We start from the raw sequence: 144,179 nt of genomic DNA, 5'->3' as shown, positions 1-144,179 counted from the left end.
TGCACACCTAATGTCAGGAAGTAAAATAACAAGATGGCAGGGATGCAAAGAAGAAGAAGGACACCCAGAGCTTGGCATGTGTCTAGGAAGATAAAAAAAAAAAAAAAAAGATAAGACAAGTAGAAAAGGTAGCTAACAGTAAGCAAAGGCAAGCATGAGAAGCCCCGGTACCAGTCCCGCCCTGGGGGCTGTGGGAGTCAGGGCTTGGTTAACCATCTGGTGTTTTTTTGGCTGAGGTGATTCTGTGATGGGAGGACACCGGAACTCACAGGACTGAGAGGCTGAAGAAGAGAAGGCTGGGGAGAAAGGACAGTATATTGCAGATACGAGAGAGAAAAGCTTGGGAAAACAGAGAGGTTTAAATAGAACGTTGGGGAAATTTTGCCCCCTAGGCATCATGTAAAGCTCTCCTCAACTTTCCCAAAACAGGAGATGAAACCTACGTAACTGTCAGTTTCTTTGGTGTTTAGTTCACGTTGTTGTTGTTAAGCTCCAGGCTGCAAACAGAAAGGTCAGCAGTTTGAACCAATCAGCTGCTCCTCGGGAGAAAGATGTGGCTTCTGTAAAGATTTACAGCCTTGGAAACTCTATGGGACAGCTCTATTCTGTCCTAGAGGGTTGCTAGCAGTAGGAATTGACTCAACGGCAGTAGATTTTTGGTTGGGTTGTTGTGGGTTGCCATCAAGTTGCTGCCCATCATGATAACCCCAAGTATGCAGAGGAGAACTGCTCTTTAGAGTTTTTAGTGCTGTGATCTTTTGGGCACAGATCACCAAGGCTGTCTTCTGAGGCACCTCTGGGTGGATTCAAACCCTCAATCTTTCAGCTAGTAGTCAAGCACTTAACTGTTTGCACCACCCAGGTACTTTTGGACCCCAGTTTTTAATGGACTGAGCCAGGCTCAGAGGGCCAGAGCCTGGTAGGCCAAGGAGGTTCAGACACTCCTGGGTTACAGCAGGAAGTGAGGGCTGAGTTCCTGGAGGGGAGACAGCTGGGGGCTCAGTCATCTGGGAAGGCAGTATTCGCTGGCCCTGGAATGATGGCTAGGAGAGAAAGGAGAAGGATTTGAGGATAGGGGGACTCTTATGAAAAAAAAAAATTGTAAGATGACGTGAAACTATGATGGAAAGCTTCAAGCTCTCCACAAGGGAAAGGATTTATGGGGAAAGGGGTAGGACATAGGTCATGGGTTCTAATTTCTTCCGGTCGGTGACAATGAATTTGACCCACCTCACAAAAAAGTTGGATAAATTCTTCATCATCTTGGGCTTATGTACAACCAAAAACCTCATGGTATTTGGGTCCTTGATTTGGAGGTTTAGGGTCATGGTTTTATGGGACATCCCAGTTAATTGGCCTAATAACATATTTGGTACTTCTATTTTACCTCCTACTTCATTGCATAGTCCCTGGCATCTTAAAAGCCTGCAAGCGGCCATCCAAGGCACAGCAATTGGTCTCTATTCGCCTCAAACAACAAAGGAAGAAGGATAGTCAGGAATAGGAGGATATGGAATGTGTGGCTAATTGCTTCTGTGAACAATGCTTCCTTTGCCACAACACCAGAAGAACTAGGTGGTGCCCAGCTACCATTACTGAACACATCTATCAAAGGTTCCATAGAAGAATCTGGATCAAAAGGGGGGAAATGTAGAACAGAATTTCAAGTTCTCATAGACTCCTGACTTCCTGGAACCATACAGGTTGGATAAGCCTCGGAAACTATTGCCCCGAGAAAATCTTTAAACCTTAAACCAAAAATATTCCTGAGGTCATCTTAAAATCAAGTAATAGTTTAGCTTAACTAGTAAAAAAGATCTGCCTTGAGCATTATGCTCTTTAAAGAACTATTTATATGGAATCAAGTGGATAACAGCAACTTGAAAGATGAGATAGAACATTCAGGGGGCGTGAATTTATATTCATGGAGAAGGAGCAACTCAGAAAAAGAGGATGAGAGTGGCTACGTAACTCAAAGAAAGTAATCAATGTCACTAAATGGTACATGTAGAAAGTGTGGAATTGGCGTTATGTTTTGCTGTGTATAGTTTCAACAACAAAATAAAAAATTTTTTTTTTAATTCTTTATCATCTTGAGGTGATAAATAGCTTCCCAACAGTTCCCCTGCCTCTAGTCTTCCCTCTAGTCTTCCCTCTCCAATATATCTTCCACATACAATGAAACTAGAATAATCTTTTAAAGTCCAGCTTTGTTCATGCTTATTTAAAATCCCTCAATGAGCCCTCCCACCCACCTATCAGATTAAGTCTAAATTTTTTTTTTTACTGACAGGGTACACAGCATGGTGTAATCAGGCTCCACCCATCTTTGTAGCCTCATCCACAGGCACTTCCCCTCCTACCTCATACACCATCACACATCCTCTAACAGACCTTGGTTTTTCACACCCTTGGGCCTTTGCACATACTTTCCCCTTTGCCTGGAGCGCTTTTCCCAACTCATTTGCCACCAACCCCGGAAGCCTTCTGTGACCCTCTCTCCCTCTCACTATGTTCCCACAGTATCTTGTATACAGAGCTATGACAGCACTTACCTTGTTGGATTAGAATGGCTGGTTTATATGTTATTAAAGGATAGGACCAGATCGTATTCTTTGCAGCCCAGCAACTAGCAGGGTGCCTAGCTCTTGGCATCCAGAAAGTGCTTGTTGGATGACTGAATTCACAACTCAAAAGGGCCCACACAGAAGATGCTCCTTGGGGAGTCTGCCCAGCTGACAAAGACTTCTCTTTCTCTGGGAACTGCACCCAGACACCAACTGGACAATGGGGGACATCTGACCCAAGTGGGCCAAATGGGTTCCCTCTTAGGAAAGTGGAACTGACTCCGAGAGTTTGATTCTAGAATTACAGCATATAAACTTTGGAATTGTGGAACATGAATCCAATTGAACTGAACAGTAGAGAAAGTCACTCCTTAAAGGAAATGAAGAAGGCACATAGAGGATTCCAGATGGCTTTCCGAGTCCCAATTCCAGCCCTTACCTGAGGTTGGGATAGATTCTTGCTCCCAGGCTCTGGGGACAGCCCTGATTACTAACAGCCTGTCCCTACTTAGTATTTTAGCTCCTCTTCTGATCCTAATAACCACACAGGCTAACCTTTTGCCCTTGGTAGAGTGAGTTGCTTGTGGATTTTTCACAAAACATTTATTTTGAGAAATAAACCACACTTGGGCATGGATTAGACTTCAAGTCTCACACACATGCAGAACCAGCTACAAAATGAAAATATGGTGACTTTGTTAAAAAAAAAAAAAAAAAAGGAGGCCTGGTGGCGCAGTGATTGAGTATTCTGCTAACCAAAAAGTCGGTTGTTGGAATCCACCAGCCATTCCTCGGAAACCCGATGAGGCAGTTTAACTCTGTCCTGTAGGGTCACTATGAGTCTGAATCGAATCAATGGCAACAGGTTTTGCTCAAAAAGCAGGGGGAAAAAAATGCAGCTAAAACTTTTCCCTTCTTCCGTAGTCACTCTCTGGACTTGTCGCAATATTTGAAAAAAAAAAAAAAAAATGTCTGAGTAAAGAAAACATTTGAGTTATTAGCATGAATTCTCCTGTTCATCTTTACATTGTGCAATGCCCATACGCAGAGTCACTGAAATTACACAAGTTGCATTTAATTACCTTTCTAAGAGAGTGCCTCGTGCTGGCACTGAGTGGTCGGAGCAAGCACTCCCTCAGCCGTGGGGATACTTTGCATGGGAAACGCAGACTGTCAGAGGCACCTGAGGGCTCTATCTCAATATTTGGGTGGAGCCTGTTTGGACCTGACAGTGGCTGGGCTCCCCTTCTCACCAGCCCCCAAACCCTGTGCTCAGGGAAGTTGAGCCAGGCATCGCCCCTTCTGTTGAGCTTGCTGCTCCAACACACAGCAGTCAGGAGCCCATTCTCCCCTCAGGGTTCTTAAATCACACAGGGATGTGCTCAGCACCTGGTGGGGGAGACTCACCCCTCCTCAGTCACCCACTGAACGTGCTGTGGCACTGCCAGCCTAGGGCAGAGATAGTGCCATCATGCCTGGCCCTAAAACAGAAGAGCACAAGGACCAGACCCTGATCCTCCAAGTATCACCAGGGGCAGAGGGCAAGGTATGGAGTGGCTGGCCCTGGGACACCAAGGGACGGGGAAGTGGGCAGCTGAGAACTCATTCAGGGGAGGTGGAGAGTCAGGGCCAGGTCTGAGCTGAGACTCCAAGCTTCTGGACTTGCTCCATTATCCCACTGGGCTTCACCTACAGAACGCACATTCAGAGATAAAATGGAGAATTTCAAGATGGTGACCACAGAGCATTAAACCCCAAGTGCCGGGCTCTTCTGTGGATGGAGCCTTGGGAAATTACACTGGTCCTGTGCCCGTAAAGCCAGCCCTGTACACAGAAGGAAGATCTCTAAACCTCATTAAGTAACCTAAGTGCAGGTACTAATGCTGAAACAAAGGAAGGAAGACACCTCACATGCGTACTGAAGAAACTAAAACGCCCAGACCCACCCCCAAGGACACCATTTGTGTCTCCCGCCCCAGGCTGAGCTAAAAGCAATCGTCTTTGTTCCCTTTATCCTAGACTGCAGAGCCGACCAGAAGTTGGAAGTAGGTTTCTGAGTATTAATCTGGGCTTTATTCCAAAATTAACACTTTATAATCTGTTAGCTACACAAAGGGCGTTTTGTGAAGGAAGAGAGAACAACATTAGGACATAAAAGAAGTGGTGGAGACTACTAGTTTCCTTTGCCCAAATAACTTATACTTTCATGGTTTGGCACTTCACTGTGAGCTGCACTTCTCAGGGGCTTATGTAAAAAACTTCCTGTTAGCATTAGCTCCAAACAAGGCCTTTCGTATTTCTGGCATCCTTTGCTGGGCTAAGAGATCCAGCCGACTCTCCAGGGTGTTGGAGACCTTGATTTTCTGATTGCCGCTGTAGACCTCCAGGCCTCCAGCTGAGTTTGCAGGCAGGGACACCTCTTGGTCTACGTGGACTTCCACACCTTTTTGGGAGACCGCCATGTAATCTGGGATGGCTCTTTGCATGCCGGACTCTAGCAGAAGGACGTCCTGTGGCCTGCAGCGCACCAGCACCCGGGGCTCCAGCAGTCGCAACAGGCTTTGAAGCAGCAATTTATCCAGCAGCTCCTGGTAGATGGCCGGATCCGCCACAATCCTGCTGAGTCTCTGCCTGGCGTCGTTCAGCAAGTCCGAGATGAGGTCATCGCGGGCTCTCAGGACCTTCAGCCTCGCCTGATTCCTCACGGTGGACATCTGGATTTTCTTCTGCTGTTCTATCTGCTTCTCCTTCTTCTCGTAATACTCCATAATCTTCAGTCGCTGGGTCTGCACGAGCCGTCCTTTCTCGATGTTGAACTCTTCCTCAGCCTTGGCATCTATTTCTTCCGCCTTCTCATTGGCTTCCTGTTCAATGAAAGCCATCATATGCTTAATCTGCTTCTGTACATCGACATCGCTCAGGGCCATGGCTGCCCTCAGGAAGGGAGAACGAGGAGGGCGAGCTGGAGGACCCTCCGGTCCAGGGATTGAGGACAAAGTTTCAGGAGTGTCCCTGGAGTTCTACTTCCTCAGCTGTGGAGCGCAGAAGGGGAAGAAAGAGTGTCAGAGCCTGAAGGGAAGGGTCCAAGACATGACCTATCCACCCCTCTTTCACAAATGAGGAAACTGAGGCACGAAGAGGGAAGGCAAGCTGACCAGGTCACACCCTGGCAGAACAGAGGCTTGAGCCCAGGTCACGGGTGTTTCATCCCTGCAATACTCACTGTCTTTTTGCCCTCAAATAATCATAAGGCAATTAGGCCAGACCTAGTACAGAAACTGTTTAGTCAGCAAGGGCCCAAGACTCAGATATCAGGGTGACAGAATGGAAATGCCAAGTTAATGCATGAATGGAATGCATAGGCACATTTCAAGGGTGGGAAGGGCTGAGGAGAGTCGTAAGTAACTCATGATCAGACAGGATTCAATCCAGGAAGGCTGCCTGGAGGTGGAGGGTTTTAAGAGCTCACAAATGACACAGAGGCAGAGAGTACTGGTAGGCAGAGAGTTGGGAGATGGGAGGGACTGCAGGTAGTCTTTTCACTGGGCAGCAGTTTCCAAACCTGGGTGTACATCTGAATCACCTGGGAGACCTTTAAGAAATAGAGATTTCCAGGCCTCATCCTAGACTTCCTGGATCAGAATCTGCCAGTGGAGTCTGGGAATTCGTACATTAAAAAGGCTCCCAGGTAACCCTGCTGGTCCACAGCTTTGGGAGCCGCTGTCAGTGGAAGCAGAGAGAGTGTGAAATCCAGGGAGACCCAGGTTAGGTGTGTGCAGGGGAAAAATATACCAGACAAACCCTCACCAGTCCACTCCAAGGGCCTGTCTCCGCTCTGGTGCCGGGAGTCTGCTAGCGGAATGTGGAATTTGGAACACACACTGGAACCTGGTCCTGTCTCATCCTTCTGTACTGATGACCCTCACAGTCTGACTAGGCAGCTTGAATCCAAAGAGTCAGGCTGTCACCAGGGAAGGCTGGCCAAGTCTGCCAAGAGGAGGCCAGGAGGGATTTCCTTGGCACACCCACCCTGGCCAGGGGCTGACCGTTGCGTGCTCAAAATCTCAATTATTTTGGCACTTGGTGAGCTTCAGCGCTGGGGTGGGCTTCCCTTAACTAAATCATCAGAAACGGATCCGTGTGTGAACTCAGGCCGCCAATTTATTTTAATTTGCTAATGAAAACTACAGCTGTCATGTTGGCGGATCCTGGCCTTCTTTCCCTGTGTGTGAGTCACAGGGGAAGCCAAAACTAAAGGTTGTTTAATGAGAAATCAGAGCAAGCAAAATTCATCAGACGGGCTTTAAGAGGGGCTGCCATGCTCCGCCCGTGGAACAGGGCCTCCTCTGCACACCCAGCAGGGCTTAAGTGGGCCTCACTGCTCCCATGGTGCAGCCTCTGGAGTCAGATTGCTGGCATTCACATCCTCGTTCCACCACTTACCATTCCTACGACTTTGACAAAGCAACTCAGCCCTGGAAGCCTCAGTTTTCTCATCTGTCAAATGAGAATAAGAACAGCATTCACATCATAGGACGATTGTGAGAATTAAAGGAAAGAAGTAGAGACTTAGCACAATGGTACCCAAACCAACCAAAGCCGCTGCCGTTGAGTCGATTCCGACTCATAGCAACCCTAGAGGACAGAGTGGAAGTGCCCCCATAGGGTTTCCAAGGAGCGCCTGGTGGATTCAAACTGCTGACCATTTGGTTAGCAGCTGTAGCACTTAACCACTATGCCACCAGGTTTCCAGCACGATGTTAGGCAGAGTTAATCTTTTTTTTTTTTTTAATAATTTTTATTGTGCTTTAAGTGAAAGTTTACAAATCAAGCCAGTCTCTCACACAAAAACCCATATACACCTTGCTACACACTCCCAATTACTCTCCCCCTAATGAGACAGCCCGCTCTCTCCCTCCACTCTCTCTTTTTGTGTCCCTTTCGCCAGCTTCTAACCCTCTCTCCCCTCTGGGGAGGAGATGCCAACACAGTCCTAAGTGTCCACCTGACCCAAGAAGCTCACTCCTTGCCAGCATCCCTTTCCAACCCACTGTCCAGTCCAACCCCTGTCTGAAGAGTTAGCTTCAGGAATGATTCCTGTCCTGGGCAAACAGAAGGTCTGGGGGCCGTGACCACTGGGGTCCTTCTAGTCTCAGTCAGACCATTAAGTCTGGTCTTTTTAAAAGAATCTGGGGTCTGTATCTTTTTTTTTTTTTTTATCCTACTGCTCTCCTGCTCCCTCAGGGGTTCTCTGCTGTGTTCCCTGTCGGGGCAGCCATCAGTTGTAGGTGGGCACCATCTAGTTCTTCTGGCCTCAGGATGATGTAGTCTCTGAAGCACAGTTAATCTTGGTGCTTTGTATTTATTATTATTCCTAGTACAGTTATTATTATCATTGTTACTGTCTCTTTTCCTCCAATTTTGGCCTCGTTCCTCATCACAGTCACCCTTTTTGTGGGGCCAAACAGAGCGCCTACAATCGATTTGATTTCCACTTACTTTACTAAATGGAAATACTGCAGCCTTGAGTTCTCATCCCTCTCTGTGCACACACCACCTCACCACCCCCACCCCCTACCCCCATGTCTAATCAGCTTCTTAGCGCCGGGGCTTTAAAGCAGCTGCTGGGTGGGGCAGAGTGAAACACTGGGATTGAGCAAGTGTCTGCAGGAATGTGGGTGCCCGTGAAATCTGTCTGGCACATGTAACCTCCAGTCTGTCTGGGTCGGGGATTAGGAGCACACATGGGCCTGTGACATGAGCAAAAAACAAAGTAAAGCAAAACAAGATATGTGAAACACATGTCTGCTGTTGTGAGAAGGCCCGGCCCTCCATTCCGATGATGCAGGCTTGAGCTATGCGTGGCATCCACGTGGCCTGCGTTTGAGGCTGGGGGCAGCATCGAGGGCTCTTGCAGCCAGCTTTGCCTCCCGTGAACTCCCCAATCCCAGGGTCACTCCATTGCCCCACCAAGCACCTGAGGCTTAGCCCCACCAAACAGCTTCTGTTCACACTTTTCTTTCAAAGGCCTTCCTCTGCTGTCCACTCACCTGAACCCCGCCCAGACCCCCAGGCCCAGTTTAAGCTCCACGACCTCCTTGACCTCTGGAGTGCTTCTCAAGGTAATGTCAGCATGGCCTGTTTCCCAGACACGATTCAGAGCTGGATTCACGGTCTTTCGTTATTTCTGCTTCCTCTAGGAAGCTCCATGTGAGGGCAAGAATCTCCTTCTTTAGCAGGGGGCTGGGTGAATGAAGGTTTACTAGTTTCCATCAAGTTGATTCCAATTCATGGGGACCCCATGTGTGTCAGAGTAGAACTGTGCTCCATAGGATTTTCAGTGGCTGATTTTTCAGAAGTAGATTGCCAGGCCTTTCTTCCAAGGCACCTCTGGGTGAATTCAAACTTCCAATCTTCCAGTTAACCATTTGCACCACCCAGGGACTCCAGATTAGGTGCTTGTTAAACATGGATTGGTTATATGAAGAGCTAGGGGGCGAGGGCAAAACTTTCTTCCTTTGCTTTTTTATTATTATTATTATTCTTTTCCTTAAGGTGAAATATCCAGAAAAGTACATAGAACATAAATGCAAGACTTAATGAATTATTGTGAGACAAACACTCTTGTAACTATCCCCCCAGATCAAGAAACAGAACGTTGCCAGCAGCCCAGAAGCGCCTCCGTAACAAGCTTCTCCATATGACCCTGGGAAAGGAGACATTTCAAAACTGATGATTTTGTATTCGTGGGCATAGGGATGCTTAGAGGAAGTGTGAGGTGGGAGCTCCCTCCCCCAGGCCTCGCCTGCCTTTGTGAGCCTGTGCACATGTACCAGCCTCCTAGGCTCAAATCCCTGCAGAATCCACAGCACCACGAGGAGGAGCCGGGAGTGCTTGGTGGGCACGATGTGTCTGTCAGCTTGGAGCCCTGCCCAGACCCTGAAGCAACTGTTCTTCATCCAGCTGGGATTTGCAGGCAAGTCTGCGGTCAGACATGTCTGGGTGTGGGCTCCCTGTTGTTGTCAGCTGCTGTCTTGTTGGCCCCCGACTCATGGTGACTCCACACACAACGGGACCTGACTTCTGTGGTCCATAGGGTTGTCACTGGTTGGTTTTAGGAAGTAGATCACCAGGCCCTTCGTCCTAGTCCATCTTAGTCTGGAAGCTCCGCTGAACCTTGTTCAGCGTCGTAGCAACATGCAAGCCTCCACTGATACACGGGTGGTGGCTGCACATGAAGTACATCGGCCGGGAATCAAACATGTCCCCTGAATCGAAGGCGAGAATTCTACCACTGAATTGCCGCTGCCTCATGGGCTCTCTATCCCAAAAGGGAAGCAGCATCAACCTTGGGCATCAGGATTCACAGGGACCCCAGAGTGAGGAAGGGAAGGGCCTTCCCAGCAATTGGAGGACAGGGCATTTCATTGGATTTGAGGACCCCCTGACCATGAGGGGAGCTCTGGTGGCACAGTGGTTAAAAGCTTGGCTGCTAACCAAAAGGTTGGCAGTTTGAATCTACCAGCTGCTCCTTGGAAACCATATGGGGCAGTTCTCCTCTGTCCTATAGGGTTGCTATTATTTGGAAATGACTCAACAGCAAAGGGTTTGGTTTGGTTTTGACCATGAGGGATGGCAGCCAGAACACTGGGAGCCTTTTGTCACCAATGACGCTGTGTTCGTCTGAGGCAGACGCTAGATAAATGTGCAGTGTGCCTGGCTGGGTTTGGTTTTGGTGACCAGAAGAGTGTGGGGAGATCGATGGGACTTCATTAAACACTGCTGCAACTTGATTTATATGATCCAGACACATCCATTGAGCAAGCTCAGCTTTTGCCCATAGTCCATTCAGCCCTCTCCCTCGCAACCATATTCCTGTTTGCCCTCCCACAAACCCCACCAAGCATTACTGCATGAAGGAGGTTGACTTAGCTGCCATGGGGAGACAGGAATAGAGTTGATACGGCTTACCACAGAGGAAAACCTACCCCAAAGCTCTCTCTACCTCTCTCTTTCCCCAAAGTTCCTCTTGGACCAGCGGCCCATCCACTTCTCTCCCCTCTCTTCCTCCCAGTCTCCCAAACCCGCTCTGTGGTCCTGGGAACTCAGGTCCAGCTGCAAGCCAGTGTCCCCACTCTGCAAAGCAGAGCCGCACAGCAGGTATGTTCATAGCCTTTGGGACCCATCAGAACCCACAAGACCCGCTAGTGGGCTGTGCAATCATTTAGTGGGTCATCACTGAATAAAAATACACAAAATGAAACAGCACACCCAGAAGTCACTGCAGGTAATAAGGTTAAGTTTTGTTTTGTCTAACTTTTATTTCGGGTATATGTACATGTATGAATATGTATTTTGGTTCACAATGAAAAAAATGTATCTGTTACTATGGCTGGCAGTACAAAAAATTTGGAAAATGCTGCTCTCCAAGTTAACTGAATCCAGCCTTCTTAGAAAGTGATCAAGCAGCCATCGATTGTGACACAAGCAGACCCGTTGGGAGGTCTCACTTACCCCCTCAACCCACTTATCCAAGTACCTACTCAATGAAAACAGGTCTCTTTTAAGGCGGGGATTGGGGCCGGTCGCAGAGGTCTGAGATGCTGGCTACTTGAAGTTCCAGCAGCCTGGTTTCAGGAGGACCACCCTGGACTTGGCATCAAAGGTTCAGATTCCAGTCCTGATGTCACTCGTAGGCTGGGCTGTCTAGATAAAGGCTGGAAACCTGCCTGAATCCTTCTTGGATAAAGACACAAAGCCTCATTTATAAAATAAGGATGTTAATGAGGGATCCTGCCACCCTCACAGTGGAGGTGTGAAGGCCAAAAGACAGAAGGCTTGAACAAGCTTTGTAAAGTGCTAGGTGAATGTCAGATGTTCTCATTAACAAAACACTCCCCTGGCTGCAGGCTCCCAGCTGAGAACCACACGCTTGGGTTTCCTGTAGGGAGGTGGGCCCAGGTCAGAGCCCGGAAGCCACCAAATGGGCTGAGGTGGGTGTATGGTCAGCTCGGAGACCTGAGGCCCTTCAGAGGGTGCTGAGTTCCCAAGCCTCCAGTTTCTAAGCCAAGGGCAGGGACAGCCCTGAGAGAGAGCGCAAATGTTCTGCCAGCTCAGGAGAACACAGGAGCCTGTCGGCTACAGCCTCAGCCTCAGGCGACCAACTCAGAGGCTGAGGTACTGACTTCTCTCCCTGTAGTGGTTCCTGCCTGGCCTCGTCTCTGCTGTGAGGCATAGTTCAACCCCTGACATAGGGAAGGTTCTGGTTTGCAAGGAAGAGAATGTATCCATCCAATTGTGTTCCTTACCGTGCTTAGAGGCTTCTACAATGAAAGCTTTGGGGAGAGGTAGTATTTCGGATTTCCTCTCTGCTCATCTTAGCACTTATCATAGTCTAGTACATAAACCAAAACAAAGAAACAATTGCCTTGAAGGTGATTCTGACTCATGATGACCCCTTGCGTGTCAGAGTAAAGCTGTGCTCCATAGGGTTCTCAAGGCTGTGACCTTTCAGAAGCAGGTCACCAGGTCTTTCTTCTGAAAGACACCTCTGGCACCTCTGGGTGGACTTAAACCTCCAACCTCTCAGCAAATAGCCAGGCGCTTAACTGTTTGCACCACCCAGAAACTCTGTCTGGTACACAAACCGAAACCAAACCAAACCCAATGCCAACTCATAGCTACCCTATAGGACAGAGTAGAACTGCCCCATAGGGTTTCCAAGGAGCAGCTGGTGAATTCGAACTGCCGACCATTTGGTTATCAGCCAAACTCTTAATCACTGTGCCACCAGGGCACTATCTAGTACGCAGTAGTAGCTTAATCATATTACTTGTTGGGCCCATAGGTGAATGAATGGGTAGTAAGAAAATCTCTGTAGACTATCAACAACCTTTAGGGATTTGCAACCCTCTTTCAGAATATGGGGAAACCCTGGTGGCATAGTGGTTAAGAGCTACATTTGCTAACCAAAAGGTAGGCCGTTTGAATCCACCAGGTGCTCCTTGGAAACCCTATAGGGCAGTTCTACTCTCTTCTATAGGGTTGCTATGAGATAGAATCGACTCCATGGCAATGGGTTTTTCAGAATAAGGAGAGAAGAATATGAAGATGGGAAAGGTGGTGCAGTGAGCTGCTCCATAGGGACACCTCCTCCTGTCCTGCTTACCTTACAGGAGAACTTACTGAATATAAATCTGAAAGCAAGACTCAGAAACTTGTATACCAATGCTCATTACAGCACTACTCACACTATCCAAAAGGTGGAAACAACCTAAATGCCCATCGACAGATGAAAGGACAAACAAAAGGTGGTACATACATACAACGGAATACTACAAAATCATAAAGAGAAGTGAAGTCCTGATACATGCTACAGTATAAACGGAGCTTGAAGACATTATGTTGAGTGAAATAAATCAATGGCAAAAGGACAAATATTGTATGACCTCACTTATATAAAAAGACAAGAAAAGACAAAGGTATAGAGAACAATGTTTGTTATTGGTTATCAGAGCAGGCGGAGGGGGAAGGGGGGGTAAATGGTGATGAAAAATTGCACTGATTAAGGGTAGTGTTCCACAGTCATTTATTGCAATTGCTGTCAATAAGTTGTACACCTGTAAAAAGTTGAACTGGCAAAAGTTGTGTGATATATATATTTACAACAATGACAAAAAGAGGAGCTGCTGAGAGTGCTTATGTATAACCAAAAACCTCATGAGATTTGGCTCCTTGGTTTGGAGGTTTAAGGTCATGGTTTCATGGGCTATCCCATTTAATTGACCTAATAACACATTTAGTGCCTCTGTTCTACCTCCTAACTTGTTGTTCAGTGCCTGGGGTCTTAGAAGCTTGCAAGTGGCCATCCAAAGCAAAACAATTGGTCTCTATTCACCTGGAGCAACAGGAAGAAGGAGAATCAGAACTAGGAGGAGGAAATGGAATGTGTGGTTAATTGCCTCCATGAACAACTGCCTCCTTTGCCATGAGACCAGAAGAACTAGATGGTGCCCAGCTACTATTACCGAACACTTTAATCGAAGATTCTATAGTAGAATCCTGATCAAAAGGGAGAAATGCAGAACAGACTTCAAATTCTTATGGACTACAGACTTTCTGGAGCCAGGGAGGCTGGAAGAATCTCTGAAACTATTGCCCTGAGAAAATCTTTAAACCTTAAACCAAAAATATTCCCTGGAATCTTTTTAAAACCATAGTTTCACTTAACTAGTAAACGATGTCTGCCTTGAACATTACGCTCTTTCAAAATCTATCTACATGGGATAAAATTGTCAACAGCAACCCAAAAGATTAGATGGGAGCCTTAGGGGGGAGTGAGTTTATGTTAATAAGGGAGGAACAATTTAGAAAAAGAGAGTGAAAATGGTTGCACAACTAGAATGTAATCAATGTCCTGAATTGTACATGTGGAAACTGTTGAATTGGTGTATGTTTTGTTGTGTGTATTCTCAACAACAGCAAAATACTAAAGAAAAATTTAAAAAGAAAAAAGAACTTAATGAATGCAAGTAATCAAAATGAATTTGCCTAGGGTCCTCTGGCTAAGTCTCCCTTATTTTACTCAGAAGGTGACTTGAAGAGCCAGGGAGGAGCTAATCAGAGATGATGCTCAATGTAATTAATGACTGGTAGTCCATCAAAGAGATCACTTCAGTGGAAGCAGGGTCCCGAAGTTCCTCTGCTCTGCTGGGCATTACCACTCAGAATGCCTGAAATCAGGAAGCCTGAGGGAGCTAGGGAAAGGCCTGGGGTAACTGGGGCACCAGGAGCTCAGTGAAGGGAGTGTTTATCAACTAACATGAAATTATCTGAATATTTGTAAAATCTGTTTGGCCACATCGTTGCAAGGGGGCTGAAGGTTAGTCTGGCCGCTAGAGCACCTGATGAAACTCATGACTTTAACTGAAGGTCTCATGAACCCAGACATAGCTACTCAGACTGACATGTCTCCAGAGGACAAATAGTCTCCTACCACTATATCTGAAGATGGAATACACAGAGTCATTATACCAAAAAGAATTAGTCAATATTCAACCATTTCAAGAGGTGGCATATGATCAGGAACCGAAGGTACTGAAGGAAGAAGTCCAAGCTTCTCTGAAGGTATTGGTGAAAAACAAGGCTCCAGGAATTGATGGACTGTCAACTGAGATGTTTCAACAAACAGATGCAGTGCTGGAGGTGCTCACTTGTCTATGCCAAGAAACATGGAAGACAGCTTCCTGGCCAACTGACTGGTAGAGATTCATATTTACACCTATTCCCAAGAAAGGTGATCCAACTGAAAGTGGAAATTATAGAACAATATCATTAATATCGCACACAAGCAAAATTTTGCTGAAGATCATTTAAAAACGGCTGCAGCAGTATATTGACAGGGAACTGCCAGAAATTCAGGCCGGTTTCAGAAGAGGACGTGGAACCAGGGATATCATTGCTGATGTCAGATGGATTTTGGCTGAAAGCAGAGAATACCAGGAGAATGTTTACCTGTGTTTTATTGATTATGCAAAGGCATTCGACTGTGAGGATCATAACAAAGTATGGATAACACTGGGAAGAATGGGAGTTCCAGAACACTCAGTTGTGCTCTTGAGGAACCTTTACATAGATCAAGAGGCAGTTGTTCAGACAGAACAAGGGGATACCGATTGGTTTAAAGTCAGGAAAGGTGTGCATCAGAGTTGTATTCTTTCATCATACCTATTTAATCTGTATGCTGAACAAATAATAGGAGAAGCTGGACTATATGAAGAAGAATGGGGCATCAGGATTGGAGGAAGACTCATTAACAACCTGCTTTATGCAGATGACACAACCTTGATTGCTGAAAGTGAAGAGGACTTGAAGCACTTACTAATGAAGATCAAAGACCACAGCCTTTAGTATGGATTACACCTCAACATAAAGAAAACAAAAATCCTCACAACTGGACCAATGAGCAACATCATGATAAACAGAGAAAAGATTGAAGTTGTGAAGGATTTCATTTTACTTGGATCCACAATCAACAGCTATGGAAGCAGCAGTCAAGTAATCAAAAGATGCATTGCATTGGGTAAACCTGCTGCAAAGGGCCTCTTCAAAGTGCTGAAGAGCAAAGATGTCACCCTGAAGACTAAGGTGCGCCGGACCCAGGCCATGGTATTTTCAATCACATCATATGCATGTGAAAGCTGGACAATGAATAAAGAAGACTGAAGAAGAGTTGACGCCTTTGAATTGTGGTGTTGGCGAAGAATATTGAATACACCATGGACTGACAAAAGAACAAACAAATCTGTCTTGGAAGAAGTGCAGCCAGAATGCTCCTTAGAGGCAAGGATGGCGAGACTGCGTCTTACATACTTTGGACATGTTGTCAGGAGGGATCAGTCCCTGGAGAAGGACATCATGCTTGGCAGAGTACAGGGTCAGTGGAAAAGAGGAAGACCCTCAACAAGGTGGATTGACACAGTGGCTGCAACAATGAGCTCAAGCATAACAACGATTGTAAGGATGGCACAGGACGCAGTGTTTTGTTCTGTTGTGCATAGGGTCGCTATAAGTCGGAACCGACTCGACAGCACCTAACAACAACAACCACTATATCTAGAACCTTCTCTCCCTCCATGTCCAGGGATTCCCCTGGGTCCCTGGAGCTTGTGGGAGGCCAGGAAGGGTGCGTGTCAGTGTTGGCCCTGTGGGATAGGAGCACAGGGCTGAACAGAAAAGAGAGGAGGCTCAGACCTGAGCACCATGATGGGGTGGTTGGGGGGTGGGATGGTTAGGCACCCTTTCTCTGCCACAGCCCAGCTATATGCCAGCCTGAGAGCTGGCTCAGGCTAGGTCAGGCACCTATCTCTCAGGAACCAAAAACTACCATCCTCCTCCCTTCCCCAGCTCTGGTTCAGAGGTCAAACAGCTTCTTTTTTAAGACTTTGAGCACATAGGTTTTCACTTTACCCCCTTTTCTTGGCTAGTAGGGCCGCCTGCCCTGCACCCCTCCAAGTGTTATTATAGATAATGCAATTGTCAATATGGTTGGGTCTATGTCTAGCATCTTGCTATTTGTTTTCTATTTGTCCCATCTACCTCTTTGTTCCTCTTTTCCTGCCTTCCTTTTGATTATTTGTTAATATTTCATTTTATCTCCAGTACTGAATTATTAGCCCTACATATTTTTAAAAAGTGGCTGGTAATATGCATCTTCAATTTATAAGTCTATCTTTAAATAACATCATACCACTTGATGTATAATGTAAGAATTTTTCAAGAATATCCTTCTATTTCCGCCTTCCCAACATTTGTGTTACTGTTGTCATAGACTTTGTTTCTACATATGTTAAAAACCATGCAATACATTGTTATTAGCATTTATGTATTTAAACAGTCAATTATATTTTCAAAAAAACTTTAGAAATGAGAAAAATATCTTTTATGTTTACCTATACGCTTACAATTTCTGGTGCTCTTCATTTCTTTGTATAGATCCAAGTTTCTATCTGCTATCATATTCTTTCTGTCTAAAGAACTCCCTTTAACATTTCTCGTCATGCAGGTATCTAGTTTAAAAAAAAAAACTTTAAGCTTTTTTTTGTCTGAAAAATATTTATTTCACCTTTACACTTCCGAAGGATATTTTTTTGTTGGTTATAGAATTGTAGATTGATAATGTTTATTTGCTTTTCTTCCCTCTCAGCACTTAAAAAAAAAATACTATTCCATTGTACTCTGGTGAGCATTGTTTCTGGTGAGAGGTCTGCAGTACTTTCTGTCTTTGTTTTCTTGTATGTAATGTGTCTTTTTTTCTCTGCTTTAACATTTTTCTATTACTGTTTTTCAGCAATTTAACTGTAAAGTGACTTGGTGTGGTTTGCAGTTTTTTGAGCTTCTTGGGTTTGTAGGTTTATACTTTTCATTAAGTTTGAAAAAAGCGTGGTAATTATTTCTTTAAACCACACACTCCACTCGTTTTCTGGGGCTCCAACTATGTGTTTATGTCTTAGTTACCTAGTGCTGCTGTAACGCAAATACCACAAGTGGGGTGGCTTTAAAGAACAGAAGTTTATTTTCTCACAGTTCTAGAGGCTAAAAGTCCAAATCAGAGTCTAGGAAGTATTGATCACTTCCTTATTGGTAGCCCTGGGTATTCCTTGGTTCTATGCTTTATAGAGGATCCTCACATGGCATCTGTCTTCCTCCTGTGGAGTGCATGTATGTCTCTGTTTATGCTGTTCTTCATATAACTCACAAGTGATCAGGATTTAGACCCACCCTGTCCTGGCATGTTGATTAAAAAAAAAAAAAAAAATTTTTTTTTTTTTTTATCCTGGCATGTTGATTACATTATATCAGGTTGTATTGTGGAGAGCGATTACATTACATTAGATTATATTAGGGAAATTGATTACATTGCATTATAAGCAAGGTGATCACATCCACAGAAATAGGGGTTAGGATTTCAACATGTATCTTGGAGGGACACAATTCAATCCATAACAGTATTTTAAACTGTTTTATATTGCTTACACTCACTAGGCTCTGTGTTTTGTTGTTTTAATCTTTTTTTTTTTTTTTTAAATCTCTGTGTTTTAGTTTGGATAGATTCTACTGCTATGTCTTCATGTTCACAGATCTTTTCTTCTAAACCTGCTGTTAAGTCTAAAGATTGAGTTTTCATTTTACTTACTGTATTTTTCAGCTCTAGAAGTCCTATTTGGTTCTTTTTTATCTTCCATTTCCTTCTTCACTATGTTCATATTTGCCTTTAAACTATAGTGCATATTCATAATTCCTTTTAAAGTCCTTGTCTGCTAATTCTATTATCTCCATAATTTCTGGGTTTGTTTCTATGAACTGATTTTTCTCCTGATTTGAGGTTACATTTCACTGCTTCTTTGAATATTTACTAATTTCTTATTGGATGCTTGACATTATGGTTTTATGTTTGTTGTTGTCCTTTAAAATTGTTGAAATCTATTTTGTCTGGCATTTAGTTTAATTGTGGATGAGTTTTTTGTTTTGTTTTTTAGTTGAGATAAAATTCACATCAGTGTTTTCTTTCCGAAGCTTGTTTTTAAACTTTATTGTGGGGATGTCTAGAGTAACTTTTCCTCTAGGGCTAGTGTAGCCATTCTGCTAATACATAATCCTTCTGGGCTCTTTACTGAATTCTGTGGACATTCAACAAAGCTTCACACTGACTGGTTGAAATTCATATATTTCTGTACTCTGTGTGATCTCTGGGAATCAGTTATCTGACAGTTCCCTGGTAGTTCTTTGCCTGGCATTACGCAGTTTCACCTTACGCATGTGCAACTTAGCATTCAGCAACAACACTGGGGGACCTTTGGAAGCTTTTTTTCCTGCTAAACGCCTTTCTCTCTGGTAGTCTGTCTTGAAAAGCCTTCTCTGCTGTCTCCTTAGCTGTCTCCTCAATTCAGTAAGGCCACTCTGCTCTGTTACACTGCAATTCAGAAAATACTTCCAGAAGAAATTGAGGATATCAGTAGGGTTCACTTCACTCGTTTCACTTTTTTCAGGAAGCACGGCTCTGTGCTACCTATTGTCTAGTGTCTGAAAACAGTGGTTTCATGTGCTTTATAAAATTCTCAAGTTGTTTAAAGTGTAAATGAAAGTCTAGTAGCAGTTACGTAGGCATGATGGAAGTCTCTACTCCCTCTTTGTGAAGCATCTTCAACGTAGAAGCACCTTCAATATGATGATCTGCTCCTCCAACACCCTCTCAGGAGGCTGGGCTTCAAGCAACAGAAGCTCTCTGTGGCTGATTAAATAGAAAAAGAGTCTTAAAAACATTCTGAGTAGCACACAGCTTTGCGGGAGGACTAGAGAAGCTCCACAAGTCTGTTTTTACAGGAACAGTGCCCAACTCGTGCCTCAGGAACCAATCTGATGAGAAAGCCACTTCTGGTGCCATTGCTACCACCAAGCTCTAGACAACCAGTGTGCAGAGCTGTTACTTCTGCACCAAGAAATAAATTATACTGATACTGTCACTACTGCCCGCCCTGGTGTGCCACTTCCTGTGTCGGGAATTGCGCTGTGCACCCACTGCTAAAGCTTCAGACTTCGAGAGGGTGTTCCCTGTATTTAACTCTAGTTACATTAACTCTTGCATCTGGTCAGGAAAGCAAATGTCTGTAATTTTCAGCTTCTATACAGGGTGACCTTTTCTTGCCACGAAGACTCAAAAAGTGAGAGATTCCTCAAACTCGTAATGTGGTTCTGACTTTTAGTGGCCAAAATGTCCACTATAGAGGAACCATAAGTGAGTGTTGGGTGATTTTCTGGAACTCTTAATACTGAAGCATGGAATAAAATCACTAATTGCATTTCTGCAAAAGAGACCAGTGATCCAACATCCTCTGGAGCTTACTAGAGGGGGCCACTCCCAGACCGTATGAGTATTCTGAATGGGGTGATTGCATTGAAGTAACCTCTAGGGAAGTATGGCCTCCTAGTCCTTTCTCATAGTTCAGAAATGAGTGGTGATGCAATTAGTTATAACGACTGTTCTCCTGATCTCAGGTCGCAGTAGAAGATGGTTAGAGATGAAGATGGCAAAACATTATTTAGTATGCTTGAGCCAAATTCTCAGAGGCTGGGGCATAGCTTCTGAGTTTCTGGTATGTAATAAACTGGAAAAAGGGATATTGATGCGTTCTAACTAGAAGCAAAAGCCAAGTGAATCAATCTTGTAGGATTTATTAATCATTCTGATCATTAGGGACCACTGACCTAAAGGTCTTAAAACAGTTGCTTCAGTGTTTAAGCCATTAATACCTCAGCCAAAAAAAAAAAAAATTATGCAATGTATATTACATCCGGGTCCTAAGAGAAAATGACGTAGACAGGAGGTTTTAACGGTGGGAAGGAAAAGAGGGATAGGTGTGGCATAAGGTGTGATGTTATGAAGGTGGGCCAGGTGGAGGCTGGGAAGCAGAGAGCCCTGGGGAGGAAAGAGGCTGCAACAGGAAAATATGGGGTGTATGCAGAGGACAAAAGCATAACAGAAGTGTAGGGCAGCATCAGGGTAAAAGGACGATGATAATCATTTTACCTCTTTACCAATAATTCCTAAGATGGAGGTTCAGAGAGGGAGAAGAATATCTCCTAACACCCAAGGATTATGGATTCAGAGTGAACATGGACTCATGTATTGACAAACCAACTCACTGAAATTTAGAACAACTTATGGATTTGATTTGTATCCTTCTCACCTCCCTTTCCTCTTGACGTTTGCTTCTCTCCTGCAATTCTATATTTTTAGTTTAGCTTAAGGAGGCCTAGGAACTTTGGTGAACAATAATCCAGATGTAATGGATGTGGCTGGTTGACTCCCCAGCATACTGTCCCCCCCACTTCTACACTCGCTGTGTAGGAATCATACAGTCTGGGTGGGAGTGAACCAAGGCTTTGAACAGGTTTGTTCTGGTTCGAACCTCTGCTGAGAATGTGTATTTCTAACAAGTTCCCAGGAAGTTATACCTGGGGATCTTGTTAAACTGTAGATTCAGATCCAGTATATCTGGGGTAGAAATACAAATTCTCAGCTGTGGTTTGAGTGGGAAAGAAAACTGGTTGAAGCCCTGGAATGAACCCCTGGCTCCTGAGGTGGACCCTGATAGGTCCAATCAGGATAGTTCCAACCCGTTGTCACAGTGATAGTTTCAGGGATGGGCTATAATCCAGGCCCAGGGCAACAACCAAGCAGACATTCTGCTGGCCACCATGATTATTTCAATGGTGAAGTAAGTTGACCTAGTCAGGGAAAGACCAAGACTTTTGTTCACTGAGTGGGGAACGAGAATCTTTCTTTCTCTCTGGGCAGTGTTGTATGTGGATGGTGATGTCTGGAGCTGTGACAGCCTGAGTAGGAATCTGGCCCAAGGAGAAGAGAAGAACTGAGAGAAGTGAAAGAATACAGCCTCACCCGTTTCTGGATTTTTCAATTACAGAAGTTCATATACCTCCTATACCTTGCTGAAGCTGGTTTGGGTTGACTTTTCTATTACTTGCAACCCAACGAATCCTGGACACAACACCAAATGATCCTTTAAAGGCTATTTTTTTCCATTTCCGGGGTAGATACAAGGGAAGATCCACAGAATGACAAAAAGAAATGTATTTTAGAAACTTGCTGTCCTGGAATTCTATGCTCAGCTTGATTTAGGCTGTTGGTTGCATAGGAAGGAACCAAAAGGAGATGGAGAGATTTAAGAAATGGAGAAGGACGTCCAGAGAAGTAGAGAGGACACAAAAGTAGAGATTAAAAACGAAAAATAGAGGAAGAGGGTTGATGAAATCATAGATGTAGAGACCTCAGCATCATCCTTGAATCCTTTTTCTCCTTTGCCTCCTCAACCCTCCCCACCTCTCTCTCTGCCTTCACTCTTATCCTCTCCAAACCCATTTTCTAGATCGCTCCCAGAGTGATCTTCTCAAACGACAGATCTAAACTTGTCCTTTTCCTACTCAAAAACCTGAGATGCCTTCTCAATGGAGAACATGGGAAATAACATGAGCTTTGGAGACGGATTTATTTGGGAACCTAGCCCTGCCACTTGCCAGGAAGTTTCTCAATCGCTCCGTATGTCCTCTTCCTCATCTATAGTGATAATGCTGTAACAGTCAGGATTCCTTTGGTTACCAGTGACAGAAAACTAGTCCAGATTTATTAGGCAAAAAAGAAAGGGTGGGGAGGAGCGTTTATTAAATCAAGTGACTAACTGAAGGAAGAACTAGAACCAGGAACTCACAAATGGCCTGTTTTCTCTCTGCCTTTAAGAAACAATCTTTCCATTTTTGCTTCTCTCTGCACTTTAGCTTCATTCCCATGGATTGGCTAGTCCCACGTCACTGAAACATGAGTGGCCAACAACTTCCAGGCTCACATCTTCCAGTTCAGTTAGTAAAAGAGGGGAAACTTCTGTTTTGTGCCCCAAGGGTCAGAATTTTCAGCGAAAGCCTTTGATTGCTCCACATTGGATCAGGTACCCCCCCCCCCTCCACACAAGGGCTAATCAACAGGGGTCAGGGGCAGAGTAAGAAATGGCAGCTTGCATTTGAACCACCTGATTATAAGTTAAGTTAGAAAGAACATTTAGCAGAAGCCATGGTGCTGTTCTGGACAGACAAAACAACAAATATTTTCTAACAATCTTAACTGGAATGGTTGCTTTGGGAATTAAATAAGACAACCGCCAGAGGTGAGCACCAGGTACTCAGCACAGAGCCTGGGGACAGTACACAGCGGAGGTTACACAAATTCTCCTTCCTTTCCTTCATTACACCCTCACTCCCAGGGCCACTGCTTGCCTAAAACCAAAAAACCCAAACCCACTGCCATTGAGTCTGTTCCAACTGATAGTGGCTCCATAGTGTTTCCAAGGCTGCAATCTCTACGAAGCAGACGGCCACGTTTTTCTCCCACGGAGCCACTGATGATTTTCAACTGCCTACCTTTTGGTTTGGCACTAGAAAAAAAAAAAAACCTTTTGGTTAACAGCCGATTGCTTAAACCACTGCACCACTAGGGCTGCTTGCCTAGACAGTGCCTTTGTCTTTTGCAAAGTACAAGAAAGCTGCTTCCTTCTGAGTGGATGCAGCCCTATGGTTAGAGGATTTAACGAACAGAAGTCACCTCTGTGATGACAAAAAAGGACCTTTACCTCCAACGAACACAGCCTTGAGTCAGGGTCAAGGCTTTGTGGGTAGCCTGTGGGCCAGATCTCTCCCCGCTGGCTCTCTCAGTCCCTTGCCTTTGTGCAGTGCACAGACTGCCCAGCCAGGCAGCGCTGCACACTCCTTAACATGACTTTCAGCGGTCCAAGAACTAGCTCTATGCATGGCTCCTAATTAAATACAAACCACTTCCTCTGTACCCCTCAAGCCCTGTACTCTGTCCACCCAAGATGGCTCACAATCCCCAGGATGTTGTGTACTGTTCATTTCACCTTGGCACATTTTGCACGTATGGGACGCTCTGCCTTTCTTACCACGTAACCTTTCAGCCTTTTAAGCCCCAGGCCAATGACAGCTCTTCTGCAAATCCTTCCTCGGCACACCCAGAGCTAAGTACTAACCACCTCTTCTGCCCTTCCAGAAGCCTGTTCTTTATTGCTTGCCACAGCACTGATCACATTATACAGTGATTCTCTGTTCGCTCATTAGTTCTTTCTGCCTCCCCATCCAGTGCTTGTGGCTTTCCAGCTCCCCGACCTCTGCTCAGGAATAAAGCCTGGCATCTAGTAGACCTCCATAAATGCTTGTTAAATGAAATACCGAATCAATCGATGGAGAAGAGGAAACAAGTAGAGGAAAGAAGGAAGAAGGCTGAGAGGAAATTCCACTGTTCTCACGCTGACCGGTGTCTGTTTCAACACACTCAGTTAAAACTAAAGAGGAAAACTCAGATTATATGAGATAACTTGAGACAAAGTAGCTCCCTGTCTCAAATCCCTCAAATTTGAGAACTGTTTTTTTCACAAGGGTACATTATCTCCTTTGCCATGGGAAAGTAGGCCTTGTTTGGTCCTTCCAGCCAAAGTTCCTGGGCTGACCTGGGGGCATTCAAGACAGTTTTTCTCTTCTCATCCCACATACGTGCCAGGTGTTATGAACTGAATTGCCCCCAAACATGTGTTGTAAATCCTAAACTCTACGCCTGTAGTTACAATCCCATTTGAGAACGAGTTGTTTTTGGTATGTTAATGAGGCAGAATTAGTGTAGGGTGTGCCTTGAGTTAATCTCTTTTGAGATATAAACCAAAAAAAAACCCAAGCCCATTGCGGTCGAGTCAATACTGACTCATATTGACCCTATAGGACAGAGTAGAACTGCCCCATAGAGTTTCCAAGAAGCACCTGGTGGATTCAAACTGCTGACCTTTTGGTTAGCAGCTGTAGCACTTAACCACTACGCCACTAGGGTTTCCTTTTGAGATATAAAGGAAATTAAATAAGCAAGCAAGTGAAACCAAGATGAGGAAGAGAGATGCCAAGCCACATAAAGATCGCCCAGGAGCAGGAGCTTAAAAGAGAGAAGGACCTTCCTCCAGAACCAACAGAGAGAGAAAGCCTTTCCCTAGAGCCGAAGTCTGGAATTTGGACTTCTAGCCTCCTAAACTGTGAGAAAATAAACTTCTGTTTAATAAAGCCACCCACTTGTGGTATTTCTGTTATAGCAGCACTAGATAACTAAAACACTGGGTTTGATTGGCCCCAGGGCTCTACATATTCCTGGCAGTCAGTTTTGGCATTTCTTGGGTTTATGGGCCAAAAGGATGAGGTCACCACCACCAAAGACATCACTACTGCGTGATTCATCTGACATCAGTCCCACTTGGAGTGCTCCGACTTTCCCAGAGCTTCTCCTAAAGCAGCCAGAACCTCGTGTCTGTGGCCATTTTCAAGGTTCTGGAACTGATTCTCCAGCTCCCAGGGACCCTACTAAATGTGTGCCCCACAGAGAAGCAGTTTGGGAGCTGGGAACCCTAAGTCCTGAAGGGGAGACGACTTGGAGAAACCTTCACCTTCCAGTCTTGGGGCAGACCCAGGGCAGCCTTTGCCACTGCCACCCCTCACAAAGGCCTTCTCATTGTCTCCAGTGACTTCTTCTTCCCCTGCCCCAAAGCACTTACCAGGATACCTCAGGACACATTTCGAAAGGCCTAAAAGTTCTTAAGGGCCTAGGTCTCAAGGATGAGACCTGATGTCATCCTTACAAATGAGCTGGCCTTTACAGATGAGGGAACTGAGGCCCAGAGAAAGGAGGTGACGTGCTCAAGGTCACACTGCAACTAGTGGTAGACCTGGGACCAAATTCAAGTCTCATGGTAGAGTGCACTTACAATATGTCCTTAACCTTGTCTGATAAATCCCTTCTTCAGAATACAGTCCCAGCAAATGCTGCTGGAACAAATGGTCCCATAGGCAGAGAAGAAGGCAAACCCTCTTCTTTTCTAATAGAAAATGGAAGAGACTGGCCTTGAGCCAAGATCTGTCTGACTTCAAGGCACTACAAACCAAAGCCAAACCCATTGCTGAGGAGTCCATTCTGACTGATAGAGACCCTGTAGGACAGAGTAGAACTGCCCCCTAGGGTTTCCAAGGCTGTGATCCTTACGGAAGCAGACTGCCACATCTTTCTGCTGTGGAGCAGCTGGTGGGTTCGAAAAGCCAAGCTTTGGGTTGGCAGCCTGGCGCTTTAACCACTGCACCACCAGGGTTTCTTCAAGGCACTATAAACAAACCAGATCCACGGCTGTCAAGTCAGATTTCGGCTCCTAGCGAGCCTAGGGTAGAGTAGAACTGCCCTATAGAGTTTCCAAGGAGCGCCTGGTGGATTCAAACTGCTGACCTTTTGATTAGCAACCGTAGCTCTTAACCACTAGGTCACCAGGGTTTTCTCAAGGCACTATATTGCCTTCCTAAACCTGTAATTAGACTCGACGGCACTGGGTTTTTTAAACCTGTAATTCAGTACATGCCAAGAACCTTCCAAGCTTGTTGCACAGTCCAAAGCAGCAGACAATGCAAACACCCACACTCCAGTGTGGAGGGAGAGGTCTGGTGAGATGCTCAGGGTGAACTATGGAATTTCCAGCAATCTGTGTAGTCTTCCTGGGAGCGTGGAAATCAGATTAGGGGCCTGAGAGTTGGAGTCTAGGAAGAGACGGATGGGGATATAACAGTGTGCCTTTCCCAAGGTGTGCTTCAAGTCCGTGGACGCTGTTCCTAGCCTTAGGAATAACCACTTCACCTTTCCAGGTCTCAGTTTGCTCATCTACAGCCTAAGGGAGATGGTCCAGTAGACTTCTGCGCATTTTCTAATCTTGTGAATCAATGAAAGGAAGAGATTTCTCTCCAGGTAGCAGGGGGTGGGGGGGTGTGGTGCCGGCGTGGAGTCCAAGTCTTTCCCCCACACTGTGCCCAAAATCCAAAGAAGCACTGTTAGTCAGTGACGGTCTTGGCGAAAAGGGTGTTTTCTAGCTTTGCTCAGGCAGGGGTCGCCCCCTCAGTCACAAGCCTTCAGGGTATACAGGTTTGTCACGTCCCAGGAATCCAAACCTGACGCCTTCGAAGGACTGAAAGGGGGCCTCGAAAAATGTCGCCTCCAGGGGAAGCCCGGGTACATTTGCCATGTCTTAGAGCCAGCAGGGTCTGGGGGAAGGACCAGCAATGAGCCAGGAGTCCCCGCTTGCCCAGCTCAGGATCCGCCCCCTCCCGGAGGGTTTTTTTTTTTTAACCCTTTTGGCCTCTCTTCTTCCGTAATTTCTAGATCCATTGTGCACTGAATAGGCCGATAGGATAGATCCTGCCTTCCGGGTGGAGTTTAAATATATATGTATCATTTTGCATGACTCTTGCGTCATCGTTGGAGTCGTCGTGGTCCCTCCAGAGGCCTCCTCGTCTTCCCCAGCAGCCGGGCCTTTGGACGCTTCCGGGCGCTGCGGGCACTTTCGCGAGGAGCCCTGGGCTCCTCCCCAGCGAGTCTCTCTCGGCCCCCTCCCCCAGCCTCTTCCTCCTCCCCTCCCTCCTCCTCGGCTCCTCCTCCCCGCCCCCTCCCCGCTTCCCGGCGGGGTGTCAGGCTGGGGTGAGCCGGCAGGGCCCGGAGGCGGGCGGGGCGCGCTGGGAGGGGGCGCGCTGGGCGGGGGCGCCTCGGGCCGCCCTCCTCGGGGGCCGAGCGGGGAGGGGCCCCGGCCGGCCGGGGGCGGGGAGAGCCGCCTGGCCCCTCCCCTCCGCTGCCCTCCCCAAAGTTGCCGTCTCCCCCGGGGTCGGACGGTCTTATGATCCAGCGGATCCTCCGGGGGAGGCCGGGCCGGCGAGAGGGTGCGGGCGCCGAGCGGCGCGGGCAGCGGGCGGGCGCGGCGAGCGGGGCCGGGGCGGGGACCCAGGCAGCGACCGAGGCGGCGGCAGCGCCCCGGGCCCGCCGCCCCCTCCCCTCCGGCGGGGGGAACCGCTGCATGGGGCCGGGGGGGCGGCCCTGCTGTGCGGAGCGGCGGCGGCGGACCCCCCAGGCGGGCTGGGGCTGAGCCCGGGGCCGGGGCGGGGGCTCCGGGGGGACCATGCCCGGAGGCCGGCCGGCCGCAGCATGGCTCACGGGCCCGGCGCGCTTATGCTCAAGTGCGTGGTGGTCGGCGATGGGGCGGTGGGCAAGACGTGCCTGCTCATGAGCTATGCCAACGACGCCTTCCCGGAGGAGTACGTGCCCACCGTCTTCGACCACTACGCAGGTAAGCCCCAGAACTGCTGACTAAGGGGCTGCTCCCCGGCCGGGAACTTTGGAGCAACTTTGGCGGAGCCCCCTCGCTGTCTCCCCTGAAGCGCGCTCCCTGCCCCCTCCCCCGCCGCGCCCTCTGCCTCGCACCCGGCCCCACCCCCGCGGCTTTGCTTCCAGCCACCCCGCTGGCCTGCAGACCTGACTCCCCCTTCCTAGTCCTTCCCTCCATCCCCAGCCGTCCCCTGCTCCTCGCACTGCCCAAAGCCCTCGGCGCCCTGGGCCGGCCGCCTTGACCTTCCCACAGCCGCCTCCCCTGCTGCAGCAAGCCCCCGGGGAGACGCTTGGTGGGACCCAGAGAGACGTGGCTACGGGACTTGGGAGGAGGGGGTGAGCAGCGGGGGGTTACATCGCACCCCGATCTCACGCCACTTCACTGTGAGCTGGGACCTAGGGGAGGGGAGAGTGACTTCTCCCGGGGAGCACCCTTGCACCTCCAACAGGGCTGGGAGAGGAGGGTCCCGGTGGGGATCGAAATTGTCCCACAGCCCAGGTCATTGTGAGTTTCTTTCCCCGCCCCCACTTCTGTCCTTGCAGTCAGCGTCACCGTGGGGGGCAAGCAGTACCTTCTGGGACTCTATGACACGGCCGGACAGGTGAGTGTCGTGGCCCCTGGCCTGCTGACAACGGTCTCCCTTCCCCAGTTCTGAGTGGCCGCGAAAGGCCTTTGGAAACTGAGGTGTCTGGGAGGGAGAGCGTGTCTGCTAGGGCCCCTCCTGGTCCAGCTCTTTATTTCTTTTTTTCAAGTCGCCAAATTAGAAAACAAAAACAAACCCAGACCAGCAGACCCCTGGGCTCTGAAAGTTTTCGCCCGTGTGTGCCTGTGTGCGGTTCTGTATGGCGCCTGGTATGTGGGTCCCAACTCCTGTTGCAAAGTGGCAGCAGCGGCCAATGTGAAGCGCCCTTATTTTTAGTTGCGGATGACCAGGTCTCCCCCTCGCAGCCGCTGTCTGCGCCCTCATTGGCGAGTGGTCTGCCTGCCCGAGGAACCTGATTGGTGGGAAATGGCATCATCTAATCTGATGGGAAGGCGTTCGGTCCTGGTTATGTTTATTACAACATCATTGCTCTCTGGGACTTGAGTCCCCGAAAACGTAATTTGTGGTGTTACCAGAGGACCACGGGGGAAAAAAGAGAAGAAACAACATCCAACCAGCCACTCCCTGGGGCGGGAGCAGGAGAAGAAGGGTTAAGAGTTCAGTGTGAATCTTGCGGGAAGAGCTTTTTTTCCCCACTAGGAGGCCAGGTGACTTTGTCTGGTTTTCTTTGGGAGAGACTGTGGTGCAGAAATGCGCGGTTCGTCCTGCAGCTCCTGACCAGGGTTTGCAAATCAGATAGAGCAGCTAGGCTTTGCTCCTAAGAGATTACGGTCTCTTTTCTGTCTTCCTGTCCCAGTTCCACCCGCTCCCCAGACCCACTTTTGCTCTGGGACTAAGGATTGTGTATAATGAAGTTTTGCAGAACCCAGCTCTGTGATTGGACTCGAAGACTCAGGCTCCACCTGTCATACAGACTGGAGAATGTTCGAGCAGCTGGGGGTTAGAGGGTGTTTTGGGGGGAAGTCCGGTACTATAGTTTCGTCATCTGTAAAGTGGGGCTTTCAAAATAATAATAATAAAAGCGAGGCGCTCTCTGTGGGGAGATCCTGTGTACCAGACACTCAGCACTGAGTCGGCCTCACACTCGGTGCTCATTAAAACCAGCTGCTGTAGAGTCGAGACAGACTCCGTGGTCCTATTCCTTGTAGCTCGTCTAGATTTGGATTTCAGAATTGTAGGTCCAGATTAGAGTCTGTGTTGGATTCTGAAAGATGACTCGGGTTGCCTAGATGGTAATCCCTGGTGTCTAAATGGCTAAGTTAGAGAGTGCCTGACAATAGAGAAATAGCTGGCAGGGCCTGAAGCCACCCCATTCACCCAGATTCATCCAGGTCAGTGTAGCCGGTCTGTTTCCAGGGCCCATTCTGGTTGCCTGCCTTGTAGCTGTTATTTATTCTCTCTTCATCAGAAGGTATGGGGTGCAAGAGAAATGAGGCAGAACTCAACCAAACAAGACAAACTTTTAAGCAGTACAAGAGACTGAAATTATTGGTTGAAAGGAGGGAGGGTTTTAAAAATTATCTCTTAAGTTTAACTTCCCCCACAACCCTGCTTCCCTTATCTCTGTTGCTTGTGACAATGATTTTTTTTTTTTAACCGTGAGCTCTATTCAACAGGGCATGTATATATGTCAGAACAGTTCTGTGTACATTCAAACCCAATCAAGATTTCTGAGCTCCTTCTACAGAGTAGGCACAGTGCAGCCACATGCAAATATGACCTTATTTACTCCACAAAACAACCCTGTGAGATGGGCGGTGTCCCACTTTGAAAGGCTCAGAGAAGCGAGGTTGCTTGCCTGAGATCACACAGCTACTAAAGAGCAGGGATTGGGACTTGAGTCTGAATCTGCTCTGGTTTGACATGGTTATACTCATAGGAACTCATAGGAAGCTGTGGGAGGTGCTGAGATGCCTCCTGGGTTGACGGGATTGTTCGAGTGCCATGCTTTAACAGCCAATCTGAGTCGGGGGTGTACACCACCTCCCCAGAGAGGGGAACTTAAGTCCAGAGAGGGGAAGAACTTGCCCAAGGTCACCCAAAGCTGGGCACATTTACAAAACCAAGGCTTTCAAAGCTGGGCACATTTACAAAACCAGGGCTTTCAAAGCTGGGCCCATTTACAAAACCAGGACTTCCCATTGTCACCATAATTACTCTTTCCAGTGGAGGATTGTAAGGTATGTACCAGGCGGGATCAAGCTATCAGTAACGTTCGAATATTATTACTTTTACCCAGGGGTGGGACACCTACTCTGTTGACCAAGATGTGTGTCAGGCCCCCTTGGCATTTCTTCCAGTGCCTTTTACTAGGTTGTACTAAGACTTTTGTTTTGGGGTCAAACTTAGTGATAGTTTATCTTTCAGCATTTAAGGGCTTATTGCTACTAAGCAATCTTAGCAAGGTAATCAGTGATGAGACCAAATGATGGGTGCCCACCCTGCTTCCAGCACTGTCCTAAATCCCCCTAGGGGGGGTATAAAAGAGTACATACATTTAAGATGGGAATCTGCCTCGGCTAACTATAGCATAAATAGAAATGCCTGGATTGGATGCCTATTCATGTGTTAGGTAGGGAATTACTGTGTTATAAGTGGTCATTAAGACCACATACTTCCAGGATTCAGTATCAAATTCATCCTATTCATCTTACGATAAAAAATTATGTGTACTAAATAGACAATAGATAAGTGGTAACTTTGGTGAAGGGTAAGACAGTACACAATTCTGGGGAAGCCAGCACAACTTGTACAAGGCAAGGTCATGGAAGCTCGGTAGACACATCCAAACTCCCTGAGGGACTGAATTGCTGGGCTGGGGGCTGTGGGGACCATGGTCTTGGGGAACATCTAGTTCGACTGGCATAACATCGTTTATAAAGAAAATGTTCTACATTCTACCTTGGTGAGTAGCATCTGGGGTCTTAAAAGCCTGTGAGCCGGCCATCTAGGATACTCCACTGGTCTCATCCTTCAGGAACAAGGGAGAATGAAGAAAACTAAAGATACAAGGGAAAGAGTAGTCCGAAGGACTAATGGACCACATCTACCACGGCCTCCACCAGACTGAGTCCGATACAACCAGAAAGTGCCCAGCTACCACCACTAACTGCTCTGACAGGGATCACAATACAGGGTCCCGGACAGAGCTGGAGAAAAATGTAGAACAGAATTCTAACTCACAAAAAAAGACCAGACTTACTGGCCTGACAGAGACAGGAGAAACCCTGAGAGTTTGGCTCCCTGGACACACTTCTAGCTCAGTAATGAAGTCACTCCTTAGGTTCACCGTTCAGCCAAAGATTAGACAGGCCCATAAAACAAAACGAGACTAAAGGGGGACACCAGCCCAGGGGCAAGTACAAGAAGGCAGGTGGGGTCAGGAAAGTTGATAATAGGGAACCCAAGGTTGAGAAGGGAGAGCGTTGAAGTGTCGTGGGTTTGTTAACCAATGTATAAAACAATGTGTACTAACTAATGGGAAACTAGTTTGTTCTGTAAACCTTCACCTAAAGTACAATTTTAAAAAAAAGCACAGTAGGGATAAAAGTACAAAAAAAACACTTCTGTGTGTATATATATATATATATACATATATGTGTGTGCATATATAAAACCAAACTTGATGCCATCGAGCCCATTCTGACTCAGCAACACTATAGCACAGAGTGGAACTGCCCCATAGGGTTTCCAAGGGGTGGTTGGTAGAGTCAAACTGCCCACCTTTTGGTAAGCAGCCAAGCTCTTAACCACTGCACCACTGGAGCTTATACGTATATATATATATGTTTAAGCTTGGTGAGCATCAGAGAAAAACACATTGGCTTTGTAACAAACAGGCTTGTGTTCAGATCTGCACTTTGCTGTATTAGCTGCGTGACGCTTGTTATTTACCTTCTCTGTAACCTACTACAAACATGGATAATTAAAATGTATACTCAGGGTGAGTTGTAGGCTGGCTTAAATTGCTTAATTTGTAAAAGCAGCTGACATTGTCTTTTATGCGTAACCCAAAAAACCCCATTGCCACTATGCATTAAAAAAAAAACATAACTTTTATGCATAGTAGGCATTAAGTATTATAAGAATAAGCAAAATCATAACTAGTATTATAAGAAATGATTGTACTCCATTATGGGCAGTTTTGTGAGAGGAAGGGGCCCTAGGTGGAAGAAGACAGCTATGCCTGAAGTTGATAGAAATTCTGCTAGAATGCTAGATCCTAGAGCCTTTTCAACAGAGGTGTGGAGCCAGCTTTGCGTTTTTATTTCCCACAGTAACCATCACTGGACACTGGTCACAGTCCAGTGCCTCCTGCTATAAATGCCTTATTGTGTGTCGGGTGGTTTTCTTTCTAACCAAAGCGTGCATCCCCAGCGATGTAAGAAGTAAGAATTGTGTGGAGAATTTAAGAAACAAGTGGGGTATAGAGGCTCCAGTTGGTTCGACTTTCCAAGGGTTGAGATGGGGAGAGGAGGAAGCTCATAGCACTGGAAAGCTATTGCTTTCCCTCCAAAATGTTCATGCAAGTGAGCCAGCTCATTTTGTTTGAATCATAGCAACAGTGCCTCCCTCTGGTTGGAACCTTGAAGCTACATACCTACCCTTGGCCACTTTTTTGACCCCCAAAACCAACTGAACTTATTGCCACCGAGTCAATTCTGACTCAAAATGATGCTATAGGACAGAGTAGAACTGCCCTATAGGGTTTCCAAGGAACGACTGGTGGATTCAAACCTCTGACCTTTTGGTTAGCAACTAGCAGCAGAACGCTTTAACCACTGTACCACTGGGCTCCTCTTTGACCCCAGTCAAGTTCAAGTTCAAAGCCAATTTACATACTTGGGAACCGACCATTTAGGTGATAGTTGTAGTAGATTAGCTTTCCAGAGCAGGCTTCTTTCCACTTGACCTCTGCTGCTCTTAGCAGAGAGAGAGAGGGAGACTATGAATGTGAATGTGTGTTGGGCCGTTCAGTTTCCGTCACAAGCTCTGCCTGGGGACATTCCTCAACATCCCTAGCACACTCACTAGCACTGCTGCCAAAGGGAAGCCCTCCCCTCTCTTGGCCAAACTCCCGGGTGGTCAAGGAGCAGCCATAACTTCTTGACTGCTAAGGATTTGGGAGTGGAAGGTGAAGGAGGTGTCTTCTTCCTCACTGGAGGCCTTGTGGAGAGGTCAAGCTTCCTGCTGGGCCTCAGTAGAGCTTCTTACTTCTGGTGTGGCTTTCCGAGCAGCAAACGCTCTGCAGCAGCTCCTTGTCTGTTCAGGAAGGGATTGGAGAGGCGAGATTTTCCCTCCTACCTCTGCACAGCTTAGAGTGAAGAGGAAGTGGGAAGAGCTCTCCCTCTCTGTCCAGACAAGCCAGTGGGGAGCTGCCTGGCAAGCTGCTCTCTAGCTGCAGGCTCCAGGCTGATCTCTTAATCCTTGGCAGGAAGGCAGAATTTGATACCCTGAAGAGGGAAGGACTGGAGCCCAGTTTATCCCAGGTCCCAAAATACCCACACTCAGGAGGATGTGTGTTGCGATAAGTTTGGGATCCCTAGAGTTCCCAGTTTAGCCACTATCTTAGTATGTGGCAATCCATACGTGTGCTCTTGGGTGTGCTGGTACTGTGTCTGTTGAACACATACGGTTCAGGGATGCGTGCGTGGAAGCTATAAATATCCTAATCTCTGGCGTGGCTGTATAAATGACAAGTGAGATCTGCTTCTCACTTGACAGAGCCCAGCAGCTGTGGCTGCCCTGCTAGCCCTCTGAGTGCCCCCGGGAGGCACTTCCCCTACGGGAGGGAATCTCCACTCGAGGCGGCCTCAGAATGCCCGCCTTCTGCATTCCATGGGGCAGCACCCAGGGGCCCAGCATAATGGGAAGGTGGGGGGAAAAGGTGAGGGTCAAGCTCCTGCTGTTCAGGACAGCATCCTCCCAGCACCCTCTGAGGGAGACTTTTCCCAGGTGAGGAAATTGGGAGTAAGTGCTTATGGGAACCAGACAGAGATGTGATTAGGCAAAGGTTTTCTTTGCTTGGGAACATCCAAAAGGTGTAGGCAATGCCCCCTCACGTTGCCCAGGCTCCAGGTCCCTGAGGGGCCCAGGGAGCAGAGTTAGGGAGGAGCTGCAGGGTTCCTTCTGGACATCAGTGCAACAGGTGAGATGCTGGTACTCAGCATCCTGGTTTCCCTTAGTAACCTACTGTAGATTTGTCGTCTGTGCGTTTTGCTAACCTTTTTAGAAGCTATTTATATCCAGCCTGCATGGCATCACACAGAAGTGCTGGTTTCCTCCTCTGTATTGGGAAGACGGATGGCCTGTGTTTACTCTAAAGCCCTCGCTGTTACTGAATGCCTTGAGTTCCTCTTTGCTGGACCCCGATGTGGGTTTGTGTCTGTGCCAGCTCAGACTTGGCCTGGCAGGCAGAGGGACCTTGGGGTGAGGGGTCCCCACCAGCTCTGCGGGTCTGGGGTGCTGGCACTGAAACACATTGATTTCTGTTGCACCTCAGATGTGCCCCATCCCTGTCGGAGCCTTTGATCCGTCTGGCTTCTCTGGCCTTTTTCTACTTCTGTTGTGATCCTCTTGAAGTTTGGTGACATCTTCCTACGCTCTTTAAACCAGAGCTTTCCAACAGGCGTGTCAGGAACGGGTGTGACAGGTGTCCTGAGACCCTCTCAGCCCTGAGGGGGCGTGCAAGGGGGTAGTGTGCAGCCTCAAAGGGACTGAGCATACATGGTCATTTTCAGCATGTGCCATGATATGGAAAAGGTGAGAAGCAGTGCTTGAAAACACTGTGGGCCAGAGGCGTCATGGAGAATTGGGTGTCTGCAGTCTTGTTGTGGAATTTGGGTTTTCAGGACATGAGGCTGAATGGTATTAAAGCAAAACAAAGCAGCTCCCCATGGGGTGTCACTTTCTAGCAGTGACACGTGTTGGCAGCAGTGGGTATTACCAAGAGGCCTCAGACACAGACTAGTAATACTGCAAAGAGGAAGAAAGAGAAGCCGTTACAAAGAACAAAACGGGTCTTTTTAAAAATTAAAATTCCTGACCCTCAGCTGAATTTCCTTTCACTCTGGGGGTCTTGGTTTTGCCCTAATTTGGCATACTTGGGTCAGGGAGTAGCTTTTTTTGGTCTCAGCAGTTTGTTGTTCCCCTTTTAGTGCCTGACAGGAAGCTGCTTTGCACGAAGAAGTGAGGGGAGACCCAGCCGGGGAGGCCTGCCTGGGGGCAGCAGGGTGGCCGGTCGTTGGAGCTGTCTCACATCTCCCAGCTCCCGTCCGGGAGTTCTCTCAGACTCGCTGCCTCTTGCTCTCTCTGAGCTCCATGGGGACAGGAGACTGTGCCTACCTTTTTCTCTGCCACTTTTGACTCATAGTGACCCTACAGGACAGAGTAGACCTGCTCCATAGGGTTTCCAAGAAGTGGCTGGTGGGTTGACTGCCATTCTTTTGGTTAGCAGCTGAGCTCTTAACCACTGCGCCGCAGGGGGCTCTTCCAGCACTCACAGCTTCCAGCACTCACATAGTGCCTGTGGCAGGCACTCAACAAATATTTCTTAAATTGAGTTGATTGTCATTTGGCTGTCAGCTAATTTCTGCTAAAAGGTTCATCAAAGACTCAAGTTACACCTGCTAAATAATAGCTTCAAGGACAGCCCTTTTCCTGGAAAACTTTGTTAATATACTAGAAGTCTCCAAGGCTCCAAGGAGTGACAGGTGCGTCAATATGCAGAAGGCCACCAGTGTTTCCCTGGACAGGGACAGGGGCTCAGTGGTCACCAGTGAGCCTGCACCCCAACACCGTCAAGCTTAGGCCTTTGCGTCTTTCCTGAGATCTCCCAGAGAGCGAGTCTGTGGAGCTCTGGAGCTTGAGGAGGGGGCGCAGCTTGGCAGTGGAATGAATGGGTTTTGGATTTTCCAGAGCTAACTTCGAACTCCAGCTCTACCTCTTTGTAGCTGTGAGACCACAGGCTGGCCAGCTCACCTCTGTGAACCTCTCTCTCACCTCTCTAAAATGGGGAGATAATTTCTACCTTGCAGGACAGCTGGAAGGATGAGAGACTATGTATAAAGTCACCCCACTTGACCTGGTGTTTGGTGAGGGTAGCTGAGTGTGATGGCCAGGCCAGCGGTAGGGGCTGCTTCAGTTCAGCTGGTGTTGATTGACTGCTTGCTCTGTGTCTCAGCCTCCTGTGGGAGAAGAAAGAGGGGAATCAGACCAAGGGGAGGGTCACCTGCATAACTGGGAAGGTCCCAAATGGGAAGAGGTGGCAGGGATGAGCGTTTTAGAAGATGTAGACTTGAAAGATGAGATGGAAGGCATCTGGTTACCAGTGTGGGCCCTCAAGTTGGACTGCCTTAAGCTCAATGACCCCAGCTCTGCTACTTCCCAGCAAGGGGTTTGACCTCCTGAAGCCTCTGTTTTCTTATCTGTAAAGTGGAGGTTATAAATAATAAAAAAGAAACGAACAAAAAAAACCCAAGTTGTCATCAAGGTGATTCCAACTCATGGTACTCCATGTGTGTCAGAGTAGAACTGTGCTCCATAGGGTTTTCAATGGCTGAGTTTTTAGAAGTAGATCGCCAAGCCTGTCTTCCGGGGTGCCTCTGGATAGACTCAAACCTTCAACCTCTTGGTTAGCAGCTGAGCTCATTAACTGTCTACACCACCCAGGGTTGTCGAATTAAATCAGAGCCTCCCAGCTCCCAGATAGGGATTTCCTCAGCCTGGGAGGGGGGTGGGCCCACCTGGGGTGTGTTCTGGATTCATTCCAGGGCTCGGGTTGGTCACCTCCAGTTTGAGGAGTCTAACCTCAGTCACTTACCGCCTGTGCCCCCACCCCACCCACTGTGTGCTAAACAATGATCTCATTTCTGTGTGTCGTGAGAGGTTGGGAGGTGTTGGACTAAATGAGGTCCCTGAGAGCTCGTCTGGCCAGGGAGGACAAGCATGGGGGTGTCCCAGATGTGCCTTTCTGTGGCCTTCAGATCCCTGCTATCAGTGTCAGCGTGTGGAGTACGGCTGATTACTAAATTACGGAGATTCTTCATCCAGTGACTGACAACTTAGTAATTAGAGAGATATTAATCTGGTGCTATGTTGCCTGTTGGTTTTAATAGAAAGAAAACAAAGTGGGGGAAGGGGCCCTTCTTGTGGCTGCTGTTTCTTTTCAAGGGGCTGGTGGGAGGAGTGAACTAGCCCCCCTTTCCGATCCCCAGGCCCGTCAACTCTGCCCCAGCTCAATGTAGTATTTGGGGCTTCATAACAACAAGCTCACTCGAATGGCATTTCTACCAAGTGCAAAGCCTGTAGCATCTGTTACCTTCTTGAGGTTTGTCACCTGCTCTGTGAGAAAGGAAATCAGTGGTGTTTGCTTCATTTTGCAGTTCAGGGAGTTTGAGTGACTGGCATCAGGCCACACAGCTGGTAGAAGGCAGAACAGATTGTCCAATTCTAAGCCCTGTGTCCTTTATATTAAATTACTCAGACTAATCAGCCTGAGCACGTTAAGTGTCCCCTTTACTTCACATATATTCCATTGTTGGGTCTTTCACGTAAAAAGTGCACTCCAAGCCCATCACTTTCTAGAGAGAAGAGTGGTTGCGTCAGTGTCAGTAGATGGAACAAGCCCCCTCCTGGCCCCTGTGGGCTCCCTCTGCCCCGTTCTGCCTGCCAGCCTCGACTTGACACCTGCTTGCTGTTTGGGGGGCTGCCAGGCAGGGCAGCTTCAGCCTTCAAATCACGGGTAACTCTTCTGTCCCACAGGGGCTGCCCCAGGCCTTTCTTTTCTCCCTTTAGGAGTTTTCTCATTCAGGGGAAATCTGTCACTTCAGATCTCTGTCTGTCTTTTATCTGAGCATTCTCTGAGTGAACTCAAAAGCTTTCTCTGTAGCCACTGCTCGCTTTGTTTGCCTTCCCTGCCCACCACCTCTGCACGGGCTCCTGTATCCTCCCACCTGGTGGCTGTCAGGACTAAATGAGAACATTCAGTCAATCAGCCAGCAAACCTTCCCTGGGCACCTCCTCTAGGCTGGCACCTGGGCTGGGGCCAGGGGTTCGAAGACAGGTCTGGCACAGGCCCTGGCCCCAAATAGCTCACAGTTTCATGGAAGAGTTGGGTCAATCAATGAGTGATGGGAGGGGACCAGGCACCTGTTCCTTGGGGACCCAGAGGAGGCCGGGGTCTGTCCTTCCAAGGAGATGCACTGCTCACAAGAACAAACCCTAAAACTTGAGTAGGGTTCTCTGGGTTGTTTTTTTTAAGGCATGAGAAAGTGCTCAGGTTAGATTTTTTAAACGCATTCGATGCCCAACAAGGTTCTGAATTATCGTGTTGGTTCACAGAGTGTGGTCCTGGAGCCCATTGTGGCTCCTAGGAACTTGCTAGAAACGTAGCTTCCGGGTTATATCCTAGACCTATTGAATCAGAAAGTCTGAAATCTCTGCTTTAACAAGCCCTGTGGGTGATTATGACGCTGGCTAAAATTTGTGTACTTGGGCACATCCTCTCCCCAAGCCACCTTCCCTCCCACCCCATCACATACACCCACACCTTACCCACTGTCCCTGGAGTGCGGAGAACAACACACACCCATATACCCATCTTTTCAAGTCTTTACACATGACTGGAACTCTGCATATTTGTTGGAGTGAATTGAATCAGTCAGCCAGTGGAACAGCCTACCTAGCCTGGTGCAGATGGGGCCAAGGCACTATTCAGAGAAAACAGAAGCAGAATTTCCTAAGGCACCCTCGGTGACTCCATTAGTGTGCTGTGTAAACAGTAGGCTCCATGGGTTTTCCTCGATGAGGCCTAAGTGCCAAGCCCTTTTCTCTCTGCAGATTCTGAGGCTGGGCCAGGCTGTGCCCGTGTAGCTGAGCTAGCTAGGACTCTGGGTGGTGACAAGCCCTGCCCCTGAGATGCGTGCTCTGCTACTTTAGTTCTGAAGCAATAGATGGGCGTTGACATCCTTTTTGTATTAAAACTTCCCAGGTCACAGGGAGCAGTTAGAGGAAGGTCTGGGTTGCTCAAACCACCCATCTGGGAAGTCATTGGTTCTCCTTCTCTGGCTGACCAAAGCTTGAAGTGTGTGAGTCCTCCATTCCCATTACCCACCCCCACCACCATTTTACAGATTTCTTTCTTTCCTTTTTTTTTCAAACTTGTTCCAGTATAGAAAAGCTATGTTCTTTCAAATGGCATAATGGGTCGGGATGTTAAATGAGTTGGCTCAAAGCCTGCCCCCTCTAGGAGCTGCCACTCAGAGCAAGCATTTAATTCTGATCGTCCAGTTCAATTAAAATTCCATTTATTCCAGCTTAGTGTTCAAAGGGCTGTTCCCCCCAACTAGCAGCTTCAGGGCTCACAATATCACCTTGAGGTGTTTCTGATGGCCTCCTTAGGTCTGGAGGGATGGGAAGGTGGCTAGATGAGAGAAGAGAGACAAAGGAGGCAGGTGGGTCCCCTGCTTCCTTCAGATAGGGACTTTGTCCAGCAGAAGAGAGCTTTGGGTCCTCATGCAGCTGCCAAAAGTGAGGCGTGCCTGCTGATGCTAAGGCAGCCTGTGACCCCTCCCCTGTGACTCCAGCCCTCTTGTGGTTGAATCCCTTTTTTGAATTTCTACTGAGCAAATTGTCTATAGGCTATAATCTAGCATTTGGTTTTATTCATGTGTAAATTCTTCCTTCCTGCCCAGATATCCAGAGGGGCTCTGCATGTGCCACATAGCATTGGCATAGGGCTTGGGGGCCGCAGCAGGAACCAGGCATGTGTTAGACGTAGTGGAATCTGTTGGAAAGGTTATTAGGGAAAGAGCTTTGCCCATGAATTTGAAACACCTGCATTTTATCAGCTCATTTTCAAAGGGATGCTGATCTGTCTGGTCTTTAATATCAGGTTATAAGAGTTTGGTTAAAAAAAAAAAAAAACTATCATGGCAAAATACATGTAACAAAAAATTTGCTATTTTAACCATCTGGAACAATTCAGTGACAGTAATCACTTTTATCATGTACTGCAACCATCGCCACTATTTTATCAAAAGCTTTCACCGCCCCCAACGGTAACTCAGTTCCCCTTCAGCAATAACTCCGCATTTCTCTCTCCCGGCAGCGCCTGGTAACCGCGAATAAACTCTGGTCTCTATGCATTTGCCTATTCTGGATATTCCAGATAAGTTGGTATCCGTGTTAGTTGCTGTGGAGTCGATTCCAACTCATGGCGACCCCATGTGTGCAGAGTGGAACTGCCCCAGAGAGTTTTCAAGACGGTGAATTTTTGGAAGCATTTCGCCAGGCATGCCTTCCGAGGTGCCTCTGGGTGGGTTTGAACCGCCAGCCTTTCAGCTGGTAGTCTAGTGCTTGACGGTTTTGCAATACCCGGGGACTCCTTCAGACTCATACAGTATTGTTGTTTCGTGTCTGACTTATTTCACTCAACATAATGTTTTCAGAATTCACCCATGTTGTGTGTATCAGAACTTCATTTCTCTTTATGGCTGAATAATAATCCATTGTATGGATATCCACATTTTGTTTACCCTTTCACCTGTTGATGGGCCCTCGGGTTGTTTCCAACTTTTAGCTGTTGTGAATAATGCTGCAGTGAACACTGATGTATACAGGTGGTTGTTTTAATACATTGCCTGATTAAGCACAGCGGAATTCATTTCTTAACTCATGGCACCCATTAGCAGTAAGGTTGTCAGGTGTATTTGGATAAAATATTGGTCGCGAGTACGTGCTGTTCTCCAGACAGTCTAGATCTGTAGGAATCCTTTACTGTGTTTTATGGCACGTGTCCCTACCGAGCATCCTGTGGTCTTCTGCAAGGAGCCAAGGGAGGTAGGGAAGGGGCAATGAGGGGACTGACTTGCTAAGTTATGTCTTGACTAGAAGGGGAGACCCAAATGTCCCCTGCTACCCTTTGGGGAGCTGTGACATCCTGCCACCTGAATGGGACCATGTGGAAGCTTCAGAGCTCAGGCAAGCTGGTGTTCTAAGGAAAATGTTTACTCAGAGAGATTCCTGGTGGACCAGTCTGCTTGCTATATAAACGTATTTCCTCCTCTTTCCTTCTTTTTTGTCAGATAGTCTCCTCTGGCTCTGGGAACTGAGTTCAGGGTTTCCAGGGAGAAAGTGAAGTCCTGGTAGTCGTGCACTTCTGGTGCTGCTCTGGCCCCTTTCTCAGGCAGGGCAGGGACTGGTCTTCCCTCTGTCCTTTCATTGTCTTGTTCTCTCTCTCTGCCTCTGTTCATAGTCTCCCCCCTTCACCCACCGCCTTATGTTTTTATTCATCAAATATATGAGTGTCTTGGGTGGGCGACACAGGTGAGGTGAGGTGAGGTAAGCTGAGGTGAGAAGAGGAGAGGAACTCAATGATCCATCACACAGGGCTTTTGCCCTGTGGAAGCTTAGAGTCAGTCTAGCAGGCAGAGAAGATGTATACAGATGACGAAATGTCAGTAGAAAATGGAATGTGCCTCGTGGAGGTAAAATGGTGAGGTGTGAGGCATGCCCTAAAGATGCCTGAATGCCTGGCTATTGCCCAGAGCCTCACAGGAAGGCAGGGCCTCAGGGGGCTTACTTAGACTCAGGAGCTGGATTTTTTCAGGGCACTCACAGATCATCAGGTCCTTGGGTCTGATTTGTGTAGCTCCTAAGAGATCGAGGTATAAATTAGGTTGCTGAAGGATTAATTTACTGTGTGGACCTGTTGGAAAAATGAACAAAAGACAGACTAAGAGCTCACAAAGGAAGAGCGAAAAGCCAATGAACACATGATATGCAAATAAAAACTTTTCTTCCACCTGTTGTTATAGATTGAATTGTGTCCCCCAGAAAGATAGGTTGAAGTCCTAACCCTTGGAACCTGTGAACATGACCTTGTTTGGAAGTAGTGTGTTTGGAAATAAGTGGTGTCTTATAAAAGAGAAGGAGAGACACAAAGAGACACACAGGGGAAAGACAGGCCTGCGGGGCTACAGCTGTACTACAAGGAACTGCTAAGGAACGCCCAGGGGCTACCAAAAACTGAAGAAAGGAACCTTCCCCTACAACCTTGGAAGGGACATGGCCTAGCATCCAGAGCTGTGAAACAATAAATTTATGTACTTATATGCCACCCAATTTGTAGTATTTTGTTGCAGCAACCCTGGGAACTAATACACCTATCAGATTGGACAAGATGGGGAAAAAATTGTTACCCAGAAGACTGGGAAGTGGATGCTGTATGTACTATTGTTGGGAGTAAAAACTGATATGACCATTTTTTCAGGTTAATTTGGCAAAGAACCTTAAATTTGCGATTACACATTTCTATGAGCTTATGCCAAGGAAGCATTAAGAGTACACATAAAGATTTATATAAAACGATATCCTTCACAGCATTATTTATAATAGTGATAAATTATAAACACACTTGTATATAGTGAAAAGGGATTTGCTAAATCATAGTAGGGTGTGTAATATGCAGCCATTAAAAATTGTGCTTTCAACAAATATTTAAAGATATGTGAAAAGGCTAATTATGTGTTAAGTGTAGACAGCACGAATCAAAACTATATATAGCGTGATTACAACTTTGAAGGCTATGCATATGTATAATACGCAGGGAAATAAATCGGAAAAAAATAGTCAAAATGTAAAGCAGTGGCTCTAGGTGGTTATACTGAGTAATTAAAAAATTTTACTTCTTAATGCTTTATTTTGCTTTGCCCCAATTTTTTTAAAACATTTTTATTTGTGTCAGAGTTATATAGTTTAAAGAGTCAGCAGTTCTTTAAAGCCCTGCTATGAAGAAACAAAAAATCCTTTTCCAATTCCTTCACAGAAAAGACACTCCCTGGAGGTAACCACTTCCAACACTGAGCTGTATATTTTGGTAATGAGTATACTCTATCGACTTCACACCATGAATAATGGGGCTTTAGCTCTCTTTCACGTATAGCCCCCACTTCCCATCCACCCTTCTGTAGTAGCTATATTGTTATTTCAGTTTGACCAATGATCAGTGCTTATATTTTTATGATTATGTTATCACAGCTGAGCCATGTAGTGTACTATAATTACTTTTCCTTTCTTGCACCACTCTTTGTTTCTTTGGAGTTAATGATTATCTTGTTTCTTCCCTTGCTTAGTTTTCTCAGTATGTCTGGCTACTTCACCCCAACATCACCTTCTTAGGAAACAAGTCAGGTGTTTCATCGATTTCTTCTTGTAGGCATCTGTTCTGGGCCTTTGGACCGGCTCCATTCTGGGATGGTTGCCTCTTCTTAATTATTATTGGGATTCTCTTTGGCTCCATCTCTTGTATTAGATCCCTGTTTTCAGGACCTCATGTCTTTTTGGTTTATTCCCTCGTTCTGGTAGAATGTATATTTTACTAGTTCCTGAAGGGTGCAGTGTAGACAAATTTTTCGAGACTTACTATGAAAAGATTTTTATTTCCTTCATATCTGATTGACAGTTTGAAAATAGATTGGAAATCTTTTTTTTTTTTTTTAATTTTAAAAAACGTTAAGAACTCATGAAAAGGTTTATACACACAAAGAAACTATCTGATGGTAATGAGGAAGGGGAGGGATGGGAGGGAAAAACACTGAATAGACAGTAGGTAAGTGGTAACTTTGGTGAAGGGTAAGACAGTACACAGTACTGGGGAGGCCAGTGCAACTTGTCCAAGACAAGGTCATGGAAGCTCCATAGACACATCTAGACTCCCTGAGGGACCAAATTACTAGGTTGAGGGCTGTGGGAATCATGGTCTCGGGGAACATCTAGCTCCGTTGGCATAACAGTTTATAAAAGAAAATGTTCTACATTCCGCTTTGGTGAGTAGCATCTGGGATCTTGAAAGTTTGTGAGCACCCATCTAAGATATTCCACTGGTCTCACCCCATCTGGAACAAGGGAGAATGAAGAAAACCCAAAACACAAGTGAAGATTAGTCCAAGGAACTAATGGACCACAAGTACCACAGCTTCCACCAAACTGAGTCCAGCACAACTAGATGGTGCCCAGCTACCACCGCCAACTACTCTCACAGGAATCACAATAGAGGGTCCTGGATGGAGCTGGGGAAAAATGTAGGACAAAATTTTAACTCCCCCCCCCCCCCCCAAAAAAAAAGCCAGACTTACTGGTCTGACAGAGACTGGAGAAACACTGAAAGTATGAAGTGTGGCCCCCAAACACCCTTACAGCTCTGTAATGAAGTCATTCCTGAGGTTTACCCTTCAGCCAAATATTAGACAGGCCTATAAAACAAAATGAAACTAAATGGGCACACCAGCCCAGGGGCAAAGATGAGAAGACAGGATGGTACAGGAAAGCTGGAAATGGGGAACCAAGGTCGAGAAGGGGAGAGTGTTTACATGCTATGGGGTTGGCAACCAATACCACAAAATAATATGTGTATTAATTGTTTAATGAGAAACGAGTTTGCTCTGTAAACCTTCATCTAAAGTACAATAAAAAAAATTGAAAGAGATTTGGAGGCATTACTTCATTGTCTTTTAAATTCTGTTGATGCTGTTCAGAAGACCAGTGATAATTTGATCTTTGATCTGTTGTCGGGAACCTGTTTTTCCACTTGGGAAACTTTTAGGATCTGCTGTTTCACTCTCCTGAGATTTCAGTATCAGAGGCTTTAAGGTAGGTCTAAACTCTGGTGGCATAGTGGTTAAGAGCTACGGCTGGTAACCAAAAGGTCAGCAGTTCAAATCCACCAGGTGCTCCTTGGAAACTCTGTGGGGCAGTTCTACTCTGTCCTCAGGGTTGCTATGAGTCGGAATCAACTCGATGGCAACGGGTTTTGGTTTTTTGGTTTAACTGGGTACTGTGGGCCTTTTCAGTCTAGAAACTCATGCCTTTCAGTTCTGGGAAATTTTCTTGATTTATATCTTTGATTTCTTCACTTCTAGTAAATTTCTTCTGTTAAAGCAGGAACTCCCAGTATTTCAATGTTGGATTTCCTGGAATAGCCCTCTCATATTTTTATATTTGTCCTTTTGCTGTACTTTCGGGAGAGTTCCTCGATTTAGCCTTCTATCCTTTTTTTTTCCCTAACGTGATTCTATTTTTAATTTTTAAGAGCCTTTACCAAGTCTCTGGATGTTCCTGTTTTTCTTTACCATCTAGGTTTTGTTTTGTTTTGATGGGATATCTTCTTTAATTTCTCTGAGGATATTAATGATGGCTTTTTGAGGTTTCTCTCTTCCTGCATAGTCTCTCTTTTTTTCGTCTCTGTCTTTTAGAGGTGTTCCTCAAATGTCTAGCAGTATTTAAGAGTGGCACCAGAGAGTGCAGGAAGCTCTCTTTTTGGTCTCTGTTATTCCTGAAGTGTCAACTCATATTTACGAGAGAGTGGCATAAGAGTGCGTGGGAAGGTCTGTGCATGAGTGAGGCTGTGTTGATTCTGGCCTTCACTGTAGGTTAGGATTTCTCAGCCTCTGCAGTAGTGACATTTTGGGCTGGACAGTTCATTGTCGTGGTGGCTGTCCTGTGCACTGTAGGATGTTTAGCAGCATACTTGTCCTCTATACACTCAATGCCAGTAGTACCTGTCCCCTCCCCCCAAAAATATCTCCAGACATTGCCAAATATCCCCATGGGGCAACATTCCAACCTCCTACTCCCACCCAACCCTTACTCCCATGTGAGACCCCTCCATTAGGGCCTTTTTATTGGGGGACCTGTAATGTCAGTAGGTTTTTGTCTTTTTTTCTTGGGTAGCTCATATTTCCCAGAAAAGAATCTTCTACTGTCCTACCTGAGGGGTTTATGCTGGGCTGCCAGTGTTCTGGGAGCCAGCAGAGGAAGGGGAGTGGGGAAGGCCTCAACTTTCAGTTTGTACCCTGGACTTCAATTGGGCCTTGTGTCTTCCATCCAGAGAACCCTGTTTTACCCTTTCCACAGAATAAATAGCCTCGGTCTTTTGTCAGGATTGAGGAGAACATTACCATGATAAAGAAAAAGGGGGCTGGGGACTTAACTGCAGTTGCTGACCAAAAGGTTGGAGGTTTGAGTGCACCCAGAGGCACTCGAGAAGAAAGGCTGGTGATCTACTTCCAAAAAATCAGCCATTAAAAACCCCGTACAGCACAGTTTTACTGACACACATGGGGTTGCCATTAAGTCAGAATCAGCTCAAGGGCAACTGGGTTTTTTAAAACAGACTTTCAATCCATCATCTGGTTTGTGACTCCACCTTCAACTCCACTTCTAGAAGATACTCTGCCCCAATTCCCATGCCTTCAGGGGGTTTGTAGTGCAAAACCAGGTGGTTCTTAACTTTCCCTCTTGCTGGCTCAGGATTCAGATTCCCTGGGTCTGCTAAGTCAATTAATTCCCATTTGTCCTCTGCCTTCTAGCTTCTAAAATTTTATTGCTCTTTTCTCCTTTGCTGTTTGCTTTGTCCTTGCAACTTTATGCCTTTTTTAAAAATTACTCTATGTGTTAGACGATTTTTAGAGAGAGTGGAGATAAATGCGTGTGTTCGGTTGGCCAGTAGTTAACTGCAAGTCTCCCCCACCCTCCTTTTAAAATAATTTAGAAAACACAACTATTAAGAATAGAGTTATAGTGGTCAATTTTCTTTCAGTGTCTGCCATCCTGTATACCCTTCCTTAGCACCAAGGTGCCTGGGAAAATAACTTCATAACTCACTTGGGATTCAGGCCTCAGAGCAAAGAAACTTGAACGTTTTGGAGGAGATGTATACTTCATCTGGGTCCTAGAACTGCATGATCAACTTTTCCTTCTTATGTGACAGCATGGCTTTCTGGTGACAAGAATCTGTGTGTCTACCAAGTTCAGTAGCGTACCCCTGGGCAGAGCTGGGTGGACAATAACATCCTAATTACACAATTTCTACTTTGCCAGACTCTGTAGAGTCTGTATAGACCATGACTTTTCAGTTGACATTATTTTTCAGACAGGTCAAAGTATGTTGTATTAAGTTACAGCTTTTTCTAGTTACATCTCAGTCACCTTGATTAGAGTTGGGTGTTTTCAAGTGTCTCTGTCACCTCTTAGTAGAACCCACAAGGCAGGTGACTAATATTTATTATGTTTTTATTTGCATTAGTTTAATTCTCAAAATGTAGCCTAATCTCAGAATTATGATTATGTACTACTTACCCCATTAAAAAACTCATTGCCGTTGAGTTGATTCCGACTCATAGCGACCCTACAGGACAGAGTAGAACTGCCCCATAAGGTTTCCAAGGAGCAGCTGGCAGCTGAGCCCTTAACCACTGTGCCACCAAGGCTCCATGTACTACTGTAGTCCCCCTGTATATGTTAACTGTGCCTAAGTATCAATGGCATTGAGACGTGGGAAAAGGCACTTCCAGCTCTGGGGGCGGTGGAGGAGGCCTGGCCAGTCTTCATACAGGAGATGGCATGTGTGTGTAGGCTTGGGGTAGGGAGGGGGCTCAGGTGGGATAAGGCATTCCAGGTCAGGAGAAAAACTCAGAAAGAGGCACAGGAAGAGAAGAGCAGCCACTGTGCCTGTTGGCTACGGAGTAGGAGGTCATCAGGGAAGCTGTTAAAGATAAGGTTGGGAAAGGAGCTTGATGCCAACCCATGAGTAGCCTTGAATACAAGGCTAGAGACTTAGGACTTTCCAAAGGGCACGGTGGGGAGCCAGTGTAGACTCTGAAGATCAGTGCCATGATGAGGAGGGTTAATAGAGAAATAATGGGTAGTACTGATTTTCCAAAGGAGCCCTGGTGGCACAATGGTTAAGCCTTGGCTGTTAACCGAAAGATTGGCAATTCAAACCCACCAGCCACTCCGAGGGAGAAAAGACCTGGCAGCCTGCTCCCGTAAAGATTACAGCCTAGGAAACCCTATGGGACAGTTCTACTCTGTCATGTTTTAGGGTCACTATAAGTTGGAGTGGACTCGACGCACACAACAATCACCGATTTTCTATGCAGCCTCGTCCAATCCTCTGAATTCCTTTGACCTCCTTTGGCACTTAGCACATATGTCTCTTATCATGATCTTATGTAAATCTTTGGACCCACTTACTTCATTTCATCATAACAGTGCCCTTATGAGGTAGGTAATATTATCAAGCCCTCCCTCTGCCTTTTTTTTTTTTTTTTTTTAATGGAAGAAGAGACTGACTCAGAGAAATTGAAATGACTTTTACAAGGTCACATGGTCCATGAGCGGCAACACTTGACCTCGAACCAGGCCCTTGAACTCCAGGTCTAGAATCTGTTATTCTAGCAACTTCCTGTGCTGCCAGTGTCTTACTAGATTGCTTAACTAATAAGCCAGTGGCTCTTTCGAAGGGAGACTTCTGCTGTTTCACTTTCCAAGCCCCACATAACACAGACACGAGAAGAGAAGTTGCCATGAGGCCTATAGACACCGATAGACTCACCCTGGTGTATGACACAGGGCGGGGCCCAGAGTCAGAACCTGGCAGGTTCCCGTGTAACCTGACCAGACTATAGGGCCCGCACCTCTAAATTTGAAAAAACTATCCCCTCTGCCCACCCAGCTGCTCCAGTGATAGTTTTGCCCCCGCCTTGCCCAGTGCCCAGGGCTTTGCTGCTGACAAGCACTTGTCCCAACTCTATTTCCAAAGGTTTTCTGAGGATTCACAAAAAAAAACACTGGAACAACAGTGTTTCTGGTGCTTTCCTTGTAAAGTCTTTTTGGTCAGTGTTGTTGGCAATTTCCCCTTCTGCCTGGAGTGTAGCCTCTCTTGGGTTTGTTTCACTGGCTCTCGTTGGGCTTCAGTAAATGCCATGTGTCTGCCTAGCCAGCTCTCTGTGGTGGGAGACCTGGTTCATGGACTGCCACATTCCTTGGAACACAAAGGATGCTGATGCACACCTGTGTCCAGGTAATATTTTACGGTACATCAGCCACTGAGCACGTCGTGCGGCAGCGTCCAACATGAGCCCGTGAGGACTCTGTGGCCACAGCACATTCCACGTGTGTATTGGTTACATTTCCCAGGTCTCATTAACTGTTGTTTTGAAAAAACGTATTTGAAAGATACTGGTTTAGCTGTTTCCTAGGTATTTTAAGAAAATACCTGACTTCAGCCCTCGCCTGCCATGGAAACGTGTGTAGTTATTAAACCAACGACACTTCTCCGTATGTTTTTCACAATGTCGATTTTACGCTCAGTCCTTGTTTTCCCCGATTTATTCCTCTGCCCCAAACCTGCTGAAACTGAACCAAGAAGGGGCAGTACCTGGGGGGCTGATAAAGTACCCGCACCACGTATGCCCAGCACTGTTACACCTTTGCTCATTTGATCTTGCCAAGAGCTGAAGAGGAAGGTCTGCTAGTAGTCCATTTTCTAGGTGAAGGAAACAAGAAAGGTGAGGAACTTACCCAAGGCCACACAGGTTAGTAAGCCTGTGATTCAAAAGGCCTGTGTTCAAAACCCAGGATACATTGCCTGGTTAATAAAAGGGGGTAAACCAAAACCAAACCCCTTGTTGTCAAGTCAGTTCCGACTCACGGCAACCCTATAGGACAGAGTAGAACCGCCCCGTAGGGTTACTGAGGAGCAGCTGGTGGATTCAAGCTGCTGACCTTTTGGTTAGCAGCCAAGCTCTTAACTGCTGCACCACCAGGGCTCCAATAAGAGCGGGTACGGGGCCCTAAACTAGTTGTTAGGAGACCTGCATTCCTGCCTCACCTCTGTCTGACTGTCCATGTGACTTGGGACAATGGTGCCCTGAGCTTAGCCACCACTGCCCTGGAGGAGGGATGAGCCTCAGTCTCCCCATCAGTAAAGTGGGAGCTGCCTGCCCAGATAGCCTCGTGGTGAAGGTCCAGTGGGACGAGTGGGTGGGGTTAGTGTGAAAGCAGGAGCGAGGTCCTCTTCTCATAGCCACGAAGGTGAAAGAAGGCTGTAGTCATGTGATGAGGTTACTATAGTGGTGGGTCAGTGGTGAGATTCCCACTTGCCATGTGGGAGACCTGGGTTCGATTCTTGGCCACTGCACTTCATAAACAGCCACCATCTGTGTGTCTGCAGAGGTTTGTGCCTTAGCTATAATGCAGAACCAGTTCCAGTGAAGCGTCCACACCAAGACAGACTAGGAAGAAAGGCCTGGCAATCTACTTCTGAAAACCAGCCAAAGAAAACCCTCTGGATCACATGGACCAATCCCCAACTGATCACAGGATGACACAGGACTGGGCAGTTTTTAGTTCTGTTGAGCGTGGGGTCACCATGAGTTGGCAGCTGATTCCATAGCAGGTAACACCACCAACAACAGCGTGATGAGGTTACTATTACGAGCTCTGAAATGCTGTGCCGGCATCCTCCTGTCGTACGGCAAGGCCAGAGCTGGAGGAGAAAAGATGAAGAAAGGAAATACAGGACTAGCTTTGACAGCCGAGGATATGAAACAGGCAGGAAGGAAGAGAAAACATGCTCAACAACTTGGAAACGTGTCGTGGTGATTAATGCAGGTCCCGGGGAATTGATGTTTTGGGCTCCAGGGACTCCCTGCAGGGCACTCTGCTGTGTGCAGCACCTCTGAATTCCAAAGATATCTGCATGAGTGTGTGTGCACATGTGTGTGGGCACCTGCCAGGTCACGGCTTTGCACACTTGGGGACCTGTGTGCATTTTTGTTAAAGGATCTGGTCTGCGAAAGGGCATTTGTGAACCACATCACGTCATCCTGAATTTGCCCACCTGCTGGCTGAGGAATCTTTCTCATTCTCAGGTGGCAGATTGCACTCTGTGTGTTGGGCCAGAGGAGTGTGGTTTATGTAGTCAGGTTCCAAATGAGGTGGTTCTCACGGTTTGGTGAACTCCGTGCAATTTGGCTGCCTCATCCGGACGTAGAGAAAACCAGCATTTCAGGCTTAATTAGATCGTATTTACTGGGGGCTTCTCTTTTTTTTTTTCTCTTGCTCCTAAGCTACTTCTGAGTGTATTAAGACCTGAGTAAGTGGGTGTGTCAATGAGAGACTTCTGTCAACATAAGCCTCTTCCCCAGCCCCAAAGGCGGAGAAGGGCAGTGTTAATACACAGCTGAGGAAACGTTTCCTCAGGGGTTGGTCCTTCCATAACTCCCAGCTCTGTATTGGCTGTACCCCCACCCCCCACCCCACAGTGTTTGGGAGGCCCAGGTGGCCTGCATCCACAGGGCCCAAGGGTCCTTTGTAGCCCAAGTTTTAAAAAGGGAGAGAGGGACACCGTGGTGCTTACATATATATGCCTCCCTCCAAATCCCTAGTCCCGGGGATAGAGCAGGCCTTTTGCCTGAGCAGTGGCATATACTGGTGGGGATACAAAACCACAGCCTTGACTGGGGTAGAGGGAGGCCCTGAACAGCCTTCATGAGCTACAGAGGTGGCAAGAACAGCCCTGGTAGCTGATCCATATATCCTACTAGAGAGGGATAGAGAGAGGAAGAAGAGGAGGAGGAGGAGGAGAGGAAAGCGGGGAGGGAGGGAAGGAGGAGAGGAAAGGGGAGCTGCCTTGGACAGTCTTGGGAATACTTCATTCTGATTGGACTGCTTAGGTCGTGTGTCCATCCAAGAACCGGTGACTTTGGCCAGGAGGCGGGTGGGGGGGGGCAGTGCAGCTGATGATTGATGATTGGCGTAAGCCAAGGAGGGAATCTCCTTATAGTGTATGTGGAGTCAAGGTCCCCAGGGGCATGTATCTGGGTGGAGGAGGGGTGGGTCCTGAACTAAATCAGAGTTCTGGAAAGAAGGAGGAAATAGGAAAAGGGTACAGGGTAGACAGTCAGTGTCCTCCATACCTAGATAAAATGAATGTGAAGAGAATGAAACAAAGACAGTTGTGAAAAGCAGTATGAAGGATTAAACTGCTGAAAGTACCCCTCGGTCCGAGGTTCTCCTATTTGGAACTGACATGATTCAGGCAGCTGGGTTGGGCCATTGGTTGAGCTACAGAAAAATGTCCCTGATCACATGCGATTTGATTCTTGGCTAAAAGGAGCAAAGGCAACCTGAGAAATTCGCCTGTTACTGGAGAATTCAGACACGTGATCCACTAGAAAGCGCAGGAAGGGCTGCCCAGCACGGTGCAAGCCCTCGGGCCCTAGCTCATTTGACCTTTCTGACTTTACCTTCCCACACGCTCCCCACATTCATTCTGCAAGAATTTAGTAAGTGGCTATAGTTAGCCAGGCTTGGGAAAACAGACCCCTGCCTTCAGGGAGTCCTGTAGAGGGTACAGTTAACAGGCAATTATTATTACAGTGTAAGAAACGGGATACCAGGAGAAGCCCAGGGTGCTATGGAAGTATGGTGGAGGGACACTTAGTCCAGATCGGGGATTCAGGGAAGATTCCTGAGTGAAGTGATTTCTAGACCTGACCCTGAAGGATGAGTAGGAGTTAGCCAGTTTGGAAAAGGGAGAGAGACTGATTTGGACTGTGTGTATAGTTGATGTGGTAAGCGCATTGGGGGCTTGTCTTAGTTGTCTAGTGCTGTTATAACAGAAATACCACAAGTGGATGGCTTTAACAAGGAGAAGTTTATTTTCTCACAGTAAAGTAGGCTAAAAGTCCAAATTCAGGGCATCAGCTCCAGGGGAAGCCTGTCTCTCTCTGTCAGCCTTCTCATCAGTCTTCCCCTGGACGAGGAGCTTCTCTGCACAGGGACCCTGGGTCCAAAGGACGTGCTCTGCTCCCGGCACTGCTTTCTTGGTGGTATAAGGTCCCCACTCTCTGCTGGCTTCCCTTTCCTTTAATCTCTTGTAAGATAAAAGGTGGTGCAGGCCACACTTCAGGGAAACTCCCTTTATATTGGATCAGGGATGTGACCTTAGTAAGGGTGTTACAATCCAATCCTAATCCTCTTTAACATAAAATTACAGTCACAAAATGGAGGACAACCACACAATACCAGGGGATCGTGGCCTTACTGAGTTGACACACATTTTTGGGGGGACACAGTTCAATGCATGACAGGGCTTATGGTGAGGGCTTGCAGGCTTCTGGGTTGAGTAGCCTGCTGGGTGGTGATACCTTTTACTGAGATGGCAAATGCGGCAGGAGTTGCAGATTCGAAGGGGAAAGAGATGCATTTAGTTCAGAAATGTTGAATGTGCGATGTTTCTGGTTCACCAAAAGGAGGTGTCTGGTAAACAGCTGGGTATCTGTGGCTGGAACTCTGAGGCTGAGAGCTCTGCCAGACACACTGGTGCGATTGCCCACACGCCACCTCTGGAGTTTTCTTTCTAATGTGTTTCTCCACCCTTGGTCTTCCTTATCTCTGTAAAACATAGACTCTATCCAGCTGCACAAACCAGAACCCTGGATTATTCCAGAGACTTCCCTGACCTTTCCGTTTTACACCCAAACCATCACCCAAGCCTGGGACTACTTCCAGAGTCTCTCTGGAATCCATCCATTTCTCTCACTGTCAACTGCTGCCACTTGGTTCGAGCTACTATCTTCTGTCACCTCTCTCCTTTTACTCTTGTCCTGCTCTAATTCACTCTCAACAAAAGCAGCCTGAATTATCTTTTATTAAAAAAAAGAAAAAAATCAAGCTACATGGCTGCCTCGTCTCAATTCTTTCAGTGGCTTTCCACTGCAGGTAAGCCCTGATGATCTGGGCCGGCTACCTCTCCAGCTGCACTTAGTCCTGCTGGCCTTCTCCCAGGCCTTCAGTCTCAGTCAGGGCCTTCCTGCCTCAGGGCCTTTGCACACACTGTGCCTTCTGTACCTGGCTCCGTACACCATCCTCAGGCCTCAGGTTAGACATTGCTTCCTTCCCTGAGAGGCCTTTTCTGACCACCCTGGCTGAAGCTGGTCTTCCTGGTTATTCTGTCTCCTGGTACCTGGCTCTTTCCTTCATGACATTCGTCTCGATTTGCCTTTCTAGTCATTTTTGAACCGGTTTGTTAAACACCTATATCAGACACAACCCCCCTTTTTGTAACAAATGTTTGTTCTTTATGTATCCTCAAATGAAGTCTATAAGTAATATAGCCTCTGTGTGCACATAATTTTAAGGAGCCCTGGTAGTAGCACAGTAGCAAAGGGTCGGCAGTTCAAATCCACCAGGTGCTCCTTGGAAACTCTATGGGGCAGTTCTACTCTGTCCTATAGGGTCACTATGAGTCAGAATCGACTTGATGGCACTGGGTTACTGGGTCTGGTAGTACAGTGGTTAAGTGCTGGATTGCTAACTGAAAGAAAGGTTGGCAATTCAAACCCACCAGCCATTCCCTGGGAGAAAGATGTGGCAGTCTGCTTCTGTAAAGATTACAGCCGTGGAAACCCTGTGGGTCAGTTCTACGCGGCCCTATAGGGTTGCTATGAGTCGGAATTAACTTGCTGGCAACAGGTTTGTTTTTTTTTGGTACACCTAATTTAAAAAAAAATCAGTACAACAGCCTTGCAGTAATGTGAAGGAGAAATAAAAGGAAAATAATTTGTAATGAAGTTAGTACTTATTTCAGTATTCACTGCCTAAATTCTTAGGCCTGAGTGCTCCAGAAATCACAATGAAGCTATCAGATGCTTGCACCTGTAGGTAAATTACCCCGAATGCAACTGCTACTGATGTTGACTGTCCTAGTTGCGTCTTATTGGCCATTTGGATGCTAAGAACAGCGTTGCCAGTGGCATGTGACTTTCTCCAGTGGAAGCCACCGTTGTAATGCTTCAAATCAAATAGCTTTTTCTCCTCCTCCAATTTGCACTGTAGTTACTTTCCTAGAAACACGTTAAAGCTGGGCCAAAAATACTTTGTGCTTATATGTACAACAGAGTTAGGCCCAAGACTCAGGTAATTAGGAAAGGGTTTTTCACGTTATTGCACACCAAATGAGTTGGAATCAATTCGACGGCAGTGGGTTTTGGCACACCAAAACCAAAAAAAAAAAAAAAAAAAAGCCCAAACCTGTTGCCCTTGAGGCGATTCCGATTCTAGTGACCCTATACGACAGAGTAGAACTGCCCCATAGGGTTTCCAAGGAGCACCTGGGGGATGCCACCTGCTGACCTTTTGGTTAGCAGCTGAACTCTTAACCACTACGCCACCAGGGCTTCTTACTGAACACCAGTGGACCCAATAATCATGTGGGACCCAGGACTGTTTTTCATTGCACAGGTTATATAGCACCCTGGCTCCCACCCCTAAATGCCAGTAGATTTCCCATTTCATTTTGACAACCGAAAACACCTCCCAGATTTCCAAAATGTCTGCCAGGGAGTAGTCCTGCCCCAGTTGGGAGCCTCTTGCCTCCTCCTCTGTTACACTGTCAACTCCGAGGGCAGGATCTACGTCTGTTTTCCCTAGTGCGTACACGGCATCCCAGTCGCCGTTGATTCCGACTCTTGGTGACCTCATGTGTGTCAGAGTAAAACTGTGCTCCAGACTTTTTAATAGCTGATTTTTTTGGAAGTAGATTGGCAGGCCTTTCTCCCAAGGCTCCTCTGGATGGACTCAAACCTCCAGCCTTTCGGTTAGCAGCTGAGTGCATTAACCAGTTACAACACCCGGGGACTCCGCTTAGGCCTGCTGTTAACTGATGTGGAATCTGCCCCATGCACAATGGGACTGGATTTTTGGAAGTAGATCACCAGGCCTGTCTTCCTATTCTTAGTCCGGAAGCTCCACTGAAACCTGTTCAACGTCATAGCAACACACAATCTACCACTGACGGATGAGTGGTGGCTGTGCGTGAGGGTGCGTTGGCCGGGAATTGAACCTGGGTCTCCCGCATGGAAGGCGAGAATTCTACCACTAAACTACCTCTCCCTCAGTTGGCAGATATTTGCTGGAATGAACGCATGAACATTTCATCATCATGAAATTGGCACTGAAAGAGTTAGGAAAGGAGTCTGTGACATAGAAGCGTGCCCTGACGTTCGCCGTCTTTCTGTCGACTGGAGGCCGGCTGGCCTCTGTTTTAGTGAAAACTAAAAACGACACCAGTTGGTGTCACGTCGATTCTGACTCACGGTTGACCCCGTGTGTGTGATAACAGCTCCAGACAATGTAGAATTTATGCTCTAAACCCTTTACAGGGAGGCAGGTCGCCTCGCCATGCACGGAGGAAATAGCACGGTTCTGAAGTTGTGGTTTGTCTTTTTTTGGAAAGTCAGACTTGTCTGCTGAAGAGCTCAAAGCTCTTGACCAGCATTCTCATTTATCTTAACATTTGTGTGCTATATTTGGTCTCCCTCACAGATGGGGAGATGAAGCTCGCCTGAGGGCCATATTTAGCTAAGTCTTGATCCTCTTCCTTGTGGGGTCAGTTTAGATAAAGCAGAATCCTAAAACTTGATCTTTTATGCAGTAGTTCAAGCCTTCTCCCACGTTATATCTGTTACTAGGGCTACTGACAAGGATTTAAAAAAAAGTTAATTTGAAGATGTTTGGCCATGTGACATGGCGCTCCATGGTTCTGTCCCCTCATTTTAGAGATCAAGTGATGCCTGGCTCAGAATGACTCCGTTAGGTGAGGGCAGATCTGGCCTCCAGCGTGCTCTTTCTCAGCATCAGATTTAAGTTTTATCTCTCTTCCAGCTAACCTCTGTGGGAATTATGGTCAGTCAGGTGGCCAAAAGGGAGGCAGCAATGGACAGGAAGCCCAAGATTGGGTTTATATCTCCTCAATAATTGGTGAATTAATTGGGAAACTGACATTATAAATCGTAATGTATGAAGATGACCGTTGCTGAAGGTCAGAAGCTAAACCTCCAATTTCAAGAATTTCTTTCCTAAGATGCTAATGAGGCCAGTGATGTATAAATTCTATTCGGTAACTGAAAAGAAAAACCCAAATATTTGAAAAGTTTTTGAAAAGCTTTTGGGACCTTAGGACACTCTCTCCCATCCCCCACACTCTTTCTCCGACCCCACATTTCAGTAGGAGGGGATAGGGAAATGACCAAAAGATTCCAAAAGGGGACCAACCAACTTCCTTTAAAAACAAAGGTTTGGAGTGATGAAAAACTTTTGGAAATCGTGACGGTTGTACGACATGGTGAATGAAATTAATGTCATTGAATTGTACAATTAAAAATGGTTAAAATTATAGAATTTTGTTGTTCCGTAAAACCTGCAAAAGCTAAAACCTGTGTAAGGCGGAATCTGTCAGAAAAAGAACACTCAAATATCTTCCACTAAAACGAGCGATAGAAAAGTGAGAAGACTGTAAGACTACACCTTGTCAAAGGTTGGAAACCCTGGTGGTGTAGTGGTTAAGTGCTACGGTTGCTAACCAAACGATCGGCAGTTCGAATCCGCCAGGCACTCCTTGAAAACTCTATGACGCAGTTCTGCTCTGTCCTATAGGGTCGCTATGAGTCAGAATCGACTGGACGGCACTGGGTTTGGTTTTGGTTTGTCAAAAGTGGAAAACTTGTGAGACCCAGAAAAACAAGGCAGCCCTGCCGAGTTCTGGCTCTCGCAGGTTTCACTGTATATATCTTAACCTCAATAAAATTTTTAAAAATATATATTAAAGAATTATTTTTAAGGACGTAAAAAGTGATGTTTTTATTTCACAAATTTAAATATCAAATGAACTCCAAAGTGACAAAAGGACTAGACAAGGGAATGAGATTTCATAGACTATTATCGAGAATTATTGTAGCTTGTAGCAATGTGTGTCTTAGTTGCGTAGTGTTGCTATAACAGAAATACCACAAGTGGATGACTTTAATAAAGAGAAAGTTATTCTCTCACAGTCTAGGAGGCTAGAAGCCTGAATTTGGGGGTTCAGCTCCAGGGGAAGGCTTTCTCTCCCCCCGCCCCCGCCCCCAAGGTCCTTGTCATCAGTCTTCCCCTGGACTTGGAGCGCTCTGAGTTGGAATCAACTTGAGGGCTCTGGGTTTGGTTTTTGTTTATTTAAGTCCAAAGGATGTGCTATTCTCTTTTATATCTCAAAAGAGATTGATTTAAGACACAACCTAATCTCGTAGATGGAGTCCTGCCTCATTAACATCATGGAGGCAAGATTTACAACAACGCATGGGAAAATCACATCAGATGACAAAATGGTGGATAATCACACAATACCGGAAATCATGGCCTAGCCACGTTGACACACATTTTTGGGGGACACAATTCAATCCATAACAGCGTGTAATTTAGATTTATGGCAAAGAATGTTAAATCTTCAGAAGCCAGCTTTAGTGCATGTGTCCTCTTAGCTTCAGTAGGGTCACCCTTTGGGGTTCCAGTGTTTGGAGTGTGCCCTGCCTGGTACCTATTTTTGCATTCTCCCTAGAAAAACATGTTTCAGATGGAGATTGCTACTGTGTGCCTTGAAAGGGACAGAGTTGCTCCTTCATATAGCACAAGACCAAAATTGTCAGGGGCATCTTTATTTAGTTGTCTTGCCATTTTGTATTTCTTTAAAAGTAGTCAGAAGCTGTTTTAGACTTTGGAAGTCTGGGGCTTGTCTAGTATAAGAATTATTCAGCTGTGGTCCCACTTTTTTCTCTTTCAGAGTGGTTGTAGAGGAAAACTCTTGTAGGTTTTGATAAGTTACTCTTTCCTAAATCAAAACAGCATACTGGAGTATTTGGGAGTGTAAAAATTTATAGCGCTTTATAGTCTTCAAAGCATGTGTCACTGACATTCTTCCATTTGACAGACAGAGAAACAAAGGATCTGAGAAATGAGAGACTTGACCGGGCCACATTGCTAGTAGGTTGTATGTATCCATTCTGTAAAGCCCAACTCAGATGCTGACTCTTCTAGAAGTCTTAGTCACCCCAAAGAACCATGGCTGATTTTTACCACATTCTAACTTGTAATATAGTATTTGCATACATCTTGTCTCTTTTACTGTGAACTTCCTAAGAGCAGAGACTGGGTCTTATGCTGTTGTAGTCTACATAGCAGTAAGTTTTTGAATAACTGTTTTTGTTTGCTTTTTTAATTTTATTTTGTTGTTGCTGTTGAGAGCGTACACAGCAAAAGAGGCACCAATTCAACAGTTTCTACATGTACAAATCAGAGACGTTGATTACATTCTTAGAGTTGCGCAACCTTTCCTATCCTCCTTTTCTGAGTTGGTCCTCCGTCATTAACATAGACTCACTATCCCCTAAGGTTCCTGTCTATGTCTTGAATTTCTGCTGTCACTTTGATCTGATATAGATAGTTCTTAAAAGAATATAATGCTCAATGCAGACATTTTTACTAGTTAAACTATTCTTTGGTTTTAACAAGACTTCAAGGAATATTTTTGGTTTAAGTTTTAAAGATTATCCCAGGGCAATAGTTTCAGGGGTTCAGCCAACCCTCATGGCCCCAGGAAACCCGGAGTCTGTGAGAATTTGAAATTCTGTTCTGCAGTTTCACCCTTCTTGGTCAGGACTCTGCTGTAGAATCTTTGATAAAAGTTGAACAACTATTTTTAAAAAATGAGGGTATTCATTCAGAATGGAAACAAGTTTTTGTGTGTTTGTTTTGTTTTTTATTAAGCATCTTGCTTGTATTTTAGACAGGGATTTTAAAGTGAAGCCACCTCTGAATGGTGGCCATAGAGTTTCAACACTAAAATCTTGACTTCCATAAGAAGCAGTCTTTCAAAAGATACAATATAATTTAATATTAAATATTAAATGCAAGAATTGGCAGAGAACATTCCTCATTTTAAAATTTATTCTAAAGTTGACCAATCTTAAATTATTTTTTAGAATAAAAATATGCAATAAATAAAAGCTGCAAAGTGAACTTGCTTTTTCACTCAGTTTTGTTTTTTTTTTTTTTTGCTATTTTGAAATTATGCTCTAGATGAAGGTTTACAGAGCAAATTAGTTTCTCATTAGACAATTAGTACACGTATTGTTTTGTGACTTTGGTTGCCAACCCCTCTACATGTCAACACCCTCCCCTTCTTGACCTCGGGTTTTGCATTTCCATCTGTCCAGCTTTTCTGTCCCCTTCTGTTTTCTTGTCCTTGCCCCTGGGCTAGTGTGCCCATTTAATCTCATATACGTGGTTCAGCTATGTGTATTATTGTTTGTTTTATAGGCCTGTCTAATCTTTGGCTGAAGGGTGAACCTGAAAAGTGACTTCAATACTGAGTTGAAAGGGGGCTGGGGGCCACACGCTGAGGGTTTCTCCAGTCTCTGTCAGACCAGTAAGTCTGGACCTTTTTTGTGAGTTTGAATTTTGTTCTACATTTTTCTCAAGCTCTGTCCAGGACCTTAGTCCTCAGTTCTTTCTTGAGAATCAAAATCAGCACTTCTAAATGAAGTGACTGAAAAAGAGTGAATTTCCTCCTAATAAGGCATAATTAAGGCAAATGGGACAGGAATTGTTTCAATGAATCAAAGTAGTCCAAGGAAAATCATGACAATGTTGTCATTATTTAGCTTATTTAGGAAGAACAAGAAGTAAAACTGATTCACACATCAGAGGAGCTTGTTTCTCAGCACTGTGACAGCCTAGGCCGTCTTTAAAACAAGGGGACATCACAGGGAGTAGGAGCTGTTTTGGGGGTGGTGGGCAATGCATTTTTGAGATAACCCGAAATCCATCCATCTTCCACCTGAGTCTGTGCCTTAGACATTTTTTGGGTATTTCCCACCTGTCATAATTCTTCCTCCCTGGGGCCCCCCTTAGACCTGTTCCCACATCAGCACTGCAGTTTCTTCTTCTCTTCTAGGTTGTGACTTTGAGGTCTTGAAAGCACTTTGTGAGGCGCATGGGCTCCCTTGAGCTTGTTGCCTCATTTTTACAGATGTTTACAGATAAACAGACATTTTTCCTTATACAGACATCTTACAAGAGAGCTTTGTAAACTTCTATAAAACGTGTTATTAATTCGATATTATATGAACCTTTTCCTTCCTTCGTTTCTCTGAGGGTTGCACTTAGCACCTTGACACAAAGATTGTTGTTGTTAGTTGCTGTCAAGTTGGCCCCGATTCATGGCAATGTTACGTGTAGCAGAAGGAGACATAAGAGGTGGCACATAGAAAGTGCTTAGAAATACTTCTTGGATTAAGTATTTATGCATTCACCTATTCTAGCTTATAATCTTCTTTCTCCCATTCTTGCATGTTACAGTGGCTCTGTTGTAATAGGCAAGCATATCAGTTTTTATATGTTTATGTCTTGAATTTCTCCCCAACTAAACTTTAAATTCCAGAGGGGAAAATTATTTCTTTTATTCGTGTGTATGCATCCTTAGAAGCCACCACCTGCCTGTCAGTTTGTCTTACTGCGGTAGCTTGTGTGTTGCTGTGATGCTGGAAGCTATGCCACTGATATTTCAAATACCAGCAGGGTCACCCATGGCGGACAGGTTTCAGTAGAGCTTCCAGACTAAGACAGAGTAGAAAGAAAGAACTGGTGACCTACTTCCAAAAACTAGTCAGTGAAGACCCTGTGGATCACAACAACACTGACCCCAATAGTGCTGGAAGATGAGCCCTCTAGGTTGGACAAAGTCACTCTACAACAGACTCAAACATACCAACAATCGTGAAGATGGTCAGGACCGGGCAGCGTGTTTCGTTCTGTTGTACATAGGGTCGCCACGAGTTGGCACTGACTCAATGGCAGATAACAACAAGGGTCCTTAGAACGCCTTCCACGTAAATGAACCAGTTGCCGCCGAGTCATTGCCAACTCGTGGCGACCCAATGTTTGTCAGAGTAGAACTGCACACCAGGGGATTCTCAATGGGTAGTTTTTCAGAAGTAGATTACCAGGCCTTTCTCCCAGGAGCCTCTGGGTGGATTCAAACCACCAGTCTTTCGGTTAGCAGCCAAGTGCTTTAACTGTTTTCAGCACCCAAGGACTCCTCCCATAGAGTACGCTCCCAGTAAACCTGTGTAGATTGAGTGCGATGACCAGTGTGTGAGCAGATACCAGCCAACAAAGCACTGCAGGAGCCTGACTGGCCCGTGTGGGTGGCTTTGTTTAAAATACATGGTTTTAGGATATGTATTTAATTAGACACATTTATCCTAAAACCATGTATTTTAAACAAAAATCAGTAACGTAGGAGGAAGCACCCAGGTCCACGTGGAAGGGAAATTAGAGAAGTAGAGACGCTGTTGGTCACTGCTGGGTGGGCGATACTCAAAAAGGCCGTGCCCGGCTGATGGCCATTTGCTACTTTTTCCTGTTGCAACTGAAGGTCTTGGGCTTCCTCTCAGAGCAATTTTTTCAAACTCATACTGTCCGCTGGTTCTTGTCAGGTGGTGAGTGAGTGAGATTTTTCAAGGGTTAAGGTTGTCATCATCACACAGATCACGGACTCGACTACAATAGAGAGCCTCAGTCACGAAGCTACCAGAACACCCATTGCCATTGAGTCAATTCCAACTCATAGCAACCCTATAGGGCAGGGCAGAACTGCCCCATAGGGTTTCCAAGGCTGTAAATCTTTACGGAGGCAGACTGCCACATCTTTCTCCCGTTAGAGTGGCTGGTGGGTTCGAACTGCCTACCATTCAGTTAGCAGCTGAGTGCTTAACCACTGCGCCACGAGGGCTCCTTACTAGGTTACTAGAACACATTAAAAAAAAAAAAACCTGATACCTCTTAGGCAGTTACCGAGAAGTTAAAGATTTTTACTAAGCAGTCCTCCTGTTGACTGAACTTAATATCTTTTATGATGTTGCTATAAGACAATTATCTTTAACACATTTTCTCTACTTCCAAGAACGTCCCAATTACCATCAAATGTTTAACTACCTACCTTTTTTTTTTTTTAGTACAACTAAAATATAATTCATTTGTTAATTAAGAGAACTCTAAGAGATTTGGCTCTGAGAAGTTCTGACTTTTAGAAGTGGCTATTTAAAAGTAAAGGCAGTGGTCCCGTATTTAACTTTCTTTGTGTGACCAAATTTCCAATATATAGATTGAGATGAAAGATTCTGCATGCTTTAACTTATTTATTCCCAAATTCAAAATTTCACACTGAGTTCACTCAAAATAGTGCACAGTGAGTACAGTTGTATACGATGTAGGGTACAATATGCAGCAAAACAAAACAAAACAGAAAAATAAACCTGTTGCCATCGAGTTGATTCCAACTCATAGGGACCGTATAGGACAGAATAGAACTGCCCCACAGGGTTTCCAAGGAGCAGCTGGTGGATTCAAACTTTCGACCTTTTGGTTAGCATCGGAGCTCTTAACCACTGCACAGTATGCACCGGGGGTGATTTTTTTTTTTTTTTAATCTGGTATTATTAGATTTGTAATTACTCAGGCTGGATGGAAGAAGAAAGATCTGATTCTTATAATAACAGCCAATTATTTAGCTGGACATTACAGCCAGAAGTTCGTTTTAGGTAGTTTAAACTGCAGAAGTAACATTTCTTTCCAAAGAGTTCTAAACATTCTTGGTTTTATTGTTGTTTATAACCACAATTCTTCATATTTTCATTAGCCCAATAAAATGTGTAACTTAACTAATATCTAGAAATGATTGGTCCAGTTTTCTTTCCTTTGTGCCCATGTATCTCTCCTTGAAGAAAGTCAGTGTTCACCGTGGTTATAAAAGGAGTCTGTACAATGGTCTTACGTTCTGTAGAATATTTGGATTAATATTAGTAAGTATTTCTAGAGACCTTTGCGTTCAATTACTTTTTATTTCTTATATAATAGCCCCTGGAGAAAAAGCCCCCAATTCCATTTTCCTTCTGAGATAAACTTGCTTGAAAAGTTGAAACTTCATTAAAATATCTAATTTGGCTTTCTTAAAAAAAAAAAAAAAAATCAATCTCTTCTGTTATATTTTAAATAGTCTTAAGGCCCTTGAGTTCCAAAATGACTAATTAGTACAGTAGTAATCTATCGTTCCCTTTTATTAATCTGAAAATTGTCCTGTCCTCCAGAGACCTCAGCTCGATTTGTGCGCTTGGACGCCAACGTAGAAAATTTGATTTCTCACTGAAATGGTGTCTCCTCTGTGGCTGGAGAGTGCTGCAGATTGAGGACTGGCATGGGACCGAAGGGCTGTGCGTGGGTTTGCAGGGGAATTGGAGGAGAATCGTCTTCCCTGGAGACCAAGAATTTATGTTAAAACATTGGAAGAGTTGTTTTCTGTGCCAGGCACTATGCTGAGTGCGGTAGTTGCATTACTTCCTTTATTCTCCCTAACCCACTGTCACAATATCCCCGTTTCTAATTCTGTGAAAATTGGAAATCTAAATATGGACTAGGAGTGATTTTGAATGAGAACGCCCATTCCCTGACCATGGCACATACCAGTTTGCCTGGAAGCAGAGTTGCTGGGGAGAGAGCGAAGGTTAAAACACTGTCCTTTCTTTCCTATGGACTTGCAGTTTGAAATAGACCAGAGAGTACAAAAAGCCTATTGAATGCACCCAGTCGTTAACACTCAACCGGATGTTAAAAACGCTTTATAATTTAGATAGCAGTCCTCTTAATAGTAACCGGCTGTGTTTAACATGTTTGACACCCACCTATTTGATGTCTTTATTAATAATTTTTAACATCAGAACATGGCTTTATTCAAAACCAGTTAGAGGCTTCCACTTCATTTTTTTTTTTTTTTTTGTAAAAAATATAGATTCCACTCCTGTCCTGTAATAGGCCTGACCAAAAAAACCTGTTGGCGTCGAGTTGGTTGTGACTCATAGCGACCCTAAAGGACAGGGTAGGACTGTCCCACAGAGTTTCCAAGGAGCACCTGGTGGTCAGCAGCACCTGTGAAATCATTCCGTGGGCATGGCTCCAGGTTATCCGGTGTGCTTCTCAGAAGCATCACAGAAGAACCGAAGGGTTAGCCTCCCAGCTCAGGAGTGGAGACACTGAGATGCTTGAGTTGAGAGCTCTAATAAGAAGGACGTCAGGAGAAGGCCTGAAAGGGAAATTGTTCCAGAAGGGGAAATACTACAGCTGAAACTCTGAGTAAAAGATGTTTGTGATATTCCTTCAGTTCCATGTTCACACAGTTCTCGTAGGGAAACGGGTCATTTAAAAGAGAAGATGACTGAGGCCAAAAATAAAGTCTTCTTGAAACCAGCTGAGAATGTAAGCATTACAAAAACGCAGTCCTGACCATTCACTCACTAGAATATAAATAAGCAGAATTTTGTGTCATATAAAATAGACTCTGCACAACAAGGATGTTCACTGCCTTTTGGGGTAGATACTAAAACAACCATCAATGGTGTAGCCATTCTGTGAGTACAAAGCAGTAGTTTAAAATAACATGGAAGTCTAACACGTTCTGATGTGGAAAGATCTTACTTGGAAAGGAAGCTGTAGAACAAAATGTATTGTGTGGTCTCGTTCACATATACGTGGAGGAATATGTATACTTGTAGGTGTCTGCATGCATAGAAAAAGAACTGGAAAGAAACACATGAAAGCATCTACATTTGAGGAAGGGAGTGGAAATTGGAGAGGAAGGGGATTTTTGTGGTTTTATTCTATATGTTTCTGTCTTTAAATTTATACACACACAATTCAGAAAACTGTATATACAGACAAAGCATAGATTTAAGGTCTCAGCATAGCTATATGGGACCCTGTTGGTGCAGTGTTTAAGCATTTGGCTGTTAACCAAAAGGTCAGCAGTTCGAATCCACCAGCCACTCCTTGGAGACCCTATGGGACAATTCTACTCTCTCCTATTGGGTTGCTATAAGTTGGCATTGACTTGCATATGGCAATGGGTTTGTTTTTTGGTTTATAGCTGTAGGGTGGTTAACAGCATAGACTCTGGAGTAAAAACTGCCAGGGTTTGAACCCCAGCTCCCCGCCTACTGTCTGTGCATTCTTTGACAAGTTATTTAACTTTGGGGCCTCAGTTTAATCTTTGGAAAATAGGGGTAATGGAACTTAGGTCGTATAGTTGTTAGAACTAATTAAGTAATATATGGAAGAGCACAGAGACCAGCATCCAATACCAAGTAAATATCCAGTATATATTAGTTGTTATAAATTATTAGTTATTATAAATTATAGTAAGCATCTGGCTATAATCAATACTCTGTGTGAACTTCTTGGTTAAAAATATTTCCAGTGACAGCTTTAGCAATCCATGCGTTTTCTCAAAGTTTCGTTGTAGTTGTTAACGATATTTTCACATTTTTACCCCACTGGTATTCAGAATTTCAAAAGCAACGATAACGAAAACAATTATCTTGTTTTATATAGTGTGCTATACATTCAGCCTCTTTGACCATGTAGTCCTATGCGTACGCCATTATTCCTTACATTATAGAAATGTAAGCTGTAAATAACGAGGTGTTTCTTTCTTCCATAGGAAGACTATGATCGCCTGAGGCCTTTGTCTTACCCTATGACTGACGTCTTCCTTATATGCTTCTCTGTGGTAAATCCAGCCTCATTTCAAAACGTGAAAGAGGAGTGGGTACCAGAACTGAAGGAATATGCACCAAATGTACCCTTTTTATTAATAGGAACTCAGGTATGTCTGCTTTGCTTTCACTCATTTAAGGATAATCTCTGTGGCCTATTTTAGGGGAAAGGGGATGCAATCAGACAAATGACACTAAAATTTAGCAAATAATACAAATATTTAAACTCAGTTGACTACTAGCCGAAAGGTTGGAGGTTTGAACCCACCCAGAGGCCCATAGGAAGACAGACCTGGTGATCTGCTTCTAAAAGGCCACAGCCTCTAAAACCCTATGGAGCAGTTCTACGCTGCACGCACGGGGTTGGCATGAGTTGGAATTGACTGGACAACAACTTACAACAACAACAACATAGTAGTTTTGGAAAAAGTAGTGCCAAAAGAAAGCAACTAGATGAGTTGATTTAAAAAATTAAGCTTTTTTGTTTAATCTTTTTTTTTTTTTTGGATATGTGGGGGATTAAATGGGACTGTGTGCTTTGATTTATCTTTAAAGGTTTATAATATTATGGGACGTTATTGCCCTTTCTTAATTAGATTGATCTCCGAGATGACCCCAAAACTTTAGCAAGACTGAACGACATGAAAGAAAAACCTATATGTGTGGAACAAGGACAGAAACTAGCAAAAGAGGTAAATGGAAAAAAAAAAAAAATGGAACATCTACAGAATTTAGAAATAAACGTAAAAGCGTTAAGATGGTGATAGAAGCTTAACATTTGTTGTGCACTTAGCCAGGCCCTGTGCTGTGTGTTTTACACACGTTGCCTCATTTAATCCTTGCACTGACTGTGAGATCTATTTCCCCCATTTTCCAGAAGGGGAAAGGAAGTAACTTGCCCAAGGTCCCACAGGTAGTAAATGGCAGAGCTGGATTTCAGGGCAAGGCCTACGCACTCTTGGGCCCAGACTGTTACATACTTGTGCTAGACGACTGTCTTTGCTTCCTAGTACTGCTGTGATACCAGTACCACACGTGGATGGCCTTAAAGAGCAGACATTGCTTTTTTTCACAGTTCTGGAAGCTCAAAGTCCAAATCAGGGTTGGTAGCCCCGGGTGTTCCTTGATTCTTTGGCGATCCTCGCATGACATAAATCTTCCTGTGTGTTTGCATGTGTCTATATCTAATCTGCTTTTTTTTTTTTAATTTTAATAACTCAGAAGTGATTAGGTTTAATACCTACCCTATGATCTAAATGATATAACAAAGAGAACCCTATCTTTAAACAGAATTATATCCATAAGTATAGCTCATTTTGGGTGCACACAATTCAGTCCACAACAACTGCCAGTATTTTCCTAAAAAGTTACATAGAGAAAGAGGCATCAGAGAACAGTGCGGATACTTTAAGCCTTTCTTAGTCACATAAACATTTGCCCTATGCCAAATCAAGCCCTGTCTTCAGTTAAGGCTCACGGAGTGAAGACGTGGAACGACAGAGCATGCCAGTTTAAATCCGTGGTTGAAAACAAAGAATTATGGCTAGGTTTGAAAAGAAATGTGTTAAATTTTCTCCCAGTCCTTTTATGAAAGGAGGATAGAAAATACGAGCAATCTGAAAAACAGCATTCTACATAGCAGTGTTGTGTATAACCCATCGACTCGTTGGCACTGGGGGGTAGTGTTGTGTATAGTGCTTTTTAATTTGTATTCTCCCTTGCCCCAAAGCTAGCTTGACCTGTTTGCCTTTTTTCTCCATTTGGCGCTAACATTATTGGATTCTATTTTTTAAATGCTGTGACTTTAATAGGAGTTCTGTGGAAACAGAATCTAATGAGGTCTTTTTCAACATACTGTCAGGAGGCAGAAGAAAAAGCTTTGGAGGACAGTTTTTTCTAAAGCCAAAGATAAATGGCTTTACTAACAAACCACTTGGAAACCCTGGTGGCGTAGTGGTTAAGTGCTACAGCCGCTGACTGAAGGGCTGGCAGTTTGAATCCGCCAGGCGCTCCTTGGAAACTCTATGGGGCAGTTCTACTCTGTCCTTTAGGGTCGTTATGAGTTGGAATTGACTCAACAGCACTGGGTTTGGTTTGGTTTTGAACAAACCACTTGAGGAATTCCATATGTTCCAATCTGTAATCTTGGGGAGAGGGTTTCTAAATATGTCATAAAGGTAAAAGTCATACATGAAAATATTGGTGATTTAACTACAGAAAAGTTTAATACCCCTCAGATGCTTCGAATAAAATCAAAAGTCAAATAACAAATTTGTCATCTTTGGCAGAAACTATCCTTAGCATACAGGAACCTCTTGCATATGAGTTAATCAGAAAAAGACATACCCCAATAGAAAAATGGGCTAAAAGCACCAATGGAAAATTCACCCCCGAAAAAAAGATTCAGATTGCCATAGAAGATAGAAAATATGCCTAAAATCATTAGTAGCCACCTGTAAGTTCAGCTTTTTCACCTATAAAATTGGTAAACAATGAGAAATTAATTATAATATGTACTGTTAGCCAGGGTGTCAGGGATTGGACACACTACTGGACTGTGAGTGGTTGAGTAAAAGCAATCTTGATGGGCATTTTGGCAATATGCAAAATCCTTGCAATCATACACCCTTTTTGGTCAAGCCATTCCACATGTAGGTATTTATTTTCTAAGACGATAACTTGAGATGACTTAAAGAGATGGCTGCAAGGCTGCTGCGCTGTTTATAATGGCGAAAAAACCCCGCACCCGTTAAAAATGTATACTAACATATGTTTTGGGGTGTTCGTATTTATTATGTAGTTTAAAAACAGAAGTTGATGATAAGGCAGTGTGAGCTCATTTCTAGACCCGTCAGCAACATTTGGCGTAGCTGGTTCCTTCTTGAAACACTTTGTTCACTTCACTTCCCTGCACACCCTTTCTGGTTTTCCTCCCCTTTCATTGCCTCTCCCCACCTCCTGTCTCCCTAAATGTCTCTGAATGTTGGAGGGCTCCAGGGATCAGTACTCAGCGACTTGGACGTCTTTTCTTCTATATTCACACTCCCTGCCTAGACCTAGGTGAGCTCCATCAGTCTTGTGTCTTGTACAGTCTACCACTGAAGATTCTTAAATTTCTATCTTCCAGCCCAGGCCTCTGCCCTAAACTCTAGGCTTGATTATTCAACTGTTCATTCAACAAGTTCATCTGGGTGGCCAAGTATCTCAAAATTAACATGTCCAAAACAGAATTCTAAATTCTGTCCTCCAAGCCTATACTTTTTTAACCCATTGCCATTGAGTCGATTCTGACTCATAGCAACCCTGTAGGACAGAGTAGAACTGCCCCATAGAGTTCCCAAGGAGCAGCTGGTAGGTTGGAACTGCTGACCTTTTAGGCTCCAACGCAGGTCAAAAACCTTGAAATCATACTTCGCCTCCTTCTTTGTTTCATACCATACTTTCAGTCCTTTAGAAAAATATATTGCTCGACCTTCAGAACATATCTAGAATCCAAATACTTCTCACCACGGCCTTTTCTGTCACTCTGCTCCAGGCCCCTCCATCTCTGGCCCAGTTACTAAATCAGCTTCTAACTCATTTCTGCTTGCGTGAGCCCCATCAGTGGCTTCCAGGTCACTTGGAGGAAGAGCCAAGTACTCACCGTGGCCAATAGGCCCTCCGTGATCTGGCCCCTGACACCTAGTCTCGCCTCACTCAGTGTACTTCGGCTGTACTCGCCCCCTTGCTACTCCCCCAAACTCTTGTACCCCAGGGTCTTTGTACTTTTGCTGCTACCTCTGCCTGCAATGTTCCTGCCTATGTAGACATTATTCATTTCAGGTCTCTGCTTTTCAGCGAGCTCCTGCCTGATCTCGGCCCTACTCTGTAACTATCCCCCTAGCTGAATTTCCCTCCAGACTACATATTACTTTCTGGTACTCTACTCACTTACCTACCTGCCTATCTGTACTTATTAGTTCATGGTTGGTCTTCTCCTTCTCAAGTGTAAGCTTCTTGAAGGTAGGTGGAGACTTAGTTTTGCTCCCTGTATTCTCACATCTGGCAAAGATCAGTGGTCAGTAAATTAACTAATGAATGACAAGGTCCATTCTCAGAGTACAAGCCAAAGTCCTTGCAATGACCTTGAGGCTCCCCCACGGACCTCCTCTTGCCATTCCCCCGCACTCAGTCTCTCCTGCCACTCTGGCTTCTTGACTGTTCCTTGAATGTCCCGTGCATGCTCCTGCATCAGGGTCTATGCACCAGTGATTCTCTCTGCCTGGAAACTCTTTGTCTAAGCATCCCTCATTGCTCAAACTTCATCTCCTTTAGAAGCCTTCCTCGACAAGCACTACCATCATCCTCACCACTCCCTTCTCTCACTCGTCTCTTCTTCTCTGTAGCATTTACTACCATGTTACATATTCCCTTGTTTGCCTGTCTCTCCCCCAGTAGAATGGAAGCTCCACACAGCAGGGTCTTTGCTCCTTTGTTCACTGACATATCCTTGGTACCTAAAACAGTGCTTGGCATGTGATGGGTACCCAATAAATATTTGACAGGTAATTTTTCATAGAAATAATCTGGAAGGGTATAAAATACTATTTTAACAGCTATCACTGGACATTATGAATTTGGATGATGACTTTATTCTTTTTTGCATAATTTGTATACTTGCACACAAATTTATACTGTTTGTATAATTTTCCTACAATGGTATGTTTGTATCGTATCAATTGTGTCAAGAGTTTTATATATTTGTGATTTTCTTCTTCTCCCCAGATAGGAGCATGCTGCTATGTAGAATGTTCAGCTTTAACCCAGAAGGGATTGAAGACTGTTTTTGACGAGGCAATCATAGCCATCTTAACTCCAAAGAAACACACAGTAAAAAAAAGAATTGGATCAAGATGTATAAACTGTTGTTTGATTACGTGAGAAATGTCTTTGGTGGCCAAGGAAACTGTCCATTTCTCTCAGAAAGAATATGAAATGCTACAGCTTTACGCAGACCTCTTATAATGAAGCAGTTTAAAACTCGGAAAAAAAAAAAAAAAAATCTGCCCTCAGAATTCTGTAGAGTTCATTAAGAATGTTTCTTAAAGGTCCAAGAAGCAGCAAACAGCATCTGAAGCCACAATCTGTTATAAATACTTTATTTCAATAGAAGGTACGATCTCTCAGGGGTTTCATAGTTTAAAAAGCTACAATCACATCATGTTGTATCTACATTAAAAAAACAAACAAACAAGAAAAAAAACAGCGCTGTAAATGGGACTGCTTGGCTTTGACCTATACATTTCTGCACAGTCTTTATGGAATCTGCACAAAGAAATATCTTCTCCTTTTGCTCCAATTAATTGTTCTTGTATGTAAGTTGCTTTCTATTCCAGTATATCCAGAGTGGTGAGACAGCAAGGCCAGCCACATAGCCAAAGGTCGCTCCGAGCGTGCAGGAGATGGGCCATACCTGAGGAGAGAATGTATGAGATCAAAAAAGAACAAGACGTTTTATTATTACTTGAGCACAAGTTAAGTGTAACCTAAATATTCCTATATTAAAACATAATATGCTTTCTTAAAGAATGCCAAGAGTGTGCTAAAGGTCATAACCGCATTTACCATGAACTCTAAAACTGTACACATTTTAGTAAACGTGCATTAGACTGTAACAAGGCTTCTGGCAATTTGTAGATGTAGTTTGATGCGCCCCAAACTGCATGAGATACATGCTAAAATTACAAATTAAAATTTCGGGTCAGACTTTGCCATAACTCTGGACTCAATTTAGCTCTCTGGACTAGCTGGTCATTTTTTTAAATTCCCACATTGGCTGTGTACATCAGATGATACATGAAGTGTGCATACTAACCAAACCACAAGACACTGTCTTTAAATTGTGTTAAAGAGAAAAGACCTAGCACTCCAGCATGTTACATGGAATTTATAGCAGGACAGCTGCTTCCGTAATAAAGCTAGTGTCACCTTTCAGATATAAATATTAGAAGTATAACAAGTTACACAGCTGTTCTAGAGTAGAAGTTAAGTGAAATGCTGACTTCCAAAAAGCCCCTTTCTGCAGCCATATAACAATTTACACTCTTGCAGCAAGCCAGAAGTAAATTATGTGGATTTATTTCTTCCACAAGCAGTGCATGTCGATCCCTAGGTGAAAGGCTCTGCTTTAAAAAACCTCAGAAACAAAGTTTGTGAAGCTTATCTGGTATACTGGAGCCGGGTTTAATCTTTCTCTGGGGTACAGGCCATAGAACTGTATCGAAAGTAGGTGAGCCTCAGAAATTACTAGGTCTCTTACCTAATGAAGCATTCTTGGGTCTCCTGTAGATCTACCTTATTCCAGATACCATGCATCAGACAAGAGTGTTACACAAAGTGTGAGCAAATGAATGCGGTTTTATCGAGAAGCATAATCAACCCGTGCTTTTTTCCCCCAGTTTTTCCTATGTTTAAACTTGCTGTTGCCTCAATGGTGATTTTTTTGTGTCTGTGGTGGGCTTCTGTTCATTTCCATGGCTTGAGCTTACAGCGGTTATCTATTGCACAGATTGGGTAATGGAACACTAAACTTTTATACTTGAAAATGACAGCCTTAAGTGCTCATAGCAGCCACAAATCTAGGATGTATTGTCTTGCTGTATGTCAGCTTTGTAGATTTTTTAAAAAATATAAGCATCATCTTCCTCATTGAAGAATGGAGAATCTACTGGATAACAGGCCAGAAGCCTTCTCGCTGAACAGGACATTGGATGTCTTCTTTCTCCCAAGAAGTGGTGGTCCATATTAAATCTCATGGCCTTATGTATGCTCAAATGGAATCTTGTGTAACTTTCCCATTTCTGTTTTTAGAGCGAATTGAAAGGAACTGTATCCATCAATTAGTATATTAGCTACGTTGTCCAGTACATGGTCTAAAGAAAGTAAGACAGTAAAGTATTACACATTTCCAACTTGCCTTTGGGGATTTGATGGAGATTTTTTTTTGGTCCTTCAAATTCACATTTCTGAAACCCTTCACACTTGGTTTACTAGCCAATGAAAGTTAAAACCTAGATTTGCCCTGCCCTAAGAGAAGTAGCCTGGGAATCTGCAGACAAGCTCTGGTGCCCCCCGTTTTTTGACTGGGCCTCCATTTTCTCATCTGTGAGATCTGGGAGGTAGAGTGCACCATCTCCAACGTCCCTCCCCTTTGTCAGCTCTAACCATTCCCCTCTTCCTTGTCAGCAATAATCATTGTTGGACGTTTACTTTTTCAGCTTCACGTTCTTCAGAAGGTAAAAACTACGTGTACAGATCACTAGTGCTCTAAGCAAAGATGACTGTGCCGGCTGAGCCCGAGGTGCCTTAGGTGCTCTGTGGACCTTGATGGGGTTTGGAGTTTCCCATTGCTTACTAAGAGCTCTTCCATTGCTTTGTTCCTTCTTCAGTATTTGTTTTTGCAATTTTCTTTCCTGCCACTTTAATTAAAAAAAACAAAAAAAAACCAAAAACCAAAGACTTCTTTTCTGTTCATAAGCAGGTTATAGAAAAATTGCCTTATTTTCAGAAGCACTTCTGAAGGCTTAGGTTTCAATAGAAATTCAGACTCATCACTGAAATGACTAGTTCAAACTAGTGAAAAACCTGAGAAAGAAAATACTTCAAGATACTTGACTGGCATGAGTTTTGCTAGTGAATGCAAACACATTGCTTCATGTAAGGTCATGTACGAGTGAACTTAAAAGAAATTTATAGTCGGTCATTTTTTGCATATAGAGAATGAGTTCTAAAGGTCTTAAAAATAATTTTAGGGTCTTCCTGAAGTCTTACTTAATACTTCGCTAACTTATACCCTTATTCTATCTCGAAATGTACATTTTAGGTTAGCCCGTGTTGAGTTGTCAAATTTCCATTAAGTGGAGCCTGAATTAATGGTTGTTATGAAGTATCTTAGTTATTTTAGACACTGCTTCCGTTTAATTTTTAATTATTAATTTTAAATACCAAATTAAATACTGGTTCGTTGGTTGTTGCTTTTACGTGATTGTTACTTTCACAGTGTCCCATCGTAACACGTGGGGTTACAAATAAAATAATATGCATAGTTTACTGTTTATGTAAAGTACTGCGCTTCTTACCTCAGTGGTTTTCATTGAACACCCGTATGCAAATATTTGGGAAAAAAACGTTTCTTCCCGTTTCTCCTGCTGTAAGCACCTGCCCTCCCTTAAAGACAGCACTGTCAGTGTGGAGGGAGACTAATTATCCCTCACGCACCCCAGCCAAATTCCAACTTGGGTTACTAAATTCTATTTTAATCACGTTGTAAATTCAGTTTGGCTCCTTCTCACTTTTCCCCAAACACACACATATCACATTCATGCACATTTTTTAAACAGCTGCCGTACTTCACCTCCAGTGAAACGCCAAAATTAAACGCTGATCAAAACATTTTGTCTAATGACAGGTTAAGACTTAGAGCACTTGCTTTTCAGTGTTATGTAAACCTCGAGAAATCCACACCACCAGCAAATAAAAACATTGGACTGACTTCTGAGACCCTTTGCTAGTGACGGACCAGGCTTTGTACTTAGAAGAGTATCTGCTTGATTTTCCTGAAATAAAACCAAACCAAAAACCAAACCCACTGCCATTGAGTCGATTCTGACTCACAGCAACCCTATAGGACAGGGTAGAACTGCCCCATAGAGTTTCCAAGGAGCGCCTGGTGGATTCGAACTGCCAACCTTTTGGTTAGTAGCCATAGCACTTAACCACTATGCCACCAGGGTTTCCTTCCTGAAATAAGCGTTTCTTTATATGTGGACAATGTTACTGATTTTTGTAGACAAGGCAGGGAATGGCAAAAGGAGCAGTTGACGGGAGTTGCAGGAAGTTGCCCAGTAATAATCGTCCCTTGGAGTCCCTGAGTGGCGCAAACGATTAAGTGCTTCACTACTAAGCCAAAGCTTGGCAGCTCAAACCTACCCAGAGCATCTCAAAGACAGGCCTGGCCATCTGCTTCCAAAAAGTCAGTTCTGAAAATCCCATGGCACACAGTTCTGCTCTGCACACACAGGGTCGCCGTGTGTCAAAATCGACTTGACAGCAACTAAAAACAAGCAACTTCCTACTAAATTGCTTCAACAATTTACAACTACACTATGGCAACAGAATTCATATTGATTTGTCAAATAATCCGAGCTTAATCATGTATTTCTATAATTATGTTTTAAAGTTTTTTATTTAAAACTATTTTGTCTCCCATATAGAGATGTTTCTATGTAACGCATTCGTCATGCCACAAACAGGATTAAAAAAAATATGGTATCTGTTGAACAGACAATTCAGCTGCATCGTATAAACATTTCTCCAAATGAGGGTAATCTGAGATGGCTACATGTAATTATCTTGTTTTGTTTAGGGAAAATAGAAAACTTTAGAACAAAGACATTCACAAAAAAGGAGTCACAAGTATTTGCCACCAAAATGACAGTCTTCTTCCTTTTTATCCAGTTTTCCATAAACTTAAGTGTTTATTTAAATTACTAAATAGAAGAAACAATCCATGTTGCATACAAAATATATTACAATGCAAGTGCAAAGTTATTAAGATTACCGTTAAAAAGGAAAATCTATTTTAAAAAATAGCTATATCATGTGAGAAAAGTACCTTGCTTAGAGTATTATAATTATCCTCCCCTTCTCTAAATCGATAACTTCTAATTATGTATTTTTCATCACATAAACCAAGAGACTCGTGTTCTCTTAGCCACTGTTCCACCAGGGCACCATAAAATAATTACAGTCAATACTAAAGAAGGCCTCACGTTACGCACCATAGGGTGTGGGACATGGTATCAACAAGAAGTTCGTTTTCTCTCAGAAATAAAGCTTTCACCTAATAAATCAAAAAATTCTTAATAAGACACAAACTTCGTATGCTTTCTGTTACACACTTCAATATTATTGCTAGTTGAAAAACACTTCAAAATTATACAAACTTGCTTCCACCTGAAGACCATGCTGCTGTCTTCTGACCAGGCGTTTCTAGAGCTCATTGGCGCTCTATACATTTTAGGAAAGGAAAATGGATCTATGTAGCGCTTGACATTTTCCAAAGCAGTACAGAATCTGATTATGGACACTGATTTTGGTGTCAGACAGACTGGATTTGAGCCTTGGCTCTGCCATTTATGAAATGTGTGACCCTGGGCAAGTCACCTACCCTTTTTGTGCCTTGCTTTTCTCATCTGCAAAATGGGGACTGTAATAAGATCACCTCTCGGTGTTGTTCTAATGATTAAAAGTATCAGGCACATAGTATGAGTAACCAATTCATGTGAATTACAATAGATAGTGATTGTCTGGTCATATTCTGAATAGGCACAGATAAAATAAATTCCATTACAACCTAGACAGCTGGAAAGGAAGGCCTGGTGATCTACTTCCCAAAAATCTGTCACCGAAAACCTTAAGGGGCACAGTTCTACTGACACACATGGGGTTGCCATTAGTTGAGATCGATTGGATGCCAACTGGTTTTTTAAAGGTGCCCCTATTAAAAAAACGATAGATACACACACACACACACACACACACACACATATCCTGCCCAAATTTTCTCTAAGTACTCAAAAAATATTTTTAAAAAAAAGGAAAGAAAAAACCGTATCTAACTCATGTTTCCTTCTCGTCAAACGTGATCCTCATATACAGTGGAACCTGTGACAGCAGGAACTCCACGGGGCTGCCTTGTTTTTCTGGGTCTCCAGAGTTTTCCACCTTGGACAGGGTGCAATCACACTGCTTTCTATCCCTTGTTTTAGTGGAAAATATTTGAGTTTTCTTTCTCTGACAGGTTTCTGCCTTACACAGGTTCTGGCTTTTGCGGGTTTGACTGCACAAAATTTTGCATATAATTTCAGGGGTTCACAGACCCTGTGAAGCCCATCTTTGGGCTCCTGGTTAAGAATCCCTGCACGCCCCATCACTGTGCCAGAACAAGCATTTTTATTAACTATTTTAATTTATTAAAAAAAAAAAAAATTTTTTTTATTTTAATTGGTCAAAGAGATAAAGTGCCCTTTTGCATTTCAGAATTTTTTTTTAATTTTTTATTGTGCTTTAAGTGAAAGTTCACAAATCAAGTCAGTCTCTCATACAAAAATTTATATACACCTTGCTACATACTCCTAGTTGCTCTCCCCCTAATGAGACAGCACACTCCTTCCCTCCACCCTGTATTCTTGTGTCCATTCAGCCAGCTTCTGTCCCCCTCTGCCCTCTCATCTCCCCTCCAGACAGAAGCTGCCCACAGTCTCACGTGTCTACTCGATCCAAGAAGCTCATTCTTCACCAGTATCATTTTCTATCCCATAGTGCAGTCCAATCCCTGTCTGAAGAGTTGGCTACGGGAATGGTTCCTGTCTTGGGCTAACAGAAAGTCTGGGGACCAAGACCTCCAGGGTCCTTCTAGTCTCAGTCAGACCATTACGTCTGGTCTTTTTACGAGAATTTGGGATCTGCATCTCACTGCTCTCCTGCTCCCTTAAGGGTTCTCTGTTGTGTTCCCTGTCAGGGCAGTCATTGGCTGTAATTGGTCACCATCTAGTTCTTCTGGTCTCAGGCTGATGTAGTCTCTGGTTTATGTGGCCCTTTCTGTCTCTTGCCCTCATAATTACCTTGTGTCTTTGGTGTTCTTCATTCTCCTTTGCTCCAAGTGGGTTGAGACCAATTGACGCATCTTAGATGGCTGCTTGCTAGCGTTTAAGACTCCAGACGCCACTCTCCAAAGTGGGATGCAGAATGTTTTCTTAATAGATTTTATTATGCCAATTGACTTTGATGTCTTGGGTTTCAGAATTTTAAGGATCATTTTCAACGATGTAGATGCTATTTGTTGTTATGTGAGTTGAGAGAAATATAATTTAAATATATTTTACTTGATCATAATATGCATACTATTCTTTAGGTTCCTTTAATATACATTAAATGCAAATAGATGGAAACCCTGGTGGCACAGTGGTTAACTGCTACGGCTGCTAACCAAAAGGTCGGCAGTTCGAATCCACCTGCCGCTCCTTGGAAACTGTATGGGGCAGTTCTACTCTGTCCTAAAGGGTCACTATGAGTTGGAATCGACTCGACGGCAACAGGTTTGGGTTTTATTTTTTTTTTTGGTAGCGTCATCAAAATTATCTCCACAAGTTTTTGATACTTCACATAGTAGCTACTTTGGCATATCAGTACTGGCTGTGGCAGTTCACTAGATACTGGAGGTTTCCTATAACCATGATCGTTTATTTGGAATTAGATAAGGATAATAATTTTTTGAAATCAGTTCAAAAAGTTTAAAAGTAATTATACAAAAATATTAAGCTACTTTCTAAAATGCTCCATGTTTTTTTGTGAGCTTTACTTAGCTTTCCTTGGAAGCAGCATGGGACAGTGGAGTTAGAATGATCTGAGTTGCTGGGCCAGTTCAACCCATGGCCATCTGACCCTGGCCAGGTCACTTAACATCTGAGCCTCAGTTTCTTAATCTGTAAAGCAGGGCCAATGGTACCTATTGTACTCAAAAGAACATAGGGTTGATGTATCAGATGAAGTAATATTTTGAAATTTGCCACGAAAGCTGTAAAGTACCACATACCAGTACTATTTTATACATTACATATTTTAACTTAAAAAAATTAAGCTTCTATATATAACACTAAGTATTTCTTAAGTAAGTGACACTGCTAGGTACCAATTAGAAGCAGCAGTGGGGAACAAATAAAACAGCCTGTGAGCAATGTTATCCTGTGCTCTTACTCACAGTGTAGTCATCTTGAATACACACTGTTCCTCACATAAAACGTCGCGGGACTGTAATGTTTAGAAAAGAAAAAGCCCAGCGGTTACACAACATACTGGCATTATGTTACCCATCTGTAGTCTCACTTCAGAAGTAGAAGAGAAATTGCCTGATTCTAGCCGTCATTTCTCATAAAATTTAACAAAGCAAATTAAGTGTAGATACTGGTGTTAAACTAGCCAGTGGTAGACATTTATGTAATTTAAAAAGTCTGAAATGAATTATTCCATTCATTCGTTTATTCAAAAAACTGTACTAGCACTGCTCTATACCAAGCAGTTAAGCTGCAAAATAAGATGAACTGATTTTGGACAAATTTTAGTATCATAAATTCTTAAAAATATGTGTCCTATAAAATATAGAAAATTACTTGTAATTTGCAAGGACATATATGCCATCATAGAGATCACAGGGAAAATGATGTCTCTACAGATCAGAATACCCAGAAACACTTAAAACAACTCACAACCATTAGGATTACTGGCTCTCTCCAGATAAAGGAGATAAAACCTAGGGAGTTAGTTCTCAACTTCTCACAAGCTACTTTTTAACATGCTTGTTATTTTCTGATATAGGAACACATGGGCAGTTGCATCTATTGGTCTGGATAAATTTTTCTAGCTGTAACTCTACATTGGTCCAACTATACTCTGACCCACTGTCCTATGACTAGCAGCACAGACTGAGGAATCCTGAGTTACCCACGGAGAGGCGCTCAGTCTCCGGTCTGGGACTTGCAGTCAAAGTGACACTGCAGGGTCCTGACGACGATTCAGGTAAATGGGTTAAGCTGCCAGCGCTATTCGCCCTCACCTGAAAGGTCTGCTAGCGGCACACCAGCAACATGATCGCCCCCCAAGGAACCTGCCTTTCAAATCCAAAACCGTCTTCTCTGTAGTTAACACTTTTTTCTTTCTTTTTTGGGCCAGGCTTGAAACCCATAAATCATATTCATACAAATTAGTATTTTGTATACTGGTCTATCTAAAATGGTGTCACTGTTGTTGTTAGGTGCCACCCGGTCGATTCCGACTCACAGCAACCTTATGTACAACAGAGTGAAACACTGCCCGGTGCTGCGCCATCCTCACAATCGGTGCTGTGTCTGAACCTGTTGTCGCAGCCACTGTGTCAATCCATCGCGTTGAGGGTCTTCCTCTGTTTCGCTGATTTTGCTGACCCTCTATTTTCCCACGCATGATGTCCTTTTCCAGGGACTGGCACCTCCTGATAATATGTCCTTGCTTCTAATGAGCATTCTGGCTGTGCTTCTTCCAAGACAGATTTGTGAAATTAGCATAAGAAAATCCACTTAACAAAAAACATGTAACTCTTCAATTAATCTAAACCCATAAACTCAGTTTTAGCCCTCACTCCAGCATTATTTATAGAAACTCATTTAGTTGTAATTCTTACCATCTCTAGCTTCAGTTTCTGTAAGAACTATCTGTGGCACCTATCACTTTAAAAATGAACAGATTTTAACAGATAGTAAATTTTAACCTGCAAAAACTGTAAAAAGCATTAAAAAAAAAGGGGTTCTTAAATATAAACAGTGCCTCATTTTTCTGGTATCTGGTAAAAGTACAAATGTTTTTAAACAATTTAAAATTGTTTTAAAGACCATCTCAGGAGTCCAAAATTCAGAAGTTTCCAATTTATTTGTTCAAAATATTTTATTATGGAATCAGTTTTGTTTTTTAACTTTATGCAAAATTTGTAATTGACTCTTATTTTTAGTTTAATTCATTTTGGATATATCCATTACTGTCGAGTCGATTCCAACTCACGGCAATCATATAGGACAGACTAGAACCACCCCGTAGGGTTTCCAAGGCTGTAACCTTTACGGAAGCAGACTGCCACATCTCTCTCCCGCAGAGCGGCTGGTGGGTTCGAACTACTGACCTTTTGGTTAGCAGCCAAGTCCTTAACCACTGAGTCACCACGGCTCCAGGAGATAGTGGCAGTCAAGTCCAGAATTAGGGTTTTTTGTAGGTTTTCTAGGCACAAAAGCATTGCTTATGAGCTTTAAATACTCTCCTACAAATCTATTAAATTCTACAATCTAAAATACATATACCACCAGTGTTCATGGCACCAAAAAGAAATTCTTTTTTTTTCTTTAAATTGTGATTTAGGTGAAAGTTTACATAGCAAATTAGTTTCTCAATAAACAGTTAATATACAAATTGTTTTGTGACATTGGTTGCCAACCTGAGCTGTTTGACACTCTCCCCTCCACCCCAGGTTCCCTGTTTCTATTCATCTGGTTTTCCTGGCCCTTCCTGCCTTCTCCTCTTTGCTTTTGGGCTGGTGTGCCCATTAGTCTCGTACACAGAACTATGAAGCATGTCCCTCATGTGTGCTTTTCTTGCCCCTGTACACCTGTCTTAAGCTTTGGCTGAGGAAGGGTGAACCTTAGGAGTAACTGCAGTACTGAGTTAAAAGGGTATCCAGGAGCCATATTCTTGGGTTTCTCCAATCTTTGTCAGACCAGCAAGCCTGGTCTTTTTGGGGGGTGGAATTTGAATTTTGTTCTACATTATTCTCCCACTCAGTATGGTACCCTCTATTGTGATCCCTGCCAGAGCTGTCACTGGTGGTAACCGGGCATCATCTAGTTGTTCTGGGCTCAGTCTGGTGGAGGCTGTGGTCCCTTAGTGGGAAGTTCTTATATGGGGAAAGAAATGTAATTATAAGTACTTAAGGTCTTCCAAAGAAATCTGAGCTGTGGACATTTTTCAAAAAGAAAAGCTATTATTTCGGAGTCTCCAGCAATGAAGAGAATCATGGCGTAGCGGGGCTCTGGTTTGAATCCTGACTTTTCCTCTTACCAGCTGTGTAATGCTGAGCAAGATGCTTAACTCTCCCCTACCTCTTTGGTTTTCTCTTTTGTAAAAATGGGAATAAAACTTAAACCCTGGGGGTGTAGTGGCTAAGAGTTCAGCTGCTAACCAAAAGTTCAGCAATTCGAATCCACCAGGCGCTCCTTGGAAACCCTATGGGGCAGTTCTACTCTGTCCTACAGAGTCACTATGATGTGGAATTCGCTCAATGGCAATGGGTTTGGTTTGGTTGGTTTTTGTACTACGCTTGTCAGGATTAAGTTAATTGTGTGACGATGCCAAACGCCATACCTGACACATAGATCTACAAATGTTACTTTCTTTTCCATTGCCATCTTCTGAAATGTCAGACAGGATTAAAATTATGTGAAATCCCAATATCAGAAATAGATGACTGCAACAGGAGTGCTGGGCAGAAAGAATAAAACAAGCTGAGACTGAATTTTTTTTTTTTTCTCTAACACATGAAAAGGACCCCTGTCAGCACAGTGGTTAAAGTGCTCAGCTGCTAACTGAAGGTTGGCAGTTCAAACCCAACAGTCGCTCCCCAGGAGAAAGATGTGACAGTCTGCTTCTGTAAAGATTACAGCCTTTGGAAGCTATGAGTCGGAATCGACTTGACGGCACTGGGATGGGGCAGTTCTACTCTGTCCTGTAGGGTCGCTATGAGTTGGAAGCAACTCAGTGGCAATGGGCGTTCTGGTAGCTTGGTGATTAAGGCTCTCCAGTGTGAGGATCTGAAGCTCCTTTGCTCAGAGTAACCAACAACATTTCTTAACCTCTCACTAATTTTTTATAACATGAAATGCTAGCCCATGTTCTGATAAAGAATTAAGACCTTTTTCCAGATGAAAAGGTCATAGCTACCTGCTCTACAAAATTTTTGAGGAAATTAAATCTGAATCTAATTCTAAATTAATCTGAATCTAAATTCTTGTTATCAAAAAATTAAATTCTGGTCCTGCTAAGTATCTATTTACACAGAACATAAGCTCGGCACATGTAAGAGCTCAACAAATACTTACTGATTAGCTATTTAATTACAGCAGATAAAGAATCAAATTATAACGGACAAAAATTTTCCATGGTTCAAATATTTGTGGTATCAGTATCTCTAACTATACTCTTTCCCTGGGAATGAAGAAGGCTGTCTGGGTTATGGGTGATTCAAACATTTATTTATTTATTTATTTGCTGATATTCAAAGGCAAATAATTAAGCTAGGGAGGAGAAGCACAGGTAACTTAATTTTTTTTTTTTTTAAAAGATGACCAACAGTGTATTGGGTAGCCACATTACCGTATCCCTTCTCATCATATCCTCTTCTGCCTCCTACAAATACAAGGCTTCTTCCGACTATAAAGATGCCTTATAATCTTTGTGACAAGAAAATCTTTCTTTTCTTGTCCTTACTTAAAATTCATATTGTTAAGTGAAAAAATCTTTCATTGATAAGAGCACATATTATCAATACGTCTTTCCAGTCATGTAGTGAAGAAATAATTAAAAAATATATAAATATGATTATAATTGTTCACCACAGCCTCACATCATTATAACCTAATGCTTATTCTCAGGAACTTTATACAAGGTCATATTTGAGTTCAAAGTAGAGAAAATTGAACTAAAACACGGAAAGGCTTTCGTGAGATTTTGTGTGGCTGCATGTGTATGTTTTTAAAGCAGGTATAATTGTTTATATTCTTGTTTCTCAGACTAGAATATAAATAAAACCAGGTCATGCTACAGAAAAGCTGGCTTTACCACCAAAAAAAAAAAAAAAAAAAACCCACTGTCGTTGAATCAATTCCAACTCATAAACCAACCCAGTGCCGTCAAGTCGATTCTGACTCATAGCGACCCTATAGCAATAGCGACCCTATAAGGCAGAGTAGAACTGCCCCATAGCATTTCCACGGTGCGGCTGGTGGATTTGAACTGCGAACCTTTTGGTTAGCAGCTGAGCTCTTAACCACCGCGCCACCGGGGCTCCAGCTTTACCATAACATATCAAATCTGTACTGGGCTAGAAGGAACAGAGAGCAGCAGGAATGTATGTTATGGTTTAGGCGATAACGTATATACAGTATCAGCTCATGAAATTTTGCTGTAGAAAAACCTCCACTTTGAGAAAATGCCACATTCCCTTATCTGGTTTATTGCTTCTCTGGCGGGTACTGGCCGCATCCTGAGCTGCCATCAGTGTTTGTTCTGTGTAGTTAGAATTAGAATTATTCATCACTACTGACAAAAACACAAAACTCTGTGCCAAAAATAAAAAGTGGAAGAAAAAACAAGACACTTCATTGCTTTCATTTATTAGTAAGTAACTGCTAAAAAAAAAATTTTTTTAACTGCTAAAGGGGGAAGGGGCAGCTGATTAGTATATGAATAAAATATTAATATTTTACCAATTTTATCATTCCTCACACAGTATATATTATAACTTAAAAGAATTACAGCAAATAAGGTGGTCATTAACCTGGAATATTCTAAGAAAGCAATGGCACAGTAAAGAGAATAAATAACCAGTAATATTCCAGTTGAATGAAACATTGTTAATAAAGATCAATACTTGGCACATATTTAACTAGCTAGCTAGCTAATAATATATATTTTTAAAAGTCAATAAATCAAGTGGAGAGTTTACATTAATTTTAAAAATCTGATACCATCTATTTGGATCCTGGTCATCCCTTACTATAAACAAGCACTGATGTAGAAAAATCAGCCCTTAGCTAAAAGCCTGAAACATCCAAAAATGAATAATGAGAATGTAAATAATTAAGACGTCTGTTTTCTAAGTGAACCTAAACCCAGGTTTTACAAAGCATGTCTGTTCTCCATAATTTAGTTTTTACTTTTGCATGGGCTTGTTGAGAGAAAACTTAATACATGTAAGATCTCTAACCTTTACACTCGAAAATATTCCATCTCCATACAAACTGATATATGTTAATTATACATTATCTTAGCAACTCATTGGAGCTGATGGCCCCTGGGGCTTTATTTTTCAATACATTGTTATATTAGATTTAACTGTATATATCTAAAAGTAACAGATCTACTATAGGTTAAAACCAAGTTTTTCTACTTATACTTTTTAGTGATTTTGATTATCCTCCCAAAAATTAGAAATTCCTGACGCTTTCCTGAATGATGTATAGATGACTTATTTAAGATGGCAACTCCAGTATCCATGAATCCCTGTCTCCCAGTGATTACTGAAATGGGCAAGGAAATATAAAATAAGAAAGTCTTACTAGCACTAAAAACCATGAGAAGGTTCTCAGTGATGCCACATACTCCCAAACTCCAGGATTCCTATAACATATAAGAGGAGGGGAAACCCTGGTGGCATTGCGCTTAAGTGCTACGGCTGCTAACCAGAAGGTCAGCAGTTGGAATCCACCAGGCACTCCTTGGAAACTTTGAGGCAGTTCTACTCTGTCCTACAGGGTGGCTATAAGTTGGAATTGACTCGACGGCAATGGGTTTTATAAGAGGAGGAAGAACCAGCATGAAGAAAAGGCAAACCCACCAGACTGACTGCACATGAAAGAAGAATTCTCCCATCTAGGAAAGACGACATCTGACTGAAATGCTAAGAACAGACCTGACAGTAGGCAGTGGGGTGTGAGACACACAGTCTGGATCCCACGAGGGCCTTGGGCAAGTGACGTATGTTTCAAAAGTTTAACCTAACCATTTATTACCTAGCGATTTACCCTGAGGAGAAAGTTGGACACATGTGCAAAGATGTATGCTGAAGGGTGATAACCACCATAATGTCTCTGATTCTGAAAAGTGGCAACGATCTAAATGTCCGTTCATTCAATTGGTCCAATGTGTTACTTTACCCAGGTAACAGAATATTACATATACGTAAATTTTCACTGACATGACATGATCTCCGTAATACATTATTGTGGGGGGATGGGAAGCAGATTAAAAATAACATGTATATCATGAGCTTAATCATATTACATATTGAATTGTAGTTCTATATACACAGAGAGTTGCAAAAATTCTTACCAAAATATAAATGGAGGTTGCCTCTAGGTGGTTGGATGATGGATAATTTTTACTTTCTTCTTTATAATTATTAATATTGTTTAGGTTTTCTAAATAAATGTGTATTATCTGCATAATCGGAAAAGAGGAGCCCTGGTGGCACAGTGGGTAAGTAAGTGCTCAGCTGTGAATCGAAAGGTTGGCAGTTTGAACCCACCAGCCACGCTGAGGGAGAAAGATGTGACAGTCTGCTTCCAAAAAGACTTACAGCCTTGGAAACCCTATGGCGCAGTTCTACTTTGTCCCGTGGGTCACTATGACTCAGAATTCAACTTGACGGCCAGGAGCATTTTTTTTAAAATCAGAAAAAAAATGACCTTCACTTTAGAAAGTACATTAATAGAACAATGCCATTTTGGAGAAATTACTCTAATAATTGGAAAAATTCACAAGGATATTGGTTAAAAGCTGTGTATCATAGCACTGTGTGTAGTAGTAAGATATTGGCCATAACCTAGAGGATCACCACTAGTAAGTTTGTTAACTAAAATATGGAGTAGCTATGTAATGGCTTACTGTTGTTGTTTGGTGCTGTCAAGCCGATTCTGACTCACGGCAATCCTATCAGTATGCAGTAGAACTGCCCTGTAGGATTTTTGAGGCTGTGCTCATTTGGAAGCAGACTGCCAGGCTTTTCTTCCAAGGTGCATCTGGGTGGGTTCGAACCGCCAACCTATTGGCTAATAGTAGAGCGCTTAACCATTTGTGCCACATACTACAAAATCATTAAAAATTAAAGATATATGCATCACTGCCTAGCTCAGTGAGCTTGGGAATGTTACTTAACTGTTAGGTGTCAGTCTCCTCATCTGTAAAACGGTGACAGGAAGAACACTTACGGTGCTTTACCTAGTATGTCAGAGCTTTATCCTGTTGCGAGAGGAAAAGACAAACTTGATGTTTGTGAGCTCCTGCCAATACCACATATCCCTCTTTTAAAAGCTATAGGCTTTTAAAAAATATTTCAAGATTGACATCCGATTTGGCCATAATCAAGAAAACATGAATCTAAGACCACAATCGCAGTGAATATTAAAGTTGAAATTAGGGAATTCCTACAATTGCTAGCGTTTTTTTTTAAACTCCTAGAAATATTCACGAAGTAAGTTTGTTTATTCATCTATACATGTAGAAAAAGCAGTGCTAGAAGACAGAACCAGGGAAGACAGGAGATAAGAAAAATCATTTTATTCTCCACAGTGTCAGGCTGAGCCAGGAAACCTGTGGTGCTGGGAGATGGCCCAATAAAAAAGTCACTCGGATCACAGTGACAGAGGGAATTAGAATCGAACAATAATTTATACACATTATATGTAAAAAATTATATATGTGTACGAGTTGGCTTCACCAGTTTTACTATTAATACACAGATATTTAATTTGTTGCTTTAAGTTCTTGAAACCAACCTGCCATGGTCTTTCCCAGTCCAGTGGAATAGGAAACGCTCCGAGCCACGATCCCACGAAACTAGAAATTGTAGTGATCTGGAGGCTGTTCTCCCAAATAGACGTAACTCTGTAAAACAGAAGTGAATCGCTGGTGGTCTACGTCTCAGCTGCTGGGGAATCAAACTAGCAGTAGCACAAATTATCACTATATATATATATTTTTTTTTCTGTTAAAATAAACATCTTAAATTGATGTGTGTTTACCATGAACTATTAACAACCGACAGATGAGAATATATAACTATGCTTTTCAGTTGGAAAGATACATATGCACATACATAGTAAAACAGGCAATACTAAAGAGCACTTGCAACGCAAGTCTTCCTCCGACTCATATCATCACCTCCTCGTTCCTGTCCCCTGGAGGTGACCGCTATTACCAACTTACTACATGTTCTCCTGGAAACGGTCTACACAGGCACAAATACACACACATACATCGTTTGTGATGGATATATACACATATGTATGTACATATATATATGTATATACCCTTCAAAATAAGACTCAAATGCATCATGCTATATACTCAATTTTGCTTTTTTGCCCCATGTTAACTATTAGTAGCATTCCATTATGTGAATGGAGAATTATCTACTCAACTAGCCCTTCTTATGGCACATTTAATTTAAACAAATTCAACTACATCGGGTGGAAAAGGGGTAGGAAACAAGAACAAAATATGTCAAAAGATGCTGTAATGTTGCCTACTATTCCCATTTAATAAGCGCACATCTTAGTGTGGAAAAGGTGGAAAGACAGAACTCTGCCATTTTCTTGGCAGGTCTTGGTTTCAGCCCGCCCTTCCCAGTGTAAAGTCTTAGCTGTGTTCTAGTCGAGTAAAAAACCACCACAATGCAGGAAAAAAACTAGTGGGGTTCAAATATTCAACGGCTTAAAATGCAGGGTTGTATTATTGTGAAGCTAGCGAAAAGTAGGGAAGAAAAAGAGAAAACATTTGTTTTATTTGATTAGATGATAGCTTTCATTAGAGACAGGCCAAAATACACAGAATGGATAGTGAATTAAAGAAGTCTCAATCCTGTCTGGAGGGGAGATGAGAGGGCAGAGGGGTCAGGAGCTGGCCAAATGGACACGAAAATAGAGAGTGGAGGGAAGGAGTGTGCTGTCTCATTAAAGGGAGAGCAACTAGGAGTATATAGCAAGGTGTATATAAATTTTTGTATGAGAGACTGACTTGATTTGTAAACTTTCACTTAAAGCACAATAAAAATTAAAAAAGTCTCAAATGATCACAAGGCAGTTTTTAAAGCAATTCCCCTACCACTTACCCATCTCACACCCTCCACCTACACAATTAAGAGCTTTTGCTTATTTCCATTGAGAACTAGGGCTGCAATGAAGCTGAGAGACAATCATCACGTATCTAAATTTGGTCACTCACTGGGCTTTACTTGTTTTTTTTAATATAACACATATATACAAAAGTTTCTTCAACTAGCATTCAGCAGCAAAGAGATCTGTTCCAATTTTGGAGGGAAAAAACTGGCTGAGTTGAACTAAAGAGAACTGTACTACACTATTTAGGCAATTTAAAGGATTGTCTAGGGTAACTTTTGACTCTGTGGCTGACAAACGTTGACTAGCTATCCCTCAACTAGCAATTTCTGTGTTGCAGTACGTAAAGAGATGTACCTAGAGACATGAAGGAGGCGTAGTAGAGGCTGAAAGCAGAGTTTACTTTCTGCTGGAAGAGTTTACTTTTTCTATTTTATGCAAGAGGAGGAAGCTGAGCTGAATTTGGAATAAAGGGTAGTGTTTGGCCCTGAGGAATTTGAGAAAGAGTTGCGCTGCAGACAAACAACATAAGAAAGATGAGCTGAAGCTAACTGGAGGAACGGGATATGAGGCTGGAAGAGCAGGTTAGAGTTAGGACTTTTTAACTAACAGGATCATTTACATACATTATTCACTCATTTAAAGTATACAATTGAGTGATTTTTCGTATAGTCCGAGTCGTGCAACCATCACTACAAATATAACTTGACAACATATTTTCCTTGCCCCCAGAGGAAACCCAGCACCCATGAGCAGTCACTCCCATTCCAATTCCCACCCCCGGCAGCCACTAGGAGCCCTGGTGGTTAAGAGTTTGCTGCTAATCAAACGGTCAGTTCAAATCCACCAGTCGCTCCTTGGAAACACTATGGGGCAGGTCTACTCTGTTCTATAGGGTCGTCATGAGTCAGAATTGACTCGATGGCAACTGGTTTGGCTTTTTTTTTTTTTTTGGTCTGGCTACCACTCATCTACTTTCTGCCTCTATGGATTTATCTATTCTTGATAATTCATATGAACTGAATCATACAATACCAGGTCTTCTGTGACTGGTTTCTTTCAATGCTTTCAAGCTTCCCCCATCCATACTGTAGCACCTAAAACTACTTTTTATTGCCAAATGAGATTCCATTTTAAGTATATGCCACATTTTATTTTTTTCATTTGCCAGTTGATGTTCCCACCTTTTGGCTATTATGAATAATGTTGCTATAAACATTTGTATATGAGTTCTTGTGTGAACATATGTTTTCGTTTTTCTTGGGTATATACTCAGGAGTGGAATCGTGGGTCATATGGTTAAGTCTATGCTTAACATTTTGAGAAACTGCCAGACTGTCTTCCAAAGTGGCTGCACCATTTTACATCCCGCTAGCGATGCATGAGAGTTCCGATTTCTCCACATCCTTTTATTATCTGACTTTTCTTATTATAGCCCAGTAGGTGTGAAAACCAAAAAGCCAAACCCGCTGCAGTCAAGTTGATTCTGACTCATAGCGACCCTACAGAACAGAGCAGAACTGCCTATAGGGTTTCCAAGGAGCCACTGGTGGATTTGAACTGCCGACCTTTTGGTTAGCAGCCATGTTCTTAACCACTATACTACTAGGGCTCCAGTGAGTATGAAGTGCTATCTTATTGTGAGAGATTTAGGGTTAGGATTTTAGAAAAGTTTTAAATGGCAAAGAAAGGGACATCTAAAGCATATAAATAAGATCACAGCTATGGTTCAATAAGATTTAAGTGTATGTACCATCTAACCTCCAAACTCCTTTTTTTTTTTTTACCATCTAACCTCCAAACTCCATGTGCCCTGGGCTAGGGGACAGACCTACGTCTTCACGTTTTCCATTGTTCCAGCACACTTGTAGCCCTCTCATATTTGTTCAAATATAAAGTAAAAACATCCAAGAGATTGTCCTCTATTTTGTTTGTTTGCCTTATCCAAGAGTGTTTATGATCCTATATATAAGAAATGTTCAGAAAATAGGACTAAGATCTACTTTAAAAAATACTAAAACTCTCTATGACCTGTCTCTTTAAAAATAAAAAGTGATGCTTATCAAAATAATACATGTAAAAACCTTTAAAAGTCAAAGACTAGCAAGTGAAGGGAAGAAGAGGCAGTGTTTCGCAGGTCTAAGATTCTGACCTTCTAAAATGAGCACCAAGAAAAGCAACCAGAAATCTGTAACCTCAACTCTTCAAGAACTCTGAAAAGTAGGCGGGTTACAGACTCTAACCACACGTTGAAAAAAAGAAAAAGATGATTTTTAAACAGCAGGAAAATTTCTTTACCTATTGTCCCCACCTCTCCCCCTCCCAGCACTGCAACCTGGCAGCTGCAGTGGAAGTGAACCACAGCTTGCACGTTCAAAAGAAGGGGCCCTGATCTCTGGCTCTGGAGTCTGTTCTGAGCTGTCTGGGAACTGCCTAAAGGACTGAACCCTCAGTCTGGCCTCAATCAGAGACCTCACAACGTGAGGGAGCGACTGGTGAGCAAAGACTGAAGGATGTCCCTGCTGAGTTTCTTACAGAAATCAGCACTTTCTAAAGTACCCTGTATTCAGGGGATCTGAGAAAGCTAACACACTGTGATATTCCAATGTTCCAGCTTCAACAAAAAAAATCACAAGGCACATACACACACACACACAAAACCTGGAAATGATGGTCAAATCAAAAGAACAGGGCAAGGGAGAAAAACTGTCTCTATGGAAGCCGCAGTAATAGATCAGGTGACAACAAAGCAGGAGGACTCACACTTCTCAATTTTGAAATGTACAATAAAGCTACAGTAATCAAAACAGTCTAGTAATGATACAACAGACATATAGAGCAGTGAAAGAGAATTGAGAGTCCAGAAATAAACAAGGATGCTAAGTTCATTTAATGGGGAACGAATACTCTCTTCAATAAATAATGCTAGAAAAACCAAATTTCCACATACAGAAGAATGAAGCTGGACCCCTACCTCACGCCATATACAAAACGGGTCAACAACCTAATGAAATAACTAAAACCATAAAACTCTCAAAACAAAATGTAGTGGTAATGCTTCAAGACCTAGTTTTTGACAGTGGATTCTTAGATAGGACACCAAAAGCAAAAACCACAAAAGAAAAGATAGATAATTGGGCTTCATCAAAATTAAAAACTTTTGTGCATCAATGGACTTTATCATCGAAGAGACAACCTACAGAATGAAAGAAAATATCTGGGACGCCTATATGTGATAAAGGTTTAACATCCAGAATATATAAAGAACACCTATAACTCAACAACAAAAAGATAAACAACCAAATCAAAAGATGGGCAAAAGACCTGAGTAGACATTTCACCAAAGAAGAAATACAAACTGCCAATAAGTACAAGAAACGATGCAAATTAGAGAAAAGATGCAAAACAGGGACTAGGGAAATGCAATTAAAACCACAGTAAGACACCACTTCACTCCCGCTAACCATACCTGTTGCTGTCGAGTCGATTCCAAATCACAGTGACCCTACAGGACAGAGTAGAACTGCCCCATAGAGTTTCCAAGGAGTGCCTGGTGGATTTGAACTGCTGACCTTTAGGTTAGCAGCCATAGCACTTAACCACTACGCCACCAGGGTTTCCACCCCCACTAGGAAGTCTGTTATGAGGGGAAAAAAACGAAATGTTGCTGAGTATGTGGAAAAATTGGAATCCTTATCCATTGTTGGTGAGATTATAAAATGGTATCGGTGCTGTGCAAAACAGCTTGATGGTTCCTCAAAAAGTTAAACAGAATTACCATAGGACCCAGGAATTCGACCTCTAGGTTCATACACAAAATAACTGAAAGCCGGGATGCAAACAGATACTTGTACACCAATGACCAGCAGCACTATTCACAACAGTCAAAAGGGAAACAACCCAAGCGTCCATAAACAGGTAAGTGGATGAACAAAATGTTGTACATTCATACAATGGAATATTATTCAGTCATCAAGAAAAATGTTCTGATACATGCTACAACATGGGTGAACCTTGAAAACACTATGTTGAGTGAAATAAGTCAGACACAAAAGGACAAATATTGTTTGATCTCACTTACATGAAATATCTGGAATAGGCAAATGCTTAGAGAACAAAATTTATAAGTGGCTAACAGGGGTGGTGGGGAGGAGGGGAAAAGGGGAGTTATTGCTTAAGAAGCACTGAGTTCCTGTTTGTTGCTGTTGTTGTTAGGTGCCATTGAGTGGGTTCCAACACATACCTACACCATGTACAACAGATCCAAACACTGCCCGGTTCTGTGCCATCCTCACAATCGTTGCTATGTTTGAACCTACTATAGCAGCCACTGTGTCACTTCATCTCGATAAGGGTCTTCCTCTTTTCTGCTGACTCTCTGCTTCACCAAGCATGACATCCTTCTCCAGAGACCGGGTCCCTCCTGATAACATGTCTAAAGTATGTGAGACGAAGTCTCACCATCCTTGCTTCTAAGGAGCATTCTGGTTGTACTTCTTCCACGATAGACTTGTTAGTTTTTCTGGCAGTCCCTGATACAGTCAATATTACTTGCCAACACCATATTTCAAAGGCATCAATTCTTCTTCATTCTTCCTTATTCATTGTCCAGCTTTTGTATGCATATAAGGCGAATGAAAATACCACGGCTTAGACCAGGCACAGTCCTCAGGATGACATCTTTGCTTTTTAATACTTTAAAGAGGTCTTTTGCAGCAGATCTGCCCAATGCAATAAATACATCATTTGATTTCTTGACTGCTGCTACCATGGTCATTGATTGAGGAACCAAGTAAAATGAAATTCTTGACAACTTCATTATTTTCTGTTAACCATTATGTTATTTATTGGTCCAGCTGGGAGGATTTTTGTTTTCTTTATGTTGAGGTGTGATCTATACTGAACGCCGTGGTCCTGGATCTTCATTAGTAAATGTGGAAATTCCAGAATATGTGCTCATGCAGAGCCTGTCCATACACAGACCAAGAGGCAGTCGGAACAGAACAAAGGGATACTTCATGGTTAAAGTCAGGAAAGGTGTGTGTCAGGGTTGTATCCTTTCACCATACTTATTCAATCTGTATGCTGAGCAAATAATCTGAGAAGCTGGACAATATGAAGAAGAATGTATCATCCAGGTTGGAAAAAGGCTCATTAACAACCTGCAATATGCAGATGACACAACTTTGCTTGCTGGAAGCATTTACTGATGGAGTTTCTGCTAAGGGTGATAAACAAATGTGGAAATTGAAAGTAGTGATGGTTGGACATAGCAGTGAATGTAATTAATGTCAAGGCCTTGTACACATAAAAAAATGGTTGAAATGGCAAATGCTTTGTTATACATCTTTTACCACAATAAAAAAGTCAAAGATTGGAATCTCCCCCTCCATCCCTCCCTGCTTGATTTCTGTTCCCAAGGGAGACACTGCATCTTCAATTCTTCACTGTTCGATCTATTTACCTCAAGTCTGAAAGTACATTAAAGAAGAAAATTGTTGCCCTAGATTCTGACTCATGATGACCCCATACATGCCAAGTAGAACTGTGTTCCATTGGGTTTTCAAGGCTGTGATCTTTGGAAGCAGCACTCTTTACCCATAAGCCTCTCACCTCCCATATACTTTCTTCCTCACTGTCCCCCCTTTCTCACTAGACATTAATCACACAGCAAACTGCAATTACATTTCCTTTCTTGTTAGAAACATAATTTTAACCTTTCCTTGAGCATTAAAAACTGCCTCTTTCTTTCCCCCCCATTTACTTAGGTACCTGTAAGTTACCCTAAAACACAGTTTAAAAAACCAAACATTACCTCTAAAATTTTCTCCCTTTCTTCCTCTCTTTCCCTTTCCCTCTCTCCTGTCTCCCTCTTTCTTTTTCTGGAGACAGCTTTCCTGTTGCACACTGGATCCCCTGCTCTCTAGGCCTGCTGCACAGCTGCTGTCTGGTGATTTCCCTACACCATCATCTTGGGAATTCCCTTCGCCTCTCTCAGTGAGAGCTCGTGTTTCCTGGGTCCTAAGACTGCTTTCTTTCCTTCTTTCTTAACTTAAAAAAAAAGTCCCTCCTCCAAGAGATTCCTGAGACGGAGTTGCATGGAAAACAGATTTTTGGAGATGTTCATGTCTGAAAATGATTTTACTGTATGATATTGGAGAGTTGCTGGAAAACATTTGGCCTCAGGATCTTTAAGGCATTGTTCCACTGTCTTCTGGCTTCTACCTGAGAAGTTCAATGCCATTCTGACTCCCCAACTCTCTGCATGTAACATGTTTCCCCTTCTCTGAATCTTTCAGAATCATCTCTTCATTCCCGGTTATCTAAAATTTCATAAAAATGTGCCTTGGAGAGGGTGTCTTTTCACCCATTTTGCTGGAAATGCATGGGTCTTCTGAATCTAGACTCTCACGCCCTTCCATTACTGACATTTTCTATTATTTATAGACTTGCTTTTTTCACCATTAAGAAATTTTCTATATTTTCCCTACTCTTCTGCTGAAACTGTCATCTTGAACTAATTCTCTAATTTTGTTACCTTTTAATTCATTTACCGTATCTTTGCCTTTTTGTTCACCTAAAGGATTTTCTCAACTTTGTTTTCACTTCTGTTGAATTTTTTCTACCATACTTTTAATACCCAAGAGCTTTCTTGTTCTCTGAACATTTCTTTTGATTATCTCTTATTCCAAGGATGGAATACCTTTTATCTTTTAAAAAATACACACTTTCAGAAGTTATCTTCTGGGTCTTTATATTGCCTTGTTTCCACTGAGTTTTGTTGTTGTTTTGATTTCTAGATTTCATTTTAGTGGTGTTCCTCAAATGTTTGCTGATTCTTTATTTCTCATTCTACTTAAAAGTGAAACACTACATATGAAATGTCCAGAGCAGGAAAATCTATAGACAGAAAGTGCATTAGTGGTTGCCTGAGGCTGGGGAATGGAGGGAAGGATGGGAATGGGGAGTGACTGCTAGTAAGTATGGAGTTTCTCTTGGGTGCGACGAAAATGTTCTAAAACTAGATTGTGGGGATGGTTAATCAACTCTGTGACTATACTAAAAACCACTGAATTGTATATTTTAAATGGGTAAATGTGATGGTATACAATTATATCTCAATAAAGCTATTACCGAAAAAAAAAAGTGAGAACATTAATTGGACGCTCCCTGGGTGTAAGCAAGATTATTCAACTGGCAGAGGTAGGCTTCATTGTACCAGGGATTGAGTAGAGATCCAGCCTTTTCCTTAAAGGACCCCTATATGTCAGTATTTGTAGGTTTATCTCCTGTATCATTTTCTCCAGAAAGAAACAGTCCAGTATTCTGCCTAGATGGTATAAGTTTAACTGCCAGCGTTCTGAGCCACGCAGGGGAAAAGAGCCAGGGCTGAGATGGGACTCATTTTTAGTATGCAGAATTTCACTTAATCCTTAGTCCCTAAAGAGGTTAAATCAAGTAGGCTCTTGTACAATTAGACAGTCCTTTTAATGTACAAATTGACTACTTCCTTCATTTGGGGAAACGATCAGATCTTTAAATTATTTTTGTTCTTACGGTTGGGACACTAACTACTTTTACGTTGAGTCTCCTTTGTTCTCTAAATCTATCATATCTTCTCTGATTGCTTTATTCTCATCACTCACTCATTTTAATTAGCTCAAGCCTTTCTTCCATGCTAGAACATGATCTTCTGTCTGTTATGTCTCTTGATGCTTCGAATTTATGATCAGTAATGGGGCAGCTTAGATTCCCGAATTACCTCAGTCATCTCCTTCACCTCACTTTATTGTTTCATCATCTCATCTTTGAGCTATTTTACTGAATTCATATAATTTTTCTATGGTAAACTGCATGGAGTTTATTTGTTCTGTTTCTTGGGTAGTATTTTCTTCCAGGCTGATTGCTTGCTGAAAGTAAAGAGGGCTTGAAGCACTTACTGATGAAAATCAAAGACTACAACCTTCAGTATGGAATACACCTCAACATAAAGAAAACAAAAATCCTCACGACTGGATCAATAAGCAACATCACGATAAATGGAGAAAAGATTGAAGGGGTCAAGGGTTTCATTTTACATGGATCCACAACCAATGCCCACGGAAGCACCAGTCAAGAAATCAAACAATGCATTGCACTGGGCAAATCTGCTGCAAAAGACTAACCTAATCATTGTGGTCCCATTCCCTTTAGGAAGACCCAAGAAAAAGCAGTTGCTGTCATCTCACTATCAGCCTGAGGAAAAGAACAAAGGAAATAAGTGAGAAGCCCAGCTAGTTCCCTATTTGCATCTAGAGCCACCCAGCCTCTGCTTGCTGTGTAAGCTAGTTTACCTAATACGCAAACCAATTTCAGCTGAAGGTTTCTGTTACTCACACATGAAGATACGAAGGACAGTATACAAAAGTAGATTATACACACATACACAGTTAAAGATGTGTCCAATAAATTAAGTTAAAAAACAAAACAAAACAAAAGCAAGTTATAAAACAGTAACTAGTATAACCATTTTTGTTTTAAAATTACATACATGTTATATGCACAGACAAATAAGAAGAACATACCAAATCTGCTGTAATGGCTGCCTTTTAATAGGATTACTAAAATCTTTAACTTTTTATATTTTTCTAGAATTTGAATTCTTATGATATACACACATACAGAGAGTAAGCGAGCCTTGGTGGTGCAGTAGTTAAGCACTCAGCTGCTAACCATAAGTTGGCCGCTTGAACCCACCAGCCGCTCCACAGGAGAAAGGTAGAGCAGTCCACTTCCATAAAGATTAAAACCCAACCCAGTGCATAAATGATTAAATGATTACAGCCTTGGAAATCCTATGGGGCAGTTCTAATTCTGTCCTACAGGACCCCTAAGAGTCGGAATCAGCTCAGGGGCAATGGGTGTGTTGTTTTGGTTTTATACATAGTAATAAATGATCAAGGTAAAAGAAAATCAAACAGGTATATTCCTTTCTATTTATTACTTTATAGCAGCACTGATACTGATTTATTCTCATTTAAAGATTTCCATAATAAAATCATATGAGTTCTCTGGTGATTGGCGTCTTTTTTCAGTTAAGGAACTTGTGTCAATAGGGTTAAAAACAAAGTAAAGGGCTCACTACGCTACCGTGTATAAACTTAAAAAGTGGCTAAAGTTGTATTACAGATCAACCTTCATGACAATGAACTCCAAGTAACTGTTTTAGACTCTACAGAGATTCATTACATTAAACAGTAATTGAAATAAACAGACCATTTTGAGCATCTACTATGTGTCAGACATGGTATCAGGTACCCGATGGTGGTTTACAGTATACGCTTGTGGCTTTGGCTTAGATAGGCTGTCAGGGAAATAGTGGTTGTCCAGATATATCTGATCTTTTTAACTGTTGATGCTACGTCTAAAAAAGAGACACTATTACTCTTCCTAGTGGCTAACGATATTTCACAGAACTCTGACATAAACTGTCCTCGCCACGCTGCCGTCGAGTCAACTCATGGCGACCCCATGTGTTGCAGAGCAGAGTTGCGCTCCACAAGGCTGTGGCCTTTTGGAAGCAGACTGATAGGCCTTTCTTCCAAGGCACCTATGTGTGGGTCTAAATCACCAATATTTCGGTTGGTAGTAGACTGCATAGCTGTTTGCAAAACGTTCTCTTCCCCCACTGAATGAATACTCAAACCAATGCCTCGTTCCACACTAAATTTTTGTGCCCACATTCAATCTTTTTACCTGTTTTTTAATATGACTAAGCCCTTGGTCATTCACTATCTTTTCACTCCTAATGTCCACAGTGCTTTTTCTCAATATGAAATCCATTTCAATAAAAAGATGACAAAAAGAGGCTTGTTGTCTTTGTCCACACAAATTGGTCTTAGTGTCTTCACCTTGGCAAGGTCACCAGAATTTCAAAGCAAAACACAAGTAATTGTTTTTGTGCATATTTCATAGTATTACTGCAGAACCACCAGACCTTTGATTTTTAAAAACTGTATTTTTGCATAAAAGTGAACATTTAAGAAAGTCCAACTCTAAGACTAAACAAGCTACCAAATCAATTATGTCTTAGTTCAAAGTTTGACATGTTTTATATCTAAATTCTTGATGTGAGATAAAAGCGCAAGGAAGAAACAGTACAGTGGAGACATGAAAACTTCAGTTCACCTCTCACGCTGACGTTCAAATAAACTTCATTCTAAACGAACTGAGAAAAGGTTACTCCTTCTCCATGGCCGTCTACAGGCTGCACATTTTAAGACTGTTACCTAAACAAAGAAGAGATTCTGAGACAAGCTGCAGTCAAAATCCAACTCGTTAACCCATTGGCGTAGAGTCGATTCCTACTCATAGTGACCCTACAGGGCAGAGCAGAACTGCCCAATGGGGTTTCCAAGGCTATAAATCTTCACGGAAGCAGGCTGCCATATTTTTCTCCGGAGAGGCTGGTGGGTTTGAACTGCTGACCTTTCAGTTAGTGGCTGAGTACTTAAGCACTGCGCTTGACATTTGTTAATCCACTTGACAAACATTTCTTGAGTGCCTACTACTTGATTTCATTCCTAATCTCACTAGGTTCTAATGATAACCCTGCAAAGTACATACTAGCATTATTACAACCACATTCTACACGAGGATCTATGAGGCCGAGTAGCTTGTGCAAAATCACTTGGCCACTAAGTGGTGAAGTCGGGGCAAGAATCCGTTTTCTGACCCTCAGTTACTGGAGCCTTCTAACTTCTCTACAGTCAGGTGATCTGGATTCAAGCTCCAGCTCTACTGCTTACCATATGAGCTGTATAAGCTTGGAAAAAAATCACTTAACTTGTTGCCTTTTTATCTAGAAAATGGTAAACTACAAGTATCTCACCAGATTGCTGTGAGAATTAAATGCTATAACATATATATGAAAGTGCTTTAAAAACTAATTACACCTGAGGGAGCAGGGAAGCAATGGGATGCAGACCCCAAATTCTCCTAAGACCAGACTTAATGGTCTGACTGAGACTAGAAGGACCCCAGTGGTCATGTCCCCCAGACCTTCTGTTGGCCCAGGACAGGAACCATTCCCGAAGCCAACTCTTCTGACATGGATTGGACTGGACAATGGGTTGGAGAGGGATGCTGGTAAGGAGTGAGCTTCTTGGATCAGGTGGACAGTTGAGGCTATGTTGGCATCTCCTCCCTGGAGGGGAGATGAGAGGGAGGAGGGGCTTAGAAGCTGGCAAAAAGGACAGGAAAAGAGAGAGTGGAGGGAGAGAGCAGGCTGTCTCATTAGGGGGAGAGTAATTGGGAGTGTGTAGGAAGGTGTATACGGGTTTTTGTGAGACTGACTTGATTTGTAACATTCCTCTTCAGCACAATAAAAATTATAAAAAAAAAAAACTATAATATTTTTGACTAGGTAGTACATTAATATGGTTCATTTCAAAAGATAACAAAGGATATTCATTGGGAAGTATCCCTCTCACCTTGTCGTCTAGCTTTTCAGATCCCCTCCCCAGAGACAATTAATGCTTTATCGGTTCCTTATATATCCTTACAGAGATACATAGATATCTCTATTCCTCCCTGCCAACTTTTTACATTAATAGGAGCTTCCTCTACACATTTGTTCACCTTATTCTCTTTCACTTAACAAATCCATAAAGAGTTGTTTTCTTAACATTCATAGTATTTCATGGTGTAGGTTAAACTTAACCCGGCTTTATTAAAGGACATTTAGGTTACTCTCAATGCTAAAATGAGTAACCTCACGCATTCAATGTTTTATAGATGTGCTAGATAAAATCCTGAAAGTGGAACTGCTGGGTCAAAGATGTGTATTATAATTTTACAGATATTACCAAACTGCCCTGGAGATTTGAGTCCACTTGCAAGCTCCTCAGAAGAAAGGCTTGGCAATCTATCTCTGAAAAAGCAGTCAGTGAAAACCCTACGGAGCACGGCTCGACTCTGACATATATGGAGTCGCCATGAGTCAGAGCTGATTCAACGGCAGCTGGTTGGGCCCTTCGTAAAATCGGAACCAATTTACAATCCCATTAAAAAAAATCCCGTCAGCACCTGTTTTCTGAAGCCCTTGACAACACAGTGTATTACCAAATTTATGGTTCTTTTTCAATCTGCTAGCTAGAAAATGGTATCTTCTCCCTGTAAGTTCAAGTTTCACATTTGTTATAGATCCTGCCGAGAAGGAATAATGTGCTAAAGGATATGAAAATAAGACAGCAGACTTATTCACCAAATTTCAGACTCAAAGGGCAAATTTTACAATACATGAGTTTTGTTGTTTTTACTCAGTAGAAAGTAATAGGTGTAACTGCAAGATATCATTTGGGTTAAAAGTAGAACTAGGCTTAAAACAGGTCCAGAAAAATATACGCATATTAAATTTACGATCCAATATTAAGACAAATTAGGAACAGCTTCTCTTTTTTTCTAGCATTTTGTTTATATTCTTTTTTTTTAATTGTTTTTGTTAATATACACAGCAAAACATACACCAGTTCCTGAGACTCTACATGTACAATTTAGCAACACTGATTACAGTTTTCAAGTTGTGCAACCATCCTCACCCTCCTTTTCTGAGCTGTTCCACCCTCATTAACATAAACCCACTTCCCCTAAGGTTTCTATCTAATCTTTCAAGTTTCTGTTGTCAATCTGATCCCATATAGATAGTCCTTAAAAGAGTGCAATGCTCAAGGCGGACCTTTTTCACTAGTTAAGCTAAACTACTGCTCGTTTTTTAAGATGACTTCAGGGGATATTTTTGGTTTAAACTTTAAAGATTATCTCAGGGGTCTCAACCCATCTGGATCAAAGGAGAATGAAGAACACCAAGGTCACACGATAACTATGAGTCCGAGACAGAAAAGGCCACATGAACTAGAGACTTACATCATCCTGAGACCAGAAGAACTAGATGGTGCCTGGCCACAACTGATGATTGCCCTGACAGGGAGCACAACAGAGAACCCCTGAGGGAGCAGGAGAACAGTGGGATGCAGACCCCAAATTCTCATAAAAAGACCAGACTTAATGGTCTGACTGAGACTAGTAGAATCCCGGTGGTCATGGTCCCCAAACCTTCTGTTGGCCCAGGATAGGAACCACTCCCAAAGACTACTCATCAGACATGGAAGGTACTGGACAATGGGCTGGAGAGAGATGCTGATGAAGAGTGAGCTACTTGTATCAGGTGGACACTTGAGACTGTGTTGGCAGCTCCTGTCTGGAGGGGAGATGGGAGGGTAGAGAGGGTTAGAAACTGACAAAAGGGTCACGAAAGGAGAGACTGGAAGAAGGGAGCAGGCTGACTCATTAGGGGGAGAGTAAATGGGAGTATGTAGTAAAGTATATATAAGCTTACATGTGACAGACTGACTTGATTTGTAAACTTTCACTTAAAGCACAATAAAAATTATTTAAAAAAAAAAAAAAGATTATCTCAGGGCAATAGTTTCAGGGATTCTTCCAGCCTCCCTGGCTCCAAAAAGTCTATAGAGTCCATAAGAATTTGAAATTCTGTTCTGCATTTTCCCCCTTTCTATCAGGATTGTTCTATGGAATCTTTGATCAAAATGTTCAGTATTGGTAGCTGGGTACCATCCAGTTTTTCTGTCTCATGGCAAAGGAGGCAGCTGTTCATGGAGGAAATTAGCCACACACCCCATATCCTCGTATTCCTGGTTCTCCTTCTTCGTTGCTCCAGGTGAATAGAGAACAATCGTTGTGCCTTGGATGGCCACTTGAGAGCTTTTAAGACCCCAGACACTACACAGTGGACTAGAAGGTAGAACAGAAGCACTAAGCAGGTCATTAGGCCGATTAACTGGGATGTACCATGAAACCATGACCCTAAACCTCCAAAGCAAGAAACCAAACTCTTGAGGTTTTTGGTTATCCATAAGAAGCCTCAGCAGCTACTCTTTTTTTTTTTGTCATTATTGTAAATACATCTATCACACAACTTTTGCCAATTCAACTTTTTACAGGCGTACAACTTATTGACAGCCATTAGAATAACCGGCTGTGCGACCCCACCTTAATCGATGCAACTTTTCATCACTGTTAACCATTAACCCCCTCTTCTCTCTCTCCTGCCCCTGGCAACCACTGATAAACTTTGTCCTCTATACATTTGCCTTTTCTTGTCTTTTTATATACGCAAGGTCATACACTATTTGTCCTTTTGTGACTGGCTTATTTCACTCAGCATAACGTCTTCCAGCTCCATCCACACTGCAGTACATACTAAGACTTCATTTCTCCTATTTTACTGGCTGAGTAGCATTCCACTGTATGTGTGTACCACATTTTGTTTATCCATTTATCTGCTGATAGTCATTGTAGCATTCCACTGTATGTGTGTACCACATTTTGTTTATCCATTTATCTGCTGATGGTCATTGTAGCATTCCACTGTATGTGTGTACCACATTTTGTTTATCCATTTATCTGCTGATGGTCATTTAGGTTGTTTCCACCTTTTGGCTATTGTGAATAGTGTTGCAATAAACACTGGTAAACACAAGACTGATTTTTTTAAAAGTTTAAAACATTAGTAATTTATATATACAGTCAGCTCTGCTATAACGCTTCTTTGGAAAATGCAAATTTGTTCCAATTTAGCTGAGCTCTTAGGGAATAATTTGAGTGATTTCGTCTGTGAGAAATACCGGGTGAACGCAAAAAAACACCCAGCTGCACCAAGCCACAAAGGAATATACAACACGCATATCCCTCAAATATCTACCAGCTAATCAAGATAGTTTGGTGCTAGTGTATGAACAGACATGGATCAGTGGAACAGAGAGCCCAGAAACAAATGTACAAATCTGTGGTAAACTGGTTTTCAACAAGGGCTTCAAGACCATTTCAATGGAGAGAGAATAGTCTTTTCAACAAATGGTGCTGGGACAACTGGACAGTCACACACAAAAGAATGAAGTTGGGCCCTCCTCTCACACCTTATACAAAAATTAACTCAAAATGGATGAAGGTCCTAAATTTAAGAGTTAAAACTATGAAACTCTTAAAAAATAAAACATATGGGTAAATCTTCACAACCACAAATCTGGCAACGATTTCTCAGACAAAACACTAAAAGCGTGAATAACAAAGAAAAAATAGCATCAGCTAGGAGATGGAAACTCTTGTACACTGCTGGTGGAAATGTAAAATGATAAAGTCACTTTGGAAAACAGTCTTCTAGTTCCTTAAACAATTAAACATAGTTATCACACGACCCAGCAACTCCACTTCAAGGCATGTATTAAAAAAAAAACAAAAAACCATATATACTCAAGAGAAATGAAACAAACCTGTACACAAAGGTGTATAAAGGTATTATCCTTAATAGCCAAACGGTAGAAACAACCCAAATGTTCATCAACTGGTAAATGGCTAAACAAAATGTGGTATATCCATACAATGGAACATTATTTGGGCATAAAAAGGAATGAGGTACTGATATATGCCACAACACGGACGAACCTTAAAAACATGCCAAGTGAAAAACATCAGTCACAAAAGGTCATATATGATTCCAGTTATATGAAATGTTTAGAATAAGCAAAGCTATAGAGACAGGAAGTAGACTGCTTTTTGTCAGAAAGTGGTTCCTTAGGGCTGGAAAGTTTGAGCAAAAAGGGGGTGAGAGATAGGTTTCTTTCCAAGGCAATGAAAATGTCCTAAATTGGCTATGGTGATGGTTGTGCACATCTGTGAATATACTAAAAAATCACTGAATCGTATACTTCAAATGTAACAATTGTATGGTATATGAATTATATCTTAAGAAAGCTGTTTGTAAAAACCCAGCTGCTACCTCAGCTTACTGTGTGAGTTATGAAGAGGTGTCACCTCAGCTTACGGTGTGAGTTATGAATGGGTGTCACCTCAGCTGAACCATGTGGGTTATGAACGGGTGTCACCTCAGCTTAACTGTGTGGGTTACAAATGATACCCATTCATATCTGGTGTTAACCTTCCATCAGATTTCTGACAACCCTCCTTTACCACCTCACAATAACTCACAAGAAGCCACCTTCCCCGCACCCACTTCTACAAGCAAACTTCTGGTCTTTTTAAGGGAGAGTGCCATATTTGCTGTAGTATTTATGTATTTCTTAACCATTTAACATGTATATAATTTTTTACTATCTTTTATTAAATTCCTTTTTTTAAAAATGTGTCACTGATGAAGTTTTTGAATGTTATCTGTATTCCCCAACCTCATCCTTCCCATAGCCCTGTGGTTTTTATTGCCCAATTTTGCACAGTGTAGTGATTCTTAGGAATACGTACGCCATGTCACAGCAGAGCTGACTGTAAAATCTCAGATAGCCACGTCATCCCCAAATAAAGTATTAACGCCATTATCAGACACAGAATTCAAAGCCGGATAAACCACCAATCCATACCAATACGGTATGGTGCAAACAGTTAGTGCTCTCAGCTGCTAACCGAAAGGTTGGAGGTTCAAGTTCGCCCAGAGGTGCCTCAGAAGAAAGGCCTAGTCATCTACTTCGGAAAATGAGCCACTGAAAACCCCACGGAGCACAGTTCTCCTGGCACACGTGGGGTCACCAGGAGTCAAGAGTTTGCTCCACGGCAACTGGTTTTATGTTTCAATAGACTTCCACTGTGAAAACATTTCAAACTAAAATGATAAAAGAAATTACTTCCATTTGGGAAAAAAGTTTTCAATTGTCGCAGTTTTGTTTTCTAGAGCCTTTCTGAGTGTGAGACTTTTTCTGAAAGACTTCGTGATGGTTCTAAAGGGGAACAAACAGAACTGATTTCAGAAGCAAGGTAGTAATTTATGGAGCCAAGCTATCCAGGCTGCATCCTCTCTCCACTAGGGTTGATTTCTGCAAAACCAACAAGTCACTCAAAAAGGCCATCTTCATTTTCCCTTTCTCTGCTTGCTTTCACTCAAGCTGTCGCCCTAGCACAGAGTGCCTTTCCCTTCCCGGTAGTCTCACCAAATCTCACACTCACGAGCGTAGTCCTTACTAGGCCGCTCCGCCCTCCAGGGCCATCCTTCAGGGGTCTCCTACTGAGTCTTCCCACAGTACTTAATGTTTGGGTTACACAATTTTAGTCTTGTATTGTTTGCTCATTTCATTCTGTGTCCCTTCAACTTGCAAGTGCCTCGGGGAAAGAATTGTGGCTAATGTCGCCAAATCCACAAAGAGCTCCGCACAACACGGGGCACAGGGTAAGTGCTCTGGACGTTTTTATCATGTGATGACAAACAGGGCAAAAGTGTGGGCTGCAAATATCCTGCTCAGTTATGCCTCAACCATTTTTGCTGCACATCGTTTCAATGCCTTTCAAACAGCGAAAATTTTAACTTAGCTATGCTGAAAATACACGTGGCCACTAAGGAAAGAAAATTCTCTAAACCTTGGACTCTGATGTCTTACCATGAAAGAGGCTGAACAAGAAATTATAGTGGTTGCACAAAACATTTTTAGATTGTGGACCCCATGTCTACATTATAAGATGTAGAAGTAGAAATTACAGCAATTGTATCACAGTACAAAATTATCCCAGAGCAGTGGTTTCAAAGCTTTCTTTTGGCAGCAGAAATCTTTTTTGCAAACAAATGGCTACGTGTAACTTTACCATACAAAAGGGAAAAAAGCAGAGCTGACCTTGCTAAGGCAGAGGGAAGAGCCTATCGCTCTGCCCATCTGACTCCCTCTCAAATGCATGCCACCCCTTCCCGACCCTCAACTCTTAACTGAGGTGGCCTCTTACATCTGAGAACCATACAGTGCGGAGAAACACTCATGGAACAATCAGCAAGCTGCTATAGATGGAAAAATGTTTCATTCATTTTTTAAAATTTATTTCAAAGATCACTAAAATATAAAATTAAAACTTACCCATTTCTACTGAAAACTCTCAGCCATGCTTTGATGTTTGGTCCTAACAAGCACAGACAAGGCACAGTAGTAAAAGTAGACAAAATAACTGCAAATAAAAATGTTTCCAGTGCCAACCTAGGAAAAAAAAAAAACTTTATTAATTTTTAAAAAATGTTAAAGGTATGCATACATTTGTACATACACACACCATCCTGCATAAATAGACTTAATATAAAAATATTTTCTTATACTTACAATTGTAACATAAAGCCCACCCAAATGATTACTGCAAATAATTTTACTCCTGAAATGGAAGCTATAAAAAACAAGCTAGTGAGTATCTGGCTTTAATGATAGATTTCGGAAGTGTTAAATATCCCACGGTCCTTCCTGAGATTGTCCATGCAAGAAACCCCATTTCTACCTAATAAACTTTCAATAGTCTCTGGACCTTACTCTATAACCAGTGAATCAACTCGAGCTTCCATCAGAACCACCTGAAGAGCTAAAGATCAGGGGCCCCACCCTTAAGAGCTTCTGACTGAGGCCTGTGAATTTACATCTATATAAAAGGCTGATGCTGCTGACTCAGGACTAGACTTTGAGAACAGCTGCTCTAAACATTCATTCTATTCTAAAATGGATGAGACAGAAACTATCGTTTCCCATTACGAAGGCCTTGCCCTCCCTTCTCTAGAAAAGGACAACCTGCTAGTGTGTGTATACATAACTATGTGTTATACAAATATACATAAAACCAAACCAAACCTATTGCCATTGAGTCAATTCTGACTCTAAGTAACTCTATAGGACAGAGAAGGATTGCCCCAAAGGGTTTTCCAAGGAGCGGTTGCTGGATTCTAGCTGCCAACCTTTTAGTTAGCAGCTGAGCTCTTAACCACAATGCCACCATGGCTCCATATATACATACACACACATATACATACATGTATACGTGTATACGTATGTATGTGTACACACACACACATATAGCTATATGAAAACTCTGGAGGCGTAGTGGTTAAGAGATATGTCTGCTAACCAAAAGGTTGGCAGTTCAAATCCACCAGGTACTCCTTTGAAACTATGGGACAGTTCTACTCTGTCCTGTAGGGTCGCTATGAGTTGGAATCAACTTGATGGCAATGGGTTTGATTTTTCTGGTTCTATAGTTCTACACACACCTACATACAAAAAATATATATACACAAATATATATGTACATGTGTACGTATATATGTATGTGTATATGTATCACATCGCTCATTACATGGTGATCATTAATCACTGCCATACTGTTGTTTCACAAACTATATATAATGAACATTATAAAAGAAATATTCAGGAATTTGGATTTCATGAATTTAAAATTAGTTTTAAAAGAATGTCGAGTTAAATTTTACTTTTAAACTAGAGACATTGATTTATTAAGTAAATACATACAGAAATCTATGGTTTTTCCTTAAGAAAACAAGGTCTTTTCAAGTACTTCAGAATTACATTTACTAAGGGGTGATACGCTAAGAATTGCAGTTCCTAATTCTCAGAGCTTTATTATAAGAATTCTTGCATTCTTACTATAACTAGATTTTATGTATTATTATAGTACATTCCGTTCACGGTTCTAAGGCCACACAGCTATTATTCTGGAGCAGTTCCCCCCTACTACTCCACCTACAATTGGGTAATAGAGGCTTTTAATGAATTAAGTTATTCCACAATTTTTCTTTTTTTAAAAAGGGTTACACTGCTCAAAAAAAAGAGCAATAAAGCCGGTATCCTTCCTTGATCCATTAATTAGACACACCATGGCTTTCCTCCAGTCACCAGCAGAGTCAACACAGTGCTAGTAAAGGAGTGTTCAAAATAGAATTGCCCTAAAGTAAACATTTCAGACTTACTCTATTAGCGGCGCTCCATATAGAACAAATATTACATGAAAGCAGAAACAGGACATAAGAAAGTAGATGCAGCACTTCAAAAATCTGCCTACCTAAAAAAGAAAGGAATAATTTAAAGGCTCATCAGAACACCTAGAAGACAACAAATCCTTCCATTTTATCTACAGACACAAACCATTACCGTAATGTGTGAAACACCTGAATGCCCCTTGGATCTGAGGACCAAAGAGTCAAATCACATGTCCTGTGTGAAGTCAAGCACACAGCTGCAATATAGCTTTGTAGGAAGGGCTAAAAGGCAAGTACCACTCTCCTGTGTCCCGAACCCAACAAACACTAGAGTGAAAAAGGGGTTCTGTTTCTATGGCATATATTGAGCTTGGTATTTAATCAATATTTTTTGATAACAGAATGCAAGGATCCAAGAAAGCACAAAACACAGTCCTTATTACCAAAGAGCTGCAGAGACGATACATGAAATAGCTGCAAAATAAATATCAACTACAATAACTTATTTTATTTAAAAAAAAAAAAAAAAAACTTCCTAGGAAATTTTGCACCAAAAAAGCAAATTACTAAATAATCCCCCAAATCACATTCATGTTACTGTATGACCCACATGCAAAAAGACCTGCCTATCTGCAAATCAGTATGAGACCCGTTTATCTGGAGCTTAAATAAAGAAGATATAATTGTAAAACACACACATTGACCTTTTAGAATCATAAAGCAATACAAGTACCTTAAATTACCTAACACAGAGCTTACACATAAAATAGTAAAGTAATTAATACTAAAGAAAATAAATTCTAACACCTGAAAACTTCACCACTGTTTAGTCAAGGAAGGCTGTGTTCAAAACAACAGAGCCACCATGGAGGCTCTTTTATAATTCCTGAGAACTCCATTAAGTGTCTTTCAGAAATGCAAAAATAAATGAAAATAAACTGCCCTAACTTCATAAATACTATCTATCAAACATTGTGGACAAACTTCTAGCAAGCAATTGGCCACTGATTTGAAAAAGAAACACCAGGTTAGTGAAAACTGAACTAATACTTTATTCTTCCATTAAAAAAAAAACAACCCACTAGCCCCATTCAAAAACCAATTATGAAGGAATGAGCCTTACCTTGTGTGATAATGAGCTTCTTCTAGAGGGTGGATTTGGCTTCACTACCAAATAGAATACTAGATTGACGGCAGTTACAGAAACAGAACAGATGCACAGCCATGTCAAGTGGGTTTCCAATACTGAGAAGTCCTCCAAGAAGAGTGATGGAATGAAGGTGCTTAGGATAACTGAAAATATGCACAGGAGATGGGCATACAATAGTCTCCTGATGTCAGTATCTTTCATGGTGTTTTCTTCAGTGGCTATCTAGTGAAAAACAAATTAACGAAGTAAGAGCATATTCAATAACAAGTTCTTCCGTTGTCTCAAACGTTCCAACCCCTCATAATCAGCCATGAATTAAAGTCAATTTCTAGGCAATAATGTATTTGTTGCAAAAAATAGAAAGACGCATATGTGTTAACGCACAGGTAAATTTAACATTTTACCTTAGACCCTCTTACTGTGGTACTGATTCTTCCACCCAAACAGCTCTCAGAGCCTAAAAAGGACAAATTTACTAGTTTCTCAAATATTTGTAACTGGTTTCTGCAAAAGGGACATGTGCTAGGACCAATTAAGCAATTCATTTTACTTTTTTTGGCCAAAATCATGGAGATCAAAACTGCACAGATAAAATCATTTGGTTGGAAATATAACATATGCTGTCTAGAAACCCCATGAATACACTTTGGCCAAGTTGTTGTTGTTGTCTTCTACCACTCTGGATCCTTAGTCCAACATCACAGTATTTACATCTTCTGGCAAATACACAGAAGCCCTGATGGCACAGTGGTTAAGAGCTTGGCTGCTAACCAAAAGGTCAACAGTTTGCATCTACTAGCCGCCCCTTGGAAACTCTCTGGGGCAGGCAGTTCCACTCTGTCCTACAGGGTCATCATGAGTCGGAATCGACTCAACGCCAACGGGTTACGCAAATACCAAGTGATACTAAGTGCACACTCAAATATTCAAATGATGGTGCCAAGGTAATCAAGGGAGTTCAAAGAGTGTTATGCTAAGGGACTCCAAAAACCAAAAGCAGTTGCCATCCAGTCCATTTCAACTCATGGCGACCCCATGTGTTGCAGAGTAGAACTGTGCTCCATGTGGTTTTCGAGGTTGTGATAGTTTTCAAGCAGATCTTCTGAGGAGCCCCATGACGCAGGGACTCACTCCTAACGGATCCCATTTCTCCAGAGATACCAAAATGATAATGCCCCTTAGATGGCTGTTGAAAGAATGATGTTAACCCAAACCAAAAACCAAACCCAGTGCCGCTGAGTCAATTCTGACTCATAGGGACCCTACAGGACAGAGTAGAACTGCCCCATAGTTTCCAAGGAGTGCCTGGTGGATTCCAACTGCTGACCCTTTGGTTAGCAGCCATAGCGCTTAACCACTACACCACCAGGGTTTCCAAAGGATGATGTCACAGGTGCTATATTCCAATCAAAAGTAAAACATTAATGGAAGGAGGAAAAAAATGTACTTTTGGCACATCCACATATACATACATACTGAGCGACCGTGAAAGAGCACGTGAGAGAATGATTGTCAAAGGCAAATATTTTACTGATAAGGAAACAAATTAAGATATGTTAAGAGACACATCCAAGGTCCTAAGCTCCCAAGTGCTAAAGCCACTCCAAAGCCTGGCCTCTTTATATCACACCAGGCATCGGGAAGAGATCGAAGGGGAAGATGAGACAAAACAGGTTTCTCACGGGTTCTAGCCTCAACTAACTGGGAAAGAAGGGCAATATTCAACAACAGATACCCCTTCGGGCACCATTCATCTCGGCCATTCTCAGAATGCCACCTGATATCAATGGATTTGGATCTAAGATAACAAGCAGTACCCATACTCCATGTTTGTTGAATGAATGCCCGAACGAGTAGGTAGAGGTTGCCCACAAACAAACGCAGGGGCCCTTCCTGAGAAACAAGCACTGTTAGGCCCTGGCGTGCCCGGGAAGACACCTAACAGGAGCCCCATGGGAAGGCCACCGCCCTGGCGCCGTCGGTTTCACCTGGCTCAGATCGACGGGTATTACAGCCGGTGAGAAGGCTCCTCTGAGCTGCTCCCAGAGAAGCCTTCCTGGGAATCGCGGGACGTTCATCTGCAGCCCCACCCCAAACTGGTCGATCAGGGCTCTGCCCAAGCTTCACCCGGCGGGATTACAGGTGGCAAAGAGCACAGGCGGTGGACACCAGAGAAAACAGGTACAGAGGCAAAAGTCGGATCCGAACCTCAGTCGGTCCATCAGGGAAGCCCCTGGGGTCACGCCGGAATGGTGGCGCTCGAGCGGACGGTGGGGCACAGAGACTCGCGCCCACTGCGGCCGTTGCTGGGGGCTGCTCGCACTTCCGGGGGGCGAGCGAACCGGGGGCTCCAGCTGGGCTTACCTAACTCTCCCGCCCGCGGATGGGAAGGGGAGGCTGCCGCCACCCACCATCAGGTGCGACTCGCTGCCCTGACCCTCGCGCAGGCGCAAGGTCGTGGGGGCGGAACCCGAGCCCCAACAGCCAATCGCAAAGGAGAGGAGGCGGGCAGATGGAGCAGCCCCGCCCACCGGCTCGCGTTTATTCCTCCCGCGGCTTTCCAGGTGTAGGATAGGCCGGAGCTCGGGGTTGAGAGGCCGGAAGTAGATCGACGTACCCGGAAGGAAAATCCTTTTCGTGTTGTAGTGTTGATGTTTGCGAGCTGCTGCTGCTATTGTTGTTAAGGGAACCGTCGTCTTCTGAAGGATGGTGTGCGAAAAATGTGAGTTAAGGGGCCGGTTCTGCGGGAGAAGGAGGCTAGGGCACCTAGGTGGACTTCCCGGGACCGTTGCCTTTCTTTTTCTGCTTCTCACAGGTCTCTTCATTCTAGTCTCTGTTCTGCTACCCTGCCCTTTGACCATTCACCCCCCTCTCCAGCTACCAAGCCAAACCCAATGCCGTCGAGTCGATTCCGACTCATAGCGACCCTATAGGACAAAGTAGAACTGTCCCCTGGGGTTTCCAAGGAGCGCCTGGTGCATTCAAAATGCCGACCTTTTGGTTACCAGCCGAGCTCTTAACCGCTGCGCCACCAGGGCTCCAAGTGACCATATTCTACCAAAAATCACTGCTGCCATCGAGTCGATTCTGGTTCATAGCGACCCTATAGGACAGTAGAACTGCTTCCTCCAGCCCCGATCTCATCCCACATAGCTTCTTGACTGATTCCTTCACCTCATAGACACTCGGGTTTGGAACGGATCTTAAAAATCACATCTATAGTATCTTGTTGCCAGAGGTAGCAAATAAAAACACAGGATGTTTAGTTAAATGTAAATTGCAGATAAACCACGGATTATTTTTTTAGTATGAGTGTGTCACTTGGGTCTTGGCCATGTTTGTTGACCCTTGCTATCTTTAGGACATACTTTACTAAAACTATTATTCATTGTTTATCTGAAATTCCAGTTTAACTAGGCAGGTGAGGGTGGAGAGACTTCATCTCAGTTACTTTGGACATTTTACCAGGAGGGACCAATCCCTGGAGAAGGACATCATGTTTGGTAAAGTAGAAGTCATTGAAAAAAGAGGAAGACCCTCAACAAAATGGATTGACACAGTGACTACAACGGTGGGCTCAAACATACCTACTATTGTGAGGATGGCACAGGACTGGGCAGTGTTTTATTCTGTTATATGTGGGGTCACTGAGTTGGAACAGACTCCAGGGGACCTAACAACATTTTTCTGTCAACCCTAAGTCACCCTCCCATCCAATGGCTTATATATTCTTTTCATGAATATCTACAGTATCGGGGCAGACAGGGATGGGAGAATCTCACCACCTCCAGAGCCGTTTACGTAGACATCGTTGGCTTTTAGAAAAGCCTACCTGCCTGTAGTTGCCACCCATTGATTCTAATGCAGACCCTTGAAATTTGTAGAAAACACCTCATGGCTTTTTAATCTTGTTGTTAGTTGCTGTCCATTCGATTGAGACTCATGGTGTTACTTCATAGTGTTGTCTTGGCTGTATCTTAATGGAAGCAGATCATCAAGTCTATTCTTCTGAGGTACCACTGGATGGGTTCAAACTGCCAATGTTTAGGTTAGCCTCTGAGAGCAAACCGTTTGTGCCCCCTACCCGCTACCGTCGAGTCGATTCCGACTCATAGCAACCCTATAGGGCAGAGTAGAACTGCCCATAGAGTTTCCAAGGAGCGCCTGGCGGATTTGAACTGCTCACCTCTTGGTTAGCAGCTGTAGCACTTAACCACTATGCCACCAGGGTTTCCTTGTGTCGCGTAGGGACCTTTTTTTGATCTTCAAGCTGTTTATATTTAGCTTAAAAACAGCTGTCGTATCCCCAAGTCTCATATCTTCTGGTTAAACATGTCTGGCTCTTTTCTCTCATTAAGCTTTTTTTTAATTATAACTTCATTGAGATACAATCCACATAGCATACAATTCCCCCGCTTAAAGCGTACAATTCAGTGGTTTTTAGTATATTCACAGGATTGTGCAGCCCTCACCACTATGCATTTTAGACCATTTTCATCGCCTCAAAAAGCACATTAAACTTTTCACGTTGACATACTTTAACTGTTTTCCTTCCTGCACACAGCAGAGTTTGTTTGGCTGGTTTTTTGAGTGAATGTGACTTAATTATTTTCCAGTTATGCACCTGCCCTGACATCTTTTCTGTTCCATTGTGCACTTCTTAAATGTGTAAGTTTGGCCTTCCATGTAACTTGGGTTAATTTTGTGTAGTTTAACTTTTGAGAGGACAGGAATTCTGTCTGGTTTTGTTTGTTATGCATAATACCCCTTAGTACTTTAAGTGCTTTGTCCCAGGAAAATTGAAAATACTGGGGAAACTGTGAGAGTTAATTTCTCAAGGTACACAGTAATTTTGGGAATCCAAGATCAGATGTGGTAGTAAAATATACATATTTGATTCTGGGACATGATGTGTGTCATAAAAGCTTGTTCCCTTTTTTCTTCTCTGCTGTTATGTAAGTCTAGCCCTTTATTATATCTTTGGTCAAATACCTTCCTACCACCTAGACCATCTTGTTCCTTAAATGAAAATATACTCTCTCTATTGTATTTTACTTATCTCCCAATACATCCACTCATTCTACTCTATAAATAAGCTCAGATCTCTCCCATACATAAAGCTGCACTCTCAAGTATCCACCTTAGCTCTCTCTTTCCATTCTCTGTAAAATTTTCAGAGACTTGGCTACATTCATTGCCTCCAGATTTTCACAGTTGCCTTTGAGCACCTTGCAAACTTACTTTCATCTTACCACATTTCTGAAAGGATTTTCAAAAGTTTGCCAGTGATCTGGTCACCAAGGTCAATGACCTTTTTTTCAGTCCTGCTTTACTTCTTTCTAGGCTTCTTTAGCATTCTGCTCTTTAAGTTTTCTTATTTCTCCTTCCTCTCTTAAAGTAGATGTTCCCCAGTGGTCCATCTTTGATCTTCTTTTCTCTACTTTTTTTTTTTTTCGCTTTTTCTTTGGAAGTGTTGGGCTTCAAGGAGTACCTCTATGCAGATGAGTGTTGAGTCCATGCTGGCAGCCCTGACTTCTCTCTTACCTGAGCACCAGCCGAACAGCTTTTTCTAAACAATACTGGGAAGCTTTACTTGGTTGTTATCTGGTAGTTTAATACTTCCAAGACTGAGTTCATCATCGCACTTCACAAATCTATACCTTACCTTCCATCATTTAGTGACATCATCATAATCGTCCCAGTCACCCATTCACAAAGCCTCAGTCCTTTCTTATTTATTCCCCCATCCGTTTGTAAACCTCCATCTGAACTGTTGCCATATCCTGTGTTTCACTTCCATACTATAGCTCAGATTTTCCCAAGCCCCTCCTTGCCTTCTCCAATACCCTAGTCAGATCCCTATCACTCTGACTTAGACCAGTATGATCTTCTCCCACCAGCCTCCTTCCCATCAAAGTACTCCCCCAACTTCTGGGTCCTTCTTTTTCTAAACCATCCTATATGCAAGTGAGAGCCACTGGGGGAAATTGGACAAATGAATCAGTTGGTACCACTAAAAATTTATGGATCCTAATCTCTCAGATATTTAATACTATTCATCAGTCTGTACTTCTTTAGTCAGCTCTCCCACCCCTTTCTCCTTAGTGACTATTCTAAACCTTCTAATTACTTTTAGCTTCACCCAGCCCTCATCTACTTTATGTTTTATTGACAATTATTTTCTTCCATCTATGAGAAAATTGAAGTTATCAGATGGAAATGTTCTCAACATCTGCCTTTTACTATTCTCATTCAGTACTTTTACTATCTTCCTTCCTGCTCACGTGTCTTCGTTCCCATTGTTCCCCACCTCTTCCCAGGCCCTTTATCTGTCAGTATCTCCTTGGGAATCCTTAATCAGCTGCCCTTCCATATTAAAAAGCTCAAGTCCTTCTCAGCCTAAAAAAATTAAACCTTGACTCTACCTTTCCTTCTTGCATTTTCTCGTCTTCCCTTTTCATTCATGAAACCTCTGTTTATTGTGCTGTGCTAAATGCTGGGCACTAGCACAGAAAGGTAGGGACCTAGTCTTCTCTGTTCTTATTCATCATCGTGCCAGGACATGGCTTAGAGTAAGCCCAACAGATGCTTGCAGTGTGCCAAGTACATGTGTAGCCTATCATTTGTCTGTCTAAAAACCTATAGTAAATTCCCAGCGTCCAGAGAATAAGGCTTGGGTTTCTATATTTGCCATTCAGGACCCTCCACAGAAAGGCCCAGCCTATCTTTCCAAGGTCATGTTCACTGACCCTCACCCTCCTTGCACTTTATGTGCCTGTGTGTACCCTGAGCTTTCCGTGCCTTTCCTCAGAGTGGCAACTGCATCTATCTTTATTTATAGCCTCGTTGCCACGTACTGAAACCTTTTCTGTAGGCTTCTCCATGGAGTTTCCCTAGCCTGAGTTCTCCTAGCTAAGTTTCTTTCTTCCCCCGTGGAATTTCTCTTAGTACTTTATTGTACTTTTTATTTTCTTGCTTATATTTTGGTTGAATGGTTCTTAATCTTTTTTGAGTCTCTGACCCCTTTGAGAATTTGATGAAAGATGGAAAAACGGATATACAAAAGTCATCTTGATCATAGATCTTCTAAGGCCCAACCTTGGAACCCAGGTTAAAAAAACTGCTGTTAGAGAAATCAGTGTACTACTATAAGCTCCTTGAAATCTAGAGTTTTTTCTAATTCATTGTTTTATTTTTCTCAGCACGTTGCATAGTGGTTTGTACACCATGGGTGCTTAGTAAGTATTTGTTGAATGAATGAGCTTGTTGAATTTATTTAAAGTGTACCTGTGCAGCAAAAGCCTGTTATAAGTCAACTTGTCATCTCACAGATTTTCCTGAGGGTCAGCTATCTGTTGCCCACAGTTAAAGTCTTGAGTCTGGGCTCACTGGTTCATACCCGGCACTCATGGGCTCCTCCTGTAGTATAACTGCTGATGCCATGTGTATTTATTAGTAAACCCTGATCCCACTTCCTTTTTCTATCCTGTTAAAACAGGTGAAAAGAAACTTGGTACCGTTATCACTCCAGATACATGGAAAGATGGTGCAAGGAATACCACAGGTATTGTTTCTTTTAAAAAATAGAAATTGAATCAAATTCTTTGTGTCAGCGTTTTAGGTTTTGCATTATTCGTAAAATTAAATGTTGTGTATGTACCAACTATTTCCTGTATTAAATCCCAAGGATTTAATATCTTCTATATAAAAGTTCTCTCGGTTACATGGCAAAAAACTCCAAACCAAACCCACTGCTGTCTAGTTGACTCTGATTCCATGACCCCATACAGCTTCCAAGGCTGTAAGTATCTACGGAAACAGATGGCCACGTATTTCTCCCAGGGGGCTGGTGGTGGTTTCACACTGCTCATCTTTCTGTTAGTAGCCCAGCACTTTAACCACTGTGCCAGCAGGGTTCCTAATTTGGTAGATCCAAAACCAAAACCAAAACCAAACCCATTGCTGTCAATTCCTACCCAGAGCAACCCGATAGGACAAAGTAGAACTGCCCCATACTTTCCAAGAAGCGCCTGGTGGAATCGAACTGTTGACCTTTTGGTTAGCAGCCATAGCTCTTAACCACTCTGCCACCAGGGTTTCCATTTGATAGATAGGAGACAGTAAAAATTAGTCTGTATTTAATTCCCCCTTTCCTCAGCTGGTTTTTATATTCTTGAAAAAAATCCTCCAAACTCTTTTTACCTTCATAATCATTAAATACTTACACTGAACCTGTTTTCAAAGACAAAGACAACAAAAAAGAAAAAAAAAAAAAAACAGTTTCACTGTTTTCAAGGTCTATGGAGCCAAAGTCGTCATTTCTAGATTTTATGGTAAATGCAGTCCCATTCCTAAAGTAGTATTTTGAATCCTGAGCAGTAAAATAACTGTTTTATACAAGTTTTTATTGTTTCCCTAATAAACAGTTTTATTCTTTTAAAGTATTGTTTTGATAGAGACTATTAAATGAATAAGAAAAAAAATTTTTTTTTTTTTGAATAGAGACTATTAAATGAAGATTTTGTTAAAATTTTGATGCAGGCTTTTGTGTTGTTAAGAGGCCAAACAATCAACGCTTTGGCTAATTGTTTTTCATTATATACTGTATAGAAATAACCCACTAAAATACATGTGTATTTTGATACAGAAAGTGGTGGAAGAAAGCTGAACGAAAATAAAGCTCTGACTTCAAAAAAAGCAAGGTAAGTATAGAGCAGGCAACGATATTTCCACTTTTTTGCTAAGCAGAAACCCTGGTGCCATAGGGGTTAAGAGCTACAGCTGCTAACCAAAAGGTTGGCGGTTCGAATCCACCAGGCGCTCCTTGGAAACCCTATGAGGTGGTTCTACTCTGTCCTCTAGGGTCGCTATGAGTCAAAATCAAATCAATGGCAATGGGTTTGGCTTTCGGTTTTTTTACTATTAAGCCTACTGGAGTGGCTTTGGTGTTTATTATTCCACTGTGATGTAACAGAGTTAGCTAGTCCTTAGCATGCACAGCCAAGCTGTTATAATCTGCTGGGTTCACCCTGTTCCTCCTCATCATATCAAGGTATGAAGATATTATTGCTAGTTTCTTGGTATAATTTTACCAAAACATGTCGCTTTTATTTTACCTAGTTTTTCAGTATCCTTAAGCGTTTGGCTGCTAATCAAAAGGTCGGCAGTTTGAATCCACCAGCTGCTCCTTGGAAACCCTGTGGAGCAGTTCTACTCTGTCCTATAGGGTCACTATGAGAATTGACTCGACGGCAATGGGTTCAAATCAAAGGCAGCAGGGAAATGTATAGAAAGATCTTAAGCTTTGGGGTCAGACCTCAACTTGAACCCCAGGAGGCCCTGTCACTGTCTAGCTCTGTGGCCTTAAGCAAGTTAAGCCAGTTTCTTAGCCTTTCTGAACATCAGTTTCTTTCATCAGAGAATGGGGATAAAAATGTCTCCCATCTTAAAAATGATTTTTTACATCATGCTTTATTCTGTCCAGTCTTACAAATTCCATAAACCCTTCCAACTGTCCTATTATTTTCTCACTTCCTTTCACAGCAGAAGTTCTCAGATGCCTTATCTAGACACTTTCTTAAAGTCCTTAACTTCCATTTTCTCCTTCAGCCGCTTTAGTCAGGCATTCATCCTCACCACACCCCTGAAACTGTTCTTGTCAGGCTCACAAGTGCAATCCAAACTGGTGGCCACTTCTCTACTCTTATCTTGCTTCACCTCTTAACAACTCTTTCTTTCTTGAAACCCTTTGTTCTTTTGGCTTCTGGGACACCACACTCTCCTGGTTTTCCTCCCAGCTCACTGACTGCCCTTTCTTAGTTGAGTGGCTCAGGATTCATCCCTAGACTTCTTTTTTCTATTTGTAATCTTTCCTAAAGTGACTTTCTGTAGACCAATGGTTTTAAATTGGAACTGTATGTTAATGACTCCCAAGTTTATATCTCCCATCCTAACCTCTCCCCTGAGCTCCAGTTTGACTTAGCCAGTTTGATATCTAATAGGCAGCCTCTTTTTCCTTCAGCCTTTTCATTGCAGTGAGTGACATCACTGTCTAGTCTGCTTGGTCAAGCCTAAAAGCTAGAATTCCTCACTGATTCTTCTCTTTACCTTACATCCCATGTCCATCAGCTAGTTCTTTAGGCTCTGCCTCCAAAACAGATACTGAATTCACTGCTTCTCTCCAACTCATTGCTACCATCTTACTCCAACTCACTGTTATTTCTTACTTGGATACTGTAATCACCTAACTATCCCCTTCTTTCTCTCTAGTCCTCGGCAGTTCAATCACCTCATAGTAACCAGAGTGATCCTTTTAAAAGGTCATGTAATTTCTCTGCTTAAAACCCTCCAGCAGTTTTCTTTTTCACGTAGAATAAAATCCAAACTCTCTACCGTGTTCTTAAGAGGTCATCCATGGAGTGATCTCTCCGCCTCTCTGAATTCCTACCGCACCACTCTCCTCCACGTTTGTCATACACCAACCACGTCAGATTTGCCAAGCCCACTCCCACTGAAGAGATTTGTGTGTGTTGCCTCCTCTGCCTGGAGCTCATGCCCCAGGGCTTATGTAGCTGGCTCCTTCTTGTCTCAGCTGAAATGTTGCCTCAGAGGGCCTCCCCTGACCAACATTTACACAATTTCTTCCCTCCGTCCCTTCATCTCTGCCACAGTATGCTGTTTGGTTTTTTTTCTAGCATTTAACACTCTCTAAAAAGTTTGTCTTATTAGGGTGCTAGTTTGTTTTCTTGTCTGTCTTCTAGAGTGTCAGCTTGATGAGGGCAGGGGCTTCGTCTATCATGTTCATCACTGGTATTTAGAACAGTAACGGCCATATGGTAGGCACTCAGTATATACATATTTGCTGAATAAATACTTGTTTTATGATGTCCCGGGTATTAAAAAAAATAGTAATAATAAAAATAATAAAGCTTCTGCTATATACAGTGCCTGGCACCTAGTAGATGCTTATTAAACAATAGATATAAAACATCACGGTAGACTTAATCTTCAGTGCAGTATCACACTGTGTTGTTGACTGACGTATTGATACCTTCTAAGACCATCCAGTTACTAAAAATAAGTTGTTATTTGTACATATTGTACTTCGAGTTCCTTCATATTCGCAAACTTACTTTGATATTATTAAATAGTAGCTATTATTTTGGGGTACTCTAAATACCTCACTGGGGAAAGTATACTACTGTATGACATGAAATCTAAGATAGCTTCATTGTAAAAACGGCGTGGTAGTGACATCTGACCTCCTCTAACTTCCCAAAGGAGGAACAGGAGTCAAGATCAACAGCCCAAGGCTGATTCCTATGAGGTGGAGGTCAGACATGCCTCCTCTCTCCACCGTCTTCACCAGTTCTGACACCAACCATCCCTTCCACTGCACTCTACTTCTCTTCTGGGTTTAATAATTCATTGCAGTGGCCACACAGAACTCACAGAAAGTATTCACGGCTATGGTGTTTATGAGGGAAGTAACAGTTACGATTCAGGCTCAGGAACACTCAGGAGACAGTTCTTTTGTCAGGACAGCCTTTTTTCAGCTGTGCTTGCAGGGACATCTCTCTCTGGCCCTAGGCCTCTGCCTTGCTCAGGCAGGTGTTATAAAGCTCTTTTTAGCCCCTACCAGGAAGACCCCAGAGGCACCCCAGGCACTCAGCTTTCTCACTCCGTGGACTGGAAAGCCCACTGTGTGGTCTCCTGCCACCACGTCTTGCCATCTTCAGGGTTACAGATTGCTCTTTCAGTCTCCTGGCTCCAGGAGCTTCTCAGCACAGGGATCTTGGTTCCAAAGGATACGCTCTCCACTCCTGTCTGTTTTTCCTTGGTGGTGGTAGAATCCTCTCCTTCCCACCTCTGGGATGGTTTACCTCAATCCCAGCAGGATGGCAAAACTGGCCAGTCCCCTTGGTGGGCCACAATTACCCTGTTCACATAGTCCCATCCAGTCACTTGGGTGGGAGTTAAAAGACGTGGCGAGAAAGGCCACACAAAAGTGATCCATCGTACCATAGTCGTTTATACGATGCGTCACTAGCTTAAGAAAAAAAAAAAAGCACCGCCAGTTAATTGTAGGAATTCAGTGATGGTAAAGTGTACATCTTAGAGCGATGAAATTCAGTTTTGAGAAAAAGTAATCTCCAAACACAGGTCCAAAAAAATCGAGCTTGTTGAAAGGAAGAACAGTGTCTATGTTATCTTCTGTTGTGGGAAGTGAAACCCCATTCGTTTTGGTTTGGAAAAATTAACCTTCGAAAATGGACTGCTGTACTGTACCCCAAGAGAAGAAGGCAGATCTAGAGCAGTGTTGGTATTCAGTAGACGAGCATTTGCAAAGACTCATTTTGTAGTTAGGGAAGCAATTTCAGATCAGAGAGTTACCGCCAATTTAGGGGGAAATATTTTCTCTAAAGTTATTTTCCACGGCGGTCCCTCCAAGGTGGCATTTTTATATTGTAATAGCTCTTTTATCTGGAAAAATTGGGTCAGTTAATGAAAATGTCAGTTAACGTAGGAAATCACTAAAAGATACACGTACCCCTCATTTTAAATTAAAGCACATAATTGCACATGCTTTCATCAGTCTTTTAGTATAAATGAGACAAGTCCTTTTGAGCATAAGTCTGCTATAAAAGAGTTTTACCACACTTTTCTCACAAATCGTAGCCGGAATATGTATTTCTAGTACCTTTAAAGTGGACGAAGAACTGATACTTGTACAGGTTTTCCACTTAGGGTTTTTCCCCCGTTTCTACCAGTTGTCTTAGCCATACCTCATTCAGTAGCACTTGTCGTGATTCACATCCCTGTAGTCACCCTAAAGCGTTAAATGTAGTTTTTCTAGAAACGAGCACTCTTTATGACACTCGCATTCCATCAGTTTCCATGCCATCTAATTACATCAGCCAAATCAAGTGACAGCTACAACTGGCGTGAATAGGTTTGGAAGTAAACGCAGCTGACTCTCCGTAGGCATACGGCATAGATGGAAGGAGCAGAGGCTTGCAGGGCACTGGAGAGCTCCCTGTCAGCTGGAGGAGGGCCGGGCCTGTCCGTTGTGGAGTTTGAGAAGGGGCACAGAGAACATCACTTCATCCCGTGCCCGGGGTGACTGGCGCTGTCGAAGAGAATTTCTATTCTATTATGTGTTTTTCTTTCTCTTTTCCAAACTCTCTAGATTCGATCCCTATGGAAAGAATAAGTTCTCCACTTGCAGAATCTGCAGAAGTTCTGTGCACCAGCCTGGCTCTCATTACTGTCAGGGCTGTGCCTACAAAAAGGGTACGTTGTCCTTAGTACCGTTTGCTCTCCTTGTCGCACTTGCTGCCTTTGGTGCTGATTTGAATAACATAGACAAGGAATAGCCTTGCATAAATCCTACTAGTCAACTCCATTTTTCTTCTAAGGCAAAATGAAACTTAGAACCTGTTCACAGTTAAAAAGACATATTTTCTGATGCTTTTAAATTAGATTTTGTGCTTCAGAATTGATTTAAATAAACCAAACCATTGATATCATGATTTGATTGCTGACATGTTTTCTTTTGTTTTAGGCATCTGTGCAATGTGTGGAAAAAAGGTCTTGGACACCAAAAACTACAAGCAAACGTCCGTCTAGACATACTGATGAGCTTTCTGGCTTTCTGCAGGGTTTTACTTTCTGAGTTGAACCTTAAAAGCATAACACAGATGTTCAAGTTACAAAATAACATGTTTTAAGAGGATGAAGTTTAAGCCAGGGCAATTGATCGTCTTCATTTTTTTTGCTCTCAAGAAGGAACAGCAAAGATGTAACTAGTCTTTGTCTTAAGTTGGTATTTTCCTCACACGCATTTTTTTGAACTGGAATAAGTAGCAAATTTAATGAAAAAAAAAGTTTCCCAGTTCTGTATGCACTTTTCATTTCGCATTATTCATATAATTCCTTTTTGTTTTTTTCCTGCTTTATTTTATTTATAAGTATCGCAAGAGTGAGAAGGAGATTGTTGACATTTTGCTCCGAACCTGGCATCTAGGCTTGTAATTCTTACCTTCTCTCTTTACTGGTTGCATAGTTCTTAAGACTGGCCATTCCTTAATTGCAGTTTCACAGGGTATTTAAATATTTGAAAACATTGTTGCTGAATGTTCCTTGGTAATCAGCCCAGACTCAAATCAGAGACAAGTTAGATTTGTGATTTTTTTTTTTTTAATTTGTTCTTGAAATTAGAGAATGCCAGTTCCTTTCATATAAGAACAAGGAACACCCAATATGTCCAGATTCACACACAGGACTTCAGAAAAACACGTATACACACATTACCTGGAATTCAACTGTCGTGAAAGCCAGAAGAACAGAACAGTGTTTATCCACAATGAGATGTAGTAAAAATTAATTTTCATTGATTTCATTCATTTCCACACCTTGGGAAAACTCTTTGAAGCAGAAACCAAATTTTTTAAATCCTCCCTCCCCTCTCCACACACACACACAAAGAAAACATAGCAAACATTTTGACTCTTATTTGTAACACTGACTGCTGAAAAACGACTTTGAAGTTTCAGAGAAGAATTTTTCTCCTGCTGTCTGCAGAGGTTCAGGACTAGTGCTTTTGATACCTTATAGCCAACTCTGGGGGAGCAGAACGGTGCCCCCCAAGTGCAGTGTATAGAAACAGTGCTGTAAACCATGCGAGTAGGCCAGGTGATAATACACATGGTATGTGTTGCAGTTTTATTTGTTGAAAATTATTATAAAAATTAAAGTTTTACCTGTTTAATTTATATGCAAGGTTTTTTCCCCCCAGGATACATTGTTATTCATTCATATACGCCAAGATTATAAGGACAACGCAAAAATACAATAAATAACAGTAGTGATGAGGGCAGGAGGTATGTGCTCATGCTTTAATCAATTTGGGATTTTTAATTAAAAGCATAACACAAGGAGTTTGTAACAAGACCCCGTCAGAGAGTGTCCCACATGCATTAAAAATTGGGCTGGTTGGCTTAGGGAAAAGTATGTTTTTTAGGTATCAGTGGGGATCTTGACTTCAGCAACTCACATTTCATACTCCTGCCTTGAATAGCCTGTTTCCATGAAGCAATCCAGTGGCCAGAGTCAGGTTCTCCTACAAAGATTTTTGTTAATATTATATCTCAGAACAGAATGTTAGTATTATAAATCTCCATATTGTCAAAACATTAATAATAATACGATAGTAATAACAAGACTGTCATAAATTGAGTAGTTGTGTCGTTAGGTGCCATTGAGTCAGATCCGACTCACAGCGGCCCAGTGTACAACAGAACAAAACACTTTCTGGTCCTGCAGTATCCTGACAATCATTGCTGTGCTTGAGTGCATCAGTGCAGCCACTGTGCCAGTCTGTCTCACTGAGGGCCTTCTCTCTTTCGCTGACCCTCCGCCTTACCGAGCATGATGTCCCTCTCCAGGGACTGGTCCCTACTGATAACATGGCCAAGAAATAGTAATCAGATGTGAAGGGAAATCCCAAAACCAAGAAAACATGAACATAAAATAAATTATTTTCTAAAAGGAAGGCATAAAAACAAATCATAACAAAATGAGGGATTTAAGACCAAACATAGCTTCTATCAAAGTAAAATCAATGTAAAAATGATTAAATAACCTATTAAAAGAAAGACTTTCAGATTTATTAAAAAATAGAAACAGATACCAGTGGAACACTTATTAAGTAAATCTTATGTATTTGTTGGAGCATGTAGCCTTCAAAATGATTCGAAAATTACATATACATACAGAAGTTTGTACATATAGAAAACATCTGGAAGCTATTAGTGTGTATGGAGTAGGGTTGGGGATTGGCAAGAGGGAGACTTCATGCCTTTACAGCCTGTGTCAACCACCGAATACCTTTTAGCTCCTAGTTCCCTCAGGGGGTGGGGGCAGGAGGGAGGGAGGGGTACTATTAGTTTTTTTTTAGTATCCCAGAAATATTTTCTATATTTACATTTATGTAAATGTATATATTTGTTTTGGCATTTTTATTTGGGACAAAAAATACATTGTTCTGCTCCTGGCTTTTTTTAAAAACATTTTCCCATATGTCTAATAATATGCCTTATTATTTTCTCTCTCTCAATATATATGTTTTTCCCTTGAGCCATTTGAGAATATATTGCAGCCATCGTGCCCTTTATTCTTTAATGCTACTACATGTGCACTTCGTAAGAGCAAGAATAGTATCTTACCTAACCACAGTACAGTTGCCTCATTCAGGGATTTCACATTGATATGATACGTTCATCTCATCTACAGTACATGTTCCAACTTACTTTGTCGTTGTTCTTCCTTTGGTGGTTCATTTTCGCAACTACAAGACTCAGTCTGAGATCACATGTTGTCATGGCTCTGAAATCTGAAACAGTTGCTCAGCCTTTCTTTGTCTTGCATAATGCTGATTGAAGAATACAGGCCAGCTAATGTATAGAATATCCCTCAGTTTGGATTTTTCTGATGTTTCCTCTTGGTTAGAATCGGGTTCTTGGGATAATGGGTTAGAAAAATAGATTAGAGTGTGGATTGGAGTGCTGTAAGCAATGTCTTCTTTTCCAGGCATCACATCCAGAGGCACGGAATGTCACTTTGTCGCTTGTTGGTAATGTTAATTTTGATCCCTTGAGTACGGTGTTGTCCATTTTCTCCACTGTGTAATTACTATCTTTCTCTTGCAAATTAGTGGGTACTTTGTGGGCAGAAACTTTGAGACCATGTGAATACTCTATTCCTCATCAAACCTTCCTCCCCTGTGTTTTGCATCCTGTGATAATTTGTTTCTGAATAAATTTTTACTAAGATATTTATAAAATTGTGGTTTTCTAACTCCAATATTTCTCTATAGTTACTAGTTGTCATCTTACTGGAAGGAAGAGTTTTCCTTTTATCCACCCAGGGTTGCTGTCCCTTTTCTGCCTTCTCCTCTTGATTTTGGGTAGGAGTTGCCCATTTGGCTTTGTATATTTGCTTGAGCTAAGAAGCACATTCTTCACATGTATTATTTTTTATTTTATAGACCTGTCTAAGCTTTCAAAAGTGGACTTCGAGAATAGTTTCACTTCTGGGTTAGCAGACCGCCTGAGAACCCTAGTTTCAAGGTTCTTCCAGTCTGTCAGATCAGTAAGCCTGGTCTTTTTTATGAATTATGCCCTACATTTTTTTCCCTGCTCTGTCTGGGATTCTGTCGTGACCCCTGTCAGCGGTCGTTGGTGGTAGCCAGGTGCCATTTAGTTCTTCTGGTGTCAGGCTGGTGGAGTCTCTGGTTCATGTGGCCCTTTAGTCCTTTGGGCGAATATATTCCTTGTGTCTTTGGTTTTCTTCATTCTCCCTTGCTCCAGATGGGATGGGACAAATAGATGTATCCTAGATGGCCTCTTGCAAGCCTTTAAGACTTCAGACACTACTCACGAAAGTGGGATGTACAATGTTTTCTTTATGAACTATGTTATGCTAATTTCAATAAATGGATGCAGTGCTGGAGGTGCTCACTTGTCTATGCCAAGAAATTTGAAAGATAGCTACCTGGCCAACTGACTGGAGGAGATCCATATGTGTGCCCATTCCAAAGGAAGGCGATCCAACAGAATGCAGAGATTATCAGAATATCATTAATACCACATGCAAGTAAAATTTTGCTGAAGATCATTCAAAAGCAGTTGCAGCAGTACATTGATGGGGAACTGCCAGAGATTCAAGCCAGATTCAGGAGAGGTTGCAGAACGAGGGAAATCATTGCTGATGTCAGATGGATCTTGGCTGAAAGCAGAGAACACCAGAAAGATGTTTGCCCATGTTTTATTGACTATGCAAAGGCATTCAACTGTGTGGATCATAACAAATTATGGATAACATTGTGAAGAATGGGAATTCCAGAACACTTAGTTGTGCTTATGAGGAACCTATACATAGACAAAGAGGCAGTTGTTTGAACAGAACAAGGGAATACTGCATGGTTTAAAACCAAGCAGGGTTGCATCCTTTCACCATACCTATTCAACCTGTATGCTGAGCAGATAATCCAAGAATTGGACTATATGAAGAAGAATGTTGCATCAAGATTGGCGGAATTCTCATTCACAACCTGCGTTATGCAGATGACACAACCTTGCTTGCTGAAAGTGAAGAGGACTTGAAGCACTTACTAATGAAGATCAAGGACCACAGCCTTCAATATGGATCACACTTCAACATAAAGAGGACAAAAATCCTCACAACTGGGCCAATAAGCACCATCATAATAAGTGGAGAAAAGGTTGATGTTATCAAGGATTTCATTTCATTTGGATCCATAATCAACGCCAGGGATGCAGCAGTCAGAAAACCAAACAGCGTATTGCATTAGGCATATCTGCTGCAAAAGACTTCTTTAAAGTGTTGAAAAGTGAAGATGTCACCTTGAAGACTCAGGAGTGCCTGACCCAAGCCATGATATTTTCAGTTACCTTATATGCATATGAAAGCTGGACAGTAAGTAAGAAAGACCAAAGAAAACTTGATGCCTTTGAGTTACGGTGTTGGTGAAGAATATTGAGTATACCACTACTGCCAGAAGAATGAACAAATCTTCCAAATTTCTTGGAAGAAATAAAGGCAGAGTGCTCCTTGGAATGAGGATGGTGAGACTTCAACTCATGTTATCTGGAGGGACCAGTCCCTGGAGAAGGACATCATGTTTGGTAAAGTGGAGGATCAGCACAAAAGAGGAAGACCCTCAACAATATCGATTTACACAGTGGCTGCAGCGATGGGCTCAAGCATAACAACAATAGTGAGGATGGCGCGGGACCATGCAGTGTTTCATTCTGTTGTACATAGGATCTCTGAGTCTGAACAGACTCGATGTCACCTGACCACAGCATCCCAGTTGACCTAGATGTCCCCTGAGACTATGGTCCTAGCCCCAGCTACTCAGTCTCTCTGAGTGTTTGAGTGTGTCTAGGAAATTTCTATGCTTTTGCTGTGTGCAGCTGTGCTGACTTTCCCTGTATTGTGTGTTGTCCATCCCTTCGCCGTAGCTGACACTTGTCTACTATCTAGTTGGTGATTTCCCTTCCCCTTCCCTCCCCAGCCTCAGAACCATCAAATGGTTCTTTCTTTGTGTAAACTTCTCCTTGACGAACTGCTGACCTTTTGATTAGTAACCATAGCTCTTAAGTGCTGCGCCACCAGAGCTCCTATTTATCATTGGTATAGAATACTTTTTTTCTGAACCATTTGAGAGTTAACTACAGAAATGATGCCTCTTTATCCAAGTTCTTAAGTGTGTATTTAAGAACAAGGACATTTTCTTATATAACCACGGCACAATTATCAAAGTCAAGAAATTAGTGTTAATGCAATAAAATCCATTGCCATCAAGTCAGTTTTGATTCCTAGTGACCTAATAGGACAGAGTAGAGCTGCCCCATAGGGTTCCCAAGGAGCGACTGGTGTATTCGAACTGCCTACCTTTTGCTTAACAGCTGAGCTATTTTGTTTTTTTGCTCTTTGCATTAAAAAAATTTTTTTTATTGTGCTTTAGATGAAGGTTTACAGAACAAATTAGTTTCTCATTAAACAATACACATATTGTCTTGTGACATTGGTTGCCAACCCCGCAACATGTCAACACTCTCCTCTTCTTGACCTTGGGTTCTCTATTACCAGCCTTCCTGTCCCCTCCCAACTTCTCATCCTTAGCTCTGGGCTGGTGTGCCCATTTGGTCTTATTTTGTTTTATGGGCCTATCTAATCTTTGGCTGAAGGGTGAACCTCAGGAGTGACTTCAGTACTACTGAGGACTGAGTTAAAAGGGTCTCCAGGAGCCATACTCTTGGGGTTTCTCGGTCTGTCATACCAGTAAGCCTGGTCTGTATTTGTAAGTTAAAAGTTTGTTCTGCATTTCTCTCCAGCTCTGTCCGGGACCCTCTATTGAGATCCCTGTCAGAGCAGCCAGTGGTGGTAGCAGGCACCATCTAGTTGTGCGGGACTCAGTCTGGTGGAGGCTGTGGTAGTTGTGGTCCATTAGTCCTCTGGACTAATTTTTCCCTTGTATCTTTGGTTTTCCTCATTCTCCCTTGCTCCAGATGGGTTGAGACCAGTGGGGTATCTTAGATGGCTGCTCACAAGCTTTTAAGACCCCAGACGCTACTCACCGAAGTAGGATGTAGAACATTTTCTTCATAAACTGTGTTATGCCAGTTGAGCTAGATGCCCTCTGAGGTAACAGCTGAGTCCTTAACCGCTGCATCACCAGGGCTCCAATAATGCAGTGCTAGTATCTAACCTTTCTCGGATTTCACTGATTGTTCCAGTGATGTCCTTTGGGGGAGGGAAAAAATCTAGGCCAGGATCAAATTCAGGACCACATATTACGTTTAACTGTCAGGTCTCTTTAGTCTCCTTTAATCTGGAATAATTCTTCAATCTGTCTATAATCTTCAAAAATCTGAAGGTCACAAAAAACATAGGCCAGTTATTTTATCGAATATCCCTTGAATTGGGTTTTACTGATATTTCTTCATGATTAAGTTGGGTTTCTGCACTCTTGGCAGGAATACCACAGATGTGGTATTGGGCCCTTTTGAGTACGTTGTGTTGCTCGTCCTGTGACGAGGGTGTTAGTTTTGATCACTTGTAAGTGATATCCACTAGGTTTCTCCACTGTAAAGTTTCTATTTTTTTTTTTTTCATTTTTCCTTTTGAGTATTTTGTAGGGAGATGGTTTGCGACTGTAGACGTTCTGTTTCTCAGCAGACTTTCACACACTAATTTTTAGCAGCCAGGGATGTTTCATGGCCAAATTCATTGTTACTCTGATGCTTGCCAAATGGTAATTTTCCAGCTCTGTCGTTCCATCTACGTTTATTAGTTGACATTCTACTGTGAGGGAAAGCTTTCTCTTTGTTTCCACTTATTTATTCTTTTACTTATTTATATTAGCATGGGCTTACAGGTGCCTCTGTTGTTCAATCTGTTATTATTCGTTTTGATGTCAGATTGTCCCAGATTTGGCCAGTGGGAGGCCTTTCAAGCTGGCTTCTGGGCATTTTTAACATGTTCTTACCATTCTTTGTGCAATTCCTTCCTTTTTAGCACAAGCTATTCCAAATTTATCTTGTTTGTTTATGTTTTTTTTTCCCTGCACCTTAACCCTGGAATCAGCCATTTCTCCCAATACCTTTAGTTTTAGTGGAGAACAGTTTTTAGAAACTAAGAGCCTGGGCCTCTTGCTTTGTCATTGCTGCAGACCCAGCCTGTTGTCATCGAGCTGATTCCAACTCATAGCAACCTTAGGACAGAGTGGAAGTGCCCCATAGGGTTTGCAAGGAGCACCTGGTAGATTTGAACTGCCACCTTTTTGGTTAGCAGCTGTAGCTCTTAACCACTATGCCACCAGGGTTTCCTTCAACAGACAGAGCTAGGAAATATATGTATATATTAGAAATCACAAATTTTACTAATCTCTCCAATTTCATTTCAATCTCAGAGTTCTTCCTTGTCTTCAATTCTACATTTATATTTTTTTCCACAGTGAGAACCCTGACTCCATCATCATCAATATAATTTCTCATTTGCAGAACTCTGAATTGTTTTATATTGGGATATGCATTTTGTAATTAAAAGTAATTTTAACTAAAAAAAAAAATCTGGGTAAACTCATAGGAGAGTTATACATGTGAATGTCATTTCATCAGTCTGTTCTAGAAAAGTGCTTGAAACTTGTGTACATTCGCTGCTCCCCAGATAAATTAGGCAAATGAGCTTTTTTCACTGAGCCAATATTACTGAACCTCTACTATGTTCTTATCCCTAAGCAGACTTCTGTGCTTGGTTCCAAATGTTTTCAAAAGCTAAAATTTAACAAGCAATCCATTAAAATTAATGTAAAATTATAAAAGTAAAATGTGACCAAAAAAATGTGACAATAGAATGACGAAAATACACTGAAAGAACAGTGACTAAAGGGAGGGAGACCAGTTAAAATGCAACAATTCCAGAAAAAAAAAAAAAAAAAAAAAGTAACTGCACGAAGGTGGCAACCCTGGTGGTGTAGTGATTAAGAGCTACGGCTGCTCACCAGAAGGTCGGCAGTTTAAATCCACCACATGCTCCTTGGAAACCCTATGGGGCAGCTCTAGTCTGTCCTATAGGGTCACTATGAGTCGAAATTGACAGCAATGGGTTTTGGTTTGGTGCACAAAGGTACATGAAAATGAAGGGACAAATTTGAAAAACGTCAAAAAAGAAAAACTGACAGGACTCTGTGACTAAATATGGGAGAAATGAGGAGGTGAGTCAAAAAACACAAAATCAAACCCATTGCTGTTGAGTTGATTCCAACTCGTAGCAACCCTAGAGGTTTCCATTTCGATGTGATATAGTAGGTCTCTCCACCAGATGGCAGTGATACTCTTTCTTAGTTTTTAATTTTCTATTATGCTAAAAAACCCTGGCGGTGTAGTGGTTAAGAGCTACTGCTGCTAACCAAAAGGTCAGTAGTTCAAATCCACCAGGTGCTCCTTGGAAACTCTACGGGCAGTTCTACCCTGTCCCATAGGGTCGCTATAAGTCAGAATCGACTTCAGAGCCATGGGTTTGGTTTGGTGTTGGTTTACTATGCTAAAAGATTTCCAGTTTTAGCAACTTAACGATGAAGTACAAAAAAAAAAAAAACACCAAACCCCATGCCATCGAATTGATTCCGACTCATAGCGACTCTGTAGGACAGAGTGGAACTGCCCCATAGAGTTTCCAAGGAGCGCCTGGCAGATTTGAACTGCCGACCCTTTGGTTATCAGCCGTAGCACTTAACCACTATGCCACCAGGGTTTCCAAAGATGAAATAGATGGGCTTAATTTTCCAGCAACATTGTGGCCATAATAGCCAGAGAAACTTATCATACAATAATAACAGTTCTGGAAAATATATATAACCAAAATATAAGTATAAAAATTACTTATATACATATACAGATGTATGTGGAGCCCTGGTGGTGCAGTGGTTAAGAGTTCGGCTGCTAACCAAAAGGTTGACAGTTTAAATCCCCAGCCACTCCTTGCAAACCCGATGGGGCAGTTTTACTCCATCCTATAGGGTTGCTATGAGTCAGAATCAACTCAGTGGCAACGAGTTTTTTTGGTTTTATAGATACATGTACACATATGATTATAGATATTATTAAACTGGCAGGAAAGTAATGCTAAATTCTCATAGGCCAGAAATGAAGGTAAGGAAAAATTCAAAGGAGCTTGCCTTAGGGAACATACGCCAGTCTTCAGGATTTAACACCACAGTTTGAATGGGCATCAGGTGCGTGGAGATCCAGAAGAGGAAGCCTGGGGCTTGAGCAAACCAGAAGTTAGATCAGAGATGTGTACATAAAGCGTGGAGTCCTGAAAGACAACACTTTGGGTGGATTTACTGGAACACCTCCCCACATAGATACATTGGAAGGCAGTGAGGATGCTTTCGTATTTTGGCCTTAACTCTGGCAAGAACGAGGCCCTGGTGATGCAGTGGTTAAGAGCTCGGCTGCTAACCAAAGGTCAGCAGTTCAAATCCACCAGCAGCTCTTTGGTTAAAAATCTCCCCAGAGACTTCAGCTCAAAGATCCAGAGATGGAAAATACGACATAGAAATTGAAACGTGGAAGAGGAAAAGGGTCAGACATAACATCCAAAGTTCCAGGAGGAGCTAATCTCTCTGCTTTTGTATGTATTTGAGCTACTTCATAATAAAGTTTTTTTAAAACCAGACATGAAGTAGAAATCTTTAGATAAGGAAATGAGTTTGCAACTAACATCCTCTCTAAAGAAACTTTCAAAAGACATCTTTTGAGAAGAAAATGACTCCGAAAGGAAGATCTGAAATGCAAGAGTGGCAAGTCTCCCAAAATGGTAAATATGAGTGATTATATAAGACCATAATATCTAATTTTGGGGATTAATTAGAAAATTTATGACTTGGTTGGAAACACTGGTGGCATAGTGAGTAAGTCCTATGGCTGCTAACCAAAAGGTCAGCAGTTCGAATCCCCAGGCGCTCCTTGGAAACCCTGTGGGGCATTTCTGCTCTGTCCTATATGTAGGGCCGCTATGAGTCAGAATCGATGGGTTATGACTTGGTTAAGTTAAAAATACATTTTAAAAATTCTTAAATTGAGACAGAGTTAACTGTGCCAGTGGCTGAACAAAAGAGGTTTTAAAAGATTATCATCTAGAATTTGGTTAAACAGGAACCACACACTATCATGAGACAGTTGGGTTAACTGTGCTGGTAGAACAAGAGAGCTTTTAAAAAGATTACCATCTAGCAGTTGGGTAAACAGAAACCCACCCTGTCAACATGAGATAGGAGTGGGGTAGCCTGTGAATTACTATCTCCTTCCTAGTGTCTTTCTAGTCCCCTCCTCCTTTGCAGGCTTCGTATGTGCAGAGGAGCAGAGTGTGACTGCTGTTTGACCTTCCTTAGCCCTCCGAAGATGGCGATGTAGTGCCGAAGATCAAGTGTGCCTGCACTATATCCCATAATAAGTGATGCCAAGGGCTGCTGAGAGGACTCCGTCTTGAACATCAGTGGGTTCCGTCTTAGATTCCAGATGCGGCATGCAACCTAATTAACATACACCACCATCCTGAGAAGTACCTGCCCCTTGAAAGAAGCCCACTAAATATTCGTTACTCTGTTGTCTCCGGCAAACCCATAGAAGTCCTAGCCTTGCTTCCCTTTTTGAGTCAGTCTTTTGGAGAGGCTTAGATCCCCCCTGACTCCTTTTGCTTGACTCAAGCAAAATAAAGCTTGCTGAAGATAAAGTTTGTCTTTCACGTGTATTCTTACTTGGGAAAAGACAAGGGCCCTTTGTGTCAGATTGATAATTGGTAACAATAAAATAACTACTAAAGAATATAAATACAGTGGTAAATTTTCAAACCAGAGGTATGTCGGGGGGTGGGGGCTGAAATACGTGTATCTAGCTTAGTCACCTAGTGCTGCCATAACAGAAATACCACAAGTGGATGGCTTTAACAGACAGAAACTTATTTTCTCACAGTAAAGTAGGCTAAAAGTCCAAATTCAGGGCATCAGCTTCAGGGGAAGCCTTTCTCTCTGTTGGTTCTGGAGGAAGGTCCTTGTCCTTGGTCTTCTCCTAGTCCAGGAGCTTCTCAGGAGCAGGGACCCCATGTCCAAAGGATGCACTCTGCTCCTGGTGCTGCTTTCTTGGTGGAATGAGGTCCCTAACTTTCTGCTTGCTTCCTTTTCCTTTTATCTCTTGAGAGAGAGAAGGTGGTACAGGCTACACCCTGGGGAAGTTCCCTTTACTTTGGATCAGGGAGGTGACCTGAGTAAGGGTGGTATTGCAATTCCACCCTAATCCTCTCAAAATAAAGTTACAATCACAAAATGGAGGACAGCCACACAATACTGGGAATCATGGCCTAACCAAGTTGATACACATATTTTTGGGGGTACATAATTCAATCCATGACAACATATATATATCCAAAAGGTTTCAGTGAAGGAGTGGGAGAATATAGAAGAAGAAATAAAGGATCAAAGTAAGGTAGTGGAAGTAAATTGAACTATATCTCAAATTACAATCAATGTGAATATACTACATTTTTTCCCCAGTTAAAGACATATGTCACATTGGATTAATATATATATATATATATATACATATATAGTTCCAGCTATATCCTTAATATAACTTTCTAGTAAAAGGATGAGAAAAGTATATATACCAGGTAAATACTAGCCAGAAAAAGTTGATGTGGTCATATGAATATATACAGAATATGTCTTAAAGTGAAAAGCATTATTGGAGATAAAGAAGATCATTGCACACATAAAAGTTTCAAGTTTCCAAGACTATAAAAATTTTTATATGCTCCCGATAACATAGTTTCAAAATATATAAAGCAAAAATTGATAACACTATTATAGTGGAAGATTTGACACACTTCTTGCAGTAATATAGCAAGCAGCCAAAACAAAAAAAAAAAAATCAGTAATATTTGAGTAATACTATTATCTAAATTTGATCTAATGGTCATGTATAAAATATTGCCCCAACAAGTGAATAATGCATGTTGTTTTTAAGGGCACAAGGAACAGTTACAAAAGTAATCATGTACTAAGCCATAACACAGGTCTCAACAATTTTCAAAAAATTTGATATCCGAAAAAAACTTTCTGACCACAATAAAATTAAAATGGCAAGAATACAATGTAAAAAAAAAAAATTTTTTTTGAGAAATTTAAAATATTCTTCTAGATAACCAGTGAATCAAAAAATCATAGTGGAAAATAGAAAATATTTAAGATCAAAGGATACTGAAAATATTTTATCAAAACTTGTGGGGGTACAGCTAAAGTGGAACTTAGAGGGCAATGTATAGCTTTAAATGCTTATGTAGGAAAATTAAAGCCATTGCCATCAAGTCAATTCCAACTCATAGTGACTCTATAGGACAGAGCAGAAATGCTCCACAGGGTTTCCAAGGAGAAGCTGGTGGATTCAAACCGCCGACCTTTTGGATAACAGCCTGAGCTATTAACCACTGCATTGCGAGGGCTCCGAAGGAAAATAAAGGCTGACAATAAGCTAAGAATTGAACTTGGGCTAGAAAAACAACAAACCCAAAGAGATTAGGAAGGAATTAAAAAAAAAGGAATGAATCAAATGGGAAGCAGAGATACAATAGATAAGACTCAACAGAGCAAAAACTTGTTTTTTTGTAAAGACTAAATTCTAAAACCTCTGGCACTAATAAAAAGTTCAGAAAGTCAATTTTAAGAATGAAAAATGGAACATTGTTACAGATGCAGCAAATATTAAAAAGATAATATTATGAACAACTTTATGCCAAAATACTCAAAAAAATCTATGAAATGGATAGTTGCCTAGAAAAAATTATTGGAACTGATTCACGAATAAATAAAAAATCTGAAAGATCCCATTACCATTAAAAAAGTTTTATCAGGAGCTAAGAATCTTTCCACAAAACAAAAACAAAAAAACACCAGAATGAGATGGTTTTATCCCCAAGTTATACCAAAATTCTAATAACGAGTAATTCCAAATTTACACAAACTCTTTGAAACAATAGAAAAAAATAGGACTACTCAACTCATTTTATAAAACTAAATCTTGTTACCCAAACCCGGCAAGTACTATAAAGAAAGGAAAATTATAGGCCATTATCATTTTATGAGCAAAGATGGAAATTAACAAAACTCATCCAGCAATGCATACAATTAATAAGAATACTTTGTGACAAATTTGGGTTTATCCCGGAAATACAAGATTGGCTTAAGATTAGAAAAATCTATTAATGTAATTCTGCATATGTTATGGATTGAAATGTGTCCCCCCCTTCCCCAAATATGTATTGTAAATCCTAGCTTCTATGCCTGTGGTATTAATCCCATTTGGGAATGGGTTATCTTTGTTATGTTAATGAGGCAGGATGAGTGTAGGGGGTGTTTTATGTCCATCTCCTTTGAGATATAAAAGGGATTAAGCAAGTGAGCAAGCAGAGATGGTAAAAGAGAGATGCTAAGCCACAGGAAGATCACCCAGGAGCAGAAGCTCAAAAGAGACAAGGACCTTCCTCCAGAGCCAACAGACAGAGAAAGCTTTCCCCTAGAACTAGCACTCTGAATTTGGACTTCTAACCTCCTAAACTGTGAGAAAATAAATTTCCATTTGTTAAAGCCACCCATTTGTGGTATTTTTATTATAGCAGAACTAGATAACTAAGACATCATATTAAAAAATATTTTAAAAATTGTATGATCATCGAAATAAATGCAGAAGAGCATTTGATAAAATTCGGCAGCCATTCATAATGACAACTCTCAGTAAACTAGAATAGAAAGAGATTCCTTAACCTAATAGAGGGTAACTTTAAAAGCCCCAGAGCAAGATGGCAGCAGGAACAAATGCACATTCCTGGACTCCCTCGAGACACACACACACAAATTCAGACACTGGCGGAAATGCCTTGTCAGAACTCTGCAAACCAGTCTGAGAGTTACAGCAACTAAGGGAACACCAAGTAACCTGCATTCTGTAAATAAAAGAAGGCTTTGTCTTTCTAATCACCTAAACCTTCCTTCCTCCCCAGGTCAGCACGGCCATTTTAAAACAGAAGGAGTGATGCACATTCCCAGAGAGGAGCCTTGTCTCTGGCTCCAGATGGAGTAGAGCAGGCTTTCTTTGCAAATTATTTTGTGTGTCTGTTCCAACCCGTCTGGGGCTATCTGAAGGACTGAAGCAAGGTGCTTGTCTCAGTTTGGCCTGTCTCAGGCTCACACAGGGCTGAGGGGCAGGCGATAAAAGCCAAAGGGTGAAACCCCCTGTAGCTGCCTGGGGCTAGAGGGTGACATTAAAGCATACGATAGGCCCTTAAAGACTGGAAGGAGAAGATGGGGAGAGATTTCCTGTCAGAAATAAAGGCTTTCAAACGTACTGCATATACAAGGGAATTGAGAAAGCCACATACGTGCTCTTCGCAAGACACATGCTCAGAAATTACTTGAGAAGACCCCACAGTTTCACCTGGGGCTGATCCCTGGGCACAATGCAAGCCTGGCTAAGTGCAGAAGAAGGGCCCAGCACAGAACCAATTTGTAAAGTCTTGGAAAGGTTTTTTGTTTTGTTTTCAGCATTCAAGAAAATCTCTGTCAAAACACTATCTGATACTTGTTATTTTTGGTGATGGGAAAAGTAGCACAGAATTGGGGTTTAATGAGCACAAAGTACGTGATACCACTAAGAAGTGCACAAGAGAAAAGAATGTTGTGGTAAAGAATATGCCATATATAATTTAGCAACAACACCAACAATAACTAAAAAATGACTGTATGGCCACATATGTAGTTGTACAGGCATATATGTGTATGGGTAGATACAGGTGAGTGCATATGTGTACACAGATAGAAGTACCTATATGTACTTGTACATACAGATATGTGTGTGCATGCATATATATTCAAGACATAACCAAACACCTTATGAGAATGGTTTTATGGGTTTGAAGGCTTAGATCCTTAGTCTCAGGGGACAACTTAGTTAATTTGCACCACAAAGTTCATGTTCTGCATCCTAGTGAGGCGAGTAGTGTCTGGGGTCTTAAAAGTTTGCAAGCAGCCATCTAAGACACAGCTCTTGGTCTCTACTGGCTAGGAGCAAAAGAGAAAAAAGGAAACCAAAGCTTCAGAGAAGAAACTAGTCTACAGGGCTAATAGCCTACACAAACCACAGCCTCATCTACCCCGAAACCATAAGTACTGGATAATGCCTGGTGATCACTACCAACCTTTCTAATCAGGGACACAATAGATGGACCCGGATAGAATGGGAGAAAAACAGAACAGAACTTGAATTCTTAAAAAATCCAAACTCACTGGAGGCTATCGCCCTGAGATACTCTTTAAACCTTGAACTGAAATTATTCCCTGAGGTCACCTTTTGGCGAAATAACAGATTGGCGCACAAAATAAAGTTAATTACCTGTGAGTACAAGGGCTCCATTAAAAAACCATATATATGTGACCAAAAGGTCAACAATTACTCTAAAGCAAAGACGAGAAGATGGGTGGAGGTGGGGCAGAAACTAGACTACTTGAAACAGAACAACCAGAATGCAATTAATGAGAATGTTGACACATTGTGAAAAATGTAAATAATGTCACTGAACAACTTCTGTATTAATTTGCTGTGTAAACTGTCAGTAAAAGCAATCAAATATTATTAAAAAAAAACTAGCTGAACACAAGCTAAATAACAGACTAGTATCAGTGTCCACACATATCTTTGTAAGCAGTCTTTATGAAAAATAGTTATGGGAAGTCACTAAGCCAACTGATGACTACAGCTTTCAACAATTAAAAAACAAATATAAATAAATAAATAAAACAGCAAACATACAAAGAAGCAGGAAAAGTATGGCCCATTCAAAAGGACAAATTTAAGTGACAAAAGCCATCCCTGTAGAAGCTAAGATAATGAACCTACTAGACAAAGACTTTAAAACAACAGTATTATGTATGCTCAAAGAAGTAAAGGAAAACATGAACAAAGAACTAAGGAAATCAGGAGAATGATACATGAACACAATGAGAGTATCAATGAAGAGAGAAAAATTATTAAAAGGAACCAAAAAGAAATTCTGGACCTGAAAAGTACAATAATTGGAATAAAAAATTCTCTGGAGGGATTCAATAGTAGGTGTGAGCTGGCAAAAGAAAGAAACAGCAAACTTGAAGATAGAATAATTGAAATTATCAAGCCTGAAGAGCAAAAGGAAAATAAGAATGAAGAAAAGTGAACAGAGCCTAAGGAAATTGTAGAACACCACGAGCTAGGCCAGCATATGTATTAAGGTGGCCCCAAAAAGAGTAGAGAGAGAGAGAGAAACAGGCAGAAAGAATATCTGAAGAAATAATGCCCTAACACTATCCCAATTTGATAGAAGACATGAATCTACACATCCAAGACGCTCAATGAACTCCAGATGAGATAAACCCAAAGAGATCCACACCAAGATGCATTACTATCAAACTCTTGAAAACCGGAGAATCTTGTAAGTACAAAAGAGAAGTAAATCATCACACCCAATGGATCCTCCATAAGATTAAGTGAGAATTTCTCCTCAGAAACCACAGAGGCCAAAAGACAGTGGAATGACATATTTAAAATGTTAAAAGAAAAGAACTATCAACCAAGAATTCTATATCTGGCAAAACTTCTTCAAAAATAAGGGCAAAATTAAGACATTCTCAGATAAACAAAAGCCAAGGGATTTCGTTACCATGTGACCTTCCCTATAAGAAGTGCTAAAGGGAGTCCTTCAGTTTGAAATGAAAGGACAGTAGAGAGTGACTCAAAGTTGTATGGAAAAGAAGAAATGATCTCCAGTAAAGATAATTTCATGGGTAAATATAAAGTTTTATGGAATTTTTGGTTTGCAATTTTACTTATTATGTACTATATGATTTAAAAGAGATATGCATAGAAAATATTATAAATTTATGTTATCGGCCACACAATGTACAAAGATGTAATTTGTAACAACAACAACCTAAAAGGGGGAGGGAAACCCTGGTGGCGTAGTGGTTAAGTGCTACAGCTGCTAACCAAAAGGTTGGCAGTTCAAATCCACCAGGTGCTCCTTGGAAACTTTATGGGGCAGTTCTACTCTGACCTATAAGGTTGCTATGAGTCGGAATCGACTCTACAGGAACAGGTTTGGGTTTTTTTTTTTTTGGTTTAAAAGGGGGAAAGGTAGTATAGGAACAAGAGTTTTTGCATGTTACTGAAATTAAGTTGGTATCAATTTAAACTAGGCTGTTACATATTTAGGATGTTAAATGGAATCCTCATTATAACCACAAAGAAATATCTTAAAAATCTACACAAAAGGAAATGAGAAGGGAATCAAGATAGTTAGCTCCCAAAATCAACTAATCAAAAAAGTAGGCAGTAAAAAAGGCATAAGACACACAGAAACAAAATAGTAAAATGGCAAAAGTAAGTCCTTTTTTATTGGTAATGATGAAAATATAAATGGATTTTTTTGTTATATATATTTTACCACAATAAAAAATCCAAAAATCCACGGCAAATATCACATCAAGTGTTAAATGCATTTCCTTTAAAATCAGAAACAAGGCAAGAATGCTTACTATCACCACATACATTCAATGTTGGAGAGTCTAGCAAGTGCAATAAAACAAGACAGAAGAGGGTAGAGGGGAAACATATAAAGATTAGAAGGAAGAAACAAAACTCATTACTTGCAAATGATTGTCTATGCCAAAAGCCCCAGAGAACCCACAGCAAGTTATTAGAATGAATAACAGTTTATCCAACTCGCTATAAATGAGATCAATATTCAAAAGTAAAATATAATTCCTGCATACCATCAAAGTCATAAAATGTAATTAAAAAAATGCCATTTTATAATAGCAACCATAAACATACCTAAGAATAAATGCAACAGAAGATGTCCGTGTCCTTTATGTAGAAATCCATAAAATTGTATTAAACAAACTAGAACTTAACAAACTGATCATAAAATGTATATGGAAGAGCAGAGACCAAGAACAGCCGAGACACTTTCAAAGAACAATCAGTTGGAGGGACTTGCTCTATAAGGTATCAAAGTTTATTATAAAACTTAAGTATTAAGACAGTGTGGTACCAGCACAAAGACAGAAACTGAGACCAGAAGTAAATGAATACTTAAAAGGAAAGGTAATCTAGAACACAAGCAGCGATGTAGACCAGTGGGGAAATTCTTCAGTAAATTCAATAAAGTTCTGAAATGATTTGTTAGTTTATGAAAAAAGACTCTTAATCCCTACCTCTTACCTTACCTAAAAATGACACCCAGGATTTAAGCATGAAAGGCAAAACTTGTAGAGAACGAATATAACCAAGGTTTCCTGTTTCAATACATGTGCATCAGGGTTGTATCCTTTCATCATATGTATTCAATCTGTACGCTGAGCAAATAATCTGAGGAGCTGGACTATGCGAAGAAGATCGGGGCATCACAATTGAAGGAAGTCTTATTAACAACCTGTGTTATGCAGATGACACAACCTTGCTTGCTGAAAGTGAAGAGGACTTGGAGCACTTACTGATGAAGATCAAAGACCACAGCCTTCAGTATGCAGTACACCTCAACATAAAGAAAACAAAAAGCCTCACAACTGGACCAGTGAGCAACACCATGATAAACGGAGAAAAGATTGAAGTTGTCAAGGATTTCATTTTACTTGGATCCACAATCAACACCCATGGAAGCAGCAGTCAAGAAATCAAAAGACCCATTGCATTAGGCAAATCAACAAAAGACCTCTTGAAAGTGTTGGAAAGCAAAGCAGACACCTTGAAGACTAAGCTGCGCCTGACCAAACCACGGTATTTTCAATCTCCTCACATGCATACAAAAGCTGGACAATGAATAAGGAACACTGAAGAAGAACTGATGCCTTTGAATTGTGGTGTTGGCGAAGAATATTGAATATTCCATGGACTGCCAAAAGAATGAACAAATCCGTCTTGGAAGAACTACAACCAGAATGCTCCTTTGAACATGTTGTCAGGAGGGATCAGTCCCTGAAGAAGGACATCATGCTTGTTAAAGTACAGGGTCAGTAAAAGAGAGGAAGGCCCTCAACGAGGTAGACCGACGCAGTGGCTGCAACAATGGGCTTAAACATAACAACAATTGTAAGGATGGCGCAGGACTGTGCAGTGTTTCATTCTGTGGTACATAGTATCGCTATGAGTCGGGACTGACTTGAGGGCACCTAACAACAACAACTACCTGTTTCAAAATTCATATAGCTTTTTTTGTGGTTTCCAACTTTGGTTTTGTTTCCACAACATTCACATTCAAACCCAACTTTCTTCATTAGTATTCACTCAACAATATTCAATGAGAGATTAATATTTTTCAGATAGAGTTTCAGATACTGAAGATACGGTAGTGAACAAGACACGCTCTCTACTCTCTTGAAGCTTACGCTCTAGTGGGAGAGGAACACAGTAATGAAGTAAATAAACAAGAAGCTTACAGAGTGTGAAGGCTGATAGAGGATAAGTGGGTGAGGAATGTGGTCAGAGAAGGCCTCTAAAGAAGAGTCATTTGTGCTGAAAACTGAAAGATCAGGAGGAACTGTATATTTCAAGATCTGAGGGAAACGTGTTCATAGTGACAGGGTGGAAGTTATATTTCTGAGGAGATAACTAAGATGTGAAGTGTGCGTACCTCGAAAACTCCCTTGGAGAATCTCCTAACATCTGCATCCCTCATGTCTGCGTGTCTGCACCCCTTACCTCCAACTCCTCCCTCTGCTGAAATCACTGACATAGCTGATTTCATGTCATTTTCTTCAGTGCCATCAAATCACTTAATCAAAAATTTATTAGCAAATATTTTCATATAAATTAGCATGAA

The 144,179-nt window shown here is 42.5% G+C and overlaps 4 protein-coding genes across 15 annotated transcripts; 2 read left to right on the top strand and 2 right to left on the bottom strand.

The window, feature by feature from the left end:
- Positions 1-4,672: 4,672 nt before the first annotated feature.
- Positions 4,673-6,369, bottom strand: ATP6V1E2 (ATPase H+ transporting V1 subunit E2). The gene has a single exon (XM_003417590.3). It carries the CDS (start codon positions 5,492-5,494, stop codon positions 4,814-4,816), a length of 681 nt encoding a protein of 226 aa, XP_003417638.2. The 5' UTR covers positions 5,495-6,369; the 3' UTR covers positions 4,673-4,813.
- Positions 6,370-27,648: 21,279 nt separating this feature from the next.
- Positions 27,649-71,790, top strand: RHOQ (ras homolog family member Q). The gene is made up of 5 exons (XM_003417556.4): positions 27,649-27,829; positions 28,411-28,469; positions 66,682-66,846; positions 67,333-67,428; positions 71,501-71,790. The coding sequence occupies exons 1-5, from the start codon at positions 27,688-27,690 to the stop codon at positions 71,654-71,656; spliced, it is 618 nt and encodes a 205-aa protein (XP_003417604.1). The 5' UTR covers positions 27,649-27,687; the 3' UTR covers positions 71,657-71,790.
- Positions 71,665-112,648, bottom strand: PIGF (phosphatidylinositol glycan anchor biosynthesis class F). Of its 12 annotated transcripts, XR_010319474.1 has the most exons (9): positions 112,178-112,285; positions 110,163-110,411; positions 109,031-109,122; positions 107,148-107,264; positions 87,904-88,012; positions 80,686-80,845; positions 79,536-79,585; positions 78,400-78,610; positions 72,082-72,188 (listed from the first exon to the last, which is right to left on the bottom strand). XR_010319474.1 is itself a non-coding variant. In XM_003417555.4 (6 exons), exons 2-6 carry the CDS (start codon positions 110,388-110,390, stop codon positions 72,075-72,077), a joined length of 660 nt encoding a protein of 219 aa, XP_003417603.1. In that variant the 5' UTR covers positions 110,391-110,411; positions 112,554-112,648; the 3' UTR covers positions 71,665-72,074. The 12 variants fall into 12 exon arrangements, 4 of the variants coding, with proteins under 4 accessions (XP_003417603.1, XP_010595580.1, XP_023413033.1 ...); XR_010319475.1 differs by adding an exon at positions 87,285-87,367 and having other exon boundaries at positions 78,400-80,845; XR_010319476.1 differs by adding an exon at positions 81,483-81,577 and having other exon boundaries at positions 78,400-80,845.
- Positions 112,649-112,783: 135 nt separating this feature from the next.
- Positions 112,784-125,070, top strand: CRIPT (CXXC repeat containing interactor of PDZ3 domain). Its single transcript, XM_003417554.4, has 5 exons — positions 112,784-112,911; positions 117,688-117,753; positions 118,837-118,891; positions 123,379-123,482; positions 123,754-125,070. Exons 1-5 carry the CDS (start codon positions 112,896-112,898, stop codon positions 123,816-123,818), a joined length of 306 nt encoding a protein of 101 aa, XP_003417602.1. The 5' UTR covers positions 112,784-112,895; the 3' UTR covers positions 123,819-125,070.
- Positions 125,071-144,179: the final 19,109 nt, after the last annotated feature.

Source organism: Loxodonta africana, chromosome 26 (assembly GCF_030014295.1).
Source record: "Loxodonta africana isolate mLoxAfr1 chromosome 26, mLoxAfr1.hap2, whole genome shotgun sequence".
NCBI classification, from domain to species: Eukaryota; Metazoa; Chordata; class Mammalia; order Proboscidea; family Elephantidae; genus Loxodonta; species Loxodonta africana.
Note: the sequence above shows the minus strand (reverse complement) of the source record. Positions and strands in the feature narration are given on the sequence as shown.

Bases quoted from the DNA above. Each gene is read 5' to 3' on its own strand.
- ATP6V1E2 (XM_003417590.3), bottom strand. From the start codon at position 5,494: ATGGCCCTGAGCGATGTCGATGTACAGAAGCAGATTAAGCATATGATG.
- RHOQ (XM_003417556.4), top strand. From the start codon at position 27,688: ATGGCTCACGGGCCCGGCGCGCTTATGCTCAAGTGCGTGGTGGTCGGC. The intron at 28,470-66,681 runs GTGAGTGTCGTG...TTTCTTCCATAG, and splicing joins TCTATGACACGGCCGGACAG to GAAGACTATGATCGCCTGAG. The intron at 66,847-67,332 runs GTATGTCTGCTT...TTTCTTAATTAG, and splicing joins TTTTATTAATAGGAACTCAG to ATTGATCTCCGAGATGACCC.
- PIGF (XM_010597279.3), bottom strand. From the start codon at position 112,267: ATGAACGTCCCGCGATTCCCAGGAAGGCTTCTCTGGGAGCAGCTCAGA. The intron at 109,123-110,162 runs GTAAGGCTCATT...TTTCTTTTTTAG, and splicing joins GAAGCTCATTATCACACAAG to GTAGGCAGATTTTTGAAGTG. The intron at 72,189-87,903 runs GTTGGTTTCAAG...TTCTCTCCTCAG, and splicing joins ACTGGGAAAGACCATGGCAG to GTATGGCCCATCTCCTGCAC.
- CRIPT (XM_003417554.4), top strand. The intron at 118,892-123,378 runs GTAAGTATAGAG...CAAACTCTCTAG, and splicing joins CTGACTTCAAAAAAAGCAAG to ATTCGATCCCTATGGAAAGA. The intron at 123,483-123,753 runs GTACGTTGTCCT...CTTTTGTTTTAG, and splicing joins GGGCTGTGCCTACAAAAAGG to GCATCTGTGCAATGTGTGGA.